The 121,896-nt window shown below is 47.4% G+C and overlaps 4 protein-coding genes across 4 annotated transcripts; 1 reads left to right on the top strand and 3 right to left on the bottom strand.

Annotated features, from left to right (window-relative positions):
* Positions 1 to 5,893: 5,893 nt before the first annotated feature.
* NRIP2 (nuclear receptor interacting protein 2) lies at positions 5,894 to 14,923 on the top strand (the record flags this gene model as incomplete). The annotated part of the gene is made up of 6 exons (XM_080705121.1): positions 5,894 to 6,085; positions 10,686 to 10,838; positions 12,975 to 13,057; positions 14,188 to 14,309; positions 14,540 to 14,592; positions 14,831 to 14,923. The coding sequence occupies 6 exons, from the start codon at positions 5,894 to 5,896 to the stop codon at positions 14,921 to 14,923; spliced, it is 696 nt and encodes a 231-aa protein (XP_080561247.1).
* Positions 14,924 to 18,658: 3,735 nt separating this feature from the next.
* Positions 18,659 to 40,079, bottom strand: ITFG2 (integrin alpha FG-GAP repeat containing 2; the record flags this gene model as incomplete). The annotated part of the gene is made up of 12 exons (XM_080706381.1): positions 18,659 to 18,762; positions 18,837 to 19,010; positions 20,918 to 21,035; positions 21,907 to 21,998; positions 22,085 to 22,138; positions 22,303 to 22,400; positions 22,732 to 22,880; positions 23,308 to 23,447; positions 25,977 to 26,148; positions 26,288 to 26,329; positions 27,543 to 27,638; positions 39,984 to 40,079. 12 exons carry the CDS (start codon positions 40,077 to 40,079, stop codon positions 18,659 to 18,661), a joined length of 1,335 nt encoding a protein of 444 aa, XP_080562507.1.
* Positions 40,080 to 53,236: 13,157 nt separating this feature from the next.
* On the bottom strand, positions 53,237 to 62,086 carry FKBP4 (FKBP prolyl isomerase 4; the record flags this gene model as incomplete). Its single annotated transcript, XM_080705678.1, has 10 exons — positions 53,237 to 53,344; positions 55,871 to 56,110; positions 56,537 to 56,722; positions 56,903 to 56,986; positions 57,084 to 57,174; positions 58,323 to 58,479; positions 58,702 to 58,822; positions 59,568 to 59,710; positions 60,124 to 60,268; positions 61,982 to 62,086. The coding sequence occupies 10 exons, from the start codon at positions 62,084 to 62,086 to the stop codon at positions 53,237 to 53,239; spliced, it is 1,380 nt and encodes a 459-aa protein (XP_080561804.1).
* A 34,188-nt stretch (positions 62,087 to 96,274) lies between these two features.
* On the bottom strand, positions 96,275 to 100,162 carry LOC308269592 (sperm motility kinase 2B-like; the record flags this gene model as incomplete). Its single annotated transcript, XM_080704959.1, has 2 exons — positions 96,275 to 96,297; positions 98,836 to 100,162. The coding sequence occupies 2 exons, from the start codon at positions 100,160 to 100,162 to the stop codon at positions 96,275 to 96,277; spliced, it is 1,350 nt and encodes a 449-aa protein (XP_080561085.1).
* Between the last annotated feature and the right edge of the window lie 21,734 nt (positions 100,163 to 121,896).

Genomic DNA, 121,896 nt, shown 5'->3' with positions numbered 1-121,896 from the left:
GTAGAGCCCAGGCCAAGTACGTAGCTGCCACATTAAAAAAAATAAACAAGCCGTGTGTGGTGGCGCACGCTTGTAATCCCTGCTCTTGGGAGGCTGAGACAGGAGGATTGCACAGGTTCGAAGCCAGCCTCAGTTACTTAGTTAGTGAGACCCTACTTCCAAATAAAATATTAAATAGGTCTGGGAGTATAGCCTGGAGGTATAAAGCCCCTGGGTTCCACCCCCAGGACCACCTAAATAAATAAATAAATAAATAAGCACGAAGCGTGGTGGTGCATGCTTGTAATCCCGGCAGTTGGGAGGTTGAGACAGGAGGATCACGGTTCGCAGACATCCCCAGTACCGCAAAAAAAAAAAAAAAAAAAAAAAAAAAAAATCAGGGTAGGGTTGTAGCTCAGAGGTAGAATGCCTGTGTACTCCATCCCTAACACCACAAAATAAATAAATAAATAAAAATAAACAAGAGAAATTAATTTGTTTTTGGTGGTACTGGGGTTCCTGGAAGCCCTTCTACCTTAGGGCTACACTCCCAGACCTATTTTATATTTTTATTTGGAAACAGGGTCTCTTAAGCCAGCGGGGCTGGCTTTGAACCTGCATGATCCTCCTGTCTCCGCCTCCCAAGCACAGGGATTACAAGTATGCGCCACCACGCCCGGCGTGAAATTAATTTTTTGGGGGTGGTACTGGGGTGGAACCCAGAGACTTTCTACCTCCGGGCTATACTCCCAGACCTATATTTATATTTTATTTGGAAACAGTCTCACTAAGTTGCTGAGCGCCTCACTAAGTAGCTGAGGCTGGCTTCAAACCTATGCGATCCTCCTGTCTCAGCCTCCCAAGTGCAGGGATTACAAGCAAAATTAATTTTTTATTATTTGAATATGTTACATTGGTGATTGGACCCAGGGACATTCTACCTCTGAGCTACACCTCCAGCTATTTATTTATTTATTATTATTATTAATTAATTAATTTATTATTGTACTGGGGATTGCACCCAGGGACATTCTACCTCTGAGCTACACCTCCAGCTCAATTTTATTTTTTATTTTGAAAAAGTGTCTCAGCTGGTGTGGTGGCACACACTTGTAATCCCTGTACTTCGAAGCTGAGACAGGAGGATTGCAGGCTCACGGCCAGCCTCAGTTACTTAATGAGGCCTTCTGCAACTTAGTAAGACCCTGTTTCAAAATAAAGAGTAAACATAGAGCTGGGGGTGTAGTTCAGAGATAGAATGCCCCTGGGTTCAATCCCCAGTACCCCCCCCCAAAAAAAGGGTCCTCACTTGTTGCCGACTAATCTCAGTTGGGTCGTTATTGTCAGCTCCCGGTCAAATCCTCAGAAAGATGGGGCAAAAGGCAGGTGGAGTTCTGCAGAAGGCTATCTGCAGCAATTCTTTCCCCTCTATGAATTCCCTAAGTTTTTAGGTACGGCGCTTGGGAAAGAATTTGAGGTGGACAAAGGCTTCTTGAGCCAATGACAATTTATTACAGGAACCCAGAGAAATTTATACCCTTCACCAGTGAGATTAATAATAGGAGAAAAAGGAAAGGGAAGGGGGGCAATCACAGAAATTACATATAAACAAAGTAAATGACTAGTCCAGCATTTAGGAGATTAACTCCTCCAATATCGCAGCAGGGCAGGTCCAAAGGTAAATTCCAAAGGCAATACAGGCACGCCCAAGGCCCAGGGCTTGGAGAATACGCCTTCTCATGGAATCTTCTTTTGCTTTCTTTTTTGAAGTTTCCATCTATATCCAAATGACAAGCATGGGGAGATGTGGCGTCCAGGGAGATGCGATGGGCGTCTCTCAGATCTCATCCGCCTTGCCTTCTGAAGTCTGAAAGCTTACAAAAACTCACAACACAGCTTGGCAAATAAGACACCACAAATAACACTGTGAAGTTCTTGGATTTAGTTGTCAGATGTATTTCCTTGACTGCTGAACACTCTTTTTTAGACAAAAAGCCTATTAAAGGCCTATTGGTCTCTAATAATCCATTTCCTTATCACAAACCCTCTGCAACCTGCTTCTAACTTTCTAATTCCTTTCTTTCCCAGTCGGGACGCTCTTCTTCATGAAAAAGTGCTTTCTTACTCTTACGGTATTTCCTTTCCTTCATACATATATATTTAGAATATCTGTCCTTTATTTTGTCATTTTCATTTCTAGCCATACGGCATTCTCCCTGTTTTGGGGAACGCTCACACTGGGCGTGAAGGTCAACAATCTTTCTCCTTGGCTCTATTGTATTTTGGCAATTAAGCTGTCCTTCAGTCAAATTGCTTTGAAGTCACACCCAAAGTTTCTAGGCAGGGTCTCAAGGGTAAACAGGGTTACCTTGAACTGAGCTAGTTAATGGCTTAATCCTGAGTTAGTGATAAAGTGAGGGTCTGAGCTGGAATACTTATTACAGCATCTGAGTTCTGGCCAGTTTTTTCATTACTATTGAGCAAAGCCAAGGACGTTTATTTCCACGGACTCAATTTCTGATCTCACATCATCAGAGCAATTCGTGTAGAGAGTTAAAAGAATACCAAGAGAATAATAGTTATGAAGGATATCTAAAGTGGGGGATATTTTTTGCCAGAGACGATACCTCTTTCTCGGGGCTTTTTGCCGATTTTTACTATGTGGAGTGGGGGTCCTCAACACATAGATGCCGAGGCAGCAGGATGTCTTGGCACTCACTAGGTTGATAAGAGTCTTACTACTTGCTGAGGCTGGACGTGAACCTGCAGTCCCTGGGTCTCAGCCTCTCAGGTACTGGGATTGCAAGTGTGTGCCACCATGCCTGGCTATTTTTTATTTGTTTGTTTATTTGTTTTGAAACAGAGTCTTGCTAAATTGCTGAAAGTTCAAGTTGCTGAGGCCGGTCTTCGAACCCAGGATTCTGTCTCAGCCTCCCAAGTGCTGGAATTACAGATATACACCACAGCAACCAGCATGAAATTAATTTTGTAATTTTTTTGTGGTACTGGGAATTGAACCCACGGACATTCTACCTCTGAGCTTCACCCACAGCCCCATATTTTATATATTTATTATTTATTTACTTTTGTGGTCCTGGGAATGGAACCCAGGGGCATTCTACCTCTGAGTTACATACCCAGCCCTATTTTTTTTTTTTTGGTGGTACTGGGGTTCCTGGAAGCCCTTCTACCTCCGGACTACACTCCCAGACCTATTTTTACATTTTTATTTGGAAACAGCGTCTCCTAAGCCAGCGTGCGCGGCTGGCTTCGATCTTCCTGTCTCTGCCTCCCAAGAGCGAGGGTTACAAGCGTGCGCCACTACGCCCGGCTCCAGCCCTATTTTTTATTCTTTATTTTGAAACAAGGTCTCACTAAATTGTGGAAGTCTTCGCTAAGTCGCTGAGACTGTCTGTAAACTGTGATCCTTCTGTCTCAGCCTCCCGAATGCTGGGATTACAAGCGTGCGCCACCACGCCCAGCTTATTACTTATTTTGAAACACGGTCTCACTGAGTTGCAAAGGGCCTCACTAATAAAGTGCCACAAAAATAAATGAATACATTTGGTGGTCTGTGTTCTGGCTTCTGCATCACAATGTGGACTCCCTGAGGGAGAGGCCTCAGCTGGTTCAACATGGCGCATGCAGGGCCTACCTCTGGCCCAGCAGATGATGCTCAGTATGTTTTCCTAGAATTTATTTTCCCCCAGTGATGCCAGGCAAGCACTTGACCACTGAGCTATACCACCAGTCCCAAATACTTATATACTGTGTGTATGTGTGTATCTGTGAATTAAAAAAAAATCACTCAGAGGAGAACCAGTGCAGAGAAGGGGCCATATCTCACACTTTTTTTTTTTTTTTTTGTGGGGGGCTGGGTGTTGAACCCAGGGGCATTCTACCTCTGAGCTACACCACCAGCCCTATATTTTATCTTTGACTTGAAACAGTGTCTCACTGAATTGTGGAAGTCCTTGCTAAATAGCTGAGGTTGGCCTGTGATCTTCCTGCCTCCCAAGTACTGGGATTACAAGTGTGTACTACCACGCCCGGCCCTATTTTATATTCTTTATTTTGAAATAGGGTCTCACGACGTTGCAGATGGCCTCACTCAGTAGCGGAGGCTAGCCTTGAACCTGTGATCCTCCTGTCTCAGCCTCTAAGTACTGGGATTACAAGTGCACACCACCAAGCCCAGCTTCACTTCCAGTTTTTTTTCTGTTTCTGAATTTAGATCCACTCGCGTCGACATTTTTGTGAACCGCCAATGAAACACATGAGAGAAATAACTTTTCCAAGTGTCTTGGAAAGAAAAACTTCCATTTCTAGTTCTAACAATTTATTTATTTATTTATTTATTTATTTATTTATTTAGGGGGATGGTACTGGGGTTGAAACCCAGAGGCTTTTTACCTCCGGGCTCTACTCTCAGACCTATTTTTTATACTTTATTTGGAAACAGGGTCTCACCTAGTTGGTGAGAGCCTCATTAGGTAGCTGAAACTAGCTTTGAACCTGTGCGATCCTCCTGTCTCAGCCTCCCAAGCACTGGGATTACAAGCGTGCGCCACCACACCCAGCTCTAACAATTTAGAATGGCCTAATCTTCCTGAACAATGCTTCTAGAAGTTTCCTTCCCTGTCTCTTCATCAGACATCAGTGGAGTTATTCCTTGTTAATGAATTGTTTTTTGAGGTATTTTTTTCCTTTCATCCTCTTTTTTGACAGTGCTGAGCAGTGATCGGAGACCATCACACATGCCAGGCAAGCTCTCTACCACTGAGCCACACCCCTGGCACTTCTAGTTTTATGTAGAGATAGGGTCTTGCTACTTTGCCTAGTCTGACCCTCAATCCCTGGACTCAAGCAACCTTCCTGCCCCTGACTCCTGAGTATGTTTTTTTTTTTTAAACTCTCTTAACTGCTATGTAAAAATAAAAACAAAAACTAAACAAACAAATAAACAAAAAACTGGGAGAGGAGATCAGGTGAGTTGTTCACAAACATAGACAACCCAGCTGAGGATACAAACTAACCTCAGAACTCTCAAATTCACCCTGCATACATCACACGGGTATCTTCAGCCTCAGAAGAAGACCTCAGAGCTTTATTTTATTTTATTTTATTTTGAAGATTTAAAGAAGTTTATTAAAAAGATAGAAATACAGAAGATATTCTGGCATGGGGGGACCTCAGAGCTTTATATTGCTAGAACATTCCTGTTTTCCTGCAATGGGAGGGAGGGGGAGACAGAGACCACATCAGGGTCTAGAACCCAGACCCCAGAGTAAATTAGCTAAAGGCTCCAATATCTTTTTCCCTGAGAGGGAGAGGCTGAGCAAGGTGGTGGGGGTGAAGCAGGGCGCTTTCAAACTGGCCCCTCTCTGTCCTGGACCTAGTTATTGTCTGGCACCCCAAACCTGGCTGCAGAGAATGCCAGGTGGGGGAGACAGCTGGGGGCTGACTGTCAGAGACCGCGAGGGATGCAGAGCAGGGCCTGGATCAGGCACAGGCACGGCCGTGCGAGCCTGCCTCCCACCGGCTCACACAGCCATGGGCTGCCGCCCTACACGGGGAGAGTTTACGGCGCTGTCACACAGCCCGCGTCCACCGCCCACTCAGACCAGGACCCCAGCATCGGATCCCGCAGAGCCTGCCAGCTGCGGGCCCTGCCCACCCGCGCTCTCTTTTAAGGCTGGGTTTTTCCAGCCGAAGCCTCACTCCCTCTACTGCAATCGCTGGAAACTGGTGTCTGACGCGGCTGCTCCTGCCCATTCTTTATTTCCTCTTTCCCTCCCGCTGAGACCCTCCTGTCAGAGGGGGAGCTGCAGTCCAGGACAGAGGCCGGAGGATGCAGGAGCAGAGGACACAGGGGAAGCCACTCAGAAACCCAGTCCCGCTCACCCCAGGGGCCATGAGCGCCCGGCAGGAGGCCAGGCCAGATGGGGGAGACTCCGGGAGGAGGGGACAGGAGTCAGAGCTTCGGGACCGAGCCTACCTGGGCCAGCAGCGCCGGCTCAAACAGGCCACCCAGTTCCTGCACAAGGACTCGGCAGATCTGCTCCCCCTGGACAGCCTCAAGAGGCTCGGCACTTCCAAGGACTTGGTGAGGCAGCCCTCTCCCCTCCCCACCGCCAAGTAAGCCCCCAGCCTCTCTTCCCGTCCCCCCAGGCCCTAAGGAGGAGGGGGAGTGCAGCCCTGCAGCCCTCAGGTTCCCCTTCCTTGCCAATAAGGGAGAGAGAAGGTCTTGCCAACCTGGTGGGTTCCGCACCCTCCCCGGCTCTCCACTGTGGCCTTCTGAGGCTCCACTGCCCTGAGGGGTCCTGTTCTCACTGCTCAGCTCCCCCCACCTCCCCTCGGAGCCCAATCCTCCAGGGCATTGTTCATTCAAGGCTGAGTTTAGGTTGTGACTCCCCTAACGCTCCCCAAATCCAACCCCCACTCCCAGAACTGCTCATTCATTCACCTCTCCCCTCAGAACCCAAACACCAAGTGCCTCCAGACATTTCCGAGCCTCAGGGTTTCCTCTGGCACAGCCTCGGTCTCTGTGAGAGCCCTGCCCTCCCTCCTGGAGGAAGGGCCCTACTAGGCTCCTTTCCTTCTACCTCTGGGGAGCTGAGGAGGTGAGGGGTCAGGGGCACGCACAGTCACCCCTTCTGAGAGGCAGGGGTCAAGACCCTGCTGGGGAACAAATCTGAGCTCTGCCACTTGGTCGAGCTACTATGCCTCCGGGGCCTGTGAGGTGAGATGGCTAGCACCTACCCGGCAGGGCTGCGGTGAGGGCTCCAGCTGCATGCTGAGCAGTTAGGACAGAGCCTGGCTGGCAGAAAGCACTGGAGTAATGTAGCTGATTCCACGTAGCCTGAGAGATGAAGCGACACTGGAGGGACCAGAGGACACAGAGCTGTTACAGGGTCGAAAGCCACTTTCCTCTGGGATTCTGGGGGCAAATGCAGCCCCTCACTGCCCTAGCTAGACCTTTCCCTATCCTCCCAGTCTCACTTCCCCCCTCCAGGGACAGAGCCCAGAGGCCAAGCAGTGTCCTAGCCTCACCCCAGCTGCCCCCAAGAGAAGTGATTGGACTAAGATTTCAATTCAAAGGACAGCCAGAGGATTGGTCCTCTTTGCAAACACAAATAAGCACAGCTGAGACCTGGAGCAGGGAGCAGGGACGCAGGTTCTTTGACTTCCAGGGGCTAGGCTCCTAGAGCCTCCAATCTACTGAGGCTCATCCTACTGCCAGGAGGCCTGGGAGAAGATGCTGTTAATACTGCCATCCCAAGCTGGGCGTGGTGGTGCACGCTTGCAATCCCAGCATTTGGGAGGCTGAGACCTGAGGATCATGGTTCACAGCCAGCCGCAGTTACTTAGTGAGACCCTTTGCAACTCAGTGAGATGCTGTTTCAAAATAAAAAAATAAAACATAGGGCTGGGGGTGTAGATCAGAGGTAGAATGCCCCTGGGTTCCATCCTCAGTACAACAAAACAAAACAAAACTGCCATCCCAGAATGGCAAGTCTTGCTTTCCCATGAGATGCTCTGGACTCCTCTCCTCTTGGCTTCAGCACCTCCCAGAGTTGATCTTTGGTGGTTACCTCCTGTGGTTCCAGGAGTGAAGATGCAACAGGTTGGAAGGACCCCACCATCTCTCTCCCCACGGTAGCAGCACAATGTGGAGAGGCCTGGAGCCTGGAGCCATGGTGGGAAAGGTGGAAGGAGATAGGAACCGTGCACCTCCCTTTTCCCAGCTGGTCCAGAGTTCACTGCACTTTTCCCAGAGCTGGCAGCTTGCTGCTGGGAGCAACCTCCAGGGCCTCAGGAGGCCAAGAATGTAAAAACAATCCCAGGCTCCCAAGGAGAGAGGGCAGGTGGAGGTGCAAGGGAGCCTGGGAGAACAGCCCCCTTGGCAAGCACTGGGTGCCTACTATATGCTGAGCGAGGCCCTGGGATCTAAAGATGCATGAGCAGCAGATCTGACCTCAAGGGCTCTCCACATTGGGGGTGGGGAGCGAAATCCAGAAATAGCACCCTTGAGAAGCATGGCCAAGGGAGCTAAAGAGGACGCAGAGGCAGGCGGTGTGCAGAGGGGATTTCAGAGGTCAGTCCTGCACTAGTTACAGGTGTGCATGGAATCCCGGGTGTAAAGTGCCCCCTAGCTGGGTGTGGTGGTGCACACCTGTAATCCCAGTACTTGGAAGACTGAGACAGGAGGACCTCAGGTTCGAGGTCAGCCCCAGCCATTTAGTGAGACCCTGTTTCCAAGTAAAAAATAAAAAGGGCAGGGGGTATAGCTGGGCATGGTGGGGCTTGTCTGTAATCCCAGAAAAGATTAGACAGGAGGCTAAAACAGGATCACAGGCTCAGGGGCAGCCTTAGCAAGCAGTGAGCCTCAGCAACCTAGTGAAATCTTGTTTCTAAATAAGAGGGGCAGGAGTGTAGCTTGGAGGTAGAATGCCCCTGGGCTCAAAACTTAGTATCAAAATGAATAAATAAAAAGAAACTTGCTCTTGAATAATAAGCGTTGAATCAGTCATTCAGTGGGGCCTGGGGAAGAGCAAGGAAGCAGAGTTCGGGGTGGTGAGCAGGGTGAAGCCGGGAGACCAGCGGCGCAGTGGGGTGAAGACCCAGCAGCAGTCAGGCCATGTGGGCTCGCCATCATTTTAAAGTGTGAGCTGAGCCAGGCGTGGTGGCGCACACTCGTAATCCCAGTACTTGGGAGGCTGAGCCAGGTGGGTTGCGCAGGTTCGAAGCCAGCCTCAGCTACTTAGGCTCTCAGCAACTGTTCCAAAATAAAATACAAAATAGGTCTGGGGGTGTAGCCCAGAGGTAGAAGGCTCCTGGGTTCCATACCCAGTACCACAAAAAAAAAAAAAAAAAAAAGTGTGAGCTGAGCCAGGCGTGGTGGCACACACCTCCCAGTAGTTGGGAGACTGAGACAGGATTGCAGGTTCAAGGACAGCCTCAGCAATGAGTGAGACTTTCATCAACCTAGTAAGACCTTTTTTGTGTGTGTGTGGTACTGGGGATGGAACCCAGGGGCCTTCTACCTCTGGGCTACACCCTCAGCCCTACTTTTTATTCTTTATTTTGAAACAGAATCTCACCGAGTTGCAAAGGCCCTAAGTAGCTGAGGCTGTCAGTGAATCCTCCTGACTCAGCCTCCCGAATGCTGAGATTACAAGCGTGCGCCACCTTGCCTGGCTGGCCGTTTCAAAATAAAAATAAAATAGGGCTGAGGCATAGCTTGGAGGTAGAAATGCCTCTGGACTTAATCCCCCCCCACCACACATACACACAAAAAGTGTGGACTGTCATGTCAGGACTAGGTTTGTAGGCTATGATGTATTATATACAGGGAGTATTATAGCTATTTTTGTTTTACTTTAATGATTCTCAAAGGAATATGCACAGGAAGCATCTGTTTTTGTTTTTGTTTTTTTTTTTTTATCCCCTATGGTAAGGGGAAGATAGATGGGGACTGAACCTAGGGTGTGGCCTACCTCTGAGTTACACCCTCAGCCCTATTTTATTTTTGTATTTTGAAACAGGGTCTCAATAAATTGCTGAGGCTGACCTCAAACCTGTGATCCTCCCATCTCACCCTACCTCTACTAGGATTACAGTTGTGCTCCTCCATACCTGGCTATCTGGGGTCTTATTAAGCCAGACTCTGGGGCTGGGGGTATAGCTCAGTAGTAGAGTGCACAAGGCCCCGGGTTCCATCCTCAGCACCAATAAAGAAAACACCCCCCCCCCAAAAAAAGAAGTCAAACTCTGATTCACTAAGTCCAAGATTTTGCAATTTAACAGGTTCCCAGATGCTGTTAAAGCTGCCACTCCAAGGTCCAATATTCAAGTAGCAGGGCTTTATTTTTTGTGAAACTGAAGACTGAACCAGCCAACTTTTTTATTTTGAAACAGGATCTCAGTTAAGTTGTGGAGAGCCTCATGAGGTTGCCGAGGCTGGCCATAAACTTGGCAATTCTCCTGTCTCGGCCTCCCAAGTGCTGGGATTACAGGCATATACCTGGCTCAGGTAGCACGGTTTTAGAAAAATGGGTCTGTAGCTGGCATGTTGGGATGGCAAGGGTACTGGAGGCAGGCTCTTCTGAATGGAGGCCCATGACCCAGGAGAGCTGTGGGAAGGCTGACGTGGAAACAGAAAAGAGGGATGGGTCCCAAGCTGGGAGACTCTAGGAAGTGATCAGATGGGGTGAGGGTGGCTGTGGATGAGGGAGCGGTCAAGGGTGAGCCCAGCATCCTCATTCTAAAGACTTCCGTCCTTCTTTTCATAATACCACCCACTCTGTAGCCATCGTAGAATGTGGTCAGAGGGGGGGGAAAAGCAAAACTAGTCTCCCCCTCCCCCAACGTATACAATGAGTTTCTCCACTCAATACTAGTTCCTGAAATGTCCCTTTAGCCAGTGGGTAACGGTCTAATGTTGAACAGACCAGTCTCCTTTTCCATCTCCTTATTGCTGAGCAGTTCACTGGGGTCCCAAGACAGTGGCATGATCGTGGGTTTCATTCTGCTCTGAGCACTGGACTGCTGGACTCTGGTTGGCTCCTGCCATTTTGATGGAGAGGGAGGCCCGGGCCTGGGGGGGCGAGCATCCCGGGCTGTGTGAGGCAGGGGACCCAGTGGCTTGGCTGCTTGGGCTTAGACCTGTCTGTTCTGCCTGCCTTGTTCTGCGATGGAGCCAGCAGCCCCACAGTGTGATCCAAAGACGCCTGGTGGAAGGGAACCAGAGTCGGCTTCAGGGGGCGTCTCCCTTGGTTCAGGCCCTGAGTCATGGCCAGGACAGCAGGAGGAAGACCAGAGACACAGAGATTCCAGCTCTGCTGGTCAACTGCAAGGTGAGAGGCCTCTCAGGGAGCAGCAGACCTGTCTGAGCTGGCTCAATTCACCCCTCTTCTTTCTGGTCTGACTGATGAGGGAGGAAAGGCATGTCTCCTGTAGCCTGGACCTAATAACAGGGTCATCTTGCCGGGCGTGGTGGCGCACACTTGTAATCCCCGCGCTTGGGAGGCGGAGACAGGAGGATCTCGCAGGTTCGAAGCAGTTTCAAAAATATAAAATAGGTCTGGGAGTGTAGCCCGGAGGAAGGAGGGCTTCCAGGAACCCCAGTACCACCAAAAAAAAAAAAAACAAAACAAAACAGGGTCATCTTCTTTCCTCTCTGCCTCCCATCTCCTCCCAGTGCAACTCCATCTACCACTATTATATTACTGTGTCCTTTTCCCTTATTAAAGTGTAACACTAGAAACCGGGTGTGGTGGCACACTTGTAATCCCAGTGCTTGGGAAGCTGAGACAGGAGGATCACAGGTTCAAGACCAGCCTCAGCAAACTTAGTGAGACCCTGTTTCCAAATAAAAAATAAAACCGGGCTGGGGGTGTAGTCCGGAGGTAGAATGTTGGAGTTCAATCTCAATCTCTCTCTCTCTTTCACACACACACACACACACACACACACACACACACACCCCCCTAACATTTACATAAGTACTCTTCAGTGTGCTCTCCGTATTCCAATTGTACACATGTAGGGAAACAGCGCTCTCCCTGAGAAAGCTTCCGTGCTCCAAGCTCTCACCACCCCCACTCTGTTCTCAGTGAATGCCGCTACTCTTCTGCCTGGAGAGCTGTCCTCCTTTTCTCCAATCATCCTGTGTCCATGTTTTATGATCTTTTAAGGTCCGGCTCAGATGTCCTCCTTCAGAGCTTCCCTGAAATCTCAGCAAAGCTAGAATGGAAGGTTAGGAGAGGAAGAAGGCTGAGGTTGATTAATGGAGGAGCTACATCCGAATATGTGTAAAAGTAGGAATATAGCATGGTCAACCTGGACACTCATTGTTGGAAGGGGGTAAAGGGAACCGAGGGGGGGAGAAGAGAGGGCACCAAGCACAGTCTAAATGTGGGCCATTTTCAATATGTTAAAAAAAAAAGTTAAAAAAAGAGCTTTCCTGATCTCCCCAGTAGGAACAGCCTATTCTGCCTCTCAAACTCTAAAGCACTTGACTTAAAATCCTCTACCAGGCTTGGGGGTAGCTCAGTGGCACACTTGCCTGGCATACAGTGCCCAAGGCCCTGGGTTCCATCCCTAGCACTGCCAAAAAATCCGAAACCACCGAACACTTTCCTATCATATGGTAGTTATATTTTACTTCCTTTAGACTGCTGAACAGCAGTATCTTACGGGTAGTAGGTGCGGGCCCGAATGTCTACATATCCCAAAGAAAGTGAACTGGTCTTCCTTCGTCTCCAGTGGTGAGGCTCTTGGTTACCCACATGTGAGTTTCCTGACAAGAGATTCTAGTCCTCTCTTCCCTCTATTGCTAGCCTGTAGTTCTCTAACCAGGAAGCTCAACCTCCCAGGAATTCCTCCCAACAAACAGATCTCCGTTGCTGGCCACATCACTCCCGACTTCTGGACTTGCTACACACAACTTCCACTTTATTTATTTGCTTGTTTATTTATGGTACATGCTAATCAAGTGCTCGACCACTCCAGCCCTATTTATTCATTTATTTTGGTACTGAGGATTGAACCAATGGGCAGTTTACCTCCAAAATACATCCCCAACACTATTTTATCTTTTATTTATTTTTTGTGGTACCAGGGATGGAACCCAGAGGCATTCTACCTCCTAGCCATACCCCAACTCTATTTTGAAACAGGCTCTAAGTTGTGGAAGGCTTCACTAAGTAGCTGAGTCTGGTTGTGAACCTGCAATTCTCCTGTCTCAGCCTCCCAAGTACTGGGATTACAACCGTGAGCCACCATGCCCAGCTTCCACTTCCCTTTTTGATTTTCTTGAAAGTCAGTTTTGCCTCAACTGAGTCTCATAAGAATCACTTCTGAAGACTCAGTTCATTCCCTTTGCTCATTTTTAAAGGAGAATCCTCAAACAGCTGGAAATTCAGTTGAAGGATTCAATCCCAACCCATCTTCTAGGGGAGTTCACTGATCCACCCAAATTCCTTTTTTAGTGCCGGGATCAGCTGCTGAGAGTGGCCCTGGACACAGGCAGGCAGTACAATCAGATCTCTGCAGGATGCCTCAGCCGCCTAGGGTGAGTGTGGCTAAACAGGTGGATGGGGGATGGAAAATATTCTCAAACTGGCTAGTGGTGACGGTTGTACAACTTGATGAATATAGTAAAACCCACTGAATTGGGGCTGGGGGTGCAGCTTAATGGTAGAGCCCTTCATTAGCATGCATAAAGCCCTCAGTTCAATCCCTAGAAATATAAAGCACAAAAAACCAGCCGGGCATGGTGGCGCACGCTTGTAATCCCAGCATTCGCAGTTCGCGGACAGCCTCAGCTACTTAGTGAGGCCCTTCGCAACTTAGTGAGGCCCTGTTTCAAAATAAAGAATAAAGCTGGGCGTGGTGGTGCACACTTGTAATTACCATGCTTGGGAGGCTGAGACAGGTGGATCGTGCAGGTTCAAAGCCAGCCTCAGCTACTTAGTGAGGCTCTCAGCCTAAGTAGTGGAGGGCCTCACTAAGTAGCTGAGGTTGTCTGTGAACCGCGATCCTTCAGTCTCAGCCTCCCGAATGCTGGGATTACAAGCATGCACCACCACGTCTGGCTAAAGCTGTTATTATTACTATATTATGATTTTGTCACTAGGGATTGAACTCAAGGGCTCTATCTCTAAGCTACACCCCAGCCCTTTAAATTATTTATGTATTTATTTTTGTATATATATTTGGGTCTGGAGATGAAACCCAGGGGCATTCAACCTCTGAGCTATACCCCCTGCCCTGTTTTTTATTCTTTATTTTGAAACAGGGTCTCACTAAGTTCCCGAGGGCCTAAGTAGCTGAGGCTGTCTGTGAACTACAATCCCCCATCTCAGCCTCCCGAATGCTGGGATTACAAGCCTGTGCCACCACGCCTGGCTTCAGCCCTTTTTATTTTGAAACAGGGTTCTGCTAGATTGCCAAGGTTAGCCTTAAACCCTTGATGTGAGACTTCTTGTCTCAGACTCTCAAGTACTGGGATTACAAGTGTGCAGCACCACGCCCCGCTTGCTGTTACTTTTTAAAAACAAAGCAGTGGGTAGGAGCTCTGGAAGGGAAAGACTTACACTCCACGTGGGCACAGGGACTGAAGAGTTTACAAGTCTTAGCTCATTACAGGGCTGGGGTGGGGCGGAATCTGTTGTGGCCGTAACCCTTGCTTCCCAACCACAGGTTAGGGAAGAGGGTTCTAAAAGCCCCCGGTGGGGACCTGGTACCTGGGCCCCCAACCCAGGTGGAGCAGCTGGAGCTACAGCTAGGGCAGGAGACTGTGGCCTGCTCGGCCCAGGTGGTGGGTAAGTCCTTCTTTTGTCGATAGCCCGCTTCTCACCTACCTTTCTTTCCTGGGTGGGGCAAAGGCACACTTTCAGCCCCTTCCAGCACCAGTGTCCCCAGAGACACTCTGATTATCCCAGGCTTCTTGTGGCTTTTCTCAGGCCCCCGGGATGGGCGGGTGGGAAGGGGTGAGCGGTAAGGGATAGCGGGGTCCATGCAAGCAACCGCTCCTGTCTTCCGCCTCCTGCAGATGCCGAGAGCCCTGAACTCTGCCTGGGCCTGCAGACTCTGCTCTCCCTCAAGGTGAGTGCGGGGACGAGGCCAAAGCCCAGGGTGGAGGGCGGGCCAGGCTCCGAGAAGGACCTGGAGATGTGCGGTGCCCCTTGATTCTGCAGAGGTGCCTCAGGAGGACACTCAGGAGAATGGGGTCCTCTGCCACAGGGGTCCAGGTGAACGGAACGGGGGGGAGGGAGCCTGGATATGTGGGAGGAGCAGACAAGACGGGGAGGAGGGGTGCACTCACATCAGCTCCACTCCACAGTGCTGCATCGACCTGGACCGTGGGGTGCTGCGCCTGAAGGCCTCCTGCTCGGAGCTGCCCTTCCTGCCCCTGCATCAAGAGCCCAGCCAGTGACCGCTGCCCGCAGTCCCCAGGGAAATCCCTTGCCTCAGGGGAAGAGCCATGTGGGGAGTGGGGTGCCACCTGAGCCAGGTATCTGAGGACCGCTGCGTCTCTCCCTTTCTCCCCATGCTCACCCCGCAGCCCCATTTCTCTGTCAGCCACCTCCTCTGCTTCTCGGCAGCCGTCCCCCACCCCAAGAGCTTCCATTTGAGGGTTCTGGCTTCCCAGCTGTCTCCCATTCCCCTTCCAAGAAGAGCAAAGTCAGGTCAGGGCTGCAGGAAGAGACCTAGGCAGAATGCAGTTCCAGGCTGGGGCCTGGCCGAGGGAAGCAAAGGGTCAGGCACCTGCCGCCCACACCTGCCCCAAGTCCATCCCAAACCACTCGACTGCCCTGGCCCCACCTCTCACCCCAGTTCTGGGCACGTTACCACCCACAACTAGACTGCTGCACCTCACCGGCCTGGGCCCAGCACATCTGCTCACAGCTGGGAGAGGGAGCAGAGTGAGTGGAATCATTCAATACGAGGAGGGCAGCATAGGGCTGTCTCCTGTAAGTGTTGAGGATGCCGGAGGCAGGTACTGGAGGAGAGATCACCCTGTGAGGAGCCTCGAGTGCCGCCGATACTCTCTGGATACTTCTCCACGTGCTCTTGCATCCTCCGGCCCCTGAGCTTTGGGAGAGCGTGTGGAAGAGCCCTGTGGAGAACCGTCCCTACCAGGTGGACAGGAGGGGCGTTCAGTGCTCAGGCTCCACTCATTAGGCCTTTTCTTCCTACTCCTTCTCTCTGGTCTTCTGAGCTCGAGCTCGTCTTGCCCTGGAATCAGTGGCTTTCTATCCTCACACTAGGCTTGGAGCTAAGGCAAAATGACAGACACTTTGTTCATTTCACTGTGAAGAGAAGAATCTAGACCTTCAGAAGCCAGACCCTTGAGTGTCTACCTGGCTGGTTTGACGCTCTCAAGTCGTAGTTAGGCATATAAAAAGATGGTGGTGTAGCTAATCCAAACCAGGAACTGGGATCCTTGGGCTGCAAATTAGATCTTGAGTCTGGGATAGATTAATGAGGAACCAAGATGTAAGATGCCACCCGTGTGCGAATCGGGTATGGTGGCTGGATTACTCACGTTAATTCCAGTCCCTGGGAGGCGGAGACAGCAATTTAGTGAGGTTTTCTGCATCTTAGTTCCCAAATAATAAAATAAAAAGGGCTGGGATAGCTGAACGTGGTGGCGCATGATGGTAATCCCAGCATTCAGGAGGTTGAGACCAGAGGATTGCCATTCACGAACAGCCTCAGATACTTAGTGAGGTCCTCTGCAACTTAGTAAGGCCCTGTTTCAAAATAAAGAATGAAGCCGGGCGTGGTGGCGCATGCTTGTAATCCCAGCGCTTAGGAGGCTGAGATAGGAGGATCACACATGTTCGAAGCCAGCCTCAGCTACTTAGTGAGGCTCTCAGCAACTTAGTGAGACCCTGTTTCCAAATAAAATATGAAATAGGTCTAGGAGTGTAGCATGTAGGTAGAAAGCCTCTGGGTTCCACCCCCAGTACTACCAAAAAAATAAAAATAAATAAAAATAAAGAATAAAAATTAGGGCAGGGAGGGGTGTGGCTCGGAGGTCTAATGCCCCTGGGTTCCATCCCCAGACCCATTAACAAAAAAAAAAAAAAGGGCTGAGCTGTAGCTCAGAGGTAGAATACCCCTGGGTTCAATCTCTAGCACCACATACACACACAATAAAAGAACCCACCTCTGAACCTTCACCTTATTTTCTCAGCTGACTTCCCTGCCCTTAAAAGAAGAGAGCCAGGTGAGGTGGCACAGGCCTATAATCCCAGTAGTATTTGGGAGGAGAATCACAGGGTTTGAGGACAGCCTTTCTAAACAGAGCCAGGTGTGTTGGTGCACACTTGTAATCCCAGCATTCAGGAGGCGCGACAGGAGGATCGCGGTTTGAGGACAGCCTCAGCTACTACTTAGTGAGGTCCTTTGCAACTCAGTCAGATCCTGTTACAAAATAAAGAATAAAAAATAGTGCTGGGGGTGTAGCTCAGAGGTAGAATGCCCCTGGCTTCCATCCCCAGTACCAAAAAAAAAAGGGGGCTGGGGATATTGTTCAAAGGTAAAATTCCTCTGGGTTTCATTCTGTTATCCCCCCAACACACAGAAGAGGGGCTTGCCTAGCACAGGTGTCATGGTGCCTGGTTTTAAACTCCTAAAGGACCCCCTCCCTCGCTCCAAGACCTCTGCTTCTTCACCTGCGTGCCTCCTGCTACTTCGTAAGGCAGACCCCAGGCCCTGAGTTGCCGCTTCTCCATTTGAATAAACGCTTGTTTCTCTATACCATGTTCTTGGGGTCCTCTTCTGTTACTAGAGCCGAATGGTAGCTGCCTGGGAAGGGAATGTGAATGCGGCCCCTCCCCAGGCTGACACACTGAACTGGGGTGAGTGCAGTAAAGATCGGTGGCTTGGAAACTCTGTTTACAGTGCACTCCGCACACGCACCACTGCGACAAAGTAATCCTTACCTACACTGCGAGTGATGGATGGACTCGGGTGGTTTCTACTTCGCTTATTCTATTGTTTCATTTATTTCAAAATGCTGGCCACAACGCACCATAGGATTGCGACCTACAGCTTGAACTACATCGACTTGCGAGCACGGAGAATCAAGCGCACTAAGAACACAAATGGCCCAACGTGCAGTTCTGACTGTGATCTGGATCATAAGCCTGAGCCAGACTGAGAATGTTGTAATGTCTAATAGACAATACGGTGTTTGAGAGGGGGAAGAAGGAGGGTAGGAAGTGGGAACCAGGCTCATCAAGTCCACTGTACTTAAGACTAGCAGGGCTGAGGGTGCAGCTCAGTGGTACTGCACTTGCCTAGCATGTGTGAGGCCTTGGGTTCGGTATCCAGTAGCACCACCACGTATAAAAATTTTTGTTTTTTAAAGAATATTTCAGCTGGGCGTGGTGGTACATGCCTATAATCCCAGTACTTGAGAGGCTGAGACAGGAGGATTGTAGGTTTGAGACCAGCCTCAGCAATTTAGTGAGGCTCTTAGCAATTCAGTAAGACTCCGTTTCAAAGTAAAAAATTAAATAGGGCTGGGGGGGGGTCTTCTCAGAAGTAGAATGTCTCTGGATTCAATCTCCAAAGAAAAAGGAAAAAAAAAAGATATGGCAAAATGAGAAACCACCAATCCAGTTGCTAGGAAAACAAGTACGAGCACATTGAAATGTCCTGAAAGACCCCTCTAAACAAAACAAGGGGTCTGTGTGCCATGCCAGTATCCTGGAGCTGTGCCCTGAAAGATGCTTAGCCAGGGTGGAGTCCCCACCTACAATGCTCTTTGGTCCCAAGTTGGGCTTTCTGACAGTGTTGGAGCTGTGGAGATTTGTACTCTGTCCGCACAAATAAGTCTGCTGCCTGCACGGTGAGAGTAGCAGCTGGGGTGGGGGGTGGGGGGAGGCAGGGCATCCTGGGTGATTTGGAGCAAGGCCAGGATCCTGTGACCCAGTTGAGGTGATGGGTGAGGCCATGAGAAAGGGGCAGAGGGTGACCTTGCCTCTGCTTTCACCAAAAAGACCAAGAGGGCTCTTAGTTCATGGTCACCTTGGGGTTGCCACAATCCTTCCATGCCAAGAATAGGATCCTGCTCCATCCTGCCAATACCACGAATACCTTTCGGGTGGGGTAGGGGCTCAGAAGGACCCTTCATCAGCTAAGAGGCCAATTTCAGCTAGGTGGGATCCTGGAGGCTTGAGGGAGCACACCATGGTGGCTGGTCCGGATGGTAGAGGGTCTGGTGTAGCAGGGTGCGGGCTGCAGGGAGGTCATCAGCATCTGAGGGCCAAACAGGGGCTGGTAAGAAGCTGCGGGTTTCCTGGGCACCTGGCCCTGGGCTTCCTGAGACTTACCCACGCCCAACTCCTGCAGCAGGCTGTGGTACTCGGGCTCAGCCTCCAGCACTTTCAGCAGATTGGTGGACTCCATCCGTTCCAGCTGCACCTCCCAGTACACATAGATCTTCTGGTTGAACGTGACGTACACGAGGCAGGGGCTGTTGCGGCCCTCTTTGCAGGCATACAGACCTGGATGTGGGCAAAGAGACAAAGTCAGGTTTGAGTCCTGGTGGTAGAAGGGCAAGAGCAAGGCCCAGACATCAGTCAGCAGCTCCGGCCTGCCCACGGCGCCAAACCACAAACAGACGTCCTCTTCCCACTGCTTCTCTGTTGGGAATTCAGTAAAACAGATAAAGCAGGAAAAGATCTGACTTATCCTATGTGTGGAAAAAACATACTAAAACACCAGGCAGAAGCTGGGTATAGTGGTCCATGCCTGTAATCCCAGTATTTAGGAGGCTGAGTCATGAAGGTTGAAGGTTGGAGGACAGCCTCAACGACCTCAGGAGGCTCTGTTTTAAAATAAAAACGAAAAGGGCTGGAGGTAGCCGGGGTGTGGCAGCGCAGCTTGTAATCTCAGCATTTGAGAGGCTGAGGCCAGAGGATCACAGTTCGTGGACAGCTTCAGCTACTTAGTGAGGCCCTCTGCAACTCAGTGAGAGCCTGTTTCAAAATAAAGAATAAAAAAATAGGGCAGGGGGTGTAGCTTGGAGGTCAAATGCCCCTGGGTTACATCCCCAGACCCCCCCCCCCCACACACACACAAAAGGAAAACAAACAAGCAAACAAAAACAGAACAAATAAAATATTCAGAGATAAAGCTGGGTGGTGGCACATGTTTGTAATTCCAGTACTTGGGAGGCTGAGACAGGAGGATCGCAGGTTTGAGACCAGCTTCAGCTACTTAGTGAGTCCCTCTGCAACTTAGTGAGACCCTGTTTCAAAATAAAGAATAAAAAGTAGAGCTGGGGAATGGGTAGGAGGTAGAATGCCTCTGGGTTCCATCCCTGGTTCTACAAAAAACAAACAAACAATAAATAAATAATGAAATAGGGTTGGGGGTGTAGTCTGGAGGTAGACTTCCCTTTGGTTAAATCCTCAGTACCAAAACAGGTAAACAAATGAACAGGGCTGGGGTGTAGCTCAGTGGCAGAGCACTTGCTTAGCGCGTGGAAAGTCTTGGGTTCAATCCAAAGTATGACTAAAACAAACAAGCAATAACAACCAGAAACTTGTCAAGACGGCAAGGCAGCACCCACACAGCAGCTGCTAAAGAAAGAGTAAAGAGTTCGCGGGCAGCCTCAGCTACTGAGTGAGGTCCTTCGCAACGCAGTGAGACCCTGTTTCAATAAAGAATAAAAACAGGGATGGGGGTGTGGCTCAGAGGTAGATGCCCCTGGGTTCCATCCCCAGTACCACAGAAAAAGAAGAAAGAAAGAAAGAGAGAAAGAGAGAAAGAAAGAAAAGAAGGAAGGAAGGAAGGAAGGAAGGAAGGAAGGAAGGAAGGGTAAAGAAGCCAGGCACAATAGCACGCACTTGTAATCCTAGTACTTGGGAGGTTGAAACAGGAGGATCTCAGGTACAAGGACAGACTCGGCAACTAGTGAGCCTCTCATCAACGCCATTAGTCCCTATTTCCAAATAAGAAATAAAAACTGGGCGTGGTGGCGCACACTTGTAATCCCTACATTTGGGAGGCTGAGGCAGGAGGATTGCACAGGTTCGAAGCCAGCCTCAGCTACTTAGTGAGGCTCTCAGCTACTTAGTGAGACCCTGTCTCCAAATAAAGTATAAAATAGTTCTGGGAGTATAGCCTGGAGTTAGAAAAGCTCCTAGGTTCCACCCCCAGTACCATACAAAAAAACAAAAAAACAAATAAGAAATAAAATTGGTCTGGGGGGGTGTAGTTTGGAGACAGAATGCCTCTGGGTTCAATTCCCAGTACCACAAAATAAAAGAAAAAAGAACTCTTTTACTTATGAAGGCTTCCATTAGGGGCTAAGACAAGAGCGGGATGAGAGGTGAGCAGTTACCTGGCATATCTACTATGGATACATGATGTGTGTTTAGAGAGGGGCCAAGGGGCAGGGTCCCACCTGCACAGAAGGCGCGGATATTTTCATCCACTTGGAAGCGGACCACGGTGCGGTTGTGATCGATAATATATGTCTGTCCATCCCAGGCACATGCGACCACCTCCTCACACCCATTGCCCTGAAAAAGGCCAGAGACAAGGATGCAGGAGTGGTGAGGAGCTGTTTTAGGTGAGATCTAATAATTCAGGCAGCTGGGCAAGATATAAAGGACCATGAACTTGTTTCTGGATGGCAGAGGGAGCCGGGGAAGAGAACTCCCAGGCACCAGTTACTCAACGGGGTTGTCTAATGAGCTGCCTTTCATAAGGCTCACAGGAACTACAGAGCAGGCAACATTAGTCCCAATTCTAGACTGAGCTTATAGAAATGAAGTCCACTGCCCAAGGCCACTCAGCTAGAAGGGGGCAGAGGCGGGATCCAAACCCTGACCTGTTCTGTCTCCAAAGCCATCACGCATGTCAAGTACAGCCCCACCTGTAATTCAGAGGGTACAGCACCATCACACTGACAATCCCTGGCAAAGGAAAAGCTACAAAATACACACCTGCAGCCAGGGCCAACAACTCACTTCTAGACTCTTACAGTAACTCATTTGGGGGTTTGTTACTTCTGCTGAAAGGTAGGGAAAGGATAGATTTTCCCCCCGCAGCCTAGGAGAGAAGTGTTAATACTGTGACGTCAGGGATGGAGGTGGACCTAAGAGACTTAAATAATGGCTGAGAATGCCTGGGATGTGAACATCTATCATCCCAGTCTCGGGAGGCTGAGACAGAGGATCGCAGGTTCGAAGCTAACCTTAGCAAGTAATGAGAATCTCAGCAATCTAGCAAGACCCAGTTTCAAAGCAAAACTAAAAAGGGCCTGGGAGTGTAGCTCAGAGATAGAATGCCACTGGGTTCAATCTCCTGTACCATAAAAAAAATTAACTAAAGACTCCATCTCTCCATGGAGAAGACACAAATGCTCTGCTCCACCAACTCCCCACTCACCGTGACATCTAACTTCTCTAGGGCAAAGAGCTGGTGATCCACCTGCACCGACCACAGCAGCCTGTCTGCTCCCTCCATGAGCTTCAGCGTCCCTGCAAGAGGCGAGACGGTGGGCTGGGTGTGGGGCAGACCCCACGGGAAGACCCCACCCACCCACCCACCCACCCAGGCTGCTCACCATCCAGGGTGCACAGGGCAAAGAGGCCAGAGCCACCACTCTCAGCAGCACTGCCTGCGGTGGGACAGAAGGACCAGGATAAGAGAGTGTGGAGGGCTGGGCCGTGCTGGAGTCTCCAGGGCCGGGGTGGGGGGGGGGCTCACGGCAGGGAAGGATGGATCTAGGCAAGGCCCTGGCTCTCCCTCCCTCAGCACCTAAGGGCGCCCCGCCCCCTTCACCTTGCTTGATGTTGCCGATCAGGTGAGTGGAGACGTTCTTGTTATGGATGCGGCCAGAGGTCTGGTGCAGCACTACATCTCGGGTGGCTGGGGTCTCTCTGTGGGCAGGAGGGAGGCGGTAAGAGCAGAGCTTCTCAGGCCCTCTTCAGCTGCTAGCAATTACCAGCTTGAATCTACTTGAAACCCATGCCTGGTCCACATGCAAACAGGAGAGAGGGCCTGGGCTGCCAGGTGGGAATCTAGGACGCTCTTTCAGATGCTCTAAGTGAAAGCCCAGGACTCCTGGGTAACTACATAATCTCCCTTAATAGGGAAAGGCTCTTGGGCTGGGACCTAGATGAAGAAGCTCCATTCTCCTGCTGTGGGACCTCCAAGGAGGCCATCTTGTTTCCCTGCACCCCACCCCACCCACAGGCCTGTGCCCCTTACCTACTGCCCTCCGTGGCCCCCTCAGAGGCAGTGGGGGAACCAGTGTCCTTGTTCCAGGTACAAAGAAGAACTGCATAAGCACAGCCTGGCTGAGACACCATCAGTTCAGGAACACCCAGTGGTCCCAGGGTCACTGAGAGACTGTCCACCTGCACCAGGGAACGAGGAGTTGAGGGGGTGGACACAGAAGGAAGGGCAGGGCCGGGTGAGAAGAGGGGAGAGGTGGGTGAGGCTCCTGGGAATGGCTCCAGCCTCCAGGGAGGCAGCAAGAGGAAAGATCCTGGAGTCCACGGCAGGCACCAGCCCCTCCATGCAGGCCATCTACCTTCCACTGTGTCCCCCACCGGGTCCAGGTCCCACGGCACGCCCCTCACCTGCTGACTCATGCCCGCTGACTCATGAGGAAAGGCCCAGAGTCCTTTCCTCTTTACTGGTTCCTAGATTTTCTGGCATGACTCTGCTGGGCCTCTCAGCGAGGAGATGTTGCCGACCTCCTGCCCACCCTGTCCCATGATTGTCCTCCAGGAGGCCCCCTCCCCACACCCCGGCTCCTGCTTCCCAAACTTGGCCTCACACCTGACCCTCCAGCGTCCATTTCTTGAGGGACACGAGCTGCCCAGTCAGGTGTTCGGTGCCCTCAGCCAGCTCCTCCCAGCGGAAGGCACGCACCACACGGTCTGTGTAGCCCACCACCAGCTCGCGACACCCGTCTCCATCTGCAGGCACAGGGCAAAAGCGGGCTGAGCCAAGTCTGAGTCCCTTAGCTTGAGGCCAACACGCGCCCAGCCGCAGTGTCCAGCCCTCTACTGCCGCCACCTCCCCTGGCACTTTTTTACCAGGTGCAGCTCCACACGTAGTGTCCTGCGGGTGCTGTGGCTTCTGCCTTCCTACTGCTTACACGCACAGCCCAAGGTCCTCTCTCCTCCCAAGTGCCCACCGCCACCTGCACACGGCTTCGGGCCCAAACAGCAGCCCTGTGTCTGAATGGCTCACTCTCTTGCCACCTTCTGCTTTGCATGCAATGTTACCTTCTCACCAGGGCGTCCCTGACGACTCCCTTTGTTTTTTTATTTTTTTCGGTACTAGGGATGGAACTCAGGGGCATTCTACCTCCGAGCTATACTCCCAGCCCTACTTTCTATACTTTAGTTTGAAAAAGGGTCTCACTGAGTTGCAAAGGGCAACTAAGTAGCTGAGGCTGTCTGTGAACAGTGATCCTCCTGTCTCAGCCTCCCAAAAGCTGGGATTACAAGCACGCGCCATCACCCATGGCTTTATTCCTTATTTTGAAACAGGGTCTCACCAAATTGTAAAGGGCCTCATTGAGTAGCTGAGGCTGTCTGAGAACTGCGATCCTCTTGTCTTAGCCTCCCAAATACTGGGATTACAAGTGTGTGCCACCACGCCCAGCTGACGACTCCCTTTATTTTTTATTTTTTTGGTGGTACTGGGGGTGGAACCCAGGGGCTTTATACCTCCGGGCTATACTCCCAGCCCTACTTTCTATACTTTAGTTTGAAAAAGGGTCTCACTGAGTTGCAAAGGGCAACTAAGTAGCTGAGGCTGTCTGTGAACAGTGATCCTCCTGTCTCAGCCTCCCAAAAGCTGGGATTACAAGCACGCGCCATCACCCATGGCTTTATTCCTTATTTTGAAACAGGGTCTCACCAAATTGTAAAGGGCCTCATTGAGTAGCTGAGGCTGTCTGAGAACTGCGATCCTCTTGTCTTAGCCTCCCAAATACTGGGATTACAAGTGTGTGCCACCACGCCCAGCTGACGACTCCCTTTATTTTTTATTTTTTTGGTGGTACTGGGGGTGGAACCCAGGGGCTTTATACCTCCGGGCTATACTCCCAGACCCATTTTATATTTTATTTGGAAACAGGGTTTCACTAAGTTGCTGAGAGCCTCCCTAAGTAGCTGAGGCTGGCTTTGAACCTGCGTGATCCTCCTGTCTCGGCCTCCCAAGCGCGGGGATTACAAGCGTGTGCCACCACGCCTGACTGATGACTCCCTTTAAAGTCGCTACCTCCACTTCCATATGCTCAGCCCTTTCCGTGAGCTGCTTTCCCCAAGGCACATACTACCTTCTGATATGCTAGATAAAGGTATGTGCGGTCAGGTGTGGAGGCACATGCTTATAATCCCAGTACTTGGGAGCCTGGAGGATCGAAGGTTCATAGCCAGACTCAGCAACTTAGTGAGTACTGTTCCAAAATAAAAAATAAAAAACAGGGCTCAGACGTAGAATGCCCCTGGCTTAAATTCCTAGTACTATACACACACACACACACACACACACACACACACACACACACACACAAACACACACACACACCTGTATGTGTGTGTGGTACTGGAGATTGAACTCAGGGTCTTGCACATGCTGGGCAAGTGCTCTACCACTGAGCTATATTCCCAGCTCTCCATTTAATTTTACAAAACATATATATATATATATATATATATATATATATATATATATATATGTTTTATATATATATACAAAACATATATATACATACACACACATATATATACATATATATACATACACACACACATATATATACATATATATATGTATATATATGTTTTGTATATATATATGGGAGTGTCCAGGCTACACTCCCAGATCTATTTTATACTTTTTATTTGGAAACAGGGTCTCTTAAGCTAGTGCGGCTGGCTTCGAACCTGCACGATCCTCCTGTCTCTGCCTCCCAAGCGCGGGGATTACATGCATACGCCACCACACCCGGCCTATATTGTTTTTTCCTGATTCTTACTAGTAAGACCCAAGAGGGTAATGATTTCTATCTGTTTTATTAATTATTCTAATTCTAGTGTCTAGAACAATGGCTGATTCACAATAGGAGCTCTGCAACTCTGAATTAAACATATATCAAACAGCAGATGAGGTGGTACATGCCTGAAATCCCAGTACTTGGGAGTCTGAGACAGGAGGATCAAAGGTTTGAGGCCATCCTCCATAACTTAGTGAGACCTTGTTTCAAAATAAAAAATAAAATAGGGCTAGGGGTATAGCTCAGAGGTAGAAAGCCCCTAGGTTTAATCCCGAGTATTTTTCTCATATACACAAAATAAGTAAAGAATATAAATATTCAACAAATGTATAAACGAATGCAAACTCTCGCCCTCGCCCTGCCCCTTAGGCTCTGCCCTAGTACCCGCTGACTCCTCCCCCCACCCGCCACAGCCGGCAAAGGCCGCCATGCCCACCGATGTCGCTGATCAGCATGGCCTTGGTGTTGGCGGGGATGTGCTGCTTGAAGACCGGACGCTGTTCCTCTCCCAGGAGGCCCTCGCGGTGCCCAGAAGCATCCAGGGCCTTGGCAGGTGTCAGATCAAACAAGTGAAACCAGCCGTCAGCACTCACTGCCACCGCCAGGTTCTGGGAGAGAGAGCAGGAGAGATGGGCTTGTACCTTGATGTACAAGGTCCGGGTATAAAGCTGACAACCTAAGTGTCAGACCTCAGAGGTGGGGAGGCCTGAAAGCACCGCCAAAGCAGAGGATCCCTAGGGCCCTTACCTTTCCTTTGTTACACACGTCTCCAACTCCAACGCAAGTCAACTGCAAGAGAGAAAAGCAGGCTTAGGAGGGTCATGAGGCAGGCCAGCTCTTCCTCATCTCTGAGAAAGGAAATGATTGAGCGTTATAATTACCACCATTCCCTGCAAACTTGTGCCATGTGACCTACTTTAATAGTCTTTTTTTTTTTTTTTGGTGGTACTGGGGGTGGAACCCAGGGGCTTTCTACCTCTGGGCTATACTCCCAGACCTGTTTTCTATTTTATTTGGAAACAGGGGCTCACTAAGTTGCTGAGAGCCTCACTCAGTAGCTGAGGCTGGCTTCGAACCTGTGTGATCCTCCTGTCTCAGCCTCCCAAGCGCTGGGATTACAAGTGTGCGCCACCACACCCGGCTAATAGTCTTTTTTTTAATTGCAGAACTAGGAATTGAACCTAGATGCATTCTACCCCAGAATTAAATCCCCAACCCTATTTATTTATTTATTTATTTATTTATTTATTTATTTATTTATTTCGGTACTGGGGATAGAACCCAGGGGCATTCTACCTTCCAGCTACATCCCTAGCCCTATTTTTTGTTCTTTATTTTGAAACAGGGTCTCACTGAGTTGCAAAGGGCCTAAGTAGCTGAGGCTGTCTGCGAATGTGATCCTCCTGTCTCAGCCTCCGAAACGCTGGGATTTCAAGCATGCACCACCATGCCCGGCTCAATTGCTGGCACCTTTAAAAAAATGAGAGAGAAAAAGCCGGGCTTGGTGGTACACGCTTGAAATCCCAGCATTTTGGAGGCTGAGACAGGAGGATCACGGTTCGCGGACAGCCTCTGCTACTTAGTGAGGCCCTTCATAACTTACTGAGACCCTGTTTCAAAAATAAAGAATAAAAAATAGGGCAGAGGGTGTAGCTCGGAGGCCAAATGCCCCTGGGTTCCACCCCAAGACCAGCAAAAAAAAAAAAAAAAAAAAAAAAAAAAAAAAAAGAGAGAGAGAGAAAAAAAAAAGAGCAGACAACTTTGGGCCGCTTTCATACAATGCCAAGGGTACTCCATAACCTAAGAGACTAGGCGGTCTTGTGGGTAGAAGGTGTGACAGATGAGAACAGTGCCTGCTGCCGTCCTCTGAGTCCAATGAATCCGAGTGGAGGATGGGAGGATGGGAGGGAGTGAGGCCGCAGTGGGAGCTTTGCGTGGGACCCTCTCCCAGGCACAGAAGGGATCCGATCCCACCTCCAGACTTGAGGAGGTGAATACTGACCATTCCCTGGCAGGTGCAGGTGAGCCACGGCCGGCTATCATCATTCTTATACACAGACAGCTTTCCGCTGGTGTCTCCCACAACCAGTTCATTTAACTACAAATAGAGAGAGAAGACTGTTAGGATGGGGTCTTGCTGAACAGTGGCAAGCTCTTCTCGGCGCACCTGATCCCTGGGAAGTCACAAGACTTCAATTTCTATCTTTATCGACTTTATTAAGGATCCTTTTAGACTGGCGGTGAGCTCCATGGTCTGGCACTGGTCTAGCGTGTGTGAGGCCCCAGATCCCATCTCCAAGTACACCCACCCAGCCCACCAAAACAGTAAAAAATAAAAATAAAAAAACTGAGCCGGGCGTGGTGGCACATGCTTGTAATCCCAGCATTCGGGAGGCTGAGACCAGAGGATCGTGGTTCGCGGACAACCTCAGCTACTTAGTGAGGCCCTCTGCAACTCAGTGAGACCCGGTTTCAAAATAAAGAATAAAAAATAGGGTAGGGGGGATATATAGCTTGGAGGTCGAATTCCCCTGGGTTCCATCCCCAGACCCACAAAAATAAAATAAAATAAAAAACCTGGGGGACCAGTGTAATCATAGTTTCCCAGAATTAAAAAATTTCCCTTTAGGGGTGTCTGTGTCTGTATGTGTGTGCTGTGGGCAAGAGAAATGTTAGAGAAATGTAAGCGACATAGCATCTCTGACCCAGCCTAGTAAAGTCTGATGTCTGAATAGCTCTGCCCCATGTGCCTGACCTCAGCTCCTCTAATTTTCCATAACAAATGAGATAGTCTATCTTAAAAACAGCCCAAGATACTGAACGTGTGTGTGTGTGTGTGTGTGTGTGTGTGTGTGTGTGTGTGTGTCTGTGGCTCTGTACTGTGGATTGAACCCAAGGGTGTTCTACCACTGAGCTCCATCCCCAGCTACCACCATCCCACTTTTTTTGCTACTAGGGATTGAACCCAGGGGCATTTTATCTCCAAGCTATGCCCTCAGCCCTATTTTATTTTTATTTTGAAACAGGGTCTTGCTAGGTTGATGAAAATCTCCCTACTTGCTGAGGTTGCCCTTGAACCTGCGATCTTCCTGTCTCGGTCTCCCAAGTATTGGGATTATAAGTATGTGCAACCATGCCTGGCAATTCCCTCGTTTTTTAAATTCTCAGCTCTTAAAAAAAAAAAAATTGAGTCAGGTATGTTGAACATGTCTGTATTCCCAGTATTTGGGAGGCTGAGATAGGAGGATTGCAGGTTTAAGGCCAGCCACAGCAACTTAGTAAGACCCTATTTCAAAAATGAAAAAGTTGGGCGGGGCATGGTGGCACACACTTGTCATCCCCAAGTTTGGGAGGTAGAGACAGGAGGATTGTGGTTTGTGGCCAGCTTCAGCTAGAGCTAGTTAGTGAGGCCTTCTGCAATTTAGTGAGACTTTGTTTCAAAATAAAGAATATAAAATAGGGCTAGGGTGTCACTCAGAGGTAGAATGCCCCTGAGTTCTATCCCCAGTACCTTAAAAACAAAGAAACAAAAAAACAAAAACAAAAACAACAACAACAACAACAACAAAAAAAAAACTGGCCATGGTGTGGTGGTGCACGCCTGTAATCCCAGTACTTGAGAGTCTGAGACAGGAGGATCACAGTTTAGAGGACAGCCTCTGCTACTTGGTGAGGCCCTTTGCAATTTAGTGAGACCCTGTTTCAAAATAAAGAATAATAATAATAAAAAAGGGCTGGAAGTATAGCTCAGAGGTAGAATGCCCCCGGGGTTCCATCTCCAGTACTGCAATAAAAAAAAAATAAAAAAAAGAGCCAGGCGTGGTGGCACACGCTTATAATCCCCGCTCTTGGGAGGCGGAGACAGGAGGATCGCACAGTTTCGAAGCCAGCTGTGCTGGCTTAAGAGACTCTGTTTCCAAATAAAAAAGTATAAAACAGGTCTGGGAGTGTAGCCCGGTGGGAGAAGGCCTCCCAGGAACCCCAGTACCACAAAAAAAAAAAAAAAAAAAAAGAGCCGGGCTTGCGTTGTGGTGGCACACACTTGTAATCCCCGTGCTTGGGAGGCTGAGACAGGAGGATCACACAAGTTCGAAGCCAGCCTCAGCTACTTAGCGAGGCTCTCAGCAACTCAGTGAGACCCTGTTTCCAAATAAAATATAAAATAGGTCTGGGAGTATAGCCCAGAGGTAGAGAGCCTCTGGGTTCCACTCCTAGTACTACAAAAAAAAAAAAAAAAAAAAAAAAGGATCCTGGCATGATGGTGCAGGCTTGTAATTCAAGTACTTAGGAGGCTGAGAAAGGATTGAAGGTTCACAGCCAGCCTCTGCTACTTAGCGAGGCCTTCTGAGACTTAGTGAGACCCTGTTTCAAAATAAAGAATAAAAAATATGGCTGGGGTATAACTCAAGAGGTAGAATTCCCCTAGGTTCAATCCCTAGTTCCATGAAAAAAAATAAAAAAATAAGTAAATAAGATAGGACGGGGGGCTCAGAGATAGAATGTCCCTGAAACCAATTCCCAGCAAAACACACACACACACACACACACACACACACACACACACACACACACACACACACACACACACACCAGTTCCTGGAGTCCTCCCTCCTCTAGCAAGATCCCTGGGTCTCAGAGCTGTGTGTGTGTAACACACTGAGGGAGCTGTGGTCCTCTGTGGTCTGGGCATTCTGGCTCTGGGCCTCTGGTGCCCTCAAGTGGTGGCTAAGCTTTAAGGAGGGAAGCCCCTGTATGAAAGCCTGGGGACTAAACATGATAACCAAAGTGCTCCAAGTCCTATTTTTTTTTTTTTTTTTTGGTGGTACTGGGGTTCCTGGAAGCCCTTCTACCTCTGGGCTACACTCCCAGACCTATTTTTGCATTTTTATTTGGAAACAGGGTCTCCTAAGCCAGCGCGCGGGGCTAGCTTTTGAACCTGCGCGATCCTCCTGTCTCTGCCTCCCAAGCGCGGGGATTACAAGCGTGCACCACCATGCCCGGCTCCAAGTCCTATTTTTACAAAAGCTTCATGAGTTCCTCTTAAAAGCATGGCCAATACTCCACTTTCTGTCCCCCAAACAAACTGACCTCAAGTTAGATTCTCAAGAGATTTAATTGTGAGGGAACAAAATATGGAAGCCAGACACAGCCTGCCTGTTTGTTGTCCTGGCTACTGGGGCAGCGGAGGCAGGAGGGTCAACTGTGCCTAGGAGTTTGAGGGCAGCCTGGCCAACATAGTGAGGCCTCCAACTCAAAATAACAATAACAAACCTAAGGAAAGTTAGAAGCAAACTGGGATTTACCAATAATGATTTGTCTTTTTTTATTTTTTGTGGTGCTGGGGATGGAACCCAGGGGCATTCTACCTCTGAGCTACACCCCCAGCCCTATTTTTTATTCTTTATTTTGAAACTGGGTCTCAATGAGTTGCAAAGGGCCTCACTAAGTAGCTGAGGCTGGCCATGAACTGTGATCCTCCTGTCCCAGCCTCCTGAATGCTGGGATTACAAAGGTGCGCTACCACGCCCAACTTTTTTTTTTTTTTTTTCTGTACTGGAGATGGAACCCAGGGACATTCTACCTTTGAGTAACACCCCCAGCCTGTTTTTTATTCTTTCTTTCTTTCTTTTTTGGGTGGTTCTGGGGTTCTTGGAAGCCCTTCTACCTCCGGGCTACACTCTCAGAACTATTTTTTTTTTTTTTTTGGTGGTACTGGGGTTCCTGGAAGCCCTTCTATCTCCGGGCTACACTCCCAGACCTATTTTTACATTTTTATTTGGAAACAGGGTCTCCTAAGCCAGCGCGCGCGGCTAGCTTCGAACCTGCGCGATCCTCCTGTCTCTGCCTCCCAAGCGCGGGGATTACAAGCGTGCGCCACCACGCCCGGCCTATTTTATATATATATTTTTTATTCTTGGAAACAGGATCTCTTAAACCAGCGTGGCTAGCTTCGAACCTGCATGATCCTCCTGTCTCCGCCTCCCAAGCACCGGGGTTACAAGCATGCGCCATCACACCTGGCTTTTTATTCTTTATTTTGAAACCGGGTCTCACTGAGTTGCAGAAGGCCTCACTAAGTAGTAGCTGAGGCTGTCTGCAAACTATAATTCTCCTGTCTCAGCCTCCCAAATGCTGGGATTACAAACGTGTGCCACCATGCCTGGCTTATTCTTTTTTTTTTTTTTTTTTTTTTTTTTTTTTTGCAGTACTGGGGATGGAACCCCGGGGTATTCTACTTTCGAGCTATACTCCTAACCCAACTTTTTTATTCTTTATTTTGAAACAGGGTCTCACTGAGTTGTAAAGGGCCTTACTAACTAGCTGAAGCTGTCCTCGAACCTCGGTCCTCCTGTCTCAGTCTCCTAAATGCTGGGATTACAAGCATGTGCCACTACGTCCAGCCCAGTCCTATTTTTTATTCTTTTGTGTGTGTGTGTGTGGTACTAAGGATTGAACTCAGAGTCTTTCTACCTTCAAGCTACACCCCCCAGCCCAATTTTATATCTTATTTGGAAATAGGGTCTCACAGGTTGCTGAGAGCCTTGCTAATTGGCGAAGCTGGCTTTGTACTTGGAATGCTCCTATCTCCGCCCCTAAAGTACTGGGATCACAAGCGTATGCCACCATATTTTTTATTCTTTATTTTGAAACAGGGTCTTAGTTGCAGAGGGTCTCACTAAGTAGCTGAGGCTGTCCGAGAACCCGTGATCCTCCTATCTCAGCCTCTCAAGTACTAGGATTACAAGTATGCGCCACCATACTTGGCTATGATTTGACTCTTAGATTCCTTTTTAACAGTTAACTGGAGTTTCTGGTGAGAGTATTAATTAGATCACAGTAGCATACAACAAACTTACTTACATGGAAGCTTCTAAAGCTGAAGTTTCGATTACAGCTGCCTGGAGGATATCTTAAGACACCCAGGGGAGACACTACACACTTTATGGATTCAGAGCTGTGTTCTGGATTTGGACGCAGCTCCCGTGGCCTACGGTCTTCATCTATAAACCAGGATAGGGCTGAGGACATAGCTCAGGGGCAGAGTGTGTGCCTAGCATGCACAATACCCTGGGTTCAAGCCCCAGCATCGCAAAAGCAAAGAAACAAAAAATGAGAATAGAGCTGGATGTGGTGGCGCACACTTGTAATCCCCGCACTTGGGAGGCTGAGACAGGGGATCATGCAGGTTTGAAGCCAGCCTCAGCTACTGAGTGAGGCTCTCAGCAACTTAGGGAGGCCCTGTTTCCAAATGAAGTATAAAATAGGGCTGGGAGTGTAGCCCGGGGTTAGAAGGCCCTTGGATTTCATTCCCGGCACCACCAAAAAAAAAAAAAAAAAAAAAAGAGGATAATTAAGAGTGTCAACCTCATAAGGATGGCATTGAGAACAGTGATTGGCATATGGTAAATACTAATACTAGTAGGCACCAGCATCCAGTAGAACTGCTCCAAAGCCAGGGAACACGGCATCTTTCATACAATTCATTTACACACTCACTTAGTAAGTGCCACAGTACAAGAGTAGGCCAGCAACAATGTTTAATAAACATTGTTTTTTAATTTTTTTAATTGTTTTAACAAGATTTTTTGTCTTTGCAGTGCTGGGGATGGAACCCACAGCCTCGTGCATGCCCGGCAAGTGCTCTACCATGGAGCTACAGCTCAGTAAATTAATTAATTAAATAATACAATAAAGCTGGAGCCGGGTGTGGTGGCGCACGCTTGTAATCCCAGCGCTTGGGAGACTGAGACAGGAGGATCACACAGGTTTGAAGCCAGCTTCAGCTACTTAGGCTCTCAGCAACTTAGAAATAAACTTCCAAATAAAGCAACTTCCAAATAAAGCATAAAAATAGGTCTGGGAGTATAGCCCGGAGGTAATAAAGCCGGGCGTGGTGGCACACGCTTGTAATCCCCATGCTTGGGGGGCTGAAACAGGAGGATTGCATAGGTTCGAAGCCAGTCTCAGCTACTTACTGAGGCTCTCAGCAACTTAGTGAGACCCTGTTTCCAAATAAAATATAAAATAGGTCTGGGAGTATAGCCCGGAGGTAGAAAGCCTCTGGGTTCCACCCCTAGTACCCCCCCCCCACACACAAATAAAATAAAATAGAGCTGGATGTGATGGCGCATGCTTATAATCCCAGTAATTGGGAGGCTGAGACAGGTGGATTGCAGGTTTACAGCCGGCCTCAGGTACTTAGTGATGTCCTCTACAATGTAGTGAGATCTTGTTTCAAAATAAAAAGCGCCAGGCGTGGTGGCATACGCTTGTAATCCCAGCATTTGGGAGGCTGAGACAGGAGGATCACAGTTTGCCAACCGCCTGAGCTACTTAGTGAGGCCCTTTGTAACTCATTGAGACCCCATTTCAAAAATAAATAATATAAAACAGGGCTGGGAGTCTAACTCAAAGGTAGAATGCCCCTGGGTTCCATCTCCAGTACTGCAAAAAAAAAAATATATATATATTTATGTGAATAAATATGCATTGGGGGGTGGGGATTGGGGATTAAACCCAGGGGCATTCCACCTCTGAGCTACATCCTCAGCCCTATTTTACTTTTATATTTTGAAACAGGGTTTTATGAAGTTGCTGAGGCTGGACTCAAACCTGTGCTCCTCCTGTCTCAGCCTCCCAAGTACTGGGATCAGAGGTGTGCACCATCATACTCAGCTCCTAGTCTATTTTTAAGAATATATATATATATATATATATATATATATATATATATACACACACACACACATACACATATTTGTGTGTGTGGGTCTGGGGATGGAAACAGGGGCATTCGACCTCTGAGCTAAACCCCCTGCCCTATTTTTTATTCTTTATTTTCAAACAGGGTCCCACTAAGTTGCAGAGGGCCTCACTAAGTAGCTGAGGCTCTCCGCGAACCACGATCCTATTGAGATTACAAGCGTGCACCGCCACGCCTGGCTAAGAATATATATTATTTTTAAGAATAAAGAATAAAGAAAAAAGAAAGAGCCAGGTGTGGTGGCGCACGCTTGTAATCCCAGCATTCGGGAGGCTGAGACAGGAGGATTGCAGTTCACAGACTGCCTCAGCTACTTAGTGAGGCCCTCTGCAACTTAGTGGGACCCTGTTTCAAAATAAAGAATAAAAAATAGGGCAAGAGGCATAGCTTGGAGGTCAAGTGCCTCTGGGCTCTACCTCCAGACCCGCAAAGAAAGAAAGAAAGAAAGAAAGAAAGAAAGAAAGAAAGAAAGAAAGAAAGAAAGAAAGGAAAGAAAAGAGAAGAGAAAGAAAGAAGGAAAGAAAGAGCCCAGCTTTTCTTTGGCGCACGCCTGTAATCCTAGCATTTGGGAGGCTGAGACAGGAAGATCGCAGTTCACGGCCAGCCTCAGCTACTTAGTGAGGTTCTTTGCAACTCAGTGAGACCCTGTTTCAAAATAAAGAAAAAAAAAAAAAAAAAAAAACCAGGGCTGGGGGTGTAGCTTGGAGGTAGAATGACCCTGGTTTCCATTCCCAGACCCACAAAGAGAGAGAGAGAGAGACAGACAGAGAGAGAGAGAGAGAGCGAGAGAGAGAGAGCGAGAGAGAAAAGGTAGGATGAAAGAGAATGTCCAGCCAGCCTGGAGTTCTGGTCAAGAGGGCAGCAATTGGGGATACAAAGATAAAAGCCTGGCTTCCTGCTGACAAGGACCTCCCAGAACTACAGGGGTACAGACACAGGAAGAAGATCATAAAACAGCGTGGTAGGCGCAGTGGGTGATCACGTGACTCGTGAGGCAATATCCTGAGAGAGGACACGTCCAGGGCAGCTCCCACCAGAGCCCCTTCTTTGGTGGGGTTTGGCTCTGTCCTCCATCACCCAGTGACATTAAAGGACCCCCGCAGAAGCGCACATCACTGGTCCTCACTGCTGAAGGAGAAAGGAGGCGAGATCATTTTTGTGTGCTTGGTATTGAGGATTGAACTCGGGATTCTCCCTCCAAGCTATGCCCTCAGCCCCAGCCCCAGCTAACTGAACCTGCGCTCCTCCTGTCTCAGCCTCCTAAGTACTGGGATTCTAGTGGTGTGCCACCAACGCCAACGCCCTGCAGAGGAGGCACACGCGCGGGCTCTCTCTCTATCTATCTCTCTCTCTCTCTCTCTCTCTCTCTCTCTCTCTCTGTGGTACTGGGGGTGGAATCCAGGGGCTTTTCTACAACCGGGCTATACTCCCAGACCTATTTTATATTTTTTATTTGGAAACAGGGTCTCACTAAGTTGCAGAGAGCCTCACTAAGTAGCTGAGGCTGGCTTTGAACTGTGTGATCCTCCTGTCTCAGCCTCCCAAGCGCTGGAATTACGAGCATATGCCACCATGCCACCTTCCGAGGCTTGCCATCTGGTATAGCCAGGCTTCAGCGGACACTTGTAGGGCATGTTATATGTTTTTTCTGGCTTTTCTCTTGGCCATAGCAGGCAATAAGTTAGTCTCAAAGAGCTTTAGGCTAAGGGTTTATTAGGCTAAAATCAGTCTTTTTCCTGCTCCCAAGTCTCTAAATGTTGGAATTGGGACCCATGAACCATTTCTTTTTCTTTTTTCTTCAGCAGTGTTGGGAATTGACCCCAGGCCCTCTCATGTCCACTCTACCACTGAGCCATATCCTTTTTTTTTGCAGGTCCGGGGATGGAACCCAGGGGCACCCCACCTCTGAGCTACACCCCTAGCCCTATTTTTATTCTTTATTTCTGAAACAGGGCCTCACTAAGTTGCAGAGGGCCTCTCTAAGTAGCTGAGGCTGTCCATAAACCACAAAGTTCCAGTCTCAGCCTCCCAAATGCTGGGATTACAAGTGTGTGCCACCACGCCCGGCTGAGCCATATCCTTGATGACCCTTCAAACCCGATTTCTGTGCCCACCCATTCAGTCTAAGTGCTACACCTGATTACTTGCCCACTCTCTCCTACTTGCCCCTCTTTTGTATTACATTTACCTTAAGAAATAACAGGCAAAGCTCTTCAAGGTGCTTTGAAATGCAAAACCACATTTGCTTTTTCTTTTTGGTGGTGCTGGGGACTGGAGCCAGGGTTTGGTACATGCTAAGCAAGTACTCTACTAATGAGCTCCATTCTCAGCCTACTGCATATTTTTTTCCACATTTGCTTTTTTTATTTTTGTGGTACTGGGGATAGAACCCAGAGGCATTGCACTTCCGAGCTATACCCCAGCCCTATTTTTTTTTGGTCTCTTTATTTTATTTCTTTCTTTATTTTTTTGAGGTACTGGGGATAAACCCAGGGGCATTCTACCTCAGAGCTACACCCCCAGCCTGATTTTTTATTTTGAAACAGGATCTCACTGAGTTGCAGAGGGCCTAAGTAGCTGAGGCTGTCTGGGACCCTCCGGTCTCCGCCTCCCGAATGCTGGGATTACAAGCATGGGCCACCATGCCCGGCCTCACATTTGTTTTTTAATAACAGTACCCAAGGCCAGGAGTAGTGGCACACACCTGTAATTCCAGTACTTGAGAGGTTGAGACAGGAAGATCGCAGGTTTGAGACCAGCCTTAGCAAGTAGTAGGACTAATCAACCTAGTGAGACCCTGTTTCGAAATAAAAATAAAACTGGGCTGGGAAGCAGGGCATGGTGGCTCAAGCTTGTAATCCTAGCACTTGGGAGGCTGAGATAGGAGGATCACGTACGTTCGAAGCCAGCCTCAGCTACTTAGTGAGGCTCTCTGCAACTTAGTAAGACCCTGTTTCCAAATAAAGTATAAAATAGGTCTGGGAATGTAGCCCGGAGGTAGAAAGCCCCTGGGTTCCTTCCCCAGGACCACAAAAGAAAATAAAACAACACCACAAAAAACTGGGCTGGGGTGGAGGTCAGAGGCAGAATGCCCCTGTGCTCAATCCCCCTACATACCATTTAACCAAAAAAACATTTACTGGGTGCCTATTATGTTCCAGGAATTGTCCTGAGTGTTAGAAATATACCAGTGAAAAAATAAATTTAAAAGCTGGGCATGGTGGTGCAGGCTTGTAATCCCAGCATTTGGAAGGCTGAGACTGGAGGATCGAAGTTCCCAGACAGCCTCAACTACTTAGGCCCTCTGTAACTCTGTGAGACCCTGTTTCAAGATAAAGAATAAAAAATAGGCCTGAGAGTATAGCTCGGAGGCAGAATGCCCCTAGGTCCCACCCTTACTACCACAAAAATAAAATGAAATTAAAAAAAAAAATAGGGCTGGGAGTGTACCTTGGAGGTAGAATGACCCTGGGTTCTAGCTCCAGTACCGCAAAAAAAAAAAAAAAGAAAAAAAAAAGAAAAAAATATTGGGCTAGGTGTGGTGATAGACACTTGTAATTCCAGTACTTAGGAGGCTGAAGCAGAAGTATTGCAAGTTCCAGACCAGCCTAAGCAACTTAGCGAGTCTGTTTCAATAAAAAATTATAAAATAAGGTTGAGCGTGTAGCTCAAAGGTAGAAACCACTAGCTATAATTGCCAATACCACACACACACACACACACAAATCTTATAGGCTTACAGGCACATGCCTATAAGCCCAGCTCTCAGAAGGATGAGGCAGGAAGATGGCTTGAGCCGCAATATGGTGACGACCTGGGAAACATATAAGACCACATCTCTTAGGAAAAAACCCAAACCAAAAATACCCTTTACAGAACTAACAATAATGGAGCATACAGCTCCGGTGGGGGAGTGGTTAGTATGGTTTGCAGGTGTCCTTCCTTATCTATGAAGGATTGTTCAGGACCCCACTGAGTACTAAAATCCTTGGATGCTCTAGTCCCTTATATAAAATGGTATAGTAGCATTTGAATGTAACCTATGCACAAACTCCCATATACTTTTTTTTTTTTGCGGGTCTGGGGATGGAACCCAGGGGCATTCGACCTCCGAGCTACACCCCCTGCCCTACTTTTTATTCTTCATTTTGAAACAGGGTCTCACTAAGTTGCGGAGGGCCTCACTAAGTAGCTGAGGCTGATGGCGAACCACGATCCTCCAGTCTCAGCCTCCCGAATGCTGGGATTACAAGCGTGCGCCACCACGCCTGGCTCCGGTATACTTTAAGTCATCTCTTGAGTGCTACATAACTAGTCATGCGCTGCATGTAATCTGGTTAAGGACAGACCACAGAGATGTATGAAGATCTATACCATAACCTAGAGGGTGTATAGGCCATACCATTTAGGTTTGTGTAAACACACTTATATGAGTACAACTAAACCCCCAAACAACACACTCCTCAAGGATGCCCTTCACTGAGGCCAGACTGTAGTTGTTATACTATATTGTTTAGAAAACAACAAGAAGCCGAGTGTGGTGGCGCACGCTTGTAATCCCAGCATTCGAGAGGCTGAGACCGGAGGATCGTGGTTGCAGTCTCAGCTACATAGTGAAGCCCTCTGCAACTTACCGAGACCCTGTTTCAAAATAAAAGAATAAAAAAAATAGAACTGGGGGTGTAGTTCGGAGGTAGAATGCCCCTGGGTTCCATCCCCAGTACCGCAAAAACAAAACAAAACAAAACAAGAGAGAAGTCTGTTCAAGTTCAGTACAGATCTAGTTTCTTTTTCTCCAAGTATTTTCACCCCTGGTTGGTTGAACCCAGGATGCAGAACACTTGGACAGGGAGGGTCGGGTCGACCAAACAACAGCACTGACAATTACTGAGCGTAAAGTGTGCCAGGCATTGTTCTACCTGTCTTATCTATATTAAACAATGAGAAAAGGAAGATTGCCGAGGAAATTAAAAGTAGATGGACATGGGCTTGTGTGTATGTGTGATGCTGGAGATTGAACCCCAAGCCATTTACCTTCGAGCTACACCCCCCAGGCCTGTTTTATTTTTTATTTTGAAATACAGTCTAAGTTGCTGAGAGCCTCGCTGAACTGCTGAGGCAGGCCTCGAACTTGCAGTCCTCCTGTCTCAGCCTCTCGAGGACTGAGAGTACAGGCCTGCGCCACCACGTGCGGCTTTGGAGATTGCTTTGGTAATTCAACAAAGGCTAGGTAGCACTTTGCAGTCGCCAGACACCTGCGTCTCCTCTGGGCAGGCAGGACAGGGGCCCGGCACTGTCAAGATTAGGTGCTGGGGCCAGCTGCCGCGCGGCCGGGGCGGCAGAGGGTGCCCAGCGTCCTCCAGCGCAGGCGGCGAGAGCAAAGCCGCCAAGCTGGGCGCTGAGGGCAGGACTCATTTTCCGAGGGCCGGATGGGATGAGATAACTCTTCGGAGCGGCGGAGCTATAGGTAGCGCAGAGTTTTTCGTTTAGGGTGAAGCGATCTAAAGGCGATACCACGGAGAGGCGGAGTCGGAAGCAGCCGGGGCACTGAGGCTGTCACCTGCATCCCCCCCCCCCCGCCATGCCGGCCCAGCGCGCATGCTCCGGCCACGCGGCGCGCCCGCGGCGGCTTCCGGCCCCGCCCCGCCGGCCGATCCGCCGCAGTGCGCATGCACTCACCGCGTCGTTGTCCACGTCCCCCAGGCAGATGGCGTGCGGGAAGAGGCTCCCGCTGAACTCCAGCGCCACGCGCTGCACGTAGCTAACCGACCTCATGGCACTCCCACGGGCCCAGGGACCGGGCAGCCCCGCTCTCCGACCCCAAGCCCCCTCCCGACAGCCGCGCGAACGGAAGGCCGCCTAAAGCGGAAGATTACGTCACTGCCCGGCTCTCGAAGCTTCGTTTTTCTCGCTTAACCTTAGGGAGGAGGCGGGTCTTCCGGGCCTGGAGGCGGGCTGACTCAGGACTGAAGTGAGTGACAGGACAGTGGACCACTCCTTTTCCCCAGGTGGTGAGGAGACTGGAAGGTGGCTGACCTGTTCCCTTGGCAACTGGGCTTCGTAGGGCTTGACTTAATAACCTTGACCTTTTTTGATGCTCAGGCAATGAAGATTCCTAGCCTTCAGACCTTTCCATCGAATCATAATAATAATCGTAATAGTGGCAATTGTATGGTTTCCAACACCATTTTATAAAATTAGGTACCTGTTAGGAGGTGTAAAACAATGAATTGCAGCCAGCCTCTTAAGAAAAAATTAAGTAGATTAGAAAATACCAAATTACTTTTTTTTTTTTTTTTTTTTTGGTGGTACTGGGGTTCCTGGAAGCCCTTCTACCTCTGGGATACACTCCCACGGGCTACACTCCCAGACCTATTTTTTTACTTTTTATTTGGAAACAGGGTCTCTTTAAGCCAGCGTAGCTGGCTCCGAACCAGCGCGATCATCCTGTCTCCGCCTCCCAAGCGCGGGGATTACAAGAGTGTGCCACCACACCCTGCCAATACCAAATTACTTCTGAGTAGTAATATTGTGTGAAACCTTTTTTTGTGTGTAATACTGGGGGTGGAACCCAGGAGCTTTTCTACCTCTGGGATATCCTCCAAGACCTATTTTATACTTTATTTGGAAACAGGGTCTCACTAAGTTGCTGAGAGCCTCACTAAGTAGCTGAGGCTGGCTTTGAACCTGTATGATCCTCCTGTCTCAGCCTTTTAAGCACAGGGATTACAAGCTGAGCCACCACGCCTGGCATAAACTTTTTTTTTTCTTTTGTATATACCAGCTTATGTAAAAAAACTTCATTTTACAGTGTGTGTTTTGTTAAGGTTTGAAATGGTGGGGGTTCTTTTTCTTATTCAGCTAAGGTCGGTTGAATAAAAAAATTAACAGGCAGCTCAGTGCAGCTTTAACAAATCTTTATTACAAAATTAGTAGGAAATAGATCAGTAGGAAATAGAGAAGGAAAAAGCAGCATGCTGACCCGCATGCTGGGGAGCCCGAAAATGGAACTCTGCCCCTTTTGGGGACCCCAACCTTTAACCCCTCACCAGCGTTACCAAGGCAATGGGCTAGTTACTTATTCCCAGCCAGGTGGTGCCTCTTTGTCTCCCCACAGTGCACTTACTAAGTGCAAGGGTCAAGAATCTACCTGGCCCTCGGCTCTATTGTATTGGGCCGTATTGGTTGCTCATCAGTTAGGGTGCTTTGAAGCTGCACACAAAGTTTACCTTTCCTATGCCCAGGCCAGATCCCAGAGGAGAGGAGGCAAACAGAGGCACCAGTTGCTTTTATTGTAATTTTAGGGCTAATGACTTCAGTTGACTCTAAGGCTTTTACTGAAGGGCAAAGACAGAAGAGGAACTCTGCATTGTCATCGCTGCAGCCCCCTCCCTGCCTGAGTGCTGTGACTAGATTTTACATTTTGGAAATTATCAAAGTAATTTTCCAATACCAGCACATTAATACATTTTGCTGCCTCTTCCCAATACTGGTACATGTTTCATGCTTCATAGTTTGGAAAACACTAGCTGTAAATCACATTTTACATATTTTACAAAATTAGTTCAACAGTTTTTTTTCTGGCTCTGGGCCTTAGACCCAGGGGCATTTTACCTCCCAGCCACACACCCCTGCCTTATTTTATTTTTCTTTATTTTTTCTTTTTATTTATTTATTTTTGGTGGTACTGGGGTTCCTGGAAACCTTTCTGCCTCTGGGATACACTCCCAGACCTATTTTTATAATTTTATTTGGAAACTGTCTCTGAAGCCAGTGTGGCTGGCTTCGAACCTGCGCGATCATCCTGTCTCTGCCTCCCAAGCACAGGGATTACAAGCTTGTGCCACCACGCCCAGCTATTTTTATTTTGAAACAAGTTTTGGCTAGGTTAATGAATCTCACTATTTGCTGAAGTTGCCCTCGAACCTACGATCCTTCTGTCTCAGTCTTCCAAGTAGGAGGATTACAGGCTTGTGCCACCATGCCCGGCTGTCCGACAACTATTTAAACTTAGATTATTATTCCAGTTTCTTCAGACCGGGAAAACATGTTCTACAAGATTAAGTAACTTGGCAGAAAGTGGAAGTGGGATTCAAACCAAAATAGATTGATTTAAAAGTCCAGGGCCCTCTGTCACTTGCTGCAGTTCTCTTATTCTGTAGTGTAGGTGGGACTTTTTTTTTCTTCTTCTCAGTACTGACAACTGAACCCAGGGGCATTGTACCTCTGAGCTACATACCCAGCCCTATTTTTTATTCTGTGTTTTGAAACAGGGTTTCACTAAGTATTGGTGGCTGGCCACAAACCTGCAAACTTCCTGTCTCAGCCTCATAAGTACTGGGATTACAAGCGTGCATCACCACGCTGGGCTGGACCATTACTTTCATGGCGGCTGCTTTGGGGTTCTCCTCCTGTTGAATCCAGTCTTGACTTTCTTTGGGCTGCCTCATCAATCAGGACCATAATAGTAGTATTTATGAAATCTACAGGTGCTCAATACATATTTAGGTTTAAGTCTATAAGTCCAAGCTGATTTACACCTGGTTATTCAGCAAAAATAAGTGTATAACCTCACTTGGGGAGTAATCCCTGTGCTTAAAAGGCTGAGACAGGAGGATCGCAGAGGTTCAAAGCCAGGCTCAGCTACTTAGTGAGACCCTCCACAACTTACTGAGACCCTGTTTCAAATAAAAAAGAATAAAAAATAGGGTTGGGGTGTAGCTTGGAGGTCAAATGCCCCTGGGTTTCATCCCCAGACCCGCAGGAAAAAAAAAAAAAGGTGGAAAACAAGTATCTGTTTAAAAAGTCTACTTCTGTGTATGCCTATAATCCCTCCTGAAACAGAAGTTAGACAGCCTCAGCAACTCAGTGAGGCCTTCCACGACTTAGTGAGACCCTGCCTCAAAATAAAATAAAAATAAAAAAGGAGTGGGAGTACAGCTCAGAAGTAGAATGCCCCTGGGTTCAATTCACAGTACTACAAACAAATAAGTAAGTCTATTTCTGAATATAAAGTTGAATAGTTTTATCCTTTATTGTAATGTATTATTTTGTTACTTTTTCTTTTTTCAGCCTTCTGAATGAAATGGTAAACATATGTATACATATACAAATACATACATATACATATAATATACATATACATACATATATATATATTTTTTTTTTGGAGGGTCTGGGGATGGAACCAAGGAGCATTCGACCTCTGAGCAACACCCCCAGCCCTATTTTTTATTCTTTTTCATTTGAAACAGGGTCTTACTAAGTTGTGGAGGGCCTCACTAAGTAGCTGAGGCTGCCCGCGAACCTGTCATCCTTCTGTCTCAGCCTCCCAAGTACTGGGGTTATAAGCGTGCACCACCACACCAGGTCCTAGTAAACATATTAATAAACGGTTCTCAAGACAAAATAGATAAGGCTCACCCCATCTGTGTCCCCAAATGTTCTGGTCTGACTGCTCTGAAGTCACACCCTGACCCGGCACTCCACAGTGCTTTGACTTTATCCCGTCAGTTGCCTTTTTTTTTTTTTTTTTAATTTAACCCAGGGCCACGTGCAGCCAGGCAAGTATTCAATATTCTACTGCTGAACTCCATGCCCAGCCCTTCATTTGGGCTCCTTGGGCTCCTTGTCCTGGATCTTTCTGTGCTAGGGCCATGTCTGTTTTAGTTTTATAGATTGTTTGCCATGAAGGTTATGTCATATTGATCACAACTTGGATGTTATGCCTTTTGACTTTTATTAAGAGAACCAAATACAGTTAGAAAGGAGGGAAGAAGTGTATCCAAGAAATGGGGCATAAATTAAGTCTTTCAGCCGGGCGTGGTGGCACACGCTTGTAATCCCTGCGCTTGGGAGGCTGAGACAGGAGGATCACACAGGTTAGAAACCAGCCTCAGCTACTTAGTGAGGCTCTCAGCAACTTAGTGAGACCCTGTTTCCAAATAAAGTATAAAATAGGTCTGGGAGTATAGCCCGGAGGTAGAAAGCCTCTGGTATCACCCCAGTACCACCAAAAATAAATAAATAAAATAAAATAAAACATTAAAATAAATAAATTGTCTTTCTATGCCAGCGCCTCTCCTGCCTGTCTTGCTCTAGTTACTGTAAGTGCGTTGAATGTTACCTTGGCAGTAGGTGGGGCACATGGCGAGGCGCTGCAGAAAGCCATGGCTGGTCCCTGGCTCCACAGGGAGCTCTTCTGCTCTTGGTCCTCCGAACTATGCCCTCAGCCCTTCATTTGACACTAGCTAGCTTCCATACTGTCTAAGCCAAACACTCTTAATAAGGTTTTTGGCTTATTCCCCAGAAATGTTCAAGTAGGATGTCTTCCTGGTGAGATGACATGGATACAGCTGTGTGGGTGGCAGATTCTCTATAAACCACACAGTAGCTTCAGTAAGGGTTCCACACGAGGGGATGGGGGATTAAGTGGGAAGCATTTCTTTTCTATATTTAAAAAAATTTTTTTTGGTGGTACTAGGGAGGGAGGAACCCAGGGTCTTTCTGCCTTTGGGCTATACTCCCAGACTTATTTTCTATTTTATTTGGAAACAGGGTCTCACTAAGTTGCTGAGAGCCTCACTAAGTAGCTGAGGCTGGCTTCGAACCTGTGTGATGCTCCTGTCTCAGCTTCCCAAGCGCAGGGGTTACAAGCGTGCGCCACCACACCTGGCTTTTTTAAAATTTTATTTATTTTTATTTATTTATTTTTGAACTTGGAAGATCAGTTAACCATGGGGGGGCAGATTTATTTTTGTTTTTATCTGATTATTTTTATGTATATGAGAAAAAGTATAGCTTGCTTTAATGGATTTACTTCTCAGAATGGAATTAAGGAATAAAAGTGAATTGATTTTTTTGTGAGGGTACTGGGGGTGAAACCCAGAGGCTTTCTACCTCAGGCTATACTCCCAGACCTATTTTATATTTTATTTGGAAACAGGGTCTCACTAAGTAGCTGAGGCTGACTTCGATTCTGTGCAATGTTCCTGTCTCAGCCTCCCGAGGGTGGGGATTACAAGCGTGTACCACCACGCCGGGCAGCATTTATTTTTTGATACTGGGGGTTGAACCCAGGAACATTTACCTCTGAGCTACACCTCAAGCCATTTTTAAATTTTGAAACAGGGACTTGAGCATTTTGCTGAATTGCTAAGCCTGGCCTTGAACCTGCGATCCCCCGTCTCAGACTCCCAAATACTGGGATTAGAGAAGTGGGCCACTATTCCTTGTTAGTTTCTTTGGTACTGGGATTGAACCCAGGAGTGTTCTACCTCTGAGTTATACCTCTAGCCTGGTTTTATGTTTTATTTTGAAACAGGGCCTTGCTAAATTGCTGGGGCTGGCCATAAACCTGTGATCTTCCTGTCTCAGCCATCCAGGTACTGGGAGTATAGGGGGTGCCAGACTCAGCAGTGGGAAATATTTCTAGGAGAGTTTTTGACTGCTCTGTTTCTCCTGCCCAAGTGCCTAGTAAGAAACAGTACCTTCAAACCAGGTATGGTAGCCCATGCTTGTAATCCCAGTACTTAAGACAGGAGGTTTGCAGGTTTAAAATCTCAACAGACGTTAAGACTCTCATCAACCTAGTGAGACCCTGTGCCAAAATAAAAGAAAGTAGGGCTTGGAGGTAGAACACCACGGTTCAGTCCCCAGTACCACAAATAAATGGTACCTTCAAAGCTCTCTCTACATGGGCAGTTTCTTAATGGGCTGTTTTTGAGACACATGACCATTCTTCCCCTAAATTACAGTGCATCTTGGCACAGTAAAGTCACTGAAAAGTCATGAAGTACAGACATTTAGTTCTCCCAGTTTATTTGACCTAGAAACTGGGTAGGATAGGGTGGGTACCCCTGCTCTGAGTGAAGTACTGTTAGCACTTTCCAGTAATGATTTTCTTAAAAAATACTACTTTTAGCTGGGCGTGGTGGTGCACGCTTGTAATTCCGGCATTTGGGAGGCTGAGACAGAAGGATCGCGGTTCACGCACAGCCTCAGCTACTTAGTGAGGCCCTCTGCAACTCAGTGAGACTATTTCAAAATAAAGAATAATAAAAAAAAAATTGGGTAGAGGGTGTAGCTTGGAGGTCAAATGCCTCTGGGTTCCATTCCCAGGTGTGGTCGTATATACCTATAATTCCAATACTTGAGAGGCTGAGACAGGAGGACTTGCAGGTTTGGGGCCAGCAGGTGACTACTTAAGGAAACTATTTCAAAATAAAAAGGGCTGGTTTGTAGCTGAGTGGTAGAATACTCCTGGGGTTCAATTCCCAGTACCACATATACACCCGCCCCCCCAAGGAAAAGCACTACCAGACCTACCCAAGTCTTTCTTCTACTTTTCTATTTTTGGTGGTGGTACTAAGGATGGAACCCAGGGGGATTCTACCTCTGAGCTACACCCCCAGCCCTATTTTTTCTTTGTTTGGAAACGGTCTGAGAGGTTGAGAGCCTCACTAAGTAGCCACGGCTGGCTTCGAACCTACACAGTCCTCCTGTCTCAGCTTCCCAAGTACTGGGATTATAAGTGTGCGTCACCACACCCGGCCCCTACTTTACAATTGGAATGGGATACATGATTCACCTTGGTGTGAAGGGAGTGTGGGGTGCACTGAAGCTGGCAAAACAGGCTGGGTCAGGCCCAAGTTTTGTGGGCCGTGATAAGGATTCTGACCCATGGCCTCAATGTGGTGGCAAGCCATTGAAGGTTGTCGTGCGCAGTGACGACTCTTACACGATCTTCCTCAAGCAGTTTTATTACCCCAGGTTCTTGTACAGTTCCCGTAAATCTTCTTCATCTTCACCCGTAGATCCCCTCCCCCCAGAAATCTTCCCCCTATATAGAGCCCAACAGCCAATCAGCAGACTGTTCACGTGCACAACTCATGGCAACAGCCAGTCCATTGGCTGTTGCCCTATGGCATGCGGTGTTCCCGTGTATCTCATGCTCTTGTCGTCACTTCCTGAAAGCTGTTTACCACCTAAGTGCTCTGGGGAAATTCCGCTCAGCGCCATCTTAGCTCTCGGACTTATTGGCTGATGGGCGGGGCCCGTCACAGTTCCCCCTTTTTTGTTTTTTCAGACAGGAGAGGACAGAGGACTCAACCCCTGTATGTTTGGAAGGGGCTTCTAGGCCCACCACCTTTTGCCAGGGACGGGACAAGAATCAGTGGCAACCCGTATGCAGTTGAGCATGCCCTCCTCGGGATGCACCCTCCCGGGGTCCCGAGTGCAGTCCTAGCTGGCATCCTGTCATTAAGACTTTCCCATCGCCGCAAGCCATATTTGAGGGGATTGTCCCAACTCCATGGCTGCAAATGCCTGAGCTATGAGCACTTGATCTGTAGCGCGCTGACGGATTAGTTTTCTAAGACAGTAGAGACATAAGATACACAGTAAGACCAGACAGAGACCAAGAGCACCCAGTCCAGCCCACTCTTTTAAATGACGAGCTGCTTGTTGGATCCAGGACATCAAGGTGCGGGCCATCACCGGGTCAACTCGAGTAGTATTGGTTTTGATGATCTCCAACCGCAACTGCTTTGTCAAATTGTCAAATTTCGATGACCAGTTATCTGTAGGATATGCAGAAAGCTCGCAAGAAAGATTAGCGGCAATAGACGCGTTATCATTAATCATGACAAGGGGAGCTAAATCCGTGCAACTGCCATTTATCCCACAAAGAAGCCACAGATCAAATGGGTTAGAATGAAAGGCCATGGTCGGGCTCTGATAAGTAAAATTATAACCTGCAAAAGTAGAATTTGCTCCTGTGCCAATTTTAGGGGAAAAGGTAAAAGGATTAAGCGGGGAAAAACTTGAGCAGAATGACTCAAAGGCAATGGAAAAGGAAAAGCAGTCAGAAGCCCCCATTGTGGATCAATCCAAGTATTGGCCAGGATTTAAGGTGGCCCTAACTAAATTTTGCCAGTCTCCTGGGGTCATGGCATAACGATGTAAACTCTCTATTATTGCTATATTGAAAGCAGCTGACGACCCAATTCCCGCATCTCTCCACATCTGACTACTAAAAAAGACACCTTCTCCTGCTCCGGGCGCAGAAGGGTTATACGGAGGAGGCGAAATTTCCTCTTTAATCAGTTCAAAAGCTTTCACTTGTTTACAAATGGCCTCTAATTCCTCCTCAGAGTCATCCTCCCCCTCTGACTCTGAATCCTCCTCACTGGCCACTTTAGAGGAAGTTGAACGTTCCTCTTTTACACCGTCTAAAGCTGCCTGGCCCTCCTGCACAAATTTTCTAAAGCGCCTTTCTTCCAAACAGGCACGAATCAGCCGACAAAGCGGCCGAGTCCCTCCTGTGACAATACCTTGTTCTTCGGCGCGTTCTACGTCTCTTCCCAATTTATCCCAGCTTGCTAAAGAAAGATTCCCTGATACTGTAAACCATGGCGCTACCCTATCTATTTGTTCGAGAAAATCTTGTATTGTCTTGTCCCTAAGCTTTAGGCCTCTACTTTTCAACAAAGCTTTCAATGCTTTATGCAATGGGTGAGATGGACTATTTCCCATCTTGTCAAATCAGGACCAGCCCGATTCTCTAACTTGCTTACACTAAAAAATATCCTCCTTAATGGAGCCCCCTTTGATCGGGGAAAATAACCCTCCGTAAACGGAGCCTCCTCCTCCCTTTTCGGAGTCAAAGGAGTACTTACCAGCCAGCTGCCCTCCTTAATGGAGCCCCCTTTGATCGGGGAAAATAACCCTCCGTAAACGGAGCCTCCTCCTCCCTTTTCGGAGTCAAGGAGTACTTACCAGCCGGCTGCCCTGGACTGCCGAGGTTCTGATCAAAGCGAAGGTCCCCGTACGGGCCACCACTTGTCGTGCGCAGTGACGACTCTTACACGATCTTCCTCAAGCAGTTTTATTACCCCAGGTTCTTGTACAGTTCCCGTAAATCTTCTTCCCGTAAATCTTCTTCATCTTCACCCGTAGATCCCCTCCCCCCAGAAATCTTCCCCCTATATAGAGCCCAACAGCCAATCAGCAGACTGTTCACGTGCACAACTCATGGCAACAGCCAGTCCATTGGCTGTTGCCCTATGGCATGCGGTGTTCCCGTGTATCTCATGCTCTTGTCGTCACTTCCTGAAAGCTGTTTACCACCTAAGTGCTCTGGGGAAATTCCGCTCAGCGCCATCTTAGCTCTCGGACTTATTGGCTGATGGGCGGGGCCCGTCACAGAAGGTGGAGGACATGATAGGGACACTGAAATGCTGGTGGGATGAGACAGCGTGAGATTCTGCCTCATTTGGGGAAGCAAGACTGAGGTGCACAGGATGGAGACTGGCAATACCTAGGTGGTTAAGATTTATGGAGCTGGAGGCCGGGCGTGGTGGCACACGCTTGTAATCCCTGCGCTTGGGAGGCTGAGACGGGAGGATCGCATGGGTTCGAAGCCAGCCTCAGCTACTTAGTGAGGCTCTCAGCAACTTAGTGAGACTGTTTCCAAATAAAATATAAAGGTCTGGGAGTATAGCCCAGAGGTAGAAAGCCCCTGGGTTCCACCCCCAGTACCATAAAAAAAAAACAAAAAAAAAAACAACAAAAAAAAACCCGGGCGTGGTGGCACACGCTTGTCCCAGCATTAGGGAGGCTGAGACCTGGAGGATCAGGGTTCGTGGACAGCCTCAGCTACTTAGTGAGGCCCTCTGCAACTCAGTGAGACCCAGTTTCAAAATAAAGAATAAAAAATAGGGCAGGGGGTGTAGCTCGGAGGTCAAATGCCCCTGGGTTCCATCCCCAGACCCGCCCAAAAAAAAAAAAAAAAAAATTTATGGAGCTGGATATCTGGAGCAGTATTAGATCAACATAAACCCTCCTATAGCCTTCTTCCAGAAAGGCCACTTGCAAATCTGCATTAATAGCCAATGGCACTAGTCACTACTGGTTTCCCTTAGTCAAGCTTTAAGTGAGGGAGCATGATGGTTCACAGCTTAGTACCTGGGAGGCTGAGACAGGATTGCAGGTTTGAGGACAGCCTCTGCAACCTAGTGAGACTCTGCCCTCCCCAAGGGGCTGGGAATGTAGTTGGAGGTGGAATGTTCCTTTTAACCTCCAGTACCTACCTCTCCTCCCTCAAAGGAAAAAAACAAAGTGCTGGTAAGGAAGGTACAAGAGTTTGGGAAACAAATTGAGCAATGACCCAGAGCAGTGCTGTATATGTGGTACTATTTTTGGCCTCAGAGACTCCTTTTTTTGCGGTACTGGAGATTAAACCCAGGGAACATTCTACCTCCAAGCTACACCGGGAGCCCTATTTTTTATTCTTTATTTTGAAACAGGGTCTCACTAAGTTGCAGAGGGCCTTACTGCATAGCTGAGGCTGTCTGAGAACCGAGAGATCCTCCAGTCTGTCTCTGTAATGCTAGGATTATGTGTGAGTTGCAAAGTGGCTGAGGCTGCCCACAAACCATGATCTTCCTGTCTCAGCCTCCCAAATGTTGTGATTACAAGCGTGTACCACCATGCCCAGTTCTCACAAGACAGTTTTTAATGGTACAATAAACCAAGGCTTATCTATATCTCATGTTCTGCAAAAGGATAAAGAATTTTTTTTTTTTTTTGTAATACTGGGGATGGAACCCAGGGGCATTTTACCTCGAGCTACACGCCCAGCCCTATTTTTTATTCTTTGAAACGGTTTGAGTTGCAAAAAACCTAAGTAGCTGAGGCTGTCCACGAACTGCAATTCTCCAGTCTCAGCCTCCCGAATGCTGGGATTACAAGCGTGTGCCATCAAGCTCAGCTAGGACAGTTAAAAATTTAAATCCCTGGAATCCTACAGAAGCATCCAGAGCTGGTTTGGACCTTAGGAGTGGTTTTTGTCCATCTACTTTTAAAAATGAGGAGGCCAAAGACTTGCCCAGTTACATGAACCTCAGAACAGAATTTGGATTAGTTCATAGTCTACCTTCCAGGCAGATCTTTCCATCTAACCTCTGATCTTTGGCTTCCTTACCAGTAAAATGGGATGCTTTTGCTAACCCACATGGGAATCTTGGTACAGTGTGCTAGGGTTACATTGAGAATACTTAGGAAGCCAGGCACAGTGGTTCATGCCCGCCCCCAGTATGGGGGAGGATGCTGGACAAGTTACCAATTATCATCTGCAGGACAAGAGTCTAATTTTAGAAATACCAAAAGAAACTTGACATAAACCCTAAGCAAAGTATTGCCTTTTTTGTGTGTATGTGGTGTGGTGATTGAATCTAGGAACATTTTACCTCCAAGATACACTCAACCCTTTTTATTACGTCAGCCTCCCAAAGTACTTAGATTACAAGTCTGCACCACCACACCGTGGTTAGGACAGTGCCTTAAACCTGTCAAGAGTGCAAGTAGGATCCAGGGAGACCTCAACACCCAAATTTTAGTCTTGGCTCCAGCATCAGCCATACTATAGGACCTAGTGGAATATTTTCCACACAGAAATCCATCTTCTACAATATCAAGTATGGTAAAATTTCTTCTAGAATTGTACAGGCAGGTTGACTGCCCTATTACTGTTTGGGAAGGACTGGCCAGCCTGCACAGGAGAGAGGATGAGTGCACAGGTAGACAACTCTGGCCCCCAACTAGGATTGTGCAGAGGTGGGTTGGCATGGTATGTACCCTAGGGCTGCTTTTAGGGCCCCAAGATGCATAGGAGTCAAGGGTCAAAGTATAAAAAAGAAGCACAAGACTAAGACTAAGAAAGCTGGGCGTGACCAATGTTCTACACTAGTTTTTGTACCTTGTTAAGAAAGCACAAGAGTGCTGGGCAGGGTGGTGTGCACTTGTAATCCCAGCATTTGGTAGGCAGAGACCGTAGGACTGGGGTTTGCGAATGGCCTCAGCTACTTAGTGAGGCTCTTCACAACTCAGTGAGACCATTTCATCAAACAAACAAACACAAGAGTGAGGTAAAAGTACCAATCTGATTTCAAACATCCATGGTTCCAGTCTTCTAGATGTTTACACTTTCCTCCTAAATGTTGAAGAAAACCAGTGGCAGTAACCAGAGGCTGCTGCTTGGAGGGTATCCTGGGAACCCACAGCAAGGTCATAGCATAGCCCTGGCCACAGCCTGCATGAGAATTAAGACACCTCACAGTGGGGCTGCTCCCTATCCCACAGCCGTATCTGCTACATGCTATACATGCTGGGCTGACTAGGAGGATGACCCCTTCATTCTGCCCCTGCTGGCCTACCCACCACGCCCACCCCCCAACGCTGAACACAAAGGGTTGCCTCACACCCAGGTTTTGTTGTTTCCACTTTATTGCTCAAGCATGGGACTTGAGGCGCACCTGGACCTTCAGCAACGTGCAGAGAAGAGGCTGAGGGGGGTTGGGAACACAACCTGGCTGAGAAGGGAGACTGATAGGCGAGGGACTATCAGAAGTGGGGTAAAGGCGGTCGTCATGACACCAGAAGACACCAGTCACACCACTTGGGAAGGGACCAGAGGGTAATGGGCAGAGCAGTGGTTTTTCCCATGCCCCTAGCACCCGCATGGAGGCCAAATATTTGGAAATGGACTGGAGAGGGAAAGGATGAGGAAAACGGCTGCCCAGGAGTCTCCCCCTCCACCCTGGTTTTTGTCAGACTCTGTCCCCACCACTCACTGCTTTCACCATTTGCAAAATGGACCTAACAAACAGAGCAAAATAAATTAACATTCTGATGCATATGTGTGGATGGACATGTTCACATGTAATGGGGGAAGGGAAAGGGGGTAACACCACTTAAAATCCCCACCTCAACCCTCCTTGGCTTAACCCCCCCCCCCAAAGCCACCATCCAACCAGATAGAAAAATAAAGGTCTAATTCACTCAAAATTCTTCGATTTTTACAAAACTAACAGGGTGAAGTAGGGACGGGAGCAGGGGAGGCAGGCAGCCGCAGGAACAGGGCTGGGGAGAGGCTAGGCTTCTGTCTCCACCTGAGACTGGCTCCCTGCCACACTGTTCTTCTGCTCATCCTTCATCTCTGTGTCTGTGTGATGGTCTCCCGCAGCGACCTCTGCTTTGGCCTGTAAGGACGAGGGAAAAGAAGGGACTGAATTACATGTCAGAACCCACACACTTACTAACAGGATTGCATGGACAGAATTCCTCTAGAGTTGTCCTAAACTTGCACATGTGCAAACTGAGATAACAAGGTGTTTATCTGGCACGGCACCCCCCTACTATATTTGTCTAGCTCAAGTCAACTGGATTTCTTGGACTTGGTCTAGAAAACACACAAATACCAACTTTAAGAAAGGACATGTTAAGCCGGGTGTGGTGGCACACACGTGTAATCCCAGTGCTTGGGAGGCTGAGACAGGAGGATCGCACAGGTTCAAAGCCAGCCCCGGCTATTTAGTGAGGATCTCAGCAACTTAGTGAGACCGTTTCCAAATAAACTATAAAATAGGTCTGGGAGTATAGTCCCTGGGTTCCACCCCCAGTACCAACACGCTGAGCTGGGCTTGGGGTACATGCTTGTAATATCAGTACTTGGGAGGCTGAGGCAAGAGGATCGCAGGTTCAGGGCCAGCCTCAGCTACTTAATGAGGCTCTCTGCAATGTAATGAGACCTTGTTTTGAAGTAAAAAATAGGGCTGGAAGTACAGTTCGGAAGTAGAATGCCCCTGGGTTCCATCCCCAGCACTGCAATCAATCAATCAAATAAAAATAAAATAAAATTAGAATGGCCCTGGGCTCCATCCTCGGACATGTTGCTGGGCATGGTTCACCTGTAATCCCAGTACTTGGAAGGCAGAGATGGGAGGATCAAAGGTTTGAGGGCAGAGGGCAGACTCAGCAATACAGTGAGACCTTATTTCAAAATAAAAATTTAAGCCGGGCGTAGTGGCACATGCTTGTAGTCCCTGCGCTTGGGAGGCTGAGACACGAGGATCACACAGGTTCAAAGCCAGCCTCAGCTACTTACTGAGGCCCTCAGCAACTTAGACCCTGTTTCCGAATAAAATATAAAATAGGTCTGGGAGTATAGCCCGGAGGTAGAAAGCCTCTGGGTTCCGCCCCCAGTACCCCCCCCACCACAAAAACCCAAAATAAAAAGTAGAACTGGGCATGGTGTTGCATGATTATAACCCCAGGACTTAGGAGGCGGAGACAGGAGGATCACATGTTCAAAACCAGCCTAGGGAACTTGGCAAGGCTCTCAGCAACTTAGCTAAAATTGGGCTGTGGGTATAGCTTGGAGGCAGAATGTCTCTGGGTTCAATTCCTAGTATCTCACACACACACACACACACACAAAAGAGGCGGGGGTGAGTTTGAATTCAGAGGCAGAATGTTTCTTGGGTTTAATCCCTAGAACTCTCCCCACAAATACATTGTAATATTTTAAGTACCTTGTATTATTAAATACCTAGAATTCGAGAATTAAAAATAAAGTCAAGCCGGGCGTGGTGGCATGCGCTTGTAATCCCCATGCTTGGGAGGCAGAGACAGGAGGATCACACAGGTTCGAAGCCAGCCACGTGTGCATTGGCTTAGGAGACCCTGTTTCCAAATAAAAATGTAAAAATAGGTCTGGGAGTGTAGCCCAGAGGTAGAAGGGCTTCCAGGAACCCCAGTACCACCAAAAAAACAGGGCAGGGGGTGTAGCTCGGAGGTCGAATGCCCTTGGCTTTCACCCCCAGACCCGCAAAAAAAAAAAAAAAAAAAAGGTTGAGAGCATAGCAAAACAAATGTTTGTGCTTTGCACTGTATTTCTGGAGTGTGCTGGTTTAAAACATTGAAACAATAAGAAATACCCACAGTAGAATACTATATGAGCTAAAACAACATGAAAGCTCTCAGGTTATGCAGAGAAAAACACAGCATTCACTTTCTTTTTTGGCACTGGGGATTGAATCCAGGGGCATTCTACCTCTGAGCTACATCCCTAACCCTTTTTATTTTGAAACATGGTCTCGCTGAGTTGCTGAGGCTGGCCTTGAACCTGCAACCTTCCCATCTCAGACCCTAAAGTACTGGAATTACGGGCACACGCTCCTGCGTTTGGTTTACAGTATGGGAATTAATATGTGTTGCCTTGACAGCAACATGACTGTGTTTGCCTGTGTATGCGGAATACAAGAACTGGCAGGATCACTTGCTTGTGGGGAGGGGCAGACTTTCTGTTACATATCCTTTTGTGCACATTGAATTTATGTACACACAAGGCTCAGTGGTAGGGCAGAGGCTTTCAGCATGCTCAAGGTCCTGGGTTCAATCCCTAGCACCACCACTCCCACACTTCCCCATACAAAGCCTTTGGCTCCTTTCAAAAGCACAGAAGAGAAAAGAAATTGGGAACTACACCCAGAAAGTCCTGATCCATAGGGCTTGTGGGTGGGTTACCAACCTTCTCACAAAAGTACACTGGGTTCCACTGACAAAGGTGATTATTGAGAGGACCCATGGGCTCTGAGAAAAAGCAACTTTTGGTCTCTAGAACTGACAGATAGCCATAGGCATAAAGAGCCTAAAACTACTGAGCCGAGGCCCAGGAAATACCCTTTCCTGTCACTACTCCAGCTGTTCCTCACCCCTATCCTTACCTTACTCTCCTCCTCAGCCAGTCTTTCAAACATATTGGCGTAGAGCTTCTTTTCCCTGGCAAGCTGCTTGCGGATCCGCTGCTGACACACGGCCAGCTGGGCCTTAGCAGCTTTATTGCTCGGGTAGAGCTGCAGGACCTTCTGGAAGTCAGCCCGTGCCAGGTCAAAGTCATTCACAGCAAGGTGGGCCTCCCCCCGACGGAAGAGGCCTTTCTCATTGTTGCTGTCCAGTTCTAGGGCCTAAGGTTACAGAGAGAAGGCAACACACAGCGTGACCTCAAGTCCTGCAACACGTTATCATGCCTGGTGCCACCTCAGCAAAATAAGGATCCAGGCTTAGGAAGGAACTCATTTAGTCTGAGGAAAAGGGAAGATTGCATCAGAAAAAAAGAAAGAAAAGACTCCTGACCTCTCCATAGTAAGAAGGGAGAGCCAGGGTGAGAGAAAACTCTTTTCAGTTATTATCCAGTTCTTGTTCCTACTTCTGTGCCAACGGCCTCCCACCACCGAAGCCAAAGTGTTCGCTACGGGCACCCTCTGCCTCTGGGCCCAAGGCTGCAGAGCTCCCACGGACACATCCCACTATCCCTGCCCTGGTTGCCAGACACGCCCGAGCTTGCCCAGGCCTGCTGCAGTGCTGCCTCATGGTCTCTGAAGGGACCTCACCTTGTTACAGCTTTCAATGGCAGCTGAGAAGGCCTGCAGTTTCAGATGACACATGGCCAGGTTGAGGTGGGAGGCCAGTCGAAGGGCCTGTGCCTTCTGCATTTCCTCATTGGAAAAACTGGACTCGTATTCCAGCCAGGAGACAATCTTCTTGTATTGTAGTACAGCTTGCTTGTACTTGCCTTCCTATAACAGGAGGGAGGCTCAGGTGCCTGGCATGTTCAGTTGGTATCAGAAACCCATGGACAAGATTCCCACCCATCCCCAGGCTCCCGCACGGCCAAGGGGCTCAGGAATACTAGGTGAGAACCAAGGAGTGAGCCCAGCACAGCCTTTCCTAGGGCTCCCAAAGGGCCTGTCACTTACCTTGAAGTGCACAGTGCCCCGCTCCTTCACTATGGAGCTCTGTTCCAGCTTCTCCTCTGAACTCATCTCCCAAGACTCCTTGGCCTATCACACCACAAGGGAGAGACAAAGCGGTTAGCTTCCCCAGGGTCACTAACAGGGCAGATCTGACTCCAGGAGAGCAGGATTTATGCAAACTCACCTTCTCAAAACTCTTGAGGTGTACTTCATATCTCAGCTCGGCATTTGGTGGGATTTTAAACTTTTCCTTCCCAATGCTACCAAAAGCATAGCTGTACAAATAGAAAAGCCTTTGGGTCATCTCAGCAGCCCTTTACCTGCTCCAGGCTGAATAAGGTATCCTCTTCACTTCCTGGAAAGTACCCCTCTATCTCTTTTGATTTGGTTCAAATGTTTCCTATTTGGCAAAATTCTCCTTGACCTCTTCACACAATCAGGTGGTCCTAGCGTTTTCTACACCTTCTCAAAACTCTAGACTTCTGGTAATTTAAGTGATACTTCAAGGATGAGTTATTAGCAAGTGGGAATGATATGCCACTAGTCTTTGAGCCCTAGAACTTTCAGCAGTGTGTCTGAAGGTAGGAAATATAACCTACTAATGGTTATATTTTGATAAATGAAGTTAATAACCGGGCATAGAGGTATATGCCTGTATTTCTGGTACTTGGAAGGCTGAGACAGGAGGATGGCACATTCAAGGCCAGCCTCAGCAAGACCCTGTTTCAAACAAAACAAAACAAAAAAAACGGGGGTGTAGCTCGGGCATAGAATCCCAAGTACTAATAAAAATTTTAAAAAGCTGGGAATGATGGCACATGCATATAATTTAAGCATCTGGGAGGCTGAAACAGGAGGATCACATATTGGAGGCCAGCTTCAATAGCTTAGCAAGGCCCTCATAGCAACTTAGTAAGAACCTGTGTGTGTGTGTGGTTTTTCTTTTTTTTTTTTTGTGGTACTGGGGTTCCTGGAAGCCCTTCTACCTCCGGGCTACACTCCCAGACCTATTTTTACATTTTTATTTGGAAACAGGGTCTCTTAAGTCAGCACACGCGGCTGGCTTCGAACCTGCGCGATCCTCCTGTCTCTGCCTCCCAAGCGCAGGGATTACAAGCGTGCGCCACCACGCCCGGCAGAGACCCTGTGTTTCAAAATGTAAAATGGGGAAGTTGATAATTGAATGAATTAATGTGGGACAAAAAACTTGATGTTGGCAAAGAAAAGACAAAGATTGGGCTTTGATCTTAGGAAACAGACAACTGTGGCCACACTTCTAAATATAATAAAAAGATCACAACAGTCTATGTATGGCTTCCTGGAGCTGCAGTGAACACATGAAGGGGAGAGGACACAGTTAATCATAAAACTCACTATGGTTATCCAGATTTGCTACCTGCTTTTCAAACCACCTAGGCCTCACCTGGGCTTGAGGTACACAACAGCATGTTCTCCTTTCTCCATGTGCTGAATGGCCTTCTCCAGTCCACACGGCAGATCCAGACTCTCCCCCTCACCAACCTCGAAGTGGAGCTCCCGCTGGTCGAAGAGCCGGTCCTGATAATACCCCTCCAGTGTGACTGGCATGAAAGAGAGGCACGGGAGATGGAAGCCATCAGTCTTCCTATGTCTTGTTGTGTTTTTAGGCCTGGTGGGATGCTGACAGGGTAGGGCTACCCCCCATTTTAAGGATGAGGCAATAAGCTTGAAAAAAGGAAGTGGCTCTAAAGCCACCCAGGGTCTAAGTGTCAGAACTGGGAACAAAACCTCAGACGTTCCTCCCCCAGAGTATACTGTCTCACCATCCACCATAGCGCCATCGTTGGGCCGGGAATAGCCTTCACCGCGAATCCGTATTCTTCGGATGATTCCACCATCTTCGTCATCTGTCAGGTCCTTTCCCTTGAACTCAAACAATTCCACCTGTGGGAGGAGACACAGGGTGACCAATGCCTTCCTGTGCTAAGGCATTCACAGTGAATACAAAGCTTCTGTCACCCAGAAGTGTCCCTTACTAACTGCCAGAGCAGGACTGGGTACTGGATAGAGCGGTACAGTACTTCTGTTCTTAGGAGCGGTCTTGAGCTCCCTTGGCCAGAGGTGGGAAGCCACATGGACTTAGAACCACAATCCATTTGTTATCCTGCTTCACCTAACAAGGATATGCAAAGCCCAATGTGGCAGGCATCAGAAGCAACCTGCCATCCCTCAGCTCTCTTCTGAATATTCTCCAATGCCCACTGACTGGCTCGCCTTTGTACTCAACAGCATCAGTTCTGTCTCCTTAGGGAAGCCCTTTCTCAACCCCTTGACCTATGGGGAGGTGTCTCTCCCCTCCAGAGCCCTAGGGTACCAATAATCTGTGCTGTCCTTTACAGCTGTGCATACCTTTTGCTCTCCTGACTCTTTTTCAGTAAGAAAGCCTCAGCCCTGACCCCGCTGCTTCCAGTCAGGAAGGGCTTGGTGTCTCCCTTCCAACCTGAAGCCTCTGTCACTAGACATTTTCTAGCAGCAGTAGAGGCGGCTACCCTCTCCATTTTTCCTCCTAAGGCCAGGCTCTCAGCCTTGGCTACATTGTTTCCAAGAGGCAGGAAGGGCTGGAGGGCAGCCAGGCACTGGGCTGAGATAAGGTCTGGCTCTTTGCCTGGATCTGTGGCCGGACACTCACCTCAAACACAAGTGTGGAGTTGGGGGGGATCTTTGGAGGGCTGCCTGCTGAACCATAGGCATATTCTGGTTTGCAGGTGATGCGGCACACCTCCCCCACCTTCATGGTTGCTATGGCAATATCCCAAGCCTTGATGACCTCCCCTGCAGATAGATGCAAACAGGACCACCTTAGCAGGGCTCTGCCTCTAGGCGCAAGCAACACCCCCAAAGAGAGTTACTGTATTGCACCCAGGAGGATGCTGGACACCATTTAAGAAGAAACCAGAGCACTAGAAGCTTCTTGCATCAAGTGCTGCTAGGTCTCAGAACTCTAAAGATCATTCAACCCTAGAATAAAGGAATCTAAGAAGCAAGACAGTCCACCATTGAAAATTGAGAATTGATGAGAAGGGGAGTTAAATCAATATAGCTGCAGAACAGTAGAAGGAAAACAGACACAGAACAAGTAATGAACTGATTAAACACTCCTCCTCGAGCTTGGGTCTGAGAGCAGATTCTGCTTGCGACGGTGTCTATCCACCTCAAGGCCTATCCTACCCACTAACCACGCCTACCTTTTCCCAGGTCAAAGGAGAACTTGTCCTTGTGGTCCAGACTGGAGTCAAACTTTGTGCCATCTAAGAGCCAGCCAGTGTAGTGGACAAAGACTCGGTCCCCAATCATGGGCGTCTCTGTGCCTGTACCCTCTTGCTTGATGACCTGGGAGGAAAGGGTTTGAAAAAGTAAATACCCCAGGAATGGGGGAGGGGGACAGAAAGAGGTCCCCAAACTGTCTGCAAGCCTCTAAGAGCAACACAATCGTATCCTTTAGTGTCTACTCTCCTGTCTCCTGGTAAGCAGATTCAAGGGACCAATCCTCAAGATTGTGATACTAGTAGCTTGGCTATGAGTCAGTTTAACCCCCACCCCCTTTGAGGTAAAGCAAGACCCGGTTTGAAAAACTGGAGACAAAAGACCCAAGTTCAAGGTTTTGCTTATGGTCCTACATACATCACTAAACTCTGCAGACCTTGACTACAAAGCAGCTGGATGACAATCCCTATCTTCTGGAGTTGCTAGAAGACTAAACCAATAAAGGGTTGAATAAAAGTTAAGGTTATCAGATCAGCAGCAAAGGGGAAAGTCTTTATGCTACATTTCCTCATTCCTCCTAAATGCCAGGGGTCAGTCACTGCATTAGTCTGGTATGAACAGAAACTGAGAGGAGTACGGGGAATGAAGACAATAGTTCACAATGGGGAAATGGTAAGCCAAGTTACAGATGTGCACATGGTTCTGGATCATGCCTTAGACTCTGACTTTGGACACGTGTTTCCCTAACTTGCAGGCTTCGTAAGCCTTTTATTTCAGAACCAGGGTATTTTCCTGGGACATACACACACCCGCCTCTCTTCTTTAGCATTTTTGAAAGGCGACCCCCATGGATCAACTAGTGAATGTGTATGGATAGCCTCAAGGAAAAGCTTCCAAGGTAGAAAGCGTATGGGCCTCAGGGAGTGGAAGTGTAAAAGGCAAACAGTGGAGGCTAAAATGGGGAAATGACCCTCCCTGGAATATCTTTGCAGAAAACAGGAATCTGGAGAGAAAACGGGTAGCCTTTTTGCTCAGGAGAGGAGTTGGAGCAGGGGCTCAAGTGTCTGGGCAAAGCCAGAAGCTCTTCTGGCTCAGGAGAAGGCTCCCTTAGGTCTTGGGCTCTGCGTAGACCACACACGTGTGGAGCAGAGCAGTGAGAAGCCAGGAGGAGAAACAAAGGTCGGGAGAGAACATGCAACGTGGGCGAGGATTTCGCCGTCCAGGACTGGCGGCAGAACTGCTCTGAACCACCACCAGTGGCAGCGACCCAGGTCAAGATGCCCTGCCCCTCGCTCCTTCGGCTATTTCTGGTCTGGCGGTTACGGAGGAGCCAGCTCTCAGGCAAAGCGCTTCCTCCCCGCCCCGCACTCGGAGCCCCAACTGTGCGAGGCGCGGGGGGCGATGCGGGAGGGGGAACTACAGCTCCCGGCATGCACCGCTCCAGCTTTCCCGGGACCGACGAAGGGGGCCCAGCATGGCCGAGCCGGTGACCTCGCAGGGTCCCGAGGTTTGGAAAGCCCCCCACCCCGAGAGCGCCAGAACCTTCCTCGCCCGGGAGACGAGAAGCACAAAGGGGTCTGGGGCCAGGGAATGCCCGGGCGCGCTCCGCGTCCCGGCTAATGTTTAACTCTCGGGGTGGGCGAGCTCAGCGCGGCCGCATGCAGCTCGCGCCCCGCCCCTCTCGGCCGCACGGGGCGCCCGGGCCGGCGCCGCGGTCCTGCCCCTCGGGCCAGGCGTGCGGGCCGGGCCGCACCTCGCCTCTCCCCGCGTGCGGCCGCCCGCCCGCCGCCGGGTCCGCCGAGGCCGCGCTCCCCGCAGCCGGCCGAGCCGGCCCCTCACCTTCAGCACGCCCCCGTCCTGCTTGGGGCTGATGTCCACGCCCTCGATGGGCAGCGGCGCCGACGGCGCCCCGCTCTCGGCCGCCTTCATCTCCTCGGCGGTCATCCCGCTCGCCGGCGCGCCGTTGGCCGGGGGCTGCGCGGCGCTCGCGGGCTGGGCGGCGGGCCGGGCTGGCGCAGGCTGCGGCCGCGCTCGACTCGGGCTCGCGCACCTCTGGCCGCGGCCGGGCCTCCGAGGGGCGGGGCGGGGCGGGGCGGGCGGGCGGCGCGGGCCGCGATTGGTCCCGCCCGCGGGGGGCGGGGCCGGGCCCCGGAGGGGCGGGGGCGGAGAACTTTCTAGAGAGGCCGGCTGCGGAGCCGGTTCGGGCTGTTGGTGCAGAGGCAGCTCCTGCAGTTTTTTTTTTTTTTTTTTTCGTTTCTAGTACATTCTTCCCGTCGGCTGCCCGCGTCCCCTTTCCTCAGGGGACCCTCCCCCGCTCCGGGGACCGTTCTTATCCGCCGCGGTCTCCCCAGGCCCTCCCCCGCCCTGCTACCCGACCTAGCAGGATTCTTCCAGATCCTTCTGGAGCCGCAGACCGCGCTCGGCAGCCCGGCGCCCCGCCCCGGCCGCCCGCAGACCTGCCGGATCGCGGCGAGCCCCTCTCCCGGGGCCGGGCGTCCCGCCTCCAGCTCTTCAAAATGCCCGGAGCAGCCCATGTGCAAGAAATGCCCGGGTGAGCCATGCACTCCTGAATGCGGCACGTATTCAAGGGACCTTCCTCGGCCATCATAAAACGGCCTTTTCGGCGAATCCCAAAACGCAAAATGGTTTCAACTCACGAAAAAAGTCGTTCCTTTATACTACAGGCTCATAGGAAAAAAATACTTTGTTCCCAGTGTCTGGTTCCCAGGTGTTTATGGGCTGCCTGTGGCGTTCCCAATGAGTAGGGTGGGTCAAAACTTTGGAGTTGCTAGGCTTGGTGGCGCACGCCTGTAAATCCCTGGATTTGGAATACTGAGAGGGAAGGATCGTAGGTTCGAGGACAGCCTCAGCAAGTAGTGGGACTCTTCAACCTAGCGAGACCCTGGGGGTATAGCTCGAAGGTAGAATGCCTCTGGGTTCAATCCCCAGTACAACGAAAACAGAAACTTTGCAATTATTCAAACCATGATGGTTTGTCCAAAAGATCTAGCCAGATAGGGTCCCAGCTTTGTTCAGCACTTAAACCCAGTTTGGCATAGAGCCACGTGAGTGGTATTAAATAGGCACCGTCCATTTTTATTCCAATACAATAGACTTTTTTTCTTAAGTGTGTGATATTGGGTTTTTTTTTTCCCTCCAAGTTTTTACAGTTTATTAATCCTCGTGAAAAATTTGCATAGTCACTGCAGATAAAGTCATTTCAGGATCTTTCGCTGTTCTCTTGAGGTCTTTTTTTTTTTTTTTTTCTCTTACAGGTCATGTCTTGCCAGTCTATGTTTGGGTTCATTTTTATTGGCATAATCCAAGGAATCATAAATCATGCCAAAGCCAGTTGTCTTTCCACCACCAAAAATGGGTCCTGAATCCAAATACCAAGATGACATCTGGTGTTGTACATTTTGACTAATTTTCCCCAAATTTCCGTCTCAGGTACTGTTGCCCTCCCAGGGTGAAGGATATCAATGACCATTTGTTTCCTCTGAAGTAGCTGGTTGGTCATGAGTTTCCTGGTCTGGATCATTACTGTGTCATTCATGATGGAGGCAGAATCTCAGAAAAGCAGGGGAGAAAAGAGTGAAACCTCTACTTTTGAGCTAAACCCCCAGCTCTATTTTAATTTTTAGTTTGAAACACAGTCTCATCTCTCATCAAGTTGCTGTTGGGCCTTGCTAAATTGCTGAAGTTGACCTAGAAACTGTGATCCTCCTGTCTCAGTCTCCTAAGTAGCGGGACTACAGGTGTGCACGCTTAACTGACTTATTTTTTCCATTCTCACTTTGTGGTGTATAATGATCTCTTCTAGGTAGGTAAATGCAGGAGTTATTATAGATGACATTTTAACATCATAATTTGATAATTCACTGTAGTCCTTTCTGATAAAATTTGACTGGAAAGGGATGCAAAAGAAAATTGTTCTCTCCAGCAGTTTACAGTCTCACTAAGAAATTTTTCAGGTGATTTGGAGACCCTCAGAGGATTTAGGGTGATGTCTCTGTAGAGGTTAAATCTATTTTTTTGCAGAAGTAACAGTGTCAAGGCCCAGCAAGACTCCAGGAGCTGGAGATGGTGGGGATAGGCATTAGCTTACACCTGGCAGTTAGGTTGCTGCATTATGTACCTGCTGATTCTGTGTGTGGGAGTTGCTAGGGCCATTGGGTATTATTGGCAGAACAAGTTGGGATGGAAGAATTAACTTGTAGAGTAATGCTTTTTTTTGAATCTTTTTTTCCCCCCCCATTGGGAACAGACAGCGTAGGTCTAGTTCCTTTCATCTCATCCAGCATATACTAATGAAGCACTTAAGATATGCCTGCCAACCCTCACCTGGTGGGACATGCCTGTGATCACAGTTGGGAAGTTGAGATGGGAGGATTGCAGGTGTGAGGCCAGCCTTAGCAATTTAGGGAGACTCTGTTTAATAATAATAATAATAATAATAATAATAATAGTAATAATGAAATGGTTGGAGAGGACAGGGGTTGTAGCTCAAAGATAGAATACTCTGGGTTCAATACCCAGTACCAAAATACAAAGTGCCTGCTAGTTGGGGCCTGTATTACCAGTACTTGGGAGGTTTGCAGATTTGAGATCAGTCTTAATCTAGCAAAACCCTCAGCAATCTAGCAAGACAGTCTTTCAAAATGAAAAATAAAATAGGGCAGGAGGTGTAGCTGAGAGGTAGAATGCCCTGGGTTCAACCCCTAGTACCAAAATTAAATAAAGAATATATGGATGGTGTCCAGCAGAGTGCTTGCCTGCAGGCTGATGGTTGATAACTATGGTCATTACTGTCATGTGATATGTGCTGTGAGGGAGAGGAGAACAAGTTAAGGAAGTGGAAGTGTGTATGAGAAGGAAGAAAGGTTGCCAGGGCAGAGGGCATGGCTCTGTGAGAAGCCCTCTACCTGCATGCGATGTAGGAGTTAATGGCACCATTCACTCCTACACCGCATGCAAGTAGACAGCTTTACTAAGTTGCAGAGGGCCTAAGTCGCTGAGGCTGGCCACAAACCTGCGATCCCCCTGTCTCAGCCTCCCAAGTACTGGATTACAAGTGTATGCCACCATGCCTGGCTTAGTGAACATTTTATGATCAGAAAATGGGGTCTTGAACAAGACCTTGTTGTTTCTAGAATTGTTCCTGGTTTGTCTATGTTACATTTTTTGTTGTTGTTGTTGTGGGTCTGGGGATGGAACCCAGAGGCATTTGAGCTACACCCCCTTCCCAATTTTTTTATCCTTTATTTTGAAACCAGGTCTCATTGAGTTTCAGAGGGCCTCACTAAGTAGCTGAGGCTGTCTGTGAATCGCGATCCTCCGGTCTCAGCTTCCCAAATGCTGGGGTTACAAGCGTGCGCCACCACGTCCGGCTTGTCTATGTTACATTTTTCTGATCATAAAACGTACACTAAGCCAGGCGTGGAGGTGCACACTTGTAATCTCAGTACGTGGGAGGCTGAGACAGAGGATAGCAGGTTCGTGGCCAGCCTCAGCTACTTAGTGAGGCCTTATGCAACTCAGTGAAATCCTGTTTCAAATTAAAGAATAAAATACAGGGCTGGGGGTGTAGCTCAGAGGTAGAATGTTCCTGGGTTCCATCCCCAGTACTAAAATAAATAAATAAAAATAAAACATACACTAAGGAGTGCCGTGTTTTATTCTCAGTCCTCCTTTCTTCTTATCCCTTCTCTAGCTCATTGAAGATATTTCTTGAGATCACTCAAAATTCTTCCAAAATTTTTCCTTTTTTGCACAAGAAAGTATACTTTTGGTCATTGTGTGTGTGTGTGTGTGTGTGTGTGTGTGTGTGTGTGTGTGTGTTACTGGGAACTGAACCCAGGGGCATTATATCTCCATGCTATACCTCCAGCCTTTTTTATTTTATTTTATTTTGTGGTACTTGGGTTGGAGCCCAGGGGCCTTCTACCAGACCTATATATATATATATTTTTTTTTTTTGGTGGTACTGGGGTTTCTGGAAACCCTTCTACCTCCAGGTTATACTCTCAGACCTATTTTTATACTTTTTTATTTGGAAACAGGGTCTCTTAAGCCAGTGCGGCTGGCTTTGAACCTGCGCGATCCTTCTGTCTCCTCCTCCCAAGTGCAGGGATTACAAGCATGCGCCACCACGCCCGGCTTAGACTTATTTTTACATTTTATTTAGAAACAGGATCTCACTATGTTGCTGAGAGCCTCACTGAGCTGATGAGGCTGGCTTTGAACCTGCAATTCTCCTGTCTCAGCCTCCCAAGTACTGGGATTACAAGCATGTGCCACCACTCCCGGCTCCCTATTTTACTTTTTATTTTGTTGAAACAGAGTCTTACTAAGTTGTTGAGAGCCTCACTAAGTTGCTGAGGCTGGCCTTAAACCTGTGATCCTTCTGTCTCAGCCTCCTAAGTACTGAGATTACAGGGATACACTACCATGCCTGGCTTCACCTTATTCTGTGTGTGTGTATGTGTGTGTGTGTATATGTATGTGTGTGTGTGTTAGTTACTGGGGATGGAACTTAGGGACCTTCTACCTCTGAGCCACAACCCTAGTCCTGTTTTATTTTTTAAATTTTGAAACATGGTCTCACTGAATTTCAGAGGGCCTTGATAAGTTACCGAGGCTCTCAGTGAACCTGAGATCCTCCTGTCTCAACCTCTCAAGTACTGATATTTTAGACGTTTACCTCCATACCTCATTCCACCTGACTTTGTGTGTGTGTGTGTGTGTGTGTGTGTGTGTGTGTGTGTGTGTGGTACTGGGGATGGAATACAGGGGCATTCTACCTCTGAGCTGCACCCCAAGCCGTATTTTTGTTTTTTTCAGGTCTGGGGATGAAACCCAGGGGCATTTGACCTCTGAGCTACAGCCCCCCAGCCCTATTTTTTATTCTTTATTTTGAAACAGGGTCTCACTGAGTTACGGAGGGCCTCACTAAGTGCCGAGGCTGTTTGCGAACGGTGATCCTCCGGTCTCAGCCTTCTGAAAGCTGGGATTACAAGCGTGCACCACCACGCTCGGCTCCCTATTTTTTTGTTCTTTATTTGAAAGAGGGTCCTACTGAGTTGCAAAGGGCCTCACTAAGTAGCCAATGCTGCCTGCAAACTGCGATCCTTTTGTCTCAGTCCCCAAATGCTGAGATTAAATTTGAAACATGGTCTCACTGAGTTGCAGGAGCCTTGATAAGTTGCTGAATTTATCTCTATGAACCTAAGATCCTCCTGTGTCAACTTCCCAAGTACTGGTATTACTGGTATTATGTATCCCCCTCATACCCTCTTTTTTTTAACCTTACTCTTGTAGGTGACTTGTGTTGGAGTTGAGTTTTGATATTGCAAAATGAGCCTTTCTGAGTTCTCTTGGCCCTCTCCCTAACTCTGAGCCCATCCTTTCCACATGGGGACTTCTTGTTTTCCATAGTTGATATTTGACCTTCTTAGGCTGCCAATGCACTTAAATTTTTTACAATTATATAATATATGAACCATTAAAAAGAATTAAAGATGAATATGTGCATGCACATGTATTTACATACACTTTATGCAGCATGTCACTAGATGAAAATTGGGAATCTACCACCCCCCCTAAGAATTAGAAAAATGTAATGCCCCAAAATGTTAAAGACTCTTACATGATTTCTTGATACTTTTGGTGTCTATTGACTGAGAAAAGACAAATTATGCTTACCCAAATAACTAGTACAAAATTTATCTGTCTGGTATCTGTCTTTTATTTTTTTTTTTAGTTTTGGGCCTCATGCATGCTAGGCAAGCACTCTTGCCCTCTGAGCCACATCCCCAGCCCTATCTATCTATCATCTGTCTGTCTGTCTATCATTTATCTTGACTCTTTATGTGATTATTGCTCCATTTTCCAAACAGTCTTAAAATAGGTGTCTGGGGCAGGGATGTAGAACAGTGGTAGGCTGTTTCCTTAGCATACAGGAGACTGTGGGTTCCAGCCCCAGCACCTCCCTCTGAAATTGCTGTAAAGTTGAAAAGTGCAGGCTCTGGATTGGATTTGCCTGGTTCAGATTCTCACCCAGCTTTTGGGTTGGGCTTACCTAGGTTCATCTTTATGGAACAAACCATGAATCTTTGGGCAAGTTTCCCTTATCTCTAAAATCACAAATGATCGTGATAATACCTATTTAATGGGGGTTTTAAAAGAATTGGCGCTTGCCGGTCGTGGTGGCGCACGCTTGTAATCCCCGCGCTTGGGAGGCAGAGACAGGAGGATCGCGCAGGTTCGAAGCCAGCCGCGCGCGCTGGCTTAGGAGACCCTGTTTCCAAATAAAAATGTAAAAATAGGTCTGGGAGTGTAGCCCGGAGGTAGAAGGGCTTCCAGGAACCCCAGTACCACCAAAAAAAAAAAAAGAATTGGCGCACGTTTGTAATCCCAGCATTCGGGAGGCAAAGACTGGAGGATCGTGGTTTGCAGACAGCCTCAGCTACTTAGTGAGGCCCTTCACAATTCAGTGTGACCCTGTCTTAAAAATGAAAAGACTAAAAAATAGGGCTGGGGGTATAGCTCAGAGGTAGAATACCCCTGGGTTCCATCCCTAGTACTGCAAAAGGAAAAAAAAAAAAGAAATTGTTGAGGATTAAATGGTATTGTGTGAAGTACTTGAAGTAGTTTACAGCATGTAGGAAGTAGGTCAGTGACAGTATGGCATGTTTTTTTTTTTTTTTTTTGGTACTGGGGCATTCTACCTCCAAGCTACACCCCCAGCCCTACTTCTTAGTCTTTTACTTATTTATTTATTTATTTATTTATTTATTTATTTATTTATTTATTTTGTGGTACTGGGGATGGGACCTGGGGGCATTCTACCTCTGAGCCACACCCCTAGCCCTATTTTTAAGTCTTTATTTTTGAAACAGGTTCTCACTAAGTTGTGGAGGGCTTCACTAAGTAGCTGAGGCTGTCTGTGAACACCGATCCTTTGGTGTCAGCCTTACAAATGCTGGGATTACAAGCATGCACCACCACGCCTGGCTAGTCTTTTATTTATTTATTTATTTTTTTGGTGGTACTAGGGGTGGAACTTAGAGGCTTTCTACCTCCAGGCTATACTCCCAGACCTTTTTTTAAAAAAATATATTTTATTTTTGAAACAGGGTCTCACTAAGTTGCTGAGAGCCTCACTAAGTAGCTGAGGCTGGCTTTGAACCTGCACGATCCTCCTGTCTCAGCCTCCCAAGCACAGGGATTACAAGTGTGTGCCACCACACCTGGCTAGTCTTTTATTTATTTATTTATTTTTTGGTGGTACTAGGGGTGGAACTTAGAGGCTTTCTACCTCCAGGCTATACTCCCAGACCTTTTTTTAAAAATATATTTTATTTGGAAACAGGGTTTCACTAAGTTGCTGAGAGCCTCACTAAGTAGCTGAGGCTGTCAGCGAACTGCAATCCTTCTATCTCAGTCTCCCAAATGCTGGGATTATAAGTGTGAGCCACCACGCCCAGCTGTGTTTTTATTTAGCCCATTGATTGCTGCAGCATGCGGTTGGAGACCTGTTCATCTCTAGCTCTGAGGGTGATGGCCACAGGTCTAGACAAGAATTTCCTTCATGCGGGGCATGGTGGCACTGAGACAGGAGGATCACACACACACACACACACACACACACACACACACACAATTGCTCTATGAATTTTAGAAGAGGGTTTTTCTTGGAATGTTAAATCACATTAGTAGTTTTTTTGGTTGTTGTTCTAGGGATTGAATCCCATGGTATTCTACCTCTGTGTTATACCCTCAGACCTTTTCAGTTTTTAATTTTGAAACAGGATCTCATTAAATTGCTGAGGCTGGTCTTGAACCTGTGATCCTCCTGTCTCAGCTTCCCAACCAGATTACAGGCATGTGCCACTATGCCTGGCTACATCAGTGTTTCTTGTCCTTTGTTTTAGTCTGCATGTTCACTGTAGTGACCCAGGCACCTAACACACAAAACTTAGAGGAAGAAGGATTTTGTTTTAGATCTTACAGACCTGGGGAGTCCAGTCCATGTTAGGCCGGTTGCGGCTACAGAGTTCAGGGCATGGTAGATGAAGGGCAGCTCGGGAGCAGAGTGAGAGAAGAGGCAGAGAGCACAGTCTCACCTCTGGACATACCTGGTTTAAAAAATAGGTGTTGGGAACATTTAAAATCTAAACCGTAACACTAACATTTGCTTATGAGCTTGACTAGCTAATATAACCTACGCTAGCTTTGCAAGCTGATATTTTGTCTTTTTCATAAGATTGGGAGCCCTTGAAATGAAAAACTTCGTCTTAACACTTCCTTAGCCTCTCCCCCCATTGTCTCATTTCCTTGAGGGGAGGAGGATGGGTTATTTGGGGGATGATCATCCTTTTGGAAGTTTTTCTATTTTCTTTTTAAAAAATCTAATTTTCCTGTTTCAGAAAGATATACATTTTTGTTTTGCTGTTGGAAGAGATTAAAAAGTAGCCAGTCTTAGTCCTACTGTTTCTATGATTACAATGAAACTTGGCCTTGGCCTTCTTCTGTAGAGGGTCAAGTTACCAATTGCCTATTTCAGTATTATTTCTAGTTTCTGCAGATTTATAAATGATAAGGATCATGTGTTTTTCCATTATGTGTTCATCATCATATAATATCTTTTTTGTTTTTTAGTATTGGGAGATAAACTCAGGAGTGTTATATATCCCAACTACACACCCAGCCCCTTTGTGTGTGTGTGTGTGTGTGTGTGTGGGAGTACTGGGGATGGAACCCAGGGGCCTGCTACCTCCAGGCTACACTCCCAGACCTATTTTATATTTTATTTCGAAGCAGCGTCTCACTGAGTTGCTGATAGCCTCACTAAGTAGCTGAGGCTGGCTTTGAACTTGCGCGATCCTCCTGTCTAAGCCTCCCAAGTACTGGGATTATAAGCATGCACCACCATGCCTGGCCTATACCCAGCCCTTTTTATTTTGAAATAGGGTCTTGTGAAATTGCTAAGGCTGGCCTGGAATCTGTGATCTTCCTGCCTCAGCCTCCAAGTACTGGGATTACAAATGTGTACCACCACACCCAGCCATTATATCTAATCAGCTTAACTAGAACAAGGATTATCATTTGGGAAAAATAAAATCTCATCCTTTTTCATCCTCCCTCAGTTGAAAGTAAACATGTATCTAATATCATAAATGTGCAGTGTAGTGACAGGAATAATCTAGAAACTCATTACTGAGAAATTAAGAAATAATTGTTCTTTCAGTAGAATGTCAAACTTTCATGATTGGTCTGCTTGCATTTTAAAATGTTTGAATTGTGATAGCAATAAAAATTTATATGAAACATCAGAATTAATTTTGTATCCGAGAAATTTATTCTGTGTTGGTGATAGCTTTAGTCTAGTCAAATATTGACTTTAATATTTATTCTTTCAGCACTTAGCCAAAATGAGTATTCAGAACATCTCTGAGTTTAACCCTTCACATGGCCTCTGTGGATAGGTCATTAAGTAGCTCTTCTCTGTACAAGTAGCTTTCCCTGGGAGAACCAACAGTATTCTAGTATTTCTTTGGGTTTTTCTTTGGTTTAATATCCCCATGGAAAGAAGTTTTTTGGAAGCCCTGGTTCGGGGGGCTATTTATATAGATTCCTGAATAGACAGACTTATTTCTGGATAGACTCATATATCTTTAGGGAGAAAGGATATCTTTTTTTTTCTTTTTTGTAGGTCTGGGGATGGAACCCAGGGGGCATCGACCTCTGAGCTACACCCCCTGCCCTATATTTTATTCTTTGTTTTGAAACAGGGTCTCACTAAGTTGCGGAGGGCCTCACTAAGTAGATGATGCTGTCCATGAACCGCGATCCTCAGGTCTCAGCCTCCCGATTGCTGAGACTACAGGTGTGCCCCACCATGCCTGGCAGGATTATCTTTTTGTTTTGAAAATTTATTAAAGCAGCTCTTGGCTTGCCAGAGGCTTCATTGACTAATTATTTAACATCTCAAACATCCTCTTATTTTTTTCCCTGCTGCAGGCTGGGGCTGTAGTCTCTCAGTGCACGTCCACATGCTGAAGGCTTGGCCCCAGCCTGTGGCACTGTGGGGAGACAGTGGAACCTGTAGGAGGTGGGGCCTAGTGGGAGGAAGTGAGGTCATTGGGGCGTGGCCTTGAAGGGGAGACTGGGGCCCGCTCCTTCCTCTCTCCCTCTGATTTGCAAGTTATTGTGATGTGAACAGGTTTTCTTTGCCAAACATTTCTGCCATGATGTTCTGCCTCGGCACAGCCCCAAGTGCAACAGGTCCAAGGAATCATGAACTGAAACCATGAGCCAAAGTAAATCTTTTCTCCTTTTAAGTTGTTTATCTCAGGCATTATTTTCACAGCAATGGAACTCTAACAGAGAAGAGTATTCTGCGAAGGTCTCACAAAGAGCTAGAACTTAAGATCTTGAGTGAAGGAAAATAATTTTTTTTTTGTACTTCTGGGGATTGAACGTTAGGGGCATTCTACCTCCGAGCTACACACCAGCTCTTTTATTCTTTATATTGAAACAGCCTCACTGAGTTGTGGAGGGGCTCACTAAGTAGCTGAGGCTGTCTGCATACCTGTGATCCTCCTGTTTCAGCCTCCCGAATGCTGGGATTACAAATGTGTGCTACCACACTCAGCTCAGAAAATAATATTTAATCATATTTGTTTATTTTAAAAAATCACAAGCCGGGCGTGGTGGTGTACACTTGTAATCCCTGCACTTGGGAGACTGAGACAGGAGGATCGTAGAGGTTGGAAGCAAGCCTCAGCTACTTAGTGAGGCTTTCAACAACTTAGCGAGACCCTATATTTAAACAAAATATAAAATAGGTCTGGGAGTGTAGACCAGAGGTAGAATGCCCCTGGGTTTCACCCCCTCCAGTACCACAAAAAAAAAAAAAAAAAAAAAAAAAAAGAAAGAAATCACAGCTGGCTTGGTGGTACATACATACCTGTAATCCCAGTACTTGGGAGGCTGAGACAAGAGCATTGTAGTTATGAGGCCAGTCTCAGCACCTAGGCAGACCCTGTTTCAAAGTTAAAAAAAAAAAAAAGCCAGGTATGGAGGTGCACACCTATAATCTCAGTATTTGGGAAGGTGAGACAGGAGGATCTCAGTTTGGGAACAGCCTCAGCTACTTAATGAGGCCTTTTGCAACCCAGTGAGACCCTGTTTTAAAATAAAGAATAAAATAGGCTGGGAGTGTAGCTCAGAGGTAAAATGCCCCTGGGTTTCATCCCCAGTACCACAAAACAAAACAAAAACAGGGCTGGGAGTGTGTCTTGGAAGTAGAATGTTCCTGAGTTTAATCTCCAATACAGCAAAACCAAAACAAAACAAAACAAGACAAAAACCTAAATATGTTTAAGGGGATGAGAGTGTAGTTCAGTAGTAGTGTATGCTTACCTCACAGCAGGCCCTGGGTTCAATGTCCCACACCAAAAAATAAAAAAATAAAAAATCAGCAAATCTTAAATTCATAGCTTGATACATTTTTACATATGTATGTACCTCAAAACTACCATATGGATCAAAGTCTAGAATTTTTCAGCATCCCAGCAGGCCTTGCTTTTCCTCTCCCAGTTGACATGGGAAGTAACCACTTGTTTTAATCAACTTGCTCCTGGGACCAAAATACCTGCCATAAACAACTTAGAGAAGAAAAAGGTTATTTTGGCTTACAGTTTCAGAGGGTTTGATCCATTGCTGTGGTCCATTACATCACGGGTAGAAGAGTGTGGTGGAGGAAAGGTGCTCATGAGGGTCACGGAAGTTGTGAAAAGAGAGAGAGAGAAAGACAGAGACAGACAGGCAGGCAGGCTAGGGGCAAGATATAGTCCCCCAGTGCCCCTGGCCAGTGACCTACCTCCTCCAACCATACCCAACCTGCCTACAGTTCCCACCTCCTCCCAGTAGTCCTTTCAGCTATCAATGGATTAATCCACGGATAGAGTCCGAGCCCTCCTGATCAGGCCCATTCTCCAAAGCCCCACCTCTAGATGTTGCTACACTCAGGACCTAGTCTTCAACATATTCTTTATTTGGAATCAGGGTCTCACTGATTTGCAGAGGGCCTCACTAAGTAGCTGAGGCTGGCCCCAAACCCGTGATCCTCCTGTCTCAGCCTCCCAAGTACTGGGATTACAAGCGTGCACCACCATGCCTGGCTTAGTTTTAAACTTTTGAGCTTCTGGAGGACATTTAGGTCCAAGTCAGACCACACTATTCTCACTTTTACTATAATAGATTACTCCTAAAGCTGGGTGCAGCAGCACATACTTGTAATCCTAGTACTTGGGAGGCTGAGAGGAGAATTGCAGGTTTGAGACCAGACTCAGCAATTTGGCAAGACTCTGTTTCAAAATAAAAATAAAAATGGACTGGATGAGCTTGGATTTAAAATGCCCTGGGTTCAATTCCCTATGCTAAAAAAAAAAAAAAAAAGAGTACTCTTGTTTAGTTTTGAACATCATTCAAAGGGAATCAGAGTACAGTGTGTGTGTGTGTGTGTGTGTGTGTGTGTGTGTGTGTGTGTGTGTTGTGTTACTGGGAATTGAACTCAGAGACATTCTACCTCTGAGCTATACCCCCAGACCGATTTTCTTATTTGGAAAAAGAGTCTTGCTAAGTTGCTAAGAGCCTCACTAAGTTGCTGAGGCTTACTTTGAACCTGTGATCCTCCCGTTCTCAGCCTCTCAAGTACTGAGATTACAAGCGTGTGCCACCATGCCCAGCTGAGTATGTACGTTTTGTTTTGTTTTGTTTTGTTTTGCAGTACTAGGGATGGAACCCAGGGGCATTCTACCTTCAAGCTACATCCCAAGCCCTATTTTTTATTCTGTATTTTGAAACAGGGTCTCACTGAGTTGCAAAGGGCCTCACTAAGTAGCTGAGGTTGTCTGTAGACCGCTATCTTCCTGGCTCAGCCTCCCAAGTACTGGGATTGCAAGCATGTGCCACCACGCCCAGCTCTGAGTATGTACTTCTTATGACTAGCTTCTTTCATTCCATATTATACCTGTGGAATTCATCCATTTTATTGACTATGGGTAGTTTCTTATCTCTCTTTGCTTTATAATAGTCTATAGTCCAAATATACCATACCTCATTCATTCTATTGTTGATTATTTTAGTTTGGGGCTATTATGAACAACAATAACACTTGTATGAACATTCTGGTACATGTTTTTTTTGGGGGGGCTATTATGAATAACAATAACACTTGTTGAACATTCTGGGTTGATTATTTTAGTTTGGGGCTATTATGAACAACAATAACACTTGTATGAACATTCTGGTACATGTTTTTTTTGGGGGGGCTATTATGAATAACAATAACACTTGTTGAACATTCTGGTACATTTTTTTTTTTGTACTGAAGATTGAATCCAGGGACATTTAACATTGGAGCTATAATCCCAGCCTGTGTGTGTGTGTGTGTGTGTGTGTGTGTGTGTGTGTGTGTGTGGTATTGAGGATTGAACCCAGGGACATTCTACTTCTGAGCTACTCTCCCAGCCCTATTTTTTATTTTGTATTTTGAAACAGAGTCTCACTGAGTTGCAGAGGGCCTCACTAATTTGCTGAGGTTGGCAATGAACCTGAAATTCTTCTGTCTCAGCCTCCAAAATTCTGGGATTACAGGAGATTACAGGTGTGTACCTCCACGTTTGGCTAATCCCAGCCCTTTTTATTTATTTATTTTATTTTTTATTTTTTTGGTGGTACTGGGAATGGAACCTCTCTACCTCTGGGCTACACTCCCAGACCTATTTTATATTTTATTTGGAAGTAGGGTCTCTTGAACCAGCGAGGCTGGCTTCGAACCTGCGCGATCCTCCTGTCTCCGCCTCCCAAGCGCAGGGATTACAAGCGTGTGCCACCATGCCCGGCTTATTTATTATTTATTTATTTATTTAGATTTGTGGGTCTGGGGATGGAACCCAGGGGCATTCGACCTCCAAGCTACACCCCCTGCCCTATTATTTATTCTTTATTTTGAAACTGGGTCTCAGAGAATCTCACTAAGTAGCTGAGGCTGTTCGCGAACCGCAATCCTCTGGTCTCAGCCTCCCGAATGCTGGGATTACAAGCATGCGCCACCAGGCCCAGCTTGTTTTTTATTTTTAAACAAGATCCAAGTGGCTCAGAGTCTTGCTAAATTGCTGATATTGACCTTGAATCCTCCTTGTCTCAGCCTCCCAAGTATTGGTGTTATAGGCTACCATAGTGGCTTGGTAGATGACTGCTTTTTTTTTTTTTTTTTTTTTTTTGGTACTGAGGATTGAACCCAGGGACATTCTGCCTCTGATTTACACCCCCGGCCCTATTTTATTTTTCTACTTGGAAACCACTTATTGATAAGTCATCTTTTCTCTGCTTAACTGTGATGGCTCTTTTATTACCTATTAGGTGAGACTATGAATAATTTATGTCTATCTGTACTCTCCTTTTTGTTCCCTTTGCCTTAATCTATCCTTAGGCTAACACTTCTGTATTTTAGTTGCTAGAGGTTTAAAATAACTTAAAAAAATAACCTTTTTTTTTTTTTCCCCACACTAGGGATTGAACCCAGAACATTCTATCTCTGAGCTATACACCCAACCCTGTTTTGTATTCTTTATTTTGAAACAAGGTCTTACTAAGTTGCAGAGGACCTCACTAAGTAGCTGGTTGGCTGTGAACCTGGTATTCTCCTGTCTCAGCCTCCAAAGTACTAGATACAAACATGTGCCATCATGCTTGGCTAAAATAACTTTTGAAGTTGGGTGTGGTGGTGCATTCCCGTAATCCTAGAACTTGAGAGGGTGAGACAGGAGGATCACAGGTTTGAAGCCAGCCTCAAGCAATATAGGAAGTCCTTCACAACTAAACAGGATCCTTTCTCAAAAAAATTAAAAAATTAAAAGGCTGGGGGTGTAGCTCAGAGGTAGAATGCTCTTTGGGTTTAATCTCAGTAACCAAAACAAACAAATAATAACAACAACAAAACCCCTAAAATCACAAAATAACTTTTGTGCGTGTGTGTGGTTCTGGGGATGGAACCCAGGGGACATTTTATTTCCAAGCAACATCCGAGCCCTATTTTTTTTTTTTTTTATTTAGAAACAGGATCTCACTAGTTTGATGAGAGTCTCACTACTGCTGAGGCTGTCCTTGAACCTGTGATTCTACTGTCTCAGCATCCCAAGTACTAGGATTACAGGTGTGTGCCACTATACCCAGCACAAAATAACTTTTGATATATAATAGTTGAATCCTCTAGCTTCATTCTTTCTTCTTTTTTTTTTTTTTGTTTTTTGGTACCAGGATTTGAACCCAGAGATGTTCTACCTCAGAGTTACACCCATAACCCAATTGTAATTCTTACTTGAAACAAGATCTTACTAAGCTGCTGAGGGCCTAAGTTGCTGAGGCTGGCCGCAAGCCTGTGATCCTCTTTTCTCAGTCTCCCAAGTCTTGTGATTACAGGTGTGAGCCACCACGCTTGGGAGCCACACCCCCAGCCGTATTTTTATTCTACATTTTGAAACAGGGTCTCACTGAGTTGCAGAGGGCCTCACTAAGTAGCTGAGGCTGTCCGCGAACCCTGATCCTCCTGTCTCAGTCTCCCAAATGCTGGGATTACAAGTGTGCACCACCACGCCTGGCAGCTGTTCTTATTTTTGAAGATTTCTTTGGCTGTTATAGGTATTCACTGTAGAATCAATCTCTTTCTCTCTCTCTCTCTCTCTCTCTCTCTCTCTCTCTCTCTCTCTCTTGCAACACTGGGGATTGAACCCAGGGTTTTGTGAATACTAGGCAAGAACTCTATATCACTGAGCTATATCCTCAGCCCTTTTTACTATTTATTTATTTATTTATTTATTTATTTATTTATTTATTTATTTATTGTGATACTCGGGATTGAACCCAGAGGAATTTTGTCCCCAAGCTATGCTCACTGCCTTTAAATTTTTTTTTTTTTTTTTTTTTTTTTTAAATATGAAACAGGCTTCTGCTAGGTTGCTGCAAGTCTTGCTAAGTTGCTGAGGCTGGTCTTGAATTTGTAATCCTCCTGTGTCTGCCTCCTAAATACTGGAGTACTGGGATTGCAGGCCTGTGCTATCGTGCCTGGTTCTTTTTTTTTTTTTTTTTTTACAATATTGGGATTGGACCCAGGGAGTATTCTACCTCTGAGGTATACCTCCAACCCTATATTTTATTCTTTATTTTAAAAAAGAGTCTCACTAAGTTGTGGAGGGCCTCACTAAGATCTGCAATCTTCCTGTCTCAGCCTCCCAGTTCCTGGGGTTATATGTATGTACCACCACCCCTAGCTATTTTTTTTTTTTTTTGAGAGTCTTACTAAATTGTTGAGGCTGTCTTTGATCCTGAGATCTTTCTATCTCAGACTTCCAAGTAATGGGATTACAAGTACATGCCATCTTGCCTGGCTAAGATCGTCTTTATTGAGGCATATTTTGCATATGTGCTTTGAATGAGTTGTGATAAAGGTAGCCTTGCAGTCATCACAACAATCAAGATATAGAATATTTTTATCACCCCTCTAAGGTCACATATATCTCAATTAGGCATGTTGGTACATGCCTGCCATCCCAGTACCCCGGAGGCTGAAATAGGAGAATTCCAGGTTTATGATTAGCCTCAGCAACTTAGTGAGACCCTGTTTCAAAACAAAAAATATACTGAGACAGGAGGATCACTGGTTCACGGCTAGCCTCAGCTCTTTAGCGAGGCCCTCTGCAACTTAGTGAGACTCTGTTTCAGAATGAAAAAATAAAATAGGGCTGGGGAGGTGGAATGCCCCTGTGTTCAACCTCCAGTTCCACAGGAAAAAAAAGTGCTGGGGGTGTAGCTCGGAGGTACAATGCCTCTGGCTTCAATTCCTGGTTCCACAAAAATAATATATATAAATACATAAATAAATAAAATAATAAAATAAATAGGGCTGGGGGTGTAGCTCCTGAATAGAATGCCCCTGGGTTCAGTCCCCAGTACCATCCCCCACAGTGCACATAGGTTTACCTATGTTTCTCTACGATCAATGCCACAGACTTGCCTTGACGTACACATCTGTGCTTTGTTTTTTCATAGGTTTTAGCTCCTGCCAGAACTTCACATAAAAGACTTCTACAGTATGTATTCTTTTGAGTCTGGCTAGTTTCACTTAGTATAACGCTTTGCAGGCTTATATATGTCGTGGCTGTATCAGTGACTTGTTCTTTTTTTTATTACAAAACAGTATTAATTGTATGGATGTACTAGAGTTTGTTTATCTATTCATCAACTGACATCATTTGTTTTATTTCTAGTTCATGGCTTCTATGAATGGAGCTTCTGGGAATATATGTTCATGTCTCTAGGATAAACACCTAAGAGAAGGTCGCTGGATCACACAGTAAGCAGGTATTTGGCTTTATTTATCTGTGGTACTGGGATAGAACCCAGGGCCTCACATGTACTAGGCAGTGCTCTATCACTGTGCTGTATCCCTAGCCCTTGTTTCTGATTCTATGTCTCAGTTAACATCTGCACCGCTGTAATCCAAGATGACTGGCCACACAATTTAGAGGAAGGAAGATTATTTGCTCACAGTTTTTTGGAGATTCTGGGTTCAGTCCATGTGAAGTCAAGGTCTGAAGCTCAGGGCATGAAGTGGGAAGTAGAGAGTGTGAGTGAGAGTGATTGAGCGCACCAGGCTCTGCTGTCACACACCAGCCTCTGCTCTCACAGACCAGCCTCTGCTCTCACACACCAGCCTCTGCTCTCACAGACCAGGCTCTGCTGTCACACACCAGGCTCTGCTCTCACACACCAGGCTCTGCTCTCATATCACGGAGGCCGGAAGCAGAGAGAGCAGGGAGAGGAGGAAGGGTACATTCTCCCCCAGGCCGCACCCCAGGGACCCTCTTCAGCAACATTGCTGTATTGTTTCTGTGAGGGCTAGGGGGACATTCTAAACCATTACACTTCATAAGGAGCTGCTGAATTGTTTTCCAAAGTAGCTGTTCTATTCTGTGTTTCGGCCAACAGTGTGTGAGAGTTACATTTGCTCTGCAGCCTTGCCAACACTGACATGTCTTTTGATTTTAATCATTCTGGTGAGTATGCAGTACTATGTTATTGTGGTTTTAATTTGGTTTGCCTAATAAGTAATATTAAGCACATTTTTTTGTGGTACTGAGGATGGAACTCAGGGGCATTCTACCTCTGAGCTATACCCCCAGTCCTATTTTTTATTCTTTATTTTGAAATAGGGTCTCACTGAGTTTCAAAGAGCTTTACTAAGTAGTTGAGGCTGTCTGTGAACCTGGATCCTCCTTTCGCCACATCCCAAATATTGAGATTACAAGCATGTACCACCACACCCGGCTGTTAAGCACATTTTCATATATTTATTTGCCATTTTGTATATTTTCTTTGTTGAAGTGTGCTGCCAAATCAAATTGTTAAAACAATCAGAACCTGGCATGGTGGCTCATGCCTGTCATCTCAGTACTTAAGAGGCTGAGACAGGAGGATTTCAGGTTCAAGACCAGCCTCAGGAACCCAGAGAGACCCTGTTTCAAAAAAAAAAAAAAAAAAAGGGGGGGGGAGAGGGAGAGAGGGAGGGAAGGAGAAAAAAAGAAGGGCTGGAGGCATAGCTTGAAGGAAAGAAAGGAAGGAAGGAAGGAAGGAAGGAAGAAAGAAACAACCCAACAGACTATTTTCTTTTTTGTTTGTTCTTAGCTTATTTTTTTTCCAGGGGGTCTTTTTGGAACCGGAGATTGAACCCAGAATACCGCACCTGCAGAGAAGAAGCTTTGCCACTGAGCTACATCCTAGCCCAGACTATTTTCTTTTGATTATATATAAGAAAACAATAGTTCCTCAAAATGTTTATATCCTAATCCCCAGAACTTGCAGCTTCACCCTGCCCCCTTTGTGCTTGGCTGGGCATTCTACCACTGAGGTACCCTCAGACCTATTTTATTATATATTTTTTAGTGGTACTGGGGTTCCTGGAAGCCCTTCTACATCTGGGCTACACTCCCAGACATATTTTAGTACTTTTTATTTGGAAACAGGGTCTCTTAAGCCAGCACGGCTGGCTTTGAACCTGCGCGATCCTCCTGTCTCCTCCTCCCAAGCGCAGGGATTACAAGAGTGCGCCACCATGCCTGGCTTTATTTTATATTTTGAAACAGTTGTGGCAGGACTCACTAAATTGCTAAAGCTGGTTATGAACCTGGGATCCTCCTGTCTCAGCCTCACAAGTACTGGGATTACAAGAGTATGCCACCATGCCCAGTGAAATTGCAGATTTCTTTTTTCTTTTTTGGTACTGGGGATTAAACCCAGAGGCATTCTACCTCTCAGCTGCTCCCCCAACCCTATTTTATTCTTTATTTTGAAACAGGGTCTCACTAAATTGCAGAGGATCTTACTAAGTTGCCAAGGATTGCTTTGAACCTGTGATCCTCTGTCTCAGTCTCCCAAGTACTGGATTTACAAGTGTGTACCACCATGCCCAGTGAACTTGAAGATTTCTTAACCTTACCTGGTAGAAGGGACTTTGAAGAAGTGGTTAAATTGAAGGTTTTTTTTTTTTTTTTTTTTTTTTTGCCGTACTGGGGATGGAACCCAGGGGCACTCTTAACTACAACCTCATCCCTATTTTATTTTTCATTGTAATCAGAACAGAGTTTGTAAGAGGAAAGCAGGAGGGGGAGAGTCAGAGATGGAGAGGTGACATTGAACAGGTTGTGCTGGGGCCGGATCATAAGCCAAGGGATCTGAGCAGCCTCTAGAAGGGGGAAGAAAGCTCCCTGGGGCCTCCGGAGGGCATACACCCCTGGTGACACTTTGGTTTTGGCTCATTGAGACTGATTTTGGACTTTGAACTGTCATACTGTAATATAATAAATTCCTATCATTGTAAGCTACCAATTTACAGTCCTTTATTGTATCTGTGCTACACAGGTGGTCTGTGTTACCTGAACAGCTGGAGCCTAGCTGTAGTGACTTGAGGTTCATATTTAGTTCCCACCATATTGCTCTGGGTGGGAGGGAGCAGGGCAGGTGGTGGGAACAGCAGGAAAAAACCACCAGGTGGGTCCTCTGAGGGTCACGACAGCGAGTCAGCGAGTCTTAGATGGAGTATGTTGGAATGATGAGAGAGCAGATCCACTCAGTTGGAGACTGCTAAAATTTGGAAGCAGAGAAATTTGGGCTTGCGATGGTAAGAACTCGCTTAGCTATGGGAGCGCAGAAGTGGTTTATTAGAGCAGGGGGGTGGCTGGACAGGAAGAAACAAGCTTTGGGGAAAATGCCTGGCCTGCCTCCGTGTGGTTCTGACAGGCAGCAAACCTATCATGTTAGATGGTATTGCACAGCTCCATGACCAAGCTGGTTCCATTCGTGTGGGTGGGGAGGCTAGGACGCCACGCTGCGTTGGCCCTGGGACCTTGTGGCTCATTAGCTGGTCCAGCACGCCCCGTTCCTCAGTTCCTCATTCTCTCCACACTGGCCACCCTGATGCCCTGCTGAGATGGTGTCGGCAGCCTGGGCAGCACCACCAGTGCTTGAACCTGTTATTCTTCAGCTCCTGAAAAGGATGGAGTTTGTTGGAGGAAGGGAAGGGTGTTTGCATAGGAAGCCAGAGTGTGGTGTTTAGGAGCTAGAAAGACAGGCATTGTCTTCTGCGCTGCTCCTGCCCTGGTGGGCAGAGCTTCAGCCAGTCTCCTTAAACCAGTCAGACTGTCTGTGCAAGCTGGCTTCAGGTGCTGGGTAGCGTTTCTGTCCACTGCTCTGTCTCTGCATGGCCTGAGTGTGGCCTGTAATGGTGACAGTATTTGCTGGCAGAGGATTCTGAACATTGCGGTTGTGAAAAAGGATAACTGTTCCTTGGTTCATAAACATGCACCTCTTAAATACCAGAGATACTTTTTACTCCTGTTTTAAGGGGAACTGAAGGATTTTTTGTTTTTGTTTTTTTGGTGTATTATACTGAGGATTGAACTCGGGAGCATTCTCCTTCTGAGCTACACCCCAGCTCTATTTATTTTTTTGATACTGAGGATTGAACCCAGGGCCATTCTACCTCCAAGTTACACCCCCAGACTGATTTTATTTTATTTTAAAAATTTGAGCCCGGATCGCCGGGCGTGGTGGCGCACGCTTGTAATCCCCGCGCTTGGGAGGCAGAGACAGGAGGATCGCGCAGGTTCGAAGCCAGCCGCGCGCGCTGGCTTAGGAGACCCTGTTTCCAAATAAAAATGTAAAAATAGGTCTGGGAGTGTAGCCTGGAGGTAGAAGGGCTTCCAGGAACCCCAGTACCACCAAAAAAAAAAAAAAAATTTGAAACAGGGTCTTTCTAGGTTGCTGAGAGTCTTGCTAAGTTGTTGGGGCTGTCCTCAGACCTGGGATTCTCCTTTTTAGTCTCCTGAGTACTGGGATTACATGTGTAGGCCACTGGGCCCTGCTTTTTTTTTTTTTTTTTTTTTGGTGGTACTGGGGTTCCTGGAAGCCCTTCTACCTCCGGGATACACTCCCACGGGCTACACTCCCAGACCTATTTTATATTTTTTATTTGGAAACAGGGTCTCTTAAGCCAGCGCGGCTGGCTCCGAACCAGCACGATCCTCCTGTCTCCGCCTCCCAAGTGCGGGGATTACAAGCGTGCGCCACCACGCCCGGCTGTGCCCTGCTTTTTAAAAAATTTGAAATAGGGTCTTGCTAAGTTTCTGAGGGTCTCAGTAACTTGCTGAGGCTGGCCTTGAAACTGCCTGCAATCTTCTTTTCTCAGTCTCCCAAGTACTGGGATTACAGGCATGTGCCACTACACTTGGCTGAACTGAAGTCTTCTCTTTTGTTTTTTAAAGTAATCTTCTGTAACTGTTCTGTGAAGTACTTTCCTCCTCTGAGTAGTTGATTTCCCACCAATGCACACTTGTCCCTTCAGTTTGGCGAGTTTCCTGGATCATGATAGTTTCTTTGATCTTACTGGAGTATAAACAGGATTGCATGGGGGGGACTAGGGCTGGTATTCAGGGGGTCTTGGGCAGAGCAGCTGAGACTAAGCACACCCATGCGGAGCTAGAGGGCAGCTAGAGGGGCACGATCACACTTCTGAGGACAGAAGCACGCTTTACTCATCTGTGCCCTGTCTCACCATGCCCCTTACAAGCCACAGGAGGACAAGTGTTGTTTTACATGGCAACAGTATTTGTGGTGCCGTTCGAATCGTCATTCAATAAACACTTCAGGGAGAGCGTGAGTGCAAGATGCGAGCCGGGCACAGTGGCACAGGCCAATCATCCCAGGACATGGGAGGCTAAGACAGGAGGGTCATAGGCTCAAGGCCAACCTCAGCAACTTAGCAAGACTCTGTTTCACAATAAAAGAATAAGATAGGGTTGAGGGTGTAGCTCTGAAGTAGAAGGCCCCTGGGCTCAGCCCCTCAGTCCCTCAATCCCCAGAGCGCTCCCCTCCCCACGTGAAAGAAGGAAAAGAAAGATGAGGGCTTCTTTGGAAGTCTAGGAGAGTATTTGTTAATTGGAAAAGGTATTTTCTGTTTAGCAAGGTGGATTTCTTTTATCTTTTTTTTTTTGTGGTGCTAGGAATGGAACCCAGGATGTTCTACCTTTGAGCTACACAACTAGGTCTATTTTTTAAATTATTTTATTTGGAAACAGGGTCTCACTAGGTTGCAGAGAGCCTCACTCAGTTGCTGAGGCTGATCACGAACCTGAGATCCTCCTGTGTCAGCCTTCCAAATACTGGGATTACAAGTGTGTACCACCACACCTGGTTGTGGGGTAGATTTCTATGTTTAGTGTCATGCCTTCCAGGTGGCTCTAATTTTTTTACACTATGATAGTATGGTTCCTTTTGCTTCTTTTGCAATTTTTCTTAATTTGTTAAGCCAATAAGATGTTTGCCAAGTGTCCTGTGTGATAGAGATTAAATAAAAGTGATTAACAGGCGCTGTCTCTGCAGGAGACTCTTAGCTATGTAGAAGCTTTCTGTGTATGTCACTTACAAATGTCTGTCTCCAGTGCTCCTTCTCCAAATCCAGTCCCTGTGTCAGGTGTTAGTTTTCCAGGCATCAAGAAACCTGCAATAGGAGCTGAGGTAGTGTTTCTTCTGACCAGAAGGGGGCGCACTATATCCTATGACTTGCTGAAGCTTTGGGAAAGAGTGAAGGTGGGGGAATCCTAAGTGATTTTGGGGTTTTGGCAGATAGTCGAGAAACCCAGAACAGTAGAGACAACCTTCACCAGTAGGAAGCCTAGTTAAAACTAGAAGTTAGTGGTTAAATTTAGTCTTTTTACACACAAGAGCAAAACATGTTTTACAACATGTTAGTGTTTGTTTACTTACATCAATGAAAGCAGCAGCAATAGTTCCAACTATGACAACAGGTTCTAGTGAGAAACAAGACATAACCCAAAGAGTTTACAGTTTAGCGGGGGAAGATAGATTCACTGTATGAAGCACGGAGCTAGCTTTGGCCTCCATGGACACAGGATTAGTGTAAGTGCTGACAAATGTGCCTCGCCAATACCTGGCTCCAATTCGTCTCTTTGGAATAGGCCCCCTACCCCCACCTCCTTCAGCTCGGTTTGCAGCCTCTCCTGTCTCCACTTGTTCCTGCAGGGCCAGACCACAGTGCTTAGAGCAATGCCCCACATTGCCAGTAGCGGGCAGCAGAGCGCTCCCCTCCTCCCCTGAAACTGCTATCAAGGATTCAAGTCATTTTTTTCACTCTGTGTCAGGTTCTGTGCTGGGCAATTTGGAGAAGCGCGTGGCTTAAAAGGCTGAGACACCATGGGAACAGTAAAGTGCCAGTGGTGGGGTGAGGAGATAAGGCAGGAGGGGTGGGGAGAGGAGGGATGGCCAAAGATGCCCCAGCAGAGGAGGTATTGAACTTGGCCTTGACTGCTCATAGGTTTCCCCTGTGTATGAAGCCAGGAAGGGCCTCCGAGGCAGGGACTCAGGGTGAGCGTGACACTGCATAGTGGGCTCAGGCTGGACAAGGCGTTCTGGGCTGGGGACTTGGTGGGTCAGGGAGGGCTGCCATGCTGAGTCTGGAACTGAGCCAGGAAGGAAATGGGGAGCCATCAAAAGGTGTGAAATAGCCGGGCATAATGGCGCATGTCTGTATCCTAGTACTTGGGAGGCTAAGACAGGAGGACCACAGGTTTAAGGCCAGCCTTAGAAAGCAGGGAGACTCTCATCAGCCTAGCAATACTGTATCAGAATAAAAATAAGGTAGGGCTGGGGTGTGACTCAGAGGTAGAGTGCCTCTGGGTTCAATCCCCAGTACCATAAAAAAAAATAGTAATAAGTATGGTAATAACATTGTTCTGGGACACTGGGACAGCCCAGTCCTCGTGTTTTAGGACTGGATCCAAGGTGCCACAAAACCAAAGAAAGAAATGTGGACAGATCTAGGACTGCACAGAGTGAGATATATTTGGGGCCTACCAAGGGAAGCATGGTCTTGGAAAGGCAAGTAAGACAAGTTGAATCACGCTTTGGGTTAGCAAAGAGGGTTGCATATATAAGCTTGGCTAAGTGATGAGTGAAGCCTAATTCTGAGATGCATGGGATTCATCTAAGCATTGCAATGTGCAGCCTGACCCCTGGTTTATCTCATTCTGCAGTGCGAGATATGCAGCCTTGCCTCATCAAATTTTCTCATTTTCAAAGATACCTGTGTATCATGGAGGTTGAAACCTGTGTCAACCAAGGCCCTCATACTGTGGGGTTCGGGTGATTGGGAAGTGGCTTACTAGAATGGGGAAATTCCTCAGCCTGGTTCGGCCATGGCCCATGATTGGGTTGGGTGTGTGGTGGGCCTCTGCGTGGCATCCAAGGTTAGAAACTGGCAAATAAGCTGTTGTTCCTCCTCTGCTAATCTCCCCCACGTGAGACCTGCCAGTGAGCCTGCCCTTGGCCCTGTCCCCTCTCTGCCCTCTGAGCAGATTAAGGAGGACAAGCAGTCAAGGGAAGGGCGGCAGAGGAACCAGCATGGTTGCCATTCTCCTTTTCAATCAATAGATGAGACCCCATCCTCTCAGTGTGGCCTTAATGTCCAGGGGAGCCTCAGCTCCTGCACCACCAGCAGCTTGGGGGAGACAGAGCAGCTGGTGCTCTCAGGTTCTTTTACTTGAAGGGAACTCCTCCTCTGCTGGGTCACTCTGTGTTGGGACCATGGCCCAGCTATGGCTGGAATGGGATGACTAGGAGGACAGCCCATTGAATTTTTTTGTTTTGTTTTATTTTTTATTTTGGTGGTACTGGGGGTGGAACCCAGAGGCTTTCTACCTCTGGGCTATACTCCCAGACCTATTTTCTATTTTATTTGGAAACAGGGTCTCACTAAGTTGCTGAGAGCCTCACTCAGTAGCTGAGGCTGGCTTTGAACCTGTGTGATCCTCCTGTCTCAGCTTCCCAAGTGCTGGGATTATAAGCGTGCACCACCATGCCCGGCTAGCCCATTGATTTTTAAAAATCTGTTACTGCAGGAGGGCCCCAAGGATAGGCTCTGCATTAAAAAACAAGGTGGTTCTAGAGAAAGAAAGGTACAGGTGACATTGATTGAAGAATAACGTTCCAGCGGCTGTGGACTGCTGAGGTGGAGATAAAACCAAGTGGGTGAAGCAGCCAGCAGTTCATTTTATTTTACATATGCTTTATTAATGTATTTGTCAATTAATAAATCACATCTGTATATGTTGATGGGGTACAAATAATGTTCAGATCAAACTATACACCAAGCAATGATTAACTAATGCTAATTAACATGTCTCTCAGCTCCGTGGTGGGGCCATCGGCCAGTCCGGGGCTCATCAGCTGTAGGAAGGAGGTCCAAAACTGCCTCAGGCTTCATGGGGATTCCTGTCCTGGAGCCATGGGAGCCATGTGGAGACCAGGGGCTCCTCTGCGCTCGCCTAGGAGGAACATCAGACAGTTTTTCTGGGGATGCTTTGCCTAACCCTGACATGATTCTTAATAAGTTTTTTTTCACAAAATTTACAATAAAATTGATGTTTTTAAAAGATGATCTCTGATGTTCTGCTGTTTTGCATCCTCCTTGCAAAGAATCAGGGTGGGGCCTGTTTCAGTTGGAGCAGTGAGGAATAAAGTGATCCTGGGAGTGAACCCAGACACCTCCATTTAGCCATCTGACAGGACACGTCAGAACTGTCTTGATGGTCAGTCATAGAAAAGTGAGTTCAGAAAGTCATAGACATCAATCAAAGAAGGCAGAGACCATCAGGTCTCATGGCAGACGGTGTGGGGCAAGGCCGTACCTAGGTTCTGGATGATGTCTTCATGAACTGCCTCTCCTGGCCTGCTTCCTGCCCTCTGAACTTGTATCATTTCCCAAGAGCTCTGCCTTCCAAGGTGACAGGCTGGTCACCAACTGTCCCAACAATACTCTGCCATGGTTTCAGGTCTGAGTACTGGCCTATAGGTTCTGATTAGTCCCATGCCCAGATCACAACCAATAAGTGTGGCCAGACAGGATGGGCTGTGTTGATTGGATAGATTTGGGTCACATGACCTACATCTCCAAAGTGTCTTGACAGAGTCTCACTGTTTTCAACTCAAGCATCCTGTAAGTGGCTGAGGGTGGGGTTCATGGCAGATTCCCCCATGTCTCTGGTGTCTACTCATACCATCCCCCAAAACCCCAATGTCTGATGTTGACTGGGGAATTCAGAGCAGCAGTTCTCTTCCCTTAAGTTTCAAGACTTCCTGTGTGAAGATCAGATTGGGGATTTCCTCCCAGCTTCTAGGCCTGCTCCTTGTGTGATGTTGCAATGAGTTATTCACTTAAAAGCTCATTGAGCACATCCTCTGTACATGGGCCTCCCTTGGCGCAGAAGCCTAGGGTCATCTGGAATGACCGTGAAGGAGCTGAGACTTAAGGAAGAACTCCAAACACTTGGGTGGCAAAGGCAAATGGGTAAGTCTCCACAAGAAATGTTAAATGAGACAAAAGGACCCAAGAAGGTCTGTGGAGGTGTCAGGAGTTGAGCAGAGAAGCCTCCCTATGAGGAGGTAACCATTGGGACGGGGCTAAATGCAAGGGACAGGTCTTGTGGCCATGGGAGGAACAGTGTTCCAGGCAGGATGCAACTATTGCAAATCTCTTGAAGTTGGAGTGACCGTAGCTTCCCAGAGTAAAAGTTGGCAAATGCTCCTCGTTATGAGACAGAAAGGAAATATTCTGGATTTTGAGGGTTATGTGCCCCTTGTCAACTGCTCAGCTCTCTGATTGTTATCCTAAACCAGGCATGCAAAATATCTAAATGACTTAAAGTGGATATGTTCTAATAGAACTTTATGACCACCGAAACAGGGATCTTTTGTACTTTGATTTTCCATGAAAACAAGTTCTTATTTTGCTTTCTCTCTGCTATGTAAGTGTAACTATTTATGTGGATGACTCTGCAAAAATTGGCAGCAGGCCTGGTTTGTTTCTCAGGCTGTACTCCACTCCTCAGAGGGTTGGAAAGGTGGCTGGTGAGGAAGTAGGACTCTGGGAAGGCAGGTAGCCATAAAGGGAACCAGAGAGAGCACCTGGGGCCCCCATTCAGCCTTGGGCCAGGCTCCAGCTGGCTGTGCTCCCTTTCTCCAGTGACATTCCTGTCTAGGTTGCAGGACCCAGGGTGACTCTGGCTAGTGGATGTCCAGGAAAAGAGCTGACTCTAGGCTCCTTCTAAAGGCCACTGTGTGCCCTTGAGGAAGTCCTTTCCTTCTCTGGGCTTCTAATTTTTCCTTAGAAAAAAAACAGGCACTGGGGGACATGTGTTCCAGGAGCCCTCTCACCTCCAACATGCTGTCTTTGTTCCTTTTTTTTTTCTTCTGTGTATCTGCTACTGGGAATTGAATGCAGGGTCATTCTAATGCTGAGCTACATCCCCAGCACAATTATATTGTTTATATTGAAACAGGATCTCACTAAGTTGCAGAGCACTAGTTAAGTTGCTGCAGCTGGCTGCAAACCTGCGAACTTCCTGTCTCAGCCTCCCAAGTACTGGGACTGCAGGCATGGGCCCCAGGCCTGGCTTCTCATTGTTCTGAGCTGAGTATGGCCTTCAGCACCAAGGACAGTAACCAACGTTGTTCCCAGGCTGAGGCTGAGGGGAGCCAGAACCACAACTCCTGCATCTCAATCCTCTCACCTTCATGGCTGGTGTTGACACCCAGGGCAGGGGATCTGGGCTTTCTGTGCCTGAGAGCGTCCAGGATCCCATTTCTATGGAGTTACCAAATACTGCTGCCATGGGAAATCTCCACTGTCTATTTGTGAATCCCAAACACCACACCTGTCAGTGAAGCTTGGCACATGGAGGGGAGGAGAGAATTGTGTGACGGTTCCATGGATCCCAGCCCCCACTTGCCTCCCTCCTGCTCTCCTTCCCCAGCCTCACCTCCTCTACCAGAGGAGATGGGCCATGGCTCAGGGAGAACAGACACCCTGGAGTGTGAGTGGTGGAGTGGGGGTCTCTCAAGGCCTGTCCCATGACGAGTCCTTTCATTCTGTCCCGGGTGAGCCCTGTTCACTTCCATTTTTGAACCTTTGAGAACATGACTTAATTCCACCCATCACTCATATTCTGACTCGCAGCTGCTTAGCACCGTTTTAGTTCATTTGTTCCCTGGTTTACTCACATGCAGTAAGTAGACAGAGGAGCTTTTCCTGCCCTTCCTCCTTCTGATGCCTATGAGCTCACACTCTGTGGTGTCCTCAGAGGCAGGCAGGGTCACAGGGATGAGGAACACATGTGGAGAACAGAAAGCCTCTATGTGGGAGCCGCATTGCAGCCTGCTGGATATTCTTGGTGAGCTTCACTATCCGGCCACCTTCCTCCTGCATGAACTCTGTCCAGTGGCCAAGAGCTGTGTGAATGCAGGGGCTGACGGGGAAGCCTGGACTCGCTCCTTCCCCCTGCTCAGTGGGTGACCCCTTGCGTGAGCCCCCACACTGCACTGCATTTAGTCACAGGAAAGCCTGATTATTGCATTATAGTTTAAACATCTCAAAAAACCCATCAGTATATAAACCAAGCTACACCCCCTGCCCTATTTTTTATTCTTTTATTTTTGAAAACGGGTCTCACTGAGTTGCAGAGGCCTCACTAAGTAGCTGAGGCTGCCTGTGAACCGTGATCCTCTGGGTCTCAGCCTCCCGAATGCTGGGATTACAAGCATGCACCACCATGCCCAGCTTCAAATACTTTTTCCGGTTTGAATGTAACTGAGTTTGTTTTGCCAAGCTGATATAGGTAAATAAATACTTATTTTTATACTAATTTACTCTAGTGTAGCTAACACTAAAGGAGGAAAGATAATTGAACTTCTTAGTAAACCTGACACACACACTCTCCCATCCCAAGACTCCCATGATCTATACAGCTGGTGTGGAGGCACACTCGTCCTACCTTCTGATACCAGGGCAGAGATCTTCAAAGCCACCTGGTGTCTGTCCCTTGATAACCGTGGTAAACACTCGTCACATGAGAGACAACCTGACTTCCTCCATACACTGAGGAATGTTTCAGGCAGCCACATGTCAGACAAGACACCATTAAATGCTGCACGTCTCACAGCCAGAGAACAAAGGCTGGAGCAGTGGCTTCCGCTGACTGTTTGGGCAGAGCAGACTCTCAGGTCCAGCCCCCGCTTCTCCTGTCTCAGATGATTTTCACTGTGCTCGTGCTGGCTTGACGGTGGCCCAGATCTGAGCTCACAGTGTTTGGAGGACCCCATCAGGTTTTTGTTTAATATCATCTTTTGAGCAAGTAAAGGTTACCAGTACACATGCAACGTTTTAATGAACTTAGAGACAAACAAGGTGCCTTTGGAAAGTGTAGTAATCTTGTAAATTTAATGTGAATGTGAACGTTTACATTACACATGTCACTGATCTAAATCATCAGATGGTGTCTGTAGACAATCCTTCATAATATCAAGGGATGTTAGCAGCTCCCCTTGCTATAAAATACTATACTCGCCTTCCTGAAGGAACTAATTTTATCCTGCCTCTTGTCACATTGGTTAATTGATTGTAAATTTTTCTAAAAATTTCCCATTCCAAATTGATGCCTTTGTATATAGGCAAGACAAAAATGTCCATAACATGCTGAAAGTTCAGGCCACATTAAGTGTTCAAAACCATGAAAATCAAGAGCAAGGCATGGTGGTGCACGCTTGTAATCCCAGCATTCAGGAGGCTGAGACAGGAGGATCGGCTGACAGCCTCAGCTACTTAGTGAGGCTCTTTGCAACTCAGTGAGACCCTGTTTCAAAATAAAGAATAAAAATAGGGCTGGGCATGTAGCTCGGAGGTAGAATGCCCTGGATTCCATCCCTAGTACTGTCAAAAAAAGAAAAAAAGAGAAAAAAAAGAAAGAAAAAAAGAAAAGAAAATCAGACGTGGACTAATTTTTTTCACTAATTGAAAAATGTTAAATTTCTCAAACATAACTTTTATTGACAATTTAAAAATTAGCTGATAAGAGCAGTGCAAATTTAGTAAGTAGAAGCCAGTACATGATGCTTTTGTGATGTGGAACTTAAAAGAAAACCAGGTGTGTAGGTTTTTTCTGTAAATTTAATATCAGGGTCTCACTGAGTTGCTGAGAACCTCACTCACTAGCTGAGGCTGGCTTCGAACCTGTCTCAGCCTCCCAAACGCTGGGATTACAAGCGTGCACGCCCGACTCATAATTTCTTTTTCTCCTTGAAGACCCCCACGCCCTGTCAATCATGCAGGTCCCCGTTGGCCACGCCCCCTGCTATAGCCCCGCCCCTGACTACTCGGCAATACCCGGGCTGCGGGGCTCACTAGCTTCCAACAGAAGGCACAGAATCCCCAGAGCTTCTAGCGCCTCAGAGCCCTGGGGGGGGTGGGGGGCGGAAGGGCAGCCCTGGTCCTCAAGGTCTTGGTGCCAGAGTGAGCCACCCCGGCCCTGGGATCCTGCTGACCTCCTCTGACTTAGGATCCTTCTTTGAGAGAAGGCTTCCCCTGGGGCTGCAGGACTCCCACTGCCGCAGCGCGGCTTCCCCAAGGCTGCCCTGGAGGCCTTGCTGGCTGGCTTCCCTGGAGCCCTGGCGTGGAGCAGCTTAGAGAGCAGCAGGCCGGGAAGGGGCCAAGGTTGGGTCGCGCTGTGGGGACAGGTCGTGTGGAAGACAGGGACGGTGCTGGGTGGGGTCTTGACCTCCCCGGCCTGGACAGTGCAAGTTTCTGCTGCCTGGGTCCTGTCGCTTTCATTTTGGGGAAAAGGTGAAGGGGCCTGGAGCAGCACTACCAATTCCCCAGGGCCAGGAACGCAGGGAGCTGAGCACAGCGGGGCTTTTGGGGTCCCCACCTTCTGGGTCCCCAGCCAGGTGCCCTGGGGAGGGCTCAGGTGGGTGGAGTTTCCATGGTGACCACTGTTGCTCCAATTCTGAGCAGGGGAAAAGTTACTATTGTTTATGTCCCTGTGTCTCTGGCTTCAGTTTACCAAAGGGAGACCCTGGACTTTGGATGGTGGCTATGAGCTTGTCAGCTAAGGCCACCTCCCCCCTCCCCAGTGTCCCTATTGATAGGGACTTCCAGAGCAGCCACTCCTGGCCCCCCTCTGGCCTGAGCAGTGGGTTGAGGGTGTGTCTCCTTGGGTGTGTCCCCAGCCTCCTCCAGGCTGGGTGCCGGGAGATGAAGACTGGATGTCTTAGGACCCTCATCCTGCCACAGATAGACCCTAGTGGTCAAAGTCCTGGAGGTAGATGGGGTGTCTGTGAGGGGCATCAAGAGGGAAGCCAAGGGGGATGATGTGCTGGGCCCCTCTCCTCACCAGTAAAGGTTCATCTGGTGGGTTTCTGTAGATTGCTAGCCCTGGGGACAGCCAGGTGCAGGTCAGAGGCAAGGGTGGCAAGTGCACCCCTATCATCAGCCCTGTGACTCCCCAAAGGTGCTGGTTATGGGCGGGCAGGCAGTGCAGCCAGCTGGAATGACCAGTGAATGCGCTGGGAGCTGAGACTCTTCTGGCTGGACCTCCAGGCTGTCGACTGCCGGCTGCCTGCCCAGGCTCCAGGCTCCTCCTCCAGGGACACAGGCCACCTTTAGTGGCCACCTCTTATCCACTTATTGCAGTCCAGCCATTGTGCTGGGCGCTTTAATTTAGCTGACATTAGCTCTTCCCAATCCCTGTGGTGCATTTGAGAAATGGTTTTGGAGAATCCTAGAGAGGTTAAGTTGCCATTAAGAATCACCCTGCTCGCCGGGCGTGGTGGCGCACGCTTGTAATCCCCGTGCTTGGGAGGCGGAGACAGGAGGATCGCGCAGGTTCGAAGCCAGCCGTGCTGGCGTAAGAGACCCTGTTTCAAAAATATAAAATAGGTCTGGGAGTGTAGCCCGGAGGAAGGAGGGCTTCCAGGAACCCCAGTACCACCAAAAAAAAAAAAAAAAAAAAAAAAAAAAAAGAATCACCCTGCTCACCTGCATGCGAGCTGGGACTTGAGTCCACTCGGGTGCCATCCTCCTTGGGTCAGTGTGGAGCAACTACAGTTCTCAGGGGTAGCTGCGTGTCTGGCTGCAATGGTTCAGGGAAGTGCCAGGAAAGGCACTGGCCTCTGTGACAGCTGGCTTCTGTTTATGAGGGTGAGATGCACACCTTCCCTTAGGGGACTTAGTCAGGATCCAGTAATCTGGACAAATGGCTTAACTTCAAGTCATCTCAGAAGAATTATGTGACTGTAGCTTTAAATTACAAGCCTAGAAGCCCGGAACTCCCAGCACCTGGCAATAATTATTTGTTGAATCAATGACCTTTTCTTAATCTGATTAAAGGGAATCAGACTCGTAGAGTTAGGATCACTGAGCAGGGTTGAGATTCATGGGCCTGGGATGAGTACTGTTAGCATTTAAGATTAAATGCTTCGGGGCATCTGTCCTTGTCACCAGTGGGAGGCACATGTCTAGAGGCACTAGAGGCACCTGCAGTGGTTTTACATAAGCTTCAATTTGCATTTAGAATAGTTGCTCAGTTGTCCCGCTAAGGGGGTGAAGCGTGCATGTTTTTGTCTATGAGGTGATGCTTATTTCTAAGAGAAAGGACATTTCTTTTTCCTTTCCTTTTTTTTTTTTTTTTTTTTTTTTGCAGTACTAGGGATGGAACCCAGGGCCGATTCTACCTCCGAGCTACACCCCAGCCCTACTTTTAACTCTTTATTTTGAAACAGAGTCTCACTGAGTTGCAAAGGGGCTCACTAAGTAGCTGAGGCTGGCGGTGAACCCGGATCCTCCTGTCTCAGCCTCCCGAATGCAGGGATTACAAGCGTGCACCACCACGCCTGGCTGAGGAAGGACGTTTCAAAGATCTGGAACAACACTGAGAGTCGGGGTCATCTTTCTCCAGGTGGACGGATCCTGCAGGGTGAATGTGTGCAGTGAGGTGATGCCAGTGCTGCCCGTGTGCTTTATTTTTCTTGGAAGATTCTTTAACACTGTCAGCTGAACTTTTCCATGTCTGCATAGATATAATTTATTTATTGGCATTTCAATTTTTTTTGTACTAGTCTATTAGTTAGATATGTATCCCCCTCAGCAACTTAGTGAGACTCTGTTTCAAAATCAAGAATAAAAAATAGGGCTGGGGATGTAGCTCAGATTAGAATGCCCCTGAGTTCAATCCCCAGTTACACACACACACACACACACACACACACACACACACACACACACAAATAAAATAACAATAGTACTTAAACATTCCCTAACCCTCCATAACAGTTGTTTCCAACTGTTGGAGTTTCTACCACCTAAGAGGACTTTCCCGAAATAAACAGTATTAATCATTTGGCAAAAAGTGCTGGGATGTGGTGAGTCTTCAAAACCCCGTGGTCTCTGTGCCCGCCCGATCTTGCCTGCACACCGGACACTGCAGGGGTCTTCATGGAGTCACAAGGGTGAGCCTCCATTGGTACCGTGGTGTCTTCAGCCAGGCCTGTTCCATGTGCCAACCGTCCTGCTAGTGGGGCAGCCAGGCTGGACTGACTGGTCTCCCCTTGAGGAGAGCTTAAAGTATTTGCAGACTGCATCCCAAAGCCACACGTTCCCTAACCTCACACGATGACGTGCAGTGATTCTGAAAAGGCAACCAATTACATAACCGGCGGGTGTGGCCGGTGAAGGCCTTGGCCACCCCAAGACCTTGGGCCACTGCAGGCAGATGCTGCAGGTTTGCTCAGATCCTGCTCAGCCTCTTTGACATCCCCATGGAAACCCAGGGGAACTCTCATTCACAGATCATGGTCAAGGATCTGAGCCACATGCAAGGGACAGAGGGATGATCTAGTCCAGTCCTCTCTGTGATATCTTTGCTAAGGCATCATCCGGTGTCGGCCTGCACCCTCCCAAGGGTGGGGAGCTCATCACTGCCTGAGACATTTTACACCAACAGGAAGTTAGCTTCGTGTTGACCCCAGCTCTCTTTTGGGGGGATTCTGTTTAGATCCAGTCATCTGAGATACTCTGGACAGAGTGAGAGGCAGTGACAGGACCCTGTCCAGCCAGCCTAGCTCCTCTAACATTTTCTCCACTGCTGCTGACCCTCTGGTCAGGCAGGTGTGAATTGTGGCCATTTGGTTAGATATACAGGCTGTTACCTCTGCACTTCAAGTTCATCTGGGCCTTTTTTTTTTTTTTTTTTTTTTGGTGTGTGTGGTATTAGGGATTGAACCCAGGGGCATTCTACCTCCAAGCTACATAACCTCAGCTCTATTTTTTATTTTGAAACAGGGTCTCACTAAGTTGCCGAGGCTAGCCGTGAAGCCATAATCCTCCTATCTCAGCCTCCCAAGTACTGGGATAACAAACGTGCTCCACCATGCCTGGCCGACCTAGGTCATGTCAAGTTTTAACGTCAAACTATTGCAAGAGAAACATGCTACAGTTTTTGTCTTCAGTGGGGGCACAACCCCTTCCCTGCTTCCTGTACTTAGCAGAAAGGTGAATTAATTGTGCATTCTGGGAGTGGAAGGAGGCACAGGTACAAAAGGGTCTCCGCTTGTAACATAGGCCAAGTTCCGGATCCCCAGGGCTCCCTAAAATGTCCTGGAGGAACAACATCCATGTAGTGTTCAAAGCCAGACTTCAGATGGAATGGGACACCTGAGGCATCCTAGAATGAACAGACTCATGGAAAAAGTCTGAAAGACATGGGCCATCAGGCAACAAAGGCAGGTGAACATTTGGCAAATCCCTTATCTCTGGGAAATAAACAAGGTGATCTCTTAGATTCACTCAGTCTCTGCCTTGGGGCATGTCCAGGCCATGACTGAGCCCCAGAACGCCTGGACTAGAGGTGCTGGACTCAGCATATGGGAGGCTGAGGCAGCTGGAGTTGCCTTGAAGCAGACATCACGGGGAACTGCACGGGAGAGAAAGGGGGGGGGGACTGCACAGGGCCTCCCTGGAGGGTCGGCTAAGTGCTGACCAGAGGTGTGTGTGAGAGAACGGTCAGAAGATGGGAATCTTTTGGATCAACTCTCTGGATGAAGTTATAGATAATACGGTGCCTGAACATAGATGGACAGGAAAAGTGTTCTCATCAGCCAGACTGGAAAATCTCACAATTTAGAGGACATTGTCGGAAGTATTCTGAGAGTCTTGCCCCAGTGGGAGGAAATGATAATCTCTAACTTAGCACTACTTGGGTGATACGACCTGATATCTAAGGGGCTTTAGAAGAATACAGAAATAGTAAGGTAAAATACACAGTGTCTGCCATTCATTGAGGTTTTCAGACAAGAAAATACGACTCATATTCAAAATAATATGAGACAATTAAAACTGTCCCAGTGAGCCAGGCGTGGTGGCATACACTAGTAATCACAGTACTTAGGAGGCTGAGACAGAAGGATCATGGGTTCATGGCCAGCCTCAGCAACTTAGTAACACTCTGTTTCAAAATAAAGAATAAAAAATAGAGCTGAGGGTGTAGCTCAGAGGTAGAATGCCCCTGGACTCAATCCCCAGTACTGTAAAAACAAACAAACAAACAAAACAAAAATCCCCACAAAAAAAAACAAAAAAAGCCCCCAAACAGACATTGATGCTAAATTAGCAGAAAATGTCATTAAAATAGTAATAATAACTGCTTGCCATACCTAAATCCAATATCTAGGGATTAAAAATACAATAAAAATTTGAAAAATATTCAATATTCGATTAAAAGGCAGAAAAAGAAAAAATGGAACAAAAACTAATGGTACAGAAAGAAAAAAAGTAGACAAACTTTCCTTTATTTCAATAACTACATTAAATATAAACTATCTAAATAATCCAATTAAAAAGAAGTGAATTTCAGATTTAGTTGTAAAAAAAAATACCAGGAAATATTTCTCTCCTGGGTACATTTCACAAGTGCACATGCGTGTTAAAACTAATCAGAATGTATACTTTAAACATATCCAGTCTCAGCTGTCCCCGTTCGCCGGAGCCACATTACTCCTCAGCCGGTGCCACCTATGCCGTCTTTTCACCAGGGCCACCTTGCTTTGAAATGCAGGGCCTGTTTTGGGGGCTGTCACACAGCAACATATTCTTAAAAACCAACAGGCTATCCTCCTAGTCACCCCCTTCCAGCCTTGGTTGTTGCCATGGACAAAGGCTGTGGTCTCACCATGGGGTGACCCGGTGGAGGAGTTTTCTTCAGATGAGGGACCCTCGGTGGATGGAGGGCCCACTGGGACCTGATGTGGGGTGATGAGGAGAGGCTGGGTCTCCATCTTTAGGCTGTAGAGGGGAATGGCGGGCAGACTGGCTCCTCTGCCCCCCTTCTGTTCTGTCTGCTTGTCCTCATCAGGCAGCTGATGCTCAGAGGGGACGGAAGGGGTGGAGCCAAGGGCAGGCTCGCTGGCATGGCTCTTGGCAGAGGAGAAGTGGCGCCTAACCCTCAGGTGCAGGGGGTTCACTTGGAATGTGCAGCCTGACCCCTGGGTTATCTGGCGCTGTAGTATTATGTATGTAGCCATCTCATCATTGAATTCTCTCTTCTGCAAAGATACCCATGTATCATGGAGGTCGAAGCCCAGGTCGACCATGGCCCTCATAATTGTGGGGTTCGGGGGATTGAGGAGTGGCTCACTGGAATCACTGGGGGAATATTCCTCCCCCTGGCTCAGCCATGGGTGCCCCATGATTTGGCCTACCGTGGGCCTCTGCTTGGGGTCCAAAGTTAATAACTGGCGGATAAGGCCTCGCAGTTCATCTGAAAGGTGAGCTGGTACCTCATACCTGGCATGCAGGATCTGCTGCTGCTGCTCAGAGGTGGTCCCTTTAAATGGGAGTTCCCCTGTGACCATGTGGTAGAGAATGACACCCAGGCTCCAGACATCCGCTGCGGGGCCATCATACTTTTCCCGGCGGCAGACTTCTGGGGCTAAATACGGGAATGTGCCGCAGACCTCATGCAACTTCTGCCCGGCCCTGAACCTGCAGCCCAGCCCAAAGTCGATGACTTTGACGTTACTCTGGGCATCCAGCAGGATGTTCTGTGGCTTCAGGTCCCTGTGCACGACGCCCTTCTCATGGCAGTAGTGCATGGCGCAGGCAATCTGCTGGAATACTTTCCGGGCCTCCTGCTCCTGCATGCCACTATCCCTTGGGATGTACTGCAGGAGCTGTCCCCCGGTCACGTGCTCCATCACAAGGTAGATGTTTTCCAAGGTTTCAATGACCTGGAAGAGCTGGATGACATTGGGATGCTGCACGGCTTTCATTATATCCAGTTCAGACATAATGAAGGGGAAGATCTGTGCTATCTTTGGCAGGATTTTTACAGCCACCTCCGTCCCGGTGAGGAGATGAACGGCCAGTTTCACTTGGGCGAAGCCGCCTTGGTTGATGCCCCCTAGGACCAAATAATGGTCCCTGAAGGTCTCCTCGTAGCCAGAGCTGGACGGGGGGCCCTGCCACCCGGAGCTCGCCTCGGTCCGCTCACTATACATCCTTACTGGGCACAGCAGTTAAGGAAGCCAACAGAACGAAGCAAACTGGCCTGGTGTGCAGGCCAGCCCCACGCTGGCTCCCTCTGGCCTCTCACCCCCGCAGGCGTGTACTCTAACCTGGGAACTGGGGTTGGCACCGTACCAGGTTTCTTCCCTTGAGGGTTCATGTGGGCAACCTGAGCGGCTCAGCCCGTGGCCGTCCCCGCAGACACTGCTCCAGCCCAGTGGACCTGCAGGCCGGAGCCCTGTGGACTTGAGCTTAGAGATGCACAGGGCGGCCAGAAGCCCCTCCGGGAAGCTAGCCTAAGTCCACGCTCTTGCAGCCCCAGGCTTCTGCATTTTGCCCGCTGACCAAATAAATCAGTCAGAACGGTCTTGATGGACAGTGACACAAACTGAATCAAAGTGTCATCGACAACGCAGCAGCAGAGAAGGCGGGGAGAGTGACCTGAGACAGGGGTCCACTGGCTGCTGGTGTCAGGCAAGGCTGTACCTGGGTGCTGGACGGTGTCAGCAGGAGTCGCCTCACCCGACCTGCTTCCTGCCCTCTGAGCTGGAGTCTTTCTGCTGAGGGCTCTGCCTTCAAGATGACAGGATGGCCACCAACTGTCCAAGCAACCCTGCCGCATGGTTTCCGCTCCAAGTCCTGAATATCTAACCTGATTGGCCTGATTGGTCACATGCCTATATCTCAGCCAATCAGTGAATCCAGGGAGGATGGCCTCTGCTGATTGGCCAGATTGTAGTCACATGACTTCCCTCTCCAAGGCGCCTAGGCAGCGGCTTACTCTGCTTCCTGATAGGGGAATTCTGTGAGGCCTGAAAGTGGGGTTCAGGGTGGATGGGTTGAGTCCCCTGTGCTTTTTTTCTGGGCGAATTCTGCGCCTATCCTCTTCCTCCACCCCACTCTCTTGTGTTCACTGAGGAATTCTTCCCTTCCCATGTGCCATTTCACTACCAAAAATAACTAAGACTTCCATGTGGAGGTCAGATTTTGCAGTTGCTCCAAGTTTCTAGGCCTGTTTCTTGTGGAATGTCACACAGTCAGTTATTCAGTCAGTAAATTTATTTAGCAAATTCACTTAGCACCTACTGTGTACCAGGTCCTTCCTAGGTGCTGGCCCCAGAGAATGTCAGAAATGATGGCGTTTCTGCCCTCAATGAATTGAGAATCTAGAGTCTTTATTTTTTTAATTTATTTTTATTGGTGCATTGTAATCATACATCACATTGGAATACAAGAGAATCTAGAGTCTTTAAAATTTATTAATTTACAAGCTCATGCTTGTAATCCCCACGCTTGGGATGCGAGACAGGAGGATCGCGCAGGTTTGAAGCCAGCCGCGCTGGCTTAAGAGACCCTGTTTCCAAATAAAAATATAAAATAGGTCTGGGAGTGTAGCCTGGAGGTAGAAGGGCTTCCGGGAACCCCAGTACCACACACACAAAAAAATTATATATATATATATATATATATATATATATATATATATATATATATATATATAGCTAGCAGGTGGGGTAAGTCCACAAGAAAAAAAGCTAAATGGAGTGAATAGATCTGAGAGGCCCATGGAGGTGTGGGGAGATGAGCAGACAGACCCTGTTAGGAGGTAAGGATTGGAGAGAGGCCAAATGCAAGGGGCTGGTCACATGGCCACCAGAGGAACAGAGTCCCAGGTAGGATGAAGCTATTGAGATATTTCTGCTGGGCGTGGTGGCGAACGCTTGTGATCCCAGCATTTGGGAGACTTAGACAGGAGGATTGCACAGGTTCTAAGCCAGCCTCAGCTACCTAGTGAGGCCCTTTGCAACTCAGTGAGACCCTGTTTCAAAATAAAGAATAGAAAACAGGGCTAGGGGTATCACCTGGAGGTAGAATGCCCCCAGGTTCCATCCCCAGTACTGCAAAATAATAAATAAATAAATAAATAAATAAATAAATAAATAAATATTCCTGACCTTGGAGCAACTGTGGGGTCCCAGAGAAGAGCTTGGGAAATATTCCCTAGGAAGGACCAGAGAGCACATATTCTGGCCTCTAAGGGCTGCATGCCTCTTGTCAAAACCACTTAACTCTGTGATGATCATTCAAAACCAGGCATGCACCGCACCTTAATGACTGGGAGTAGGTGTGCGTGCGCTAATAGTTTGCTTTTGGACAGTGAAAGAGGGGTTTCCACATTTTCACTGGTCAGGAAGTATTGTTCTTTTGATTTTTCTGTTTTTTAGCTGCAAAAACTTAGGTGGACAGCACTGCTGAAGCAACTGGCTGGCCCCGCTTGGCACTCAGGCTGTGGCTGCACTGGAGAGTTGAGAGACAGCTGGGAGGGGACAGGACAGTGGGAGGCAGCAGCCAGAGGCCAGAGAGGGAAGCGGGGCTGCCATTCAGCCTCTGGCCGGGCTCCAGCCACGGGAACACTCTTCCTGCACCCCTGGTTCAGTGGGGATCTGGGCAGTGGACGTCACTCAGGCACCTTCCAGGACTAAGCCATGTTGGGCAAGCACCTGGAGGCTGCGTCCATGGGTCCTAAAGGTCAACGCGGCCTAGAGGGAATCCCTTCCCTCTCTGGGCTTCTGTTTTCTCATCAGCAAAATGAAGCCCTGGGCTGGGTGCGGTGACACATGCTTGTAAACCCAGCATTTGGGAGGCTGAGACCGGAGGATCATGGTTCGCGGAAAGTCTCAGCTACTTAGTGAGGTCCTTTGTAACTCAGGAGACCCAGTTTCAAAATAAAGAATAAAAAAATAGAGCTGGGAGTGCAGCTCAGAGGTAGACTGCTCCTGGGTTCCATCTCCAGTACCAGAAAAAGAAAAAAAAAGAAAAAAAAAGAAATAAAAAGGCCCTGGGAGAACAGTTGACTGAGGTTGAGGTTGACAAGTATCATTTTGAGGTTGTGTGTGTGTGTGTGTGTGTGTGTGTGTGTGTGTGTGTGTTTCAGGGTGAGCCCTCAGCTCAGGAACTCAGGATCTGCAGGGACCTTGGAAAATAATTTCAGCACGTACCAGTCAGAGGTACGGACAGAGGTTTATTTGGGGGAGAGGGAGGAAATATGCATTCAGGAGAGAATGTGGGCCACCTCAAGCCGAGGAAGGCATTTTGGGGAGTTCAGGGCTTTCTTCTTAAAGGAGACTTTCATGAGGTGTGGGCTAGAGGAGGTGTGTGAGGTTGAGTTCAGTCTGGTAGTCCCTGAGGCCGTTTCTGGTGGTCTGGTAGTCTGGTCAGCTTCAGGGTGGGTGATCTCAATCCAGTTGTCCCGAGACGCTTCCTGGTGGTCTGGTGCTGGTCAGCCTCAGGCTCCTCAGGCTGGTTGGGGTCCTTATCAGCTATTGACAGATAATCTGGAGTGTCCTAAGTTATAGGTTTCTTGAAATTTCATATCTGTCTTGTTATCAATGCACAGGGCAATTATAGTTTCTTTTAGTTAACTCTAGGGTCTACAGGTTTCCCAGGGATTTGGGAAAGTTAGGCCTGGTTTGTGGACTAGAGGCTGAAACACTTCAGCTCCAGGTTCTTATACTAAAATTCTGTTTTACTTTTCATTCCTGTCTCTCTCCTTTCTACCTACTTATTTCTTCTATCCTACCTGGTGGTGGTGGGGGGAGGACAAGCCAAGCGCAGAATTTCCCTACATGTATTTCCTTTTCATTTTTCTAGAAAGCAAGGAAGTAGAAAAATAAGAGGATAGGTGAAAAGAAACAGCAAACAGACCGAGTGGGATCTCAGGGGCCAAATTTGGGACAATTTTAGCATCAAAATGGAATTAAGGGGCCGGGCGTGGTGGCGCACGCTTGTAATCCCCACGCTTGGGAGGCAGAGACAGGAGGATCGCGCAGGTTCGAAGCCAACCGCGCGCGCTGGCTTAGGAGACCCTGTTTCCAAATAAAAATGTAAAAATAGGTCTGAGAGTGTAGCCTGGAGGTAGAAGGGCTTCCAGGAACCACAGTACCACACACAAAAAAAATGGAGTTAAGGAGTTTGGAATTGGTTATGCATATGTAAAAAATGAAAAAAAAAGTTATCTTTACCACACAGAAGCAGGTGCATGCATGTGCAAACACACACACACACACACACACACACACACACACACACACACACACAATCTGCTTACCCTGCTTTATTTTCTGCATGGGACGCATTGCTCCCTGACATGGATTCCTGTGGTGTTTTAAAAACACCTGTGGCTTTGCTTTTAGTGGTCTCTTCTTCTGAAATTTCATCTCCAAAGAGCAGGGACGTGGACAGATCACCGAGTGTGCACTGCTCAGACAGGGAAGGCCACAGTAGGCTCATTACGTCTGTGTTGATTGAGTGAGTGAATCTTTCCTGTTCTCCTGTTCCTAAAGTCCAATGACTCAGTCCCTGTCTCTTTACAGTTTTTCACACGTGCCACGTGTCTTCTTAAACCAAATTAAAATACTGACTGCAGTCAAAAAAATTAGGGAAACTTAGAGAAAGGGAACCAAAAATATAACTATGGAGCCTCTGTGGTCCTCAGGTGTGGTCCTTGGACCAGCAGCATCAACAGATGCCCTGGGGATGTGTTATGAACACAGGCCCTCTTCCCAGAGATGCAGAATGAGAAACTGGTGACGATGATGCTCGTGAAAGCCTGAGAAACTGCCCGGGGACCAAAGTACTTCTCAGCTTGGAAAACGGCAGACACAACCCTGGTGTGGAAGCTGCAGGTGGAGAGAGAAGGAAATGGAGGAGACTAACACTCATTGGCTAAGACTCGGTACATGGGTATCACACTTGTGTGCACGCACACAGATGCATGCACACTCTTAGACTTGGGCACACGCAAGCCCACCTCTCTCCCAACCCACATCTGGCTCTTGGCAGGCAGCCTGTGGGGTCCCAGTATCACCTGGGTGACCCTAGAGGCCCACCAGCTGCAGACAAGCTTCCCCCTGGGGATGAGTCCTCCTGTCAGGAGCTCCTGCTCCACAGCGTTCTGCACAGGGAGAACCGCAGTCGATTTGAGCACAGCCAACAAACACCCGCGGTAACTGCTGCTTGTTACCTGCTTGTCCTTAGCCAAATCCACCTCTCAAGCCTCAGGCCTCCTTCCCATCGGTCCTGGAAAACCCGGGGCTGAAGCTCAGATCCTAGCATGCTGAGTCAGGAGCGGCCCGAGGCACAGGGGACCCTCGAGTCCACTTCTCCTTTGCATCTGTTGGCTGGTTCCTTAGTGGACGAAATAGAGCGGAACCTTCCCCTCCCACCACCTCTGTCCTTCCCTCCTCCACTTTCTTCCCTGTTCTCTCCTTGTATGTGGTGCAAATTCTTTATTCCAGAGAGAACTTGGAGATTAAAAGGAAATGTGGAGATGAGGGCAGAGGGAACGTGAAGACAAGACCCACCTGCAGCCAGGTGAGCGCCGCGTGCACCGCGTGCTCCTGTCACCTGCTGGGCGCCAACGCAGATTCGTCCCCTCCTGTCCCCAGCAGCCAGCAGAAGGGGAAATGCCAACTACTAGATGTGGACAACAAGGGAGTTTCCCTGCGGAAATGCCGATTTCCCAGCCATCTGCTGGCCTGGCTGAGAGGTGCGCTGTCCCACAAGGGCCGTGTCCCAGCAGCGTCCTGGGGAGGCAACGCGGCAAGTTCTTGCCCAACCCACCTTTCCATCCTCCCTCTCTTCAGCCAGAGAAGAGGAATCCCCAGTGCTCCACGTCACGCTCGCTCTACCCCACGGGAACTGCTGCCGTGGCCATTGAGTGCAGCAGGTGGCCTGGGCACACAGGTGGGAGAGCACGCACAGAGGGCCTTCCTGCGGGGGCCAGGGTGGGCACGGGAGGCAGCTCTGACCGGTGCGCTCTGCCCCCAGCGCTGTGGTGTCTGTGGTTCCCTTGGTCCATCCCTGCCTCTCACCTGCCCTGTCTTCCCGGCCCACCTGGGCAGGGGTCCTTTGACCTCTTCACCTGGATAGGAGACCTGGTCTAACAGCTGTACAGACATTTTTTGCTTTTTTTGGGGGGGGTCTATGGATGAAACTCAGGGGCTTTCGACCTCCAAGCTACACCCCTGCCCTATTTTTATTCTTTGTTTTTGAAACAGGGTCTCACTAAGTTGCAGAGGGCCTCACTAAGTAGCTGAGGCTGTCCGCGAATGGGGATCCTCCAGTCTCAGCCTCCCTAATGCTGGGATTACAAGCGTGCCCCACCATGCCCAACTTTTGCTTTGTTTGTTTTGAGACAGGGTATCTGTGTTGCCCAGGCTGGTCTGTAATGCCCAGATTCAAGCCATCCTCCTGCCTCAGTCTCCTGTGTAGCTGGGACTACAGGCATTCGCCACGTGGAGATGCTGGCCCAGCCACCCAGGGTCCGTCACTCACAGCAGCCTCTGCTGTTGAGAAAGCACAGGGCTGGGGTGCACACCCACCCTTGAGCCCCTATTCCCTGCTCCTCCTCTGCTCTCCAGGTCCTGGCTTCCTCAATGGGTTCCAAACACACTGTGGTCTTCCCCTTCTCAGAAGTCCTGCTGACCACGGCTAGGAGGGAGCTGGCTGCCCCGGGCCCTGTCCGGTGAGCGTGGTGACAGCCATCTGCTTGGGCTCAGTCCTGACCTGTCCTAGCAGGGGCCGGGGAGCCTAATTCCATCTGGAGATGCTAACATGGGATGCTCAGGCTTCCGTCTCAGGTTGAGGTGGGAATTCATTGAGATGCCGAGGACGGTGAGTGCGGTGGGTCTGGGTCAACAGTGGCTTCTCCCTCTGCCCCCTCCGCCAGCCAGTCCTGTTCGGGGAGCCTGGCTCCTCTGCTTAGGGGCTCGGCTTTTCCCTCTTCTCCTGTGGCCCTTGCCTGTTTCTTCAGTCAGCTGAGAAACTGTTTCCACACTTACCAAGACTCATCACGATTAGGAATTAATCATTATGAATTATTATTTTATCCAGAAGACTATTGAGAGGGTGGATAACACCTCACTAGTGTTTCCAAACCACAGAGCTCTGTAGAAGTCAGAGGAGCTTTTTGTATCATTTCTGCTATTGTATTTTCAACCCCAAAGCAAGGCCCCCTGCCCTTCACCCCTCAATTCTGGGAGGCCACAGGCTGTGTTGACACAGCTTGGGGATCCCCCTCCTCTGAGATGCAGTGGCCCAGCTGGGGGCTCCCTGAGGTGGTGGTGAGGTGGCAGGCTTCCTCCCTTGGAGGAGGTCTGACTGTCTGGTCCTGCCCAGCATCTTCCAGGGCCTCAGGCCAGGAAGGTATTTGAACATGAAGATGGAGACTGTGGGTCTCCAACCACTAGGTGGCAGCACCTCACCAGCAAGGGAACCTCTACCAGCAACAGCCCAGCACATCTTGTCCGGGTGCATCTTCTGCCTGCAGCAGTAGCAGCTTGGACAGTGCCTGGTAGCCCCAGGACAGGCACCCAGGGGAAACAGTTTCCAGGGCTGGAGGGGCAGCCCCAGTGCCAACACCGGAGGCCGGGCCTGACAGCACCAGGAGCAGCAGGAGGTGCCCAGTCCCTCTGCTGTCTGCTCCCCACTCCAGATGGCTCCCAATGTCCCTTCCCTGATGAAGAGTAGACTGGCCAGCAGTTAGACAACAGGAGGGAAGAGGAGGAGCCAGAACACTTCACAGAGATAAGTCGAGCCGACCAGAGCTCTAGGGATCAGAGCTCGGGAAACTTGACGCAGGAAAAGGAAGCACCTGCAGTTTAGGTGAAATGCTCATGACACCTCAATCACCAAAACTTCCATTTCATTTCAGTATTTAGGGAGATACAAAAGCATTAAGGCCAATAATAAGTTGAGCTGAATCAAGGAATGAGGTAGGTAGGAAAAGGCCCTTGTAATCAAAGGAAAAATAAATGGAAGACTATTATGACAGAGAAATTCAGGGCTGGGGAAAACCAAATTCTTTTTGTCTTCCTTCGAGCTGAACTCTGAACGTTTTCAAACTTTCCTGCTATAAAATATCAGGAATAAACAGACTTCTCTAGACTCTTCCTAGCAAGACAGATGTCAACTTCTCTTTCCTGGAAAAGGAGGCAGCAAACCAGGAATCTTAACATATAAAAATTTTGTTCAAATAGTAGAGTCCATAACCAGTTTCTTCTAGTGTTTTAAAGAATTCTCACTGAAGCTAGCAACATCACTATCAACAGTCCCCTTAGGCTGGCGTGTTGGCACATCGCTGTAATCCCAGTACTCTGGGATTCAAGGTCAGCATCAGCAACTTACTGAGGCCCTGTTTCAAAATAAAGAATACAAATAAAATAGGACTGAGAGATAGCTCAGGGGCAGAACATCCCTGGGTTCAATCCCTAGTAACAACAACAATAACAACAAAAACAACAACAACAACAACAACAACACCCTCAGCAGAGGTGGGGACAGAGAAGAATCCTCTGAGTAGCTGCTACTTGGAACTTAGGAGGAGCCTTTAAAATATCCCTGACAGCTCTGAGTTGAGCTTCAGTGAAGCGGCCTCTGGCCAGGTCCTGTGGTGTAGGTGAATGTGGGAAGGACCTTGCAAGACAGTGGGGGGCTGCTTAGTCTGTGTGAAGAAGGCGGAGAAGGAATATGGTGTGAGTAGCTGAGTCACAAGGTCGTTTCCAACTGTATTCAGGAAGATTGCAGATTCAAAGCCAGCCTTGACAAGTTGGCAAGGCCCTCCTCACACAAAAGCTGTGGTGGCACATGCCTGCAATCCCAGCTAGTGGAAAGGTTGAGACAGGAAGATAGCAGGTTCAAGGCCATCCTGGGCAATTTAGTCTCCAAATTAAAAAAAAAAAAAAAGTTCTGGCGAAGCCAGGCATGGTGGCACATGCTTGTAATGCCAGTACTTGGGAGGCTGAGACAGGAGGATCTTAACTGCGTGGCTAGCCTCAGTTACCACTAAGTGAGGCCCTCTGCAACTTAGTGAGAACCTGTTTCAAATTAAAGAACAAAAAATAGGGCTTGAGGGGGAGCTTAGATGTAGAATACCTCTTGGTTACATCCCAAGTACCCCTCCTAAAGAAAAGAAACGAAAAGAAAAGAAAAAGTACCAAGGAGACCGAACCCAGGGTGAGGGGAAAATTGGCAAATCGTTCCCCACTGCTTGTGCAGGGGTACCCCAGAAAGAAGAACAAGAGTGTCTTTCTCTGCTTTTTCTGTATTTGTTTTTTCTGTTTTTGTTGTTTGTTTTTTGGAAGTACTTGGATTGATTCCAGGGGCATTTTACCTCGGAGCTATTTCCCAGCCTTTTTATTTTTAAATTTTGAAACATGGTCTCACTAAGTTGCAAAGGGCCTCTCTAAGTAGACAACCGACGAGGCCGTCCATGAACCAGCATTCTTATATCTCTGTCTCCCAAGTACTGGGGTTACAAGTGTGTACCATCATGCCCGGCTGCAATCCACCTGTCTTAGCCTCCCAAAATGTAGGATCACAAGTGTGGGCCAGCACGCCCAAGGTGTACCAAGGACATCGAGCCTGGGGTGAGGGAAAAATTGGCCAACAGTTTCCCATCACTAGTGTGTGCAGGGGTACCCCAGGAAGAAGAATGAGAGTTTCTTTTTCTCTTTCTTTCTTTCTTTCTCTTTCTTTCTTTCTTTCTTTCTTTCTTTCTTTCTTTCTTTCTTTCTCTTTCTTTCTTTTTTCCTCCTCCTCCTTCTCCTCCTCCTCCTCCTCCTCCTCCTCCTCCTCCTCCTCCTCCTCCTCCTTCTTCTTCTTCTTTGCAGTACTGGGGTTGGAACCCAGGGGCATTCTCCCTTCAAGCTACACCTCCAGCCTCATTTTTTCTTTATTTGAAGCAGGGTCTCACTAAGTTGTGGGTGGCCTAAGTAGCTGCAGTTGGCCAAAAACCCAGTCCTTCTGTCTCAGCCTGCCAAATGCTGGGATTACAATGCGTGTGGCATCATGCCTGGCTGCAATCCACCTGTCTCAGCCTCCCAAGTACTAGTATTACAGGTGGGCCAGCACGCTAGGCTCTTCAAGTATTTTTTTCTTTTTTTGTTTATTTATTTATTTATTTTTGTGGTACTAGGAATGAAACACAGGGCAACTCTACCTCTAAGCTATACGTTCAGCCTGATTTTTTATTCTTTTTCTTTTTTTTTTTTGGTGGTACTGGGGTTCCTGGAAGCCCTTCTACCTCCGGGATACACTCCCAGACCTATTTTATATTTTTATTTTGAAACAGGGTTTCTTAAGCCAGCGCGGCTGGCTTCAAACCTGCGTGATCCTCCTGTCTCTGCCTCCCAAGTGCAGGGATTACAAGCGTGTATGACCATGCCCGGCACTGATTTTTTATTCTTTATTGTGAAACAGGGTCTCACTAATTTGCAGAGGGCCTAAGTAGCTGAAGCTGGCCTTGAACCTGTGATCTTTCTATCTCAGCCTCCCAAGTACTAGAATTACAAGTTTGTGACACCATGCCAGGCTTTGGCCTGTGTATTTTTTTTTTTTGTTGTTGTTGTTTTTGTTTTAGTACTGGGGATGGAACCCAAGGGCATTCTACCTTTGAAGCTATACCCTCAGCCCTATTTTTTTAATATTTTATTTGGAAACAGGGTCACACTAAGGTGTTGAGAGCCTCACTAAGTAGCTGAGGCTGGCTTCGAACCTGTGCGATCCTCCTGTCTCAGCCTCCCACGCGCTGGGATTATAAGCGTGCACCACCACACCCCGCCCTATTTTTTATTCTTTATTTTGAAACAGTGTCTCACTGAGTTGCAAAGGGCATCACTATGTAGCTGATGTTGTCTGCAGAATTGTGATCCTCCTGTCTCAGCCTCCCAAATACTGGAATTACAAGCATGTGCCACACACCTAGCTGTGGTTCATATTGCTTAACATGATTGTCAGGCTTGTGTCTTCCTGATTAGAGGTGATTAAATTATAAATGATGCACCAGACAGAGCCACAGATGACAGCTCTGGAAAAATTCTACCCACCCCACTTGATCTTCTGAGTCCTGAGAACCTGTCTACTGGACCCTCGCTGTCCTTCCCTCTCATGGACCCTTTTCAGAAAGAAGCAGCTGAAGCAGCATTGCTTCTATTTTCTAAGGGCAGCTAGGGATACCAGTACAATTTGAGGGGTGGTGATAAAGAATAAAGGTGGCTGGGAGCAGGCGTAAGGCTGGGGCAGCCCCCCCCCCACACTTCTAGGTCAAGACTAAGTAGGGATTCCAAAAAGAGATCGAAAATGGACCACTCAGGGCCCAGATTTAAGGACCAATCAGAGCTTAGCTCTAGGACCAATCAGAACCCAGATGTAAGGGCCAATCAGGAGAGTTGCCAGGCTATATAAGACAGCCTCCTGCCCACTAAGTAGACACAGGAGAGAAGTAGAGCAGTAGTGACCACGAGGACTGAAGCAGAGCCTTGACTACCTACTGGCAGGAGAGGAAAGACAGTGGTGGGTGAAGATTCTGATGCGTGCAGAGCGGTGGCACCAGAAAGCAGAGCTAGCAAATGATTCGACAGTGCCTCTTCTGCAGTAGTGGTGGCGCAGGCCCATCTTGAGCACCAGAGCACAGCAACCCTCTAAGACCCTCTCAGGCTCTTCCACATTTACGGGATCCCTGCTGCCTTTCCCTGTCTTCTGTTGAATGTGAAGCCTCATTCCTGTGTCTCCTAAGCTAAGTGCTTTTTGGCTTTTGGAGACGAGAGCTGAGGTAAACCGTAGATCCCAGGCTGAGATCACCTCTCCCTGGTCCAACCCACAGTGGGCCCTGTCTCAATGGGGGCATGCCCTTGGACTGCGTCTTGTCCGGGTCCCTCTTGCTCTCTCACTCTGCTTCCCAGCTGCCATGAGCTGAGCCACCTACCTCCACAGCAGCTTGATGCACTACCGTGATGCTCTGCTTCCTCTCACCCTGGAGCACTGGTGTTCAGCTAACCATGGCTTGAACCTCTGAAACCCTGAGCCCAAATGAAGTTTTTTATTTTTTTTGGTACTAAGGATGAAACCTGGAGACATTCTACCTCTGAACTACACTCCACTGTCAGCTCTGCTTTGTTATATCTCTTTATTTTATTTTTATTTTTTTGGTTGTGGGCATTCTACTTGTGAGCTACAAGCCCAGACCTATTTTTTCTTTATTTTATGTATTTATTTATTTACTATTTATTTACTTATTTACTTATTTATTTGCAGTAAAAGAGATAAAACCCACAGGCATTCTACCTCTGAGTGACACACCCAGCACTGTATTTATTTATTTATTTATTTATTTATTTATTTATTTATGGTGCTGGGGATGTTAGAACCCAGGGCATTCTACTTCTGAGCTACACACCCAGCCCTATTTTTATTTATTAATAAAAATTAATAAGATTTTTATTAATTTTATTTTTATTAATTAATTAATTTTCAGCACTGGGAATGAAAACCAGGGCAATTCTACTTCAGAGCTACACTCCCCAGCACTATTTTTAAAAATTAATTTCTTATTTATTTATTTATTTATTTAGTGGTACTGGGGATGGAACCCAGCGCCATTCTACCTCCAAGCTACATCCCCAGCACTATTTATTATTATTTTGAAACAGTGTCTCGCTGTGCTGTAAAGGGCCTCACTAAGTAGCTGAGGCTGTCAGAGAACCATGATCCTTCTGTCTCGGCCTCCCAAGTACTGGGATTACAAGTGTGTGCCACTATTCCTAGCTCTGTTTTGAATTTTTTTTGTGCGTGATGCTGAGGATTAAACTTGGGGACATTCTACCTCCGAGCTACACCCCCAGTCCTATTTTTTATTCTTTATTTTGAAACAATCTCACTGGGTTGCAAGGGGCCGCAAACCGTGATCCTCCTGTCTCAGCCTCCTGAATGCTGGGATTACAAGCATGTGCCATCACACCCAGCAATCCACCTGTCTCAGCCTACCAAGTACACAGGTGAGGGCCACCATGCCAGGCTCTGCAAGTCCTTTTTTTCTTATTTTATTTATTTATATTTTAGAACCCAGGGACGTTCTTCCTCAGCCCTATTTTTTATTCTTTATTTTATTTTATTTTTTTGCGGGTTTTGGGGATGGAACCCAGTGGCATTTGACCTCTGAGCTACACCCCCTGCCCAATTTTTTTTTAACAATTTTCTTATTGAACATAAATAGTATACATTTAAACTATATTTGGTGCCCTCTCTCCCCGACCCCCGTTTTCCCTTCCCCCTTCCCACCAATGGTTGTCCAGGTTAACCATGTCATATTCATAATTTTACACATGTTCAGATGTAGACCCTCATTAATCAAGATCAGCCTTCCTCCTCTCCTATCTTTCCATTCAAACTTTGCTGGTATTTCCCCTCCATTATCTGGAGTCCCACTGGTATCCTCTGTGTTTCCTAGTTTGGGCATATTAGAGGAAACATAGGTACCTTCTCCTTCTGTGCTTGGCTGATCTCACTTAACATGATGCTCTCCAGGGCTTTCCATCTTCTTGCAAATTATATAATTTTGTTCTTCTTTATGGCTGAATAGAATTCCATTGTGTGTATTTCCCACAGTTTTGCTATCCATTCATCTGTCAATTTTTTATTCTTTATTTTGAGACAGGGTCTCACTGAGTTGCAGAGGGCCTCACTAAGTAGCTGAGGTTGTCCACAAACCGCGATCCTCCAGTCTCAGCCTCCCAAATGCTGGGATTACAAGCGTGCGCCACCACACCCGGCTATTCTTTATTTTAAAACTGTCTCACTGAGTTGCAAAGACCCTCAAAAGTAGCTGAGGCTGTCCACAAACCTGGATCCTCCTGTCTCAGTCTCCCAATTACTGGGATTATAAGAGTGCACAATCACTCCTGGCTGCAATCCACCTGTCTCAGCCTCTCAAGTAGGAGGATGCCTGGCTCAGCAAGTCCTTTTTTTTCTTTTTCTTTTTCTGTTGTGCTAGGGATAAAACCCAGGGGCATTCTGCCTCTGAGCTACACCCTGATCCTATTTTATTTGTATATTTATTTATTTATTTTTGTGCTACTGGGGATGGAACACACAGACATTCTACCTCTGAGCTATACCCGCAGCCCTACTTTTTATTCTTTATTTTTATTTTATTTTATTTTATTCGTGGTACTGAGGTTCCTGGAAGCCCTTCTACCTCCGGGCTACACTCCCAGACCTATTTTATATTTTTGAAACAGGGTCTCTTACGCTAGCGAGGCTGGCTTCGAACCTGCGTGATCCTCCTGTATCCGCCTCCCAAGCATGGGGATTACAAGTGTGCGTCACCATGCCTGGCTTTATTCTTTATTTTGAAACAGGGTGTCACTGAATTGCGAAGAGCCTCACTAACTAGAAGAGGCTGGGCGTGAAACATGATCCTCTTGTTTCAGCCTCCCAAATTCAAGTATTTGGGGGTTGAAACAGGAGGATTGCAGAATTAAAGCCAGCCTCAACAAGTTAGCAAGGACCTCCTCACACAAAAACTGTGGTGGCACATGCCTGCAATCACAGCTAGTAGAGAGGTTGAGACAGGAAGATAGAGGTTCAAGGCCAGCCTGTGAAACTTAGTCTCAAAATTAAAAAAATAAAAAGTCTGGGGAAGCCGGGCATGGTGGCACATGCTTGTAATGCCAGTACTTGGGAGGCTGAGACAGGAGGATCGCAAGTTCGTGGCCAGCCTCAGCTACTATTAAGTGAGGCCCTCTGATATTAGTAAGACCCTGTTTCAAAATAAAGAAAAGAAACTAGGGCTTGAGGTGGAGTTTGAAAGTAGAATGTTCATGGGTATAATCCTCATTAATGAAAAAAAAAAAAAAAGTACGAAGGAGACCTAGCCCAGGGTGAGGGGAAAATTGGCTAACTGTTCACCACCGTTTGTGCAGGGGTACCCCAGGAAGAAGAATGAGACTTCCTTTCCCTGCTTTTTTTTTTTTTTTTTTTTTTCCCCTGTACTGGTGTTGGAACCCAGGGGCATTCTACCTCCAAGCTATGCCCTAGCCCTTTTTTTTTCTTTCCATTTTTTATTTTGAAAAAGGGTCTCAATGAGTTGCAAACGGCCTCACTAAGTAGCTGAGGCTGTTCGTGAACCCAGATCCTCCTGTCTCAGCCTCCCAAGTACTGGAATTGCAAAAGTGTGCCAACATGCCCAACTGCAGTCCACGTGTCTCAGCCTCCCAAGTACTAGGATCACAGGTGTTGGCCAGCACTCCAGCTCTGCAAGTTTTTTTTTTCCTTAGTCATTTTTTTATGGTGCTAGGGATGAAACCCAGGTGGATTCTACCTCAGAGCTATACCTCCTCTCTCTCTCTCTAACACACACACACACACACACACACACACACACACACACACACACACACACACACTTCTCTCACTCCTAAGGCCTCAGATCCCCTCTGTCAATTCAGGGATAGGAAGGCAAACTTTGCTGAGATCACAGAGATGATTGCACTGCAGAGAAAAGCTGTCAGACCAATTATGATGCAAATCTGACCTGAGCTCATGGAAGGCACACACTTAAGGCAGCCCTGAGTTCTGGCAAGATCTCAAATAAAAACTACTCCCTCGGCTTGTGTAGCACCTCAAGGAGTCTGACTTTGGCTGGTTCTAGCACAAGTGAATGAGGAATATATTTGTTTTAACCTCTTGAGAGAATTTATTCTACACAAAGCAGATCTATTCTTTTTTTTTCTTTTCTTCTTTCTTTCTTTCTTTCTTTCTTTCTTTCTTTCTTTCTTTCTTTCTTTCTTTCTTTCTTTCTTTCTTTCTTTCTTTTTTTTTGCGGTACCAGAGATGGAACCCAGGGGCATTCTACCTCTGAACAACACCCATAAAACTGCAGGTTCTTGTCCTGAGCTAAGGATAGATGTGCAATGGCCCAGACTCTTGCTGAATATTTTAAAGGAGTTTATTAAAAAGATAGAAATACAGAAGACAGTTACAGCCTCATGTTACCCGGGGGTGCTTCGAACGAAATCACGGATAATTCCTGGATACAAAGTATTTTATAGTCTGTCCTCAACCAGACCCTTCCCCTCTAGGGCCTGCCCTTTTGATGTGTGTGTGGGGGATTCCTTCCTGCCAGTCTGTCCTGTTTTTTAGTACTGACCCCAAATATGTTATTTGATCATTGAATTCTGGTCTTTCTTGAAGGCTCCTCCCATGATTATTGAAGTCTGGGATGTCCTGAAGGTTTATGGCATCCTTCCACTTCCTTGGGAAATCTTATCTTTACACTGAAAAAGGCCTCTCTGTTGTCTTGCTAATCTCCCTTGGTGCCTGGAATCCTGCAGCTTCTTTTCTGAAGCTCCTGGCTTCTTTACTACCAAAGATATATTCGAAAAATTGAAAATCTTTCCCAATACTGGTACATTAATACATTTTGAAGCCTCTACCCAATACTGGTACAGCAGGATCTATGTTTCACTTAAAATATTCAAAATGTGAATATTTTTAGTTTTTTTTTTAATTGGTGCACTGTATTCATACATCATAGTAGGATACATACTTTTGTAGACATACATGCACACTTTGCCCAGTCAGCCCCCACCCAATCCCCACCCCATTCTCTCCCTATCCCTCCCTCCCATGCTTGGCTTAGTGGTTGACATCTAGTATTATGGCAATTTATCTAAAATTAAAAATGATAATCTCACATAACAGTTTCATTTGTCTGATACCAAGCTTTTGATGACTTAAAGATAACATTTCAATATTTCTTTTTGCTTTCTTTCTTACCAGAGAATATGTTTTTTCTATTTTTTAGGTAAAACTATCATATATTTATATATTTATTTTTCAGAAAAAAATCTATCCTAATATGGAATATGGACTCTAGGTACCCAAAACGATCTTGAAAAAGAACAAAGCTAGAAGATATATATTTTCTGATTTCAAACCATATAAAGCTACAATAATTGAAACAGTGTAGTACTATTCTAAAGGCAGATATATAAACCATTGGAGTTAAATAAAAGCCTAGAGCTAAATTCTTCCCTATATTGTCAAGTTATTTTTGACAAGGTTTCCACGAACATTTGGTGGTGGAAATATTAATCTTTTAACTAAATATTGTTAAAAAATAATAATTACATGGAAAAGAATAAAATTGGACCCTTACCTAATCCCATATATAAATATTAACTCAAAATAGATAATAGACCTAAATATAAATCTTAAGACTATAAACTTTTAGGAGAAAATCTGGGTCATTAAACCTCACAACATTGAAATTGGCAGTGATTTCTTGGTTATGATTTCAATGGCACAGGCAACAGAGGAGTATACAAACTCCCTAAAAAATAAAAAAATATTGTATATCCAAAGACAATGTAAACAGAGTTAAAAGTTACTAATAGGATGGGATAAAATATTTCCAATTGCTATATCTGAAGGTATATTAATATTCCAACTAGAAATCCTAAAAATTAACAACAATAAAGGCAAACAATACCATTTAGAGATAGGTAAAAGACTAACATAAATAATGAATCTCCACAGATAACCAATCTTAGTTGTCTGTTGGATGGAAAATCTTGTTTCTCTAGTTCTGGAGTGTGTTACCTATTTCTTCTTTGTAGTTAATCTCTTTGAGTATTTTCTCTAGTGCTGGTTTTGAAGACATAAATTCCTTCAGTTTCTGTTTGTCATGGAATCTTCTTATTTCTCCATCTAATTTGATAGAAAGTTTTGCTGGGTAGGAAATTTTTGGCTGGAAGTTGTTTTCTTTCAGAGTTTGGAATATGTTACTCCAAGCCCTTCTGGCTCTCATGACTTGGTTTGGGAAGTCTGGAGTGATTCTAATTGATTTGCCTCTGAATGTCACTTGGCCCTTTGTTTTTGTTGCCTTTAAGATTCTCTGCTTGGCTTCCACATTGGTCATTTTGACAATTATGTGGCGTGGGGATCCTCTTCTCCGATCCTGTCTAAAGGGAGTTCTATAAGTTTCCTGGACCTGTGTATCGACCTCTTGCTCTATGTCTGGAAAATTTTCTGCTATTACTTCCTTGAAGAGATTGTTGATCCCTTTGGTTTCACTTTCTTTTCCCTCCTCTATTCCAATTATTCTTAGGTTAGCTCTCTTAAAATGGGCCCATATTTCTTCAATATCAGATTCCTGCTGTCGGATATTTTTTTCTAGATTAGAAACTATGCGTTCATTTTTGGATTGCTCATCTTCTAAGAGCGAGATTCTGTTCTCCATGTGGTCTAATCGGTTGTTTGTGCTTTGAATTGAGGCCTTTACTTCATTAATTGCATCCTTTATCTCTTTTTGGCTCTCTCTGAGTTCTTTTCGAAGCACCTCTATTATTTCTACAGTTATTTTCCTGATTTGATCTTCTAGAAATCTCTGATTTTCAGTTTTATCAGGTTCTGATGTTGTGGGGTTGTGGGCATTTATTGCTACAGTATTATTCCTCTTTCCCATGATTTCGGATGTTTGTGCATTCTCTGGATTCTTCCCTTGGGTCACTATGACTTCACTTAAGGTGTTCTGGATCTCAGTAGTATCTCAGACCCCACTACTCCTTTACTGGGTTTTTTCACAGAGTCTCCGACCCAGAGAGTCGATAGAGGCTGCTTTAGACTGTGGGGGGTGCCAGGTTGCACGTTCTCCTATGGTGTGATATCTCTGCCACCGCCCCTCCCCCACTGGGTCAAGACCCAGGGAGTACAGTACTGGGATTTCTCCTCTGTGGCCCACAATTTGACTCACTGTTCTTGAGTACGCAGATGTAGCTGTACTGGCCTCACTGAATTCGGTGCTGCTGCCGCCGGTGGCAATATGGTGCCGCTGCTACGCCCTCGGCTGTGGGGCTGGCGTATTTCTTCTTGGTTTTGATTTCCACTCTGAATCCCTGCAGCGTGTGCTGAGCTCGGCCACTGGGAGCTTTAGATGCTCTCTGTGTGGAGAAATCCCGCCTGGCTGTTCCGCAGCGGCTCACCTCGGCTTGCTGTAGCCATCCGGTGAACTCACTGCTGCCGCCGGCAGTATGGCGCTGCTGCCACGTCTGCCGTGTCCTCGGGCGTGAGGCCGGTGTATCTCCTCTGTGGCTCTGTTCTCAGTCTGCTTTCTCTCTCAATATTTTTAGTTTAAAAGCATAGATTGAAACATATACGAATGCTCATACAGGTCTGTCATGGGGCTGCAAGCACCAGTGTTGGGATCAGGTGGAGCTGCTCTCAATACTAGCTGCGTTCTCAGCTCTGTGCAAGCTCCTCATCTCTGGCCTGTTTCACCAGGGTAAATAATACTGAGTTCACAGGACTGTTGCTACACCAGGCGCTCTGCCAGGCACATGCTACCTCAACTGACACTTATCAGTAAAAGGCAAGGGGAAACTTTAGGAATTCTGGGAAATCAAAGCTAATTTCTTTTTTTCTCTCTTCACAGAGTTTTTCTAAGCCAGGTTTCCATCTGCTATAGTTAAGCCTGAAAAAATGCTCTAAACTAAAAGGCTAGAAAACTATTACTGCTTTAAAAGGAAAGATCAAAGAATCTAATTTGAAATGATGTCTTCAACCCAAACTTACTTATCTGCAATGTATTCCTTCCTTCCCTCCCTCTCTCCTTCCTTCCCTTTTCTCCTTGGCTTTCACTAGAATAATAGGATTATTTTACATTTATCTACTACTAGAACAACGTAAAATCCCTGTCCCACTGTTCCTCCTGCAGTCTAGACTTACAGACTCACCAGGGCTCATAAAACGTGGGCTGATTCTTGTTCTCACTCCAACCTGCTCCTACCCAGCTTGGCTCTGTCTCTCTGACCTCACCCCACAGAGATGAACCAGGACCATTCAGAAGATGCCATCCGATGATTTGGCGGCTCAGCCAGATTCACCCATGTGAACAGTGAGGTCAGGAGGGGAAGGTTTCCAGTCTGTTCATCTTCATTCACTTTACAGAGAAATAATTTGTGGTTAGGAGAGATGGAATAGCTCTCCCAAAGCCCCACACCTCTCTTCCTTCTTCCTAGTGTCTGGCAGTCCAAGCGGTCCCTATACACGATAATGTTCATGAGGCCATACTCTGCTGGAAACTCCCCAGTGATTTACATCATGCTCTCAGTCAAGACCAGAGTCCTCCCACAGCCTAAGAGACCCAGCATGCCCTGGCCCCTGACTTCTTCTCGAGACCTTCTCCCTTGCTGCCCCCTCTGCCTGGGATGCTCTTCCCACATTGGCATTCCACGCTACTTTAGTCCCAAGGGCTTCCCTGACCAGCAGTTTATAGTTGTTTCTCATCCCTGCTTTATCTTCTTAACATTTTTTGAAATTTACTTGTTAGGTGACTACCAGGGTCCAGCCCTAGCGGGAGTCGGGGTTGTGTGGTTGGTGGGAGAAGAGTCGAGGTCGCGAGAGAAGACGCTGACACACGAGATCAGGTGCAAGCTTCTCTAACTTTATTCAGGACTTGCTACAGTTCTTATGCTTTCTTTCTGGGCAGGATACCACAATCATGCAAGCAGAAAACTTCAAGGACAGAAAAAGTCTTTAACAACCTTCAGGGGAGGGCGCCAGACATTTAATAAATCACAGAGAGTACGTTTTGCCTCATATCATAAGGTCAGCTTGAACTTAGTCTTGTATGTTGGCCCAGACTTTGTCCTTGGGGAAAAAAGATCCTTGATGACGGAGTCTCCCACATGCCGCTGCCCATCTGTTTTAGTTATAATGCTTATACATAAAATTCCAATGACACATTTTAATCCAAATAATTTCAAAGTAATTCTTTCGAAGGGGGAGAGGCTAGTCTCTCTCGGGGGTCTCAAGCCTTTGGGAGTCCCCTGGCCGAGCCTTTGCTCGAGGCTTGCACGAGATGCTGTAGCAACTGGCTTGTTATTTTAGCTGCCTAAGGATAGGGACCTTTTCATTTTCTCATTAGTATATGATAGTGTCTAGCAGTCTCTTGCAATGGTAAGGGCTTAACAGTTATTTACTGAATGAGTGAGAGTTGTCTTTGTCCTGTGCTGCTATAAATACCACATGCTGAGTAATTTAAAATGAACAGATATTTCCTGGCTTATTGTTGGGGAGTTTGGGAAGTCCAGGAAGGTGCTGGCACCAGGTGAGACTCTCTGTGATGTAGCATCACATGGCATAATGAAAAATACAGAGAGCAAAGCCGGGCGTGGTGGCGCACACCTGTAATCCCAGCATTTGGGAGGCTGAGACGGGAGGATCGCGGTTCGAGGACAGCATCAGCTACTACTTAGTGAGGCCCTTTGCAACTCAATGACACCCTATTTCAAAATAAAGAATAAAAAATAGGGCTAGGGGTACAGCTTGGATGTAAAATACCCCTGGGTTCCATCCCCAGTAACACACACACACACACACACACACACACACACACACACACAGCAAGTGAGGGCCAAACTCCCCTTTTATGACACTAACTTATTTAATTTAAATTTTTCTTTTTTGCAGTACTGGGAATGGAAACCAGGAGCATTGCACCTCCAAGCTACACCTCCAGCCCTATTTTTTAGTCTTTTTATTTTTTGGAACAGGGTCTGAGTTGCGAAGGGCATTGCTAAGTAGCCGAGGCTGTCCCTAAACCATGATTCTCTGGTCTCTGCCCCTGAAAATTGGGATTACAAGCATGCACCACCAAGCCGGGCTGACACTAATTTTTTTCATGAGGATAAAGCCCTTGTAGCCTTAAACTTCCCATTAGGCCCCACCTGCCAACATTGTTACATTAATGATTAAGTTTCTAACATGAGTGTTTTTTGGAGGAAGAAAACATTCAAGCAGTAGAGGAGATTTGGCAGAAGAATCTCTTTCTTTTTTGTTAATATTATTTTATACTGTGTGTGGATCAACCCAGGGACATTCTATCTCT

The sequence above is a fragment of the Muscardinus avellanarius genome, assembly GCF_963383645.1.
Source record: "Muscardinus avellanarius genome assembly, chromosome: 11".
Lineage (NCBI taxonomy): Eukaryota > Metazoa > Chordata > Mammalia > Rodentia > Gliridae > Muscardinus > Muscardinus avellanarius.
Note: the sequence above shows the minus strand (reverse complement) of the source record. Positions and strands in the feature narration are given on the sequence as shown.